A 123,722-nucleotide genomic window follows, 5' to 3' on the forward strand; every position below is an offset into this window, starting at 1 on the left:
GAAACCCCAAGATCTGAGAGTTAAAATGAGAAAGGGAGGCAGGCACTGGAGGTCAGAAGAGACTGGGGTCAGGGAGTTCCTGAGGACCTGGGGACCAGTTTAAGCTGTGAATCCAAGGTCCAGAGGAGGGGGTGAAGCCAGAACAGAGCCCACGGTGAAGGAGCTGGAGCCAGGTCTCAGGGTATCAGGGAGAGATTTGACAAGGGCTTGGGGAAAAGGAACTAGCATTGGCTCTTAATGGGGTACCAAAACAAAAAGCCAGACCCTGGGCTGGAGGAGGTGACTTGGTGGCATGCTAGACCTCAGGCCATGGGACAAGAGAAGCGGTAGGTTGGGGAGGTGAAGTCCTGAGGTCCAGAGGTGTCCAAGTAACAATGCTGTCCAAGCAGGGGATTTCCAGGTCATACCCCAGAAAGCTCTGAGGAGATAGCAGTTAGTAAGAAAGAGAGAGGAAGGCCCAGCTGTGGCATCCCTGCCTTTGAATAAGCTAGAGCTACCAGAAACCGCAGGATGCACTTGCCGAGAGCCAGGCGCGTTAGCACAGCCCAGTCCCAGCTGTGTGGGAGACTAAGGCACGAGGATGGCAAAGTTGAGGCCAGCCTGGCCAACCTAGGGAGACCATATCTCAAAATAAAAAATAAAAAGGCCTGTGGATGAAGCTCATGGTAGAGCACCCCTGGGTTCAGTCCTGTATAACACACACACACACACGCACACACGCTCACACTCACTCACACTCACACAAAAGCACTGAAGTATTGTTAAAACTTCCATCAGAGTATGTCCTGCCTCTGCCCTCAACCCTTCCACAACTCCTGTATGGAGCAAAGCCACAGCCTGTGGGCCATCTCTTGAAACGCCACCCAAACATATTATTTAAGGATTTATTGTCTCTCACCCTAAAGAATGGAAGCTCTGGAAGGGCAGGGGAATTTGGACAAGAAAATGGTTTTGTCTACAGCTTTATCCTGGCAGGTATGGGTACTTTGTTGAATTTAGAACCCGCAGCCCCTCTATGACATAGATATTACAGTTTCTACTTGACAAGGGGGACAGGGAGCTTCCGGGAGAGGGGGAGGCTTGCTCCAGGTCTTGCAGCTCCTGAGTGGTGGAGCCAGGATTTGAGAGCCCTGTGGGACTCTGCCTGATGTCCAGTCAACAAGCTCTCAGAAATTCAGGATGTCTTAGAAGCAGGCCAGTCTGGGGAACCCTGAGAGCCCAGGCCTGAGGAAGTGGTTTCCTGGAAGGAAAGCACTGGGAAGCAGTGGCAGCTGCCATCTGCCCAGGCCTGGTGAAGGGCACTAGCCCAGAGGTGGTGGGAGTCCTCTCCAGCTGCCTGTGGGCTTCTGTCTTCCTTCCCTGCCATTCACTGGTTTCTTTCAGTTCCCTCTGGTGACGTGGCTTCCCCTGGACCTTCCTGCCTCTGCTCAAAAACACTGGCTTATACTCAAGCAGGGGAGGGACCCCCTTACTACATGCTCAGCCTGTGACAAGCTTCCCCAGCCAGAGGAAGTGGGCACAGGGATCGTTCGGCTGTCTAGACTTAGACACCTGGACACATAACTGCTCAGGCTCCCGGGGCTGTGGAGCCATTCTCCCCGTTGCCACTGGCCCTGTCCCACCAGGGGGAACTGAGATTGGTGACATGTGGGCTGGGTGCAGCCACACTTCCCCTTTGCTCATGCTTCCACCCACAAGAGTACCAGGAGATTGGGGACCCTAGTTCTTGGAAGAGCCAGAGTGCTGTTGTCTACCCAAACTCTGCCCTCGCTCCTTCCCTTTGCACACCTCTGGCCCAGAGTGGTTCTTGACTCAGGGTCTCCCTGTTGAGGGAAGATACTAACCCTCATGCCAGTGCTGTGAGCCCGGTGATGCCATCTCCCTTTTAGAGACAGGTAATGAGATATACAAGGCCTGCCTCGGGCCGTGTAGTTTGAACATAGCAGAGTTCGAAGCAAGATGATGGATGGTGTCCCTTTTTTCCCACACACAGCCCCTGCTGGTTCTTGATGAAATTCAGAGATGCTAGAGTGGACAATGGGAGGAGGAACCAGGTGTGGACTCCTAGGTCTTATGGTCCTTCAGGCTGTATGTGGGGGTGAGGGAGGTAGTGTTTGACAAGAGAAGAAGGTTCTTCTTGATGATGATTCCAAATAGCTTTTCTGGATCAACGTATTTTTTTTTCACCAAGCATAACTCACTTTCAATGAAGAGTATTATTGTTCTGTGGAAGCCCATTTTCAATTAAATTGCAGTTTTGTTTTATAAAAAAAAAACAAAAAAAAAAACAATGGACCCATTCACATTTTCCCTATCCACACTTTTTTTTTTTTTTTAAGGGGAATGGAATCCAGAAGCACTTAAACACTGAGAAGATATGGCTCAGTGTTTAAGTGCTTCTGAATTCCATCCCCCTTAAAAAATACATATATTTCTATTTTATGCTGTCAGGGATATAAAAGGAGAGAGGGAAAGGGAGAGAGCTTCAGAAGAGAAGTAAAAATATATGGAGTCATTTTACTTCTTTGTACTTGCTAAAGACCAACCAGGTGTTCCTCAAGAGACAGCAGAGAAGGGAGTTCTCCGACCTTACTAGACATTTGTTATAAATACTAGGCTCTAAATTTTAAAGGGTAAATAGTATTATCTAGAACTTACATAATTCGTTTGTTATCTAAAATTAAACAATTTTGTTGGAAAACTTGTATTCATTAAAAATAGTTTTAAGCTGTGGGGCGTGCTGCCTGTAACCCCAGCTACTTAGGAGACTGTAGGAGGATCTCTTGAGCTCAGTGCGACCCACCTCAGCAACATAGCAAGACTTTGTTTTAAGAAAAAAAAAATTAAAATTACTACAGGGCTGGAAATGTATTCATTAAGTGGTAGAGCACTTTTCTAGCATGAACATCCCAAATACCATATAAATAAATAAAAGTAAAAATAAACTGGGCTGGAGTTGTGGCTCAGTGGTAGAGCACTTGCCTCACAAGTGTGAGGCACTGGGATCAATCCTAGCACCACATAAAAACAAATAAGGGTATTGAGTCCATATACAACTAAATTTTAAAAAAATAATAAAAACTACTATAGTAAACAAACAATGAAAAGATAGGAGCAGCCCCTGTTTAGGCTGGACATTAAAAGCACCAGTGGAGGGCTGGGACATAGCTCAGTTGGTAGAGTGCTTGCCTCGCATGCACAAACCCTAGGTTCAATCCTCAGCACCACAAAAAAAAAAAAAAATCACCAGTGGAAGAGAGGAAGGAGGACGACCTTCACAGTCCTGGAACCCCCATCTAGGAGGGGAAGTCAAGGCAGAATTCCTAAGGAAGGAGATGCTGATAGGAAATTTGAAGAACCAGAGTTATCAAGTAAAGAATGTTCCAGAAGGAACAGAATATGTGAAAGTTGAGGCTGGCAGCGAGGCCCATCTATGCAACCAAAACAGAGTTCGTAAAGGCAAACCAATGGTGAAGGTAGCGGTGAAAGAAAAGGTGGGTCTGGCGCCAGTGCCACCTCCACTAAGAGAGGAGCTAGGGTGAGGCAGGTGTGGGGTTAAGGATGAGAAATGGAGAGTGGCCCAGAGATCCTCCCCTGCAAGCTGGAGCGTCGCAGTCCAGGGCTAGGGCCACGCTCCCACGGGGCGCCAGCGGGTGCTGGGGAGGCCCGCGGCCTCAGGCGCCCTGGTATGTGGCTCCAATGACAACCTGCGTGCATCAGATCTTGGGCTCCTGGAGGGCGCGGGCTGGGGAAGCCCTGGGTCCCCGAGCATTGCAGCAGGTGGAGGGCAGCTGTCGGTTGACTGTTTTGCGGTTCCAGATTTCTGAAGGAGCCCAGTAACTGGTCCAGGGAACCTCGCTGCCTGAAGTCTCCCCGGAGGCCCTGGGCCTGGCCGGGTGCTCAACGCAGGTCCGCGGTCGCCGGGTCAGTGCTGGGGCTCGGGGTGGTTCCGCGGGGCGGGGCGCTGCCTGCGCACTGAGGCTCCGCAGTGGCGGCCCAGGGGCGTGGGCGGCGCGATGCGGAAGTGCCAGGCTGGTTCATCCACCCGCGGGAGGCGCAGCTCAAGAAGGGCGCAGCTCGGCCCCGCCGCCCGGCCGGTGCTCGCGGGCACAGCCGAGCGGGCGCACCGCAGGCAGGTAGGTCTCCGCCGCAGCGCACTCTTTCGGCGCCGCCGCCCAGCGCACCCTGAGCGCAGTGAGAGCGGTACCCTCTTGCTGCCAACCCACTTCCCCGGCTTCAACTACGGCTCGCACCTCCGGGACACCTCCGGGACACCTGCCGGGAGGGCGGGTGGGGTCCGTGTCCAGCTCCTCCTGGCGCCCAAGCTCTAGTGGGCACCTACCGCAGGGCGTGCCCAGCGACCTGAATGCCTCCAAGGTGCCTCCCACGCGTCGATGAGCTTGGGGTGCTGGGCACTGGCTGCCATCGTCGCGGGGAGAGCCCCAAGGCTTGAACCGAGAAGTGGGCACCACTGTCGAGGGCGCCTGCTCTGCTGCGTCTCTCCCTTTGCTTCGCCATTGCCAAGGACTGGGAGCAGCACTCTGGCGCCTGATGGGAGTGTAGCTGGGGACACCGTGGAGGGAGGCCCCGACTCCAACCGCACGCCACGAACCCTATCAGAGCGTTCCCTCTACCTCGGCCATTCTTCACCCTTTCGGGTAAGAAATTGAGATTTCAAGCAGTCACTCTGCCAGGATCTTAAAACCAATGAAAAGTGTTTGGGGGAAGATGGTGTCGGATGGAGTTGTCTTGTATCCTTTGACTCACGGCCCAGAAAAGTAGACACTGACTCTCCTAGCAGCGGAGAAGAGTCGGGGTGCAGTAATTTTGGGGTAGCTCTTATTGACTTGAGAAGGAAACAAGTCTAAAAGTGGAGGGAAAGTGAGACTAGTGTGGCCGAGATGCGGGGGAGGAGATGGTGAGGACCTGTGCACCGCACTCCGCCGCCGCTGTAGTCTCTGGTCTCCCGGAGGGGCCGGAGCGGGTACCCAGGAGCGGGGGTGGGACTAGGGGACTTTCCTGGCCTTGCCCTGGCATAACAGGGCGGGGAAAGAGCGAAGGCACACCAACCTGAAGAGGTACAGCGGGTACTAAGGTGTATAGCGGCGCCGCGGGCTGCCCCGGGGGTGCGGGTGGTCAACCCCGCGCCCAGTCTGCGCGGGAAATCGCGAGGGCCAGCCTTGGCCTGGACCCCAGAGCGGTAATAAGTGAGCAGGACCAGAAAGGATGTAATTTGGACCGGTGAGGGACGCTGGAGGTCTTTAGATGAGAGCCCCGGGACCAGAGGCAGAGTCCCCGCCCCCGCCCTTTAGCTCTCAGGCCTGGGGCGCTGGTATCGAGAGGCTCCCCGCTAGTGACAAGGGAATCGTTGGGAAATCACCCCTTCTAACCCAAAGGACTTACTTTGGGATTTCCCCTTGCACCCTGGCCTTCCCCTAACCCTTCCTGCAGCACCTGCTGCCCCGGAGTCTCAATGTGTTTGGACTTGGAGGGGGGCCGGGTGCTGGGCACTGGCTGCCATCGTCGCGGGGAGAGCCCCAAGGCTTGAGCCGAGAAGTGGGCTCACCTGGAGGGGGCGGGTTTTAGGGGTTCTGCTAAGGGAACCCCTGGCCTTCTCCCTGAGTTGAGTGTGGAGTTTGCAGGAAGGCCTGTGAATCAGAACCTCAGGAGGAAGCAGGGGGACCAGCTGTTCTGCCAACTATTACTTCCACTACTGCTGACTTTTTCCCTACAGCTCCCTGGTGCCTGGGTGTTTTCCCCTGCTCAAGTGTCCTCTCCTGGGTCTTTAATAGGGTCCTAGGATGAGCTGAGGGGTCTCTCCACCCCCGCAGAGGCTTCAGGACTGCCAGCTTCTGGGGGCTCCCTCAGAACTTCAGCAGCCCACACCCTTTTCAACATTTCTATGGAAAGTATTGGAGGAGCTCTTGGTTTACTCTGCTTTCCAAGGCTCAATCCTCAGGGCTGCATAAATTTCACCTCAAGCCTCCAGACCCTCCACCAGGCAGATGTATTCAGACACTGGAAGTCATAACTCAACAGTTTGGGGGAAAATCTGAATCAGATCTAAGCCCACTGTGGGGCAGGAGAAAGCTTCTTGGGAGATGGATGATGAGCCTGATCCTACTCAAGGGAAAGGACCTCACAGAACTGGTCATGGTCAGAAGTTCTTGAGTCTGAAGACCCTTCTACAGGCTGGAGGACAGACCTTCTTAGCTATGGTGGGGCTTGTCGTGGAAGCCCTTTCTCCATACCTTGTCCATAGACCACTTCAAGGGACTGCAGCTTTCTGACACTGAAGCCAAAGTTATATTTTCAAAAACTTGCTCTGAATTAGAGAAGTGTTGGATTGAGCCAGATGGCAAGACTCACCCCTGCTCCTCCTTAGCCCCAGCAGCAGGAAGCAAAGGGGGTTTTCTGGTCTCCCAGCAAAACCGTTCCTCCAGCTTCAGACCTGGCCATGCATGTGGGGGTCAACAGAGTAACTTGCCCACCCACTTGGCATCATAGAAGAATTGCCTACTACTGGTCACAGTCATCCTTCCATTGTAGGACTAGGGACTCTGGGGCTACAAATAAAAACATGGGTGAGTGAGGCTCCTCAATGTTGAGGACCACACCAAATATGCTGTGATTGTCTGCTGGCTTGGGAGGTAGGGAATAGGCTAGGGATGGGTGGTTGGAAGTTTGGTCTTGGGGACTCACTTGTGAGTTTTCTCTGCATCCCCTCCCTCCCTCAGTCCAGAGTGAGTCAGGTGTCTGAGATGTCCCATCAGACTACTTTCATTTCCCTTGGGGCTGGGTGGAGGCTAATATAGAAAGAGGAACTGAGCCACAGTCTTCTGAGGCCTGGGGGCAGGGCTGGGAGCCTTGCTATCCTCCCTGTCCGGTCTGTCCTTACTTTGCTTGGGTCCCTTGTAGCTGAGCTGGGCACTGCTCTGAAACCTGCAGAAAGACGCTCTGGGGGCAGTCTCGAGGTGGAATGTAGCAGCTGCAACCCAAAAAATACTAGGAGGGGAACTTCAGGGGAAACTGAGGCTCTGTACCGCAAGACCCAAGCAGGCCTGGAATGACAAAGGGTCCAGCTCAGCCCTTTGTTTCTTACTTGCTGAGCAACATTCCCCTCTGAGTCCAGTTGGTATGATGGCTCTCTCCTTTTGGTCACTGACCCTGGGGTTACAGACTTAGGGGCAAGCAAAGGAGAAAAACTGACCAGGAGCAGGAAGGGGCTCCAGATTGTGAAGAATTTCAGTTTCTGCGGGTACAAACAGGTGGAAGGGAGGACACTTCATGTGTCCTGCTGACCTGACTCCAGTGAGGCAGAGACTGGGGCCCAGGTACCCACGAGGAATTGTGAGATCTTGGCTCTGTACTTCCTCCATCTGTGGGCAGTACAAGCCCGCACACCTGAGGGGCTTCCTAAACGCTGAACAAACGTTTATCCAGTGGAAGAAGGGGCAGGAAGAAGCAGCTAAGAAACGGATGGCTTTAGAGGGGTCAGATGTAAACTTAATGGCCACCAGCCTTGCTGGAGGTAGACAGGTTGATGGGATTTCTCTGAAGAGAAGAGTTATCCTTCATCCCTGAGGATAACTGAGAACAGATGCTCTGAGAAGTAGGTGTGGAAACCTTCTTTTCATTCATATATTCTATTTTTTTTTTGTCTGAGGCCAGATTTCCTAGAAACCTGAGATGGAATTCTTATGTAGAGGATTTGTTGAGGGGATTCCTAGAGGAAAGAGGGTGAGAAAAACAGGGAGGGGGGAGAAGCTGAGGAGAAGCTGAGCAAGGATGGAATGGATCAGTTATGGTGGAAACGTCAGATCCTATGGGAGCGCTCACACCTGTTGGCCCACCTGGAAGCAAGGGAGCCAGGCTTTGTCCCAGGTGTCAGGCAGCTGTTAGCTGTGGAATGAGGAGTGCCCTCACCTGTGAAGGGAGGCAGCTGAGAGCCAAGGGGCATCTAGGTTCTGTTCTGTGAGCAGTTGGAGAAGGGAAGCCCCAGCTGGGTGCAGAGTCTGGTGAGGCTGCCCACAGCATCCCCTAGTGTGAAATCACTTCCTTCCTTTCCCTCTGGACACAAAGCACAGACTCAGTGACTCTGTGACAAGAAAGCCGAGATTTGGAAAGGAGAATTGGCCTTGAACACCTGGATGGACTGGAGAGACTGTCTGTCCCTCCAGGCTCCCCCCACCTGGGGCAGGGAGCGTCCAGCTGCCGATCTGCTGAGCTCCCCCTTGGTTTCTCCTGCAGACCCCTTTGCCATGAACCAGCCAGCCCCTGGGGCTCCCCCGCCACCCCGCCGGGTGCGGCTGAAGCCCTGGCTGGTGGCCCAGGTGAACAGTTGCCAGTACCCAGGGCTTCAGTGGGTCAACGGGGAAAGGAAATTCTTCTACATCCCCTGGCGCCATGCCACCAGGCATGGTCCCAGCCAGGACGGAGACAACACCATCTTCAAGGTAAGGGTTGGGCAGGGTGCTGCCTGGACCTCTAAAGCCACCCCCACCCCTAGGAAGAGGAGACACACACACACACACACACACACACACACACACATCTCTTCAAGGCTAGCCAGTCTTCAGCTGCCTTGCCAAGGTGACACCAGGCTTAGACTGGGGACATAGGAGCTGGCATAATGGTACAAGCCTCTAATCCTAACAACTTGGGAGGCTGAGGCAGGAGAATCCCAAGTTTGATCCATCCTGTCTCAAAATAAAAAATATAAAAGGTCTGGGGATGAAGCTCAATGTGAGAGTACTTCTGGGCTCAATTCTAAGTACCACAAGGAAAAAAAGGAGGAGAAAAGGGGGAACATAGCCATAGGGTTACCTTTTCTAACCTGTCCTCAGAGCAAAGTTGGGACCAAAAGTCCCTGGGAAAGCCTCTAGTGACTTCTACCTACCCCTGGTTCTAGCCTCATACCATTAACCAGGAGCACACATTCAGTATACATAGAATAAAGGAGGTTACCAATTCATCCATAATCTTAATGCTAGGAAGTCCCCATTATAATTTTTATAATAGAAAATATAATAAGATAAGATCATGGCATTTGCAGGGAAATGGTGGCATTAGAGCAGATTATGCTAAGTGAAGTTAGCCAATCCCAAAAAAACAAATGCTGAATGTCTTCTCTGATATAAGGCGGGTGACTCAAAATGGGGTTGGGAGGGAAAGCAAGGGAGGAAGATTACCTCTAGATAGGGAATAGGGGTGGGAGGGAAAGGGAGGGAGAAGGGGAATAGCATGGATGGTGGAAGGAGACCCTCATCATTATACAAAATACATGTATGAAGATGTGAATTTGGTGTCAACATATCTTATATATAATCAGAGATATGATAAATTATGCTATAATGGTATATTAAGAATTGTAATGCAAAAATAAATAAATAAATAAAATATAATAGGTTTTTTAATAGAAAATATAACTGCTGATAATTTCCAGTTTTCTATGTGTATATGGAATGCAAAATTAGAATCAAGCCATATATTGTTTTATAACTTACAAATCTTTTTTCTTCTTGTTATTTTATTTTTGTGGAACTAGGGATTTAACTCATACCTCAAGTGTGCTAGGCAAGTGTTCTACAACTGAGCTGTGTCCCCAGCCCCTCCTTTTATAAAAGAATTGTATTTTGAGACAGGGTCTCTTTAAGTTGCCCAGGTTGGCTTGACTTGCAATGTTCCCATCTCAGCCCCTGGAGTAGCTAGTAGGTATTATAAGCATGGGCCAGAACACCCAGGACCTGGACCATTTTCACCCAACATCAGAACTAGTTTTCCTTTCCAAAATATGCCCACATCACTTGTAGTGACTGTTGAATATTCCACTGGAAAGATTTAGCATCCAACACCAATTTTTGTACTCTTCAGGCTGCTTTTCGTGTTTCAGTGTTGAAAACCACATTTTCATCTAGACTTTCTTAAGTCCTAACCTTTAAATGGTTTCGTTGGGGATAGTTACTGGAACTTTGGGGATAGTTCTGGGTCAAAGAGAATGCTTATTTTAAAAACTTGGATACATGTTTCTTAATATTTGTTCCTAATCTTCCCTTTTCAGAGTTCTTTTTCAAATCCATTTCTTATTTTTCAATATATAACAGTTACATAATTCAAAATGAAAATGGTATAAAATGATTTACAGCAAAGTCTCCCTTGCACCCTTGTCCCAGCTATCCACTCCCCTCCCTAGAGGCAATAGTTTTATCAGATTCCATGTTTTGTTTTAGTACCCAGGGCCACTCAACCACTGAGCCATATCCTCAGCCCTTTTTTTGTATTTTATTTAGAGACAGGGTCTCGCTAAGTTTCTTAGGGCCTCACTAAGATGCTGAGGCTGGCTTTGAACTTGCAATCCTCCTGCCTCAACCTCAGATTCTTGTTTATCTTTCCTGAGAGATTTCTGTGCAGACAAGCAAAACACCACCTCCTGTCTTTTCCCAGCTTTTCACAAAAATGCTAGCGGTATACATACTGTCTGCACTTCATATTTCTTTAAGATCAATCAGTGTATAAAAAGTCCCCTCCTTTCTCTTCTTGCATATTCAATTCTATGAGCTGATCATAATTTAACCAGCTAGACATAATTTAACCAGCCCCCACTATGGACATTGGATATCACAGATCATTTGCTTTTACAAATAGTGCTACAGTGAATAAGCTGTATGTATAAAATTTTGTGTTAAGTCTCATTTTTTCTTTGATACCTGGGATTGTGGGTGCTTAGCCACAGAGCTGTATCCTTAGCCCTTTTTATTTTTTATTCTGGCCTCAATTCTGGGTACCACAAGGAAAAAAAAAAAAGAAAGGGGGAATCTTGCTAAGTTGCTTAGGGCCTTGCTAAGTTGCTGAGGCTGGTTTTGAACTTGAGATCCTCCTGCCTCAGCCTCCTGAGATTACAGGCATGCACCATTGTGCCTGGCTAGTCTATATAATTCTATAAGAAACCCAGTTGCTGGGTTTGAGGGTAGAAACTTTTGTAATCCTGACATCACCAAACTGCCATCTAAAATAATAATAGCAGCTGGGGGTGTAGTTCAGTGATAGACCTTAGCAAGCATCCTCAACATCACCATCAGCAGCAGCAGTAGGAGCAGCGTACCAATAGCTGAAGCACACCCATCCCATTCTATACAAAGGCACAGTTTTGAGTACTTTATGGGCACTGGCTCTTGGAGCCCTCACTGATACCCTGTGAATAGGTATTATGAGGAGGATGAAGCAAAGAGAGAAAGAGTGACATGGCAGGTGGCACATGCTGGTTTCGATACCAGCCTGGCTCCAGATTATGTACCCATATCCACCATGTAACTTTGTCCTATGTAGAGACTATACCTATTTGCCCTGCTAGGAGCAGTGAATCGTGGATACCCCTTAAAGCTCGCGGGGTTTATTGAGCTTGTTGGAACCCCGAGAGAAGGACTGTTTCACATCCACCTGTTGCAGATGAGTCCCTCAGCTCAACAAGGCTCAGCCTATGGCCACAGATCTCAGCAAGGCCTCCTGTAGGACAGGAAGGTAGAGAAAAGGGGCTTCAAGGAGTGAGGTTCTCCATGGTCAACTGTCCTCTCTTCCTGTCCCAGGCCTGGGCCAAGGAGACGGGGAAATATACTGAGGGGGTGGACGAGGCTGATCCAGCCAAATGGAAGGCCAATCTGCGCTGTGCCCTTAACAAGAGCCGGGACTTCCGCCTCATCTATGATGGGCCCCGGGACATGCCGCCTCAACCCTACAAGATCTACGAGGTCTGCTCCAATGGCCCTGCTCCCACAGGTACCATGCCTGGTCCTGTATGGACCACCTGGGAGGCTTACTGTGAATGTAGGAAGGCCCAGGGCCCTTCTAGGACATGGTGCTGGGGCTTTGCAAGGTCATTACTCCAGGGCTTGGAATGGATTCAGGGGCCCAGATGGTTCTTCCTCACCACCGCCATTGTTCTGGGCTCTTGGCGTCAGGGGAGAGGTCCCTACCACTTCCTGGTGGTGGTGCCTTTCATCTCATCCTGTGTTTGGATAGCTTTGGGGAGGGCAGAAGGCCCAGCAGGACTTTTGGGAAACCTCTCAGGCTGCCCAAATGGAACCTGGATGGCCCAACTCCTGCATTGTCACTGATTCCCCTCCTGTCCTTTTCTCTTCCTTGCTGTGCAGAGTCCCAGCCCACTGAGGATTATAGTGTATGTACAGAAGAAGAGGAGGAAGAAGAAGAGGTGCGTGGGGGCAGGGCAGTGAGGAGGGGGCTGCATCCAGCTGCCTGCACTGACCACTGACCGACGATATGGGCTTTGCTGCCCTCCCCTGTTTTAGGGTTGAGCGGTCCCTTCCTCTGGAGCCCATGGCCCTCTGCGGCTCTTTTTGATTTTCTTGGGGATCTGAAGGACAGGAACAGAGTGCTTACCTTGTCCCTCCCTGGGCTGTATTGTTACACAGCATGTCACATTGACTGATTGACCTTCATAAAGGTTGGACTCTGGAGGTAGGGTCTGGCCTCAGCTGAGCTGAAGAAAGGAGGGGGCAGCCTTGTGCTTCTCCAGCCTTATTTTCTCAGCATCAGAACAATTTAATAACCTGCCTTCCTTTCTCTCTGCCTTCTTCTCTTCTCTTTTGCCCATGTCTTCTCTTTAGCTCCAGAGGATGTTACCAGGCCTGAGCATCACAGGTGGGGCTGGGAGGTGGTACGGTTGGGGGTCTAGCATAAGAAGTGACAAGTACCATAGGTACTTGGGAGGGGGCTGAAAGGAGGCTGAGGGTTGGCAGGAGTTGGGAGTTGGGAGTTGGTGGGCCTGGGAGGCATTTTCTAGAGGTGGCTTTAATGGCTCTGTCTATCCCACTGTCTGTAGAAACAGTGCAGCCTGGCCCCCCAGTGGCATCCTATTTACCCAAAGAAGATGCCAAGTGGTCACCAGCTCTCCAGCCACCTGTGGGGCTGGGTCCCCCAGCTCCACCCCCCAACCTCCTGGCACCTCCTCATGGCGACCCTGCTGGCTTTGGGCATCTTCTCCCTGGGGTCCTGCCGAACCTGGAGCCTGGGCCCCTGGATGCCAGCCTGCCCCCTACAGGAGAGCAACTCTTGCCTGACCTGCTGATCAGCCCCCATATGCTGCCTTGTAAGGAACCCGGGTATGCTGGGGATGGGTACAGTGCTGGAGGTTGTGTTAGAGCTGGCAAGGAAGGTGGAGGATGACGGGAAAGAGAACAAAAGTATGTATGCCAGCCCCCCGGGAAGCTGGGAGGGAGAAAGTGAGAGAGCCGCTAAGGTTGGGTTTGTTCCTGGCTGCAGAACAGGTGGGGGGGCTCATGGCTGGGGTGGCCTGCCCCTCTGCCCCACAGTGACAGACCTGGAGATCAAGTTCCAATACCGGGGGCGGCCACCCTGTGCCCTTACCATCAGCAACCCACAAGGCTGCCGGCTCTTCTATAGCCAACTGGAGGCCACCCAAGAGCAGGTGGAACTCTTTGGCCCTGTGAGCCTGGAGCAAGTGCGATTCCCCAGCCCTGAGGACATCCCCAGTGACAAGCAACGCTTCTACACCAACCAGCTGCTGGATGTCCTAGACCGAGGGCTCATCCTCCAGTTGCAGGGTCAAGACCTGTATGCCATCCGTCTCTGCCAATGCAAGGTGTTCTGGAGCGGGCCCTGTGCCACAGCCCATGGCTCAAGCCCCAACCCCATCCAGCGGGAGGTCAAGACCAAGCTCTTCAGCCTGGAGCAGTTTCTCAATGGTGAGACTCCACAAGTTCCTCCTGGCTGCCTCTCCCCCAGGGCATGGTTCTAGCCTCTGACTAACTAGGTGTCTTGATCTTAATGCAGAGCTCATCCTGTTCCAGAAGGGCCAGACCAGTGCCCCACCACCCTTTGAGATTTTCTTCTGTTTCGGGGAAGAGTGGCCTGACCGAAAACCCCGAGAGAAGAAGCTCATTACTGTACAGGTGTGCCCCTCAGCCCCACTGCCTTGGCTTGAGTACTGGGGCATACAGGGCTGGCCCTTGACCCAGGGTGGGGGTCAGGGCTCTCTGGGAGGTAAGAACTTGGTTGTCAAGAAATGACCAAGGCTCAGGGCTGGAGGAGGCAGTCTACCACTTTCATGCCCAGTGGGATCTGGCAGCCCTGCCACTAGTTTTATCTCTTCTTTGTCCCCCAGGTCGTGCCTGTTGCAGCCAGGTTGCTGCTGGAGATGTTCTCAGGGGAGCTTTCTTGGTCAGCTGACAGCATTCGCCTACAGATCTCAAACCCAGACCTCAAAGACCACATGGTGGAGCAGTTCAAGGAGCTCCATCACATCTGGCAGTCTCAGCAACAGCTGCAGCCTGTGGCCCAGGCCCCTCCGGTGGCAGGCCTTGGTGCTGAACAAAGGCCTTGGCCCATGCACCCAGTGAGCATGCAATAACAGGGCTGCAAATACTGGATGGCCCAGGTTTCCTGGGTGACTATGTGGACTGATTAGCTGTGATAGCCCCAGAAGGCCTGGCTGGCTGCAGGGTCCTACCTCTGGGTCTCCTGAATGTGGATTTGGGCCAAGTACAAAGAAAGGCCTAAGCACCAAGTTCTCTCTGCAAAGCTCTGCTTTAAAAGGGCTCCATCTTCTTGGGCCTACCCCTATGTTCATTCTAGCTCTGAAGAAACTCAGCCAGCAGCCACAAGAGCAGGAAAAGAACACCTCCAACCTTGGGGGCCTAGTTATGGTTGCCCCCCACCCCTTTTCTTGGCAAAAGAGCCAAGAAGTGTTGTGGGTCAAGTCCCTCAGCAAGGCCTCTGCTGGGCATGGGCCTGATTTGGGGGTTCCCCAGTTTGAGTGTTGCTTCCTCTTCTTCTTCCTGAGATGGATATGATGAGCCTTTGTGTTACTGTATACTTAAGGTTGGCAACTACTCCCCCTTTTTCAGAGTCTAAGAACCTGGGGTAGAAAATATAATTTTATGTATTTTTGGATTAAAAAATGTTAAAAACAGACTGAGCTGTTTTTTCTAGTGCCTGACTTCCATGCTGTTCTACCAGACCCTTCTTGGATGCTAGCTGGCTGTCCCCCCCAGCACCTGCCCTCTGGCCCATGCTGGCATGGGATGGCCTGCTTTCCAGGAGGAAGCTGGCTGAGGCAAGGTGTGCAGTCTAAAATCCTGTCCCAATCAACTTTCCCTTAAGAAGTGGTGAAAAAGGGAGGCCTGGGATTCTAGCTACATTTGGGACCAGTTAGTCTCGTATCCTCATGTATATTCATATGCTATTAGATAACGTTGTTTGAATATGAGATAGCTCATGAGTATAATTTTTCTGGACTGACAATTTATTGTTTTATCATGGAAAATTTTAAACATTTTTGAAAATTGGAAGGATAATAGAAAATTCCCATGTAGCAGCTTCAATAACTATCAGTTATAATCAATCTTTCTTATCTAAATTTCCATCCATACTCCACACACCAAGATTATTTTGAAGCAAATCCAGAAAATAACATTACATGTGTAAATATTCAGCATGTGTCTTTAGCCCCATGTATGCTAGGCCAGCACTTTACCATGAGCTACACCCAAGCCAAGACAGGAACATTCTGGAAAAGGGGAAAAAAAAAGTACATGGCTGGGGATAAGGCTCAAAAGAGTATATGATTTACACTGCTGCTTGTTGACTTTAACTACCAGTAGTTCCTCCACAGTGAAGTCCACTCTCAACCCCTGCTTTTTTTGGTGCTGGGGATTAAACCCAGGGCCTTGTGCATTCGAGACACACACTCACCAACTGAACTGTATATCCCCAGTCCAACCCCCTGCTTTTCTATATTGTCATACGAATGATGTTTTCAGAATTATTAACCTGTACCCCCTTAAGAAACTTTACCTAGGTCCTCAGTTTGCAGTCATTTACAAAGGTTAGCACCTTTACTGCCCACTGGTCTGTACAATTCTATTTCCTCTCGACAAGCTTTAAGCTTTGGAGATATCCCATATTTGCCAACCTCTCTCAAACAACTGACAAATATGGAAATACTGTCTCACATTCCCAGTTCAATATAGTCCTTGTCTCTGAAGGCAGCCCTTGGTATCTGCAGTCCTTGGTGTCTTGGAGAGTAGGGAGACAGAGTAGATGAATTAAGGAAGCTTGGAAGAACTACTTGCTTTATATGAACACTGGTAGTCCAGTACTACTTATATCTTCCTTGGCTTTCTACTTTCTTTTCAATTTCTTTTTTTTTTTTTAAAGAGAGAGTGAGAGAGGAGAGAGAGAGAATTTTTTTTAATATTTATTTTTTAGTTCTCGGCAGACACAACATCTTTGTTGGTATGTGGTGCTGAGGATCGAACCCGGGCCGCACGCATGCCAGGCGAGCGCGCTACCGCTTGAGCCACATCCCCAGCCCATCTTTTCAATTTCTTAAAACAAAAATGAAAACACTAGGCCAGGCACAGTGGCACATGCCTATAATCCCAGTGGCTCAGGAGGCTCAGGCAGGAGGATCACGAGTTCAAAGCCAGCCTCAGCAAAAGTGAGGCACTAAGCAACTCAGTGAGTCCCTGACTTTAAATAAATAAAATACAAAATAGGGCTGGGGATGTGGCTCAATGGTCGAGAGCCCCTGAGTTCAATCCCTGGTACCTCTCAAAAAACAAACAAACAAACAAACAAACAAAAAAACTGACATTTCCTCTAGATTTCTGTTGTGGTAGTCAGTTGTGGATAAATTCAAAAGAAGTGACAGACATGAGCTCCAGAGGTAAAGGGAGAACCATACATTCCTTCTTGGGATCCTCTTGGTAGTGGCTTGACTGCTTTGGTGACCAGTGCTGTTGTTTTAGGTTGGAATCCAGAGAACACTGATGCTCACGGTTCTAGGAATGAATACATCCCACATACACTGGAGTCTCTCTTCCTTCTTCCAAGTACCTCCTTCTCCATCAAGTTTATCCTTGTATGCAATGAAATATTCCTTTAATTCAAGACTCCTTCCTCTTATCAGCTCTTCAATGACATCAAGAACACACCCCTTTTCAGTCTTTTTACAGGAGAGGATACTGATGGTTGTTTCCATTTTTGCTAAGGATCTGTTCTTGGAAGGACACTTTATTTGCTGGTAATATACGCCCCCAAAATCAGACCTACTTTGTTACATGCTCCAGATCTTGGCTCCAACTTAGTAAAATGATTCACTTAAATCAGGGTTACACACGGTGGATATGCACAATAAATTTGAGGTGTTGATGCCATTCAAAAGCATAGGTGCCTTTATGTCTATGTACCTTACATTTTCAGTCATCGATCTTTAATCATTCCTTCCAAACATGTACATAAAAATTGCAAATTCTTTTTTAGTAATCTTGCTGGGAATAGTCCCAATGGGTGATTTGTGTTTCATGTAACTAAAATTTCTTGGCTTATCCAATACATTTAACAGATAATTTGTGGATAAATTCCAAAGAAGCGACAGACACGAGCTCCAGAGGTAAAGGGAGAACCATACATTCCCTTCTTGGGATCCTCTTGGTAGTGGCTTGACTACTTTGGTGAGACAACTTAGATAAGTTGTCTCTCTTTGGGGAGACAACTTAGATCTTAGATAAGTTAGGGTACAGTTAGCTGACCTGCACATATGGGAGAAGTTCTACTTCCTCTAGATAATGCCATGCAGGAACACAAATAAGACTATATTAGATTAATTCTTTCAAATCTTAAGGCTCACAGGAAATATACTGTGAGGCCCTGAGCCATTAACGACAGGGTTCAGCTTTCAAAGCCATAGCTATAGAGAGGACATTCTTGACATTAACTAGAATACGCATTCCACATGCTATTTATTCAGTAGCTAGGGAGGGCCAAATGAAGCATTCCACATTTTTCAATCCAGGATACAACTTCTTGTGAAAAAAGCCAAATTCCTTAAACAGAGCAAAGTCAACTGGTTGTTCACCAATGTACAGTTGGACTAGGCTTAAAGGTTTTATTGTTTAACCAAACATGAGAGGGATGGCTAGGGAACTGTGCTGATCCCCAGGATTTGATAACCTCATTCCACTCTTTCACATTCACGTTTTTTGCTCTCCTAATAACATCTCTTTAGAGAGTAAGACCCTGAATACCATGGATTCAAGTAATGCTGGAAGGCCTGTTTCACTGATTGTAAATATCACTCTGCAGCTTGAGGAGTCAAGCCCGGGAGTGAAAAAGTTAAAAGTGACACGGTGAAGGAAAAGGCAGAGAAATGTCAGTCCCAACAATACTGCCAGATGTTATCAATGAAAGCCAGTTCATTAGTCAGGGATATTAGCTCAAAGCCTAATTACCATAACATAATGTTTGATTCCACTTACATAAAACTCAAGAAAATAAACTATAGTAGCAGAAAGCAGATTGCTAGGGTGGGAGAGAACAGGAGAAAGCCTTCACCTAGGGACTCTCGGGAAAATTGGTAGGTAAAGAATATGTGAACCATTGGGGGAGTGGGTACTGGGATAGAACCCAGGTGCTCTAAGACTGAGCTACATTTCCAGCCTTTTTATTTTTTAATTTTGGGAAGGGTCTTGCTAGGTTGCCTAGGCTGGCCTGGAACTTTTGATCCTCCTGCCTCAGCCTACTGAGTCACTGGAATTATAGGCGTGTACCACCATGCCTGATCCTATATGTTATCTTGACTGTGGCAATGGTATCATAGGTATATCATGTCAAAGCTTATTAAACTGTAGACATTCTGTGCAGTTTAGCCAGGCACAGTGGCACACACCTACAACCCTAGAGACTCCGGACATTAAGGCACAAGGACCACAAGACAAGGTTAGCTTCAGCAATTTAGTGAGACCCCATCTCAAAAAAAAACAACAGTTGGGAATGTAGCTCAATGCAAAATGTCCCTGGGTTCAATCCACAGTAGCTTTGCCCCCCAAAGGTGCAGTTTATTGTCAATTATAGTTCAATAAAACCATATATATGTATTCACTTAAAGCCTTATCATTAACAAAAATATATAGCTATATGTGTGTGTATACACACACACACACACACACACACACACACACACACACACACACATACACATAAGTAAAAGACCAGCAGCTCTGTAGTTAAGAACAATCTAACTTAGGGGACCATGGAGGAGAAAAGCAAGCTTGCTTCTAGTTTACCATGAAAGAGTGGCTTCCTTTTTTACCTTACTGAGGTAACATGAAAGGTGTGAAAAGCAGCATGAGGAGCTTTAGGGTGAACTAGAATAATAAAGCCTGCAGAAAGCCACTTCCCTGCAGAGTCTATGGTACAGGGCAAGGGCTTGACCTTTCAACTCCATACCCAGCTGTCTATGGGGTACCAACTAAAGTTGCTTACTTAGCTGCTCTGACCAAATCATTTCTTTTTTTTTTTTTTTTAAAGAGAGAGTGAGAGAGAAGAGAGAGAGAGAGAATTTTTAATATTTATTTTTTAGTTCTCAGCGGACACAACATCTTTGTTTGTATGTGGTGCTGAGGATCGAACCCGGGCCGCACGCATGCCAGGTGAGCGCGCTACCGCTTGAGCCACATCCCCAGCCCTGACCAAATCATTTCAGAATTGGGAGGTCGTAAATGGAAGTAAAAACAAAGAAACACTGATTACATTTTAAAAATTTATTGTCTTTTTTTTTTTTTTTTTTTGCAGTTGTTTTGTTGCTGTTGATTTGTTCTTGAGATGGCTACAACACCAGACAGAACAGTGCCCTCAAATCTAATGGCTGTGCAGGGCTGCACTCCTTTTAAACATTAAGATCCGTTTGGGCTCCCTGCTTTGGCCCTTATCCCCACAAGAAGTCAGTTTCCACGCTTTTTAGTAAAATACAATTAGCCCTGTAAACACTTTTGCTTCTCACACCCTAATTTTTTTCCTCAGGTCTGTGGGTGAATAGTTTGCTAAGGAAAAAAAAAAAAAAAAAAAAAAAGAAAGAAAGAAAGAAAAACTAAACAAAATACACATTTATATCCTATCCCCCCCCACCCCAATACCTCAATGTGGCTCTTCCCCCTCCAAAGGCTGACGACAACCTCATGGGGATTGGTAGTGGATTCAGAGATTGAATAGGGTCAGGGTTGGGTTATACATAAATATGAATTTTGACCCTGGCTGGTCCTGAGTATCACCGACATGACCATGACATATAGAAGAATAGATTTCTTGTCATAACAACTCAAGGCAGGAAGAACAGTTGGGGGAGGAATATTTCTATTCACTTGTGTTAAAGTTGGGAAGTGGGGGGGAGTAGGAGAGGGAAAGAAGGTGAAACAATAGAAAATTCTCAGAGATGACCCTGACCCTTTACTTCCAACTGTAGCTATTTAAAATTCATTTGATTTCCCACATTTTCCCCACGTGAATATTTTTGTTTCACATCAAGTCCTCACTTTTGTTTTTCCATGTGTACTGCACTTAGCGTGTTGTATCTATGTATACCATTTGCTTATCAGGCGAATGTTTCAGTACTGGTTTCAGTTTAGCTTTCCTTTTTTTTCCTTTTTTGTTTCCTTGAAATTGTTTTTCCTTTTAGAAACAAGTTCACCAGGAAACCAGCTCCCCTCCCATCACGCCGGACAGGCTGCAGCCATCTTTTTTAAACCGCGCTGATTTTCCCTCACACCCCCAAACAGGAACTCCTCAGGACGCCTGGGAAGGCTGGAGTCTCTCCCTGTCTGGGTTGGACACCCTGGGGGCAGTGAAGGCCCCTCTGCCGCATCGGAGGTTTCTGATTGTGGGACACAGTCTGGGTTTTGTTTTCTTCCTGTCTTCTAATTAAAAAAGACATTCCTGACAAGAAGAAAGAAGATAGTCAATAACTGTGCCCAGGAAGCTAGTGAGCATTTTATAAAAGAAATCTCAAGGCAGAGGTTTCTATAATTGCTCAGGCATCACATTCTGTATTCTGTCATGATACCTGTTAAGGAAAAAAGCAGCAACAACAATAAAAAGCAGCAACAATAAAAGGTTAAATTTTTTAAAATCTATGATCTTAAGGGAACTTACTTTAATGAAATGCTGCTTGAGTGCATCTCCAATGCTGACTGGACTGTGGAAACAGGGATGTGTGGGTGGGATCAGGAAAAAGCCAAATGACAGGCCCAGGCCTTCCATTTCAAACCAACCAAAAAAGCTCCACTTAAGACGTTTCATTACGATTTACTTTGTAAGAAGGCTTTGCCTATTAACAAAAGCTTTTAAACCACTGATTTAGACTCTATGGAAGGAGTATGTATAGTGTATTCGGATGTCATTTTTACTTGAATAACAAGTAGTTATTATAGAGGTGTTAAATGAAATTGTTAAAAAGTGAGGACACTGACACCAGAATGTCAACACTTGAATTATGGCTCCATCAGTTACTAACTGACACAATTAGGCAAACTGCTAAACATCTCTGAACTTGAGATCCTCATATGTAAAACAAGAATAGTAGTAACTAACCTAGAGGATTGAATGAGGATTTCTTAGTTAATACATAAAAATATAATACATAATATATAAAGAATGCATAGTAGTATGAGATACCTAGAAAGTGCTCAATAAATGCAGCTATGAACATCTATAGCTGTCCATGAACAACACTTTGAGGTGCATCACTGTTATCAGAAACACATGTAAAACCCAATGATCCCAGATTATATTACTCATTAAAAAAAAAACAAAGTTTAGAATAAATTTTGAAGTGGCAAGTCACTGCTGAATGTCACTTTGAGTTATTAATGCATTTACCACAAAAACTACAGGTGAGGGCCCCAGATTCGGAGAGAATTGCCTTCTAGGAGAATAAACTCTCCTTAATATGTCAAAGGGTGCCCGTTGTGGTGACACACCCCTGTAATCCCAGTGGCTTGGAAGGCTTAGACAGGAGAATCACGAGTTCAAAACCAGTCTAAGCACTAGCACTTAGGTTGTGAGGCACTAAGCAACTCAGTGAGACCCTGTCTCTAAATAAAATATGAAATAGGGCTGGGGATGTGGCTCAGTAGTTGAGTACCCCTGATTTCAATCCTCAGTACCAAAAAATCAAAGAAACAAAAAAACCTAGCACCCAAATTCTACTACCAAGATTTTCCTCAGCTAAGCTTCTTGCTTTGCTTTGTAATAAGCAGACAAGAAACATGAGGAGAAAAATAATGACCAAAGAGGCTACTTCTTTCCTGTACCACCTGCTGGTCAAGGCACAGCATTTCAGTATTAAAAAAAAAAAAAAAGGCAGTAAGAACAAGCTCCATGCTCATCTTATCTGGAAGGTCAGTCCTAGGAGGATGGTGTCATGTTATCAAAGTCAACTTCTGGCCAGCACTGTTTCCATCAGTAGCCAGGTTAAAGGTAAAGTACTTATTTGTTACCACACTCATTATACATTATAGTAGTTATTTTGTTATTCAAGTAAAAATGACATCCAAATACACTAGCAATTATATGGCTGCCATAGCACAAAAAATGAGGGCCCTGTATTCCCCAGTTGTGTGGCACAGTTAAACTCTTATGTCTTTTTCTAACTCTAGCTACAGGACTGGTCCCATGATGGGCATTAAACTTCTCCCCATCCCCAAACCTCCTGAAAGCTCAGGAAAAGCTGGAAGCACATACTACTCACCTGGGTGACAGGCACAGTGCAGGAGTGTGAGCTATCGAAACAATCTGGTGAAGTCTCGCAAGGCCCAGCAAACTTGCTTACATTCCTCAGCACTAGAAGAGAAAAGGCAGGTGGTCCTTGACTGAGGAGAGAGACATCATCTATAAAGAACTAACCATGACACTGAGGCACACTGAGGATGGTCCCAACTCTGTGAGGAGTGTCCACTGTCTCTTGATTCTGCTTCAGATCTTTTTGTAACCCAAGGTAAAAACAGACTATTATAAATGAGAACAATGATAAACTTGGCGGTCCTTGAAGAGCAGACTTTGGAGACAAATTGCCTGAGGTTGAATCTTGGCCCTGCTGTATCCTTGGGCGAGTTACTAATCTTTGCCTCAGTCTCCTCATCTATTATCTACCTCATGCTGTCCAGAGAATTCGATTTGTTCATATAGGTAAAATGCTTATTTTAACAGCATGGTGAAGAAAGCAGCATTCAAGAAACACCAGCTGCCACATCATCACTTTGCTGAAGTCCCTGACACATATACAAGAAATTTAGAACTCCCAAAATAAAATAGCAAGCATGTTCACTTAAGACTCTGGTCACTGAACTTTGAACCACACTACAACTGAGTTAGATACCCTGGTTTATTCATTCTCTCCTAAAGGCAGATTCTTTTTACAAAGACCAGTCCAGCAACTAAGTCTCTATTAGTTATAGATTTTCTAATTAACAGGCCACTCAGAGTCTCTTTCTATGGGGGAAGGAGGAAGGAAGAGGAAGGAGTTTAAGGTGTGTAGAAAGGGAGAAAGAGGGAGCAGAACTTGGTCTTCAGGCAAACACTGGAGGACAAACAGTAAGAAGAGTCCAATATTCACCTGCTTTTTTTCAAAAGGTTCCCTTTATCCAAAGCTGTCACCAGGAAACCCACTGATGCCAGCTTTATTCTTTTGTGTCATGTCTTCATAAGTTTTTGCTAACTGAATCTCGGGCTAAGTTAAAACAGTGAAAAAGGCAGCACTTTCTAACATGCCTACCCTTCTGTGGAGCGCTTTCCCTTCTGAAAACTCAGGGATCAGGGTCTATGCCTAGGATTCAATTCTCTCTCACGATGGCTAAACACCAGAGGAAGGAACTGCTAACAGTGACCCAACAGAGAAGAAGATGAAATCTGAATAATTTCTTTGAGTACCTACATCTAGATTTCCCTACCCATTCTAAGGTTGGTCTGAAACATTAACCCATTCAGTCCCAAGTTTTCAATTCTATATAGAACAATGGGACATAATGAATTAAGAACCTTGATTTAGACATATATCATGCTCCCAATGTCAGGAGAGAGGAAGACCCAAGTGAGGCTGCTGTGTTATGTGCTATGACCAGGGCTAAGACAACGAGAAACCCTGACAGCTGAAGACTCAGGATTCTTTAACTGTCCTAATGCCCTACATGTTTAAGAAATTTAATCCCTTTCAACCCAAGATCTTGGTTTAATCTCAAAGAGAAATAACTCCATCATTCGCTTTTTTTTTTAAACCAGGGATTGAACCCAGAGGTGCTTAACCACTGAGCCATACTCCACCCAAGTCCTTATATTTTATTTTGAGAGTCTCATTAAATTGTTGAGGCTGGCCTTGAACTTGTGATCCTCCTGCTTCAGCCTCCTGAGTTGCTGGGATTACAGGTATGTGCCATCATGCCCGGCTTCTTGTTAGCCTCTTTAGTGGTACATGAGAAAGGGTATTGAAACCGAGAACTGTGATAAACAAAGCAAAATGAGGGGTGAGTCACAGTGTTTTAAATCAGCTCCATTTCTGCTCCTGACCCTATCAATGACTGTATGGGTGTCAAGAGCTTTAGCCAAATGTTGAACTTACAGAGCCCTTGGTGAATAAACCCACAGAAATGGATCAAAAATCTCCTGGAATGCTAGCACTATTTTTTGGTTCCTGCCTCAGTCCTTCTGACATTTGTTAGTTCCTGGTTTCTAATCATATTTATTTTTTGAACTGCCTTTATTTTTCTAGGTTCTATTTTCTGCTAGTCCACAATTCCAATCATTCTACCATACTTCTGAATACTTTCATAGTCACTATTTCTTAAGCCTCGTCACTCTAGGGGTGTACTGAGAAATGCAACCCTTTTGATCTGATGCCCTGGTATGGAGAATAACCAAGCTCTCACTGATAACCTGACCAGGGAGACACCTCCTACTGGCCTCTAGTTCCAGTGTCAATTCTTTCCATGTTCAACATCTTTTAGCTTACAGACCTATATGTAAATGGTACTGTCACAATAAGATAAAGAAAGGAAAATGATGGCATGATTTTTTTCTGTTCCAATTACTCTTTGACAGAGATAGGGTCATCTGGTGTTTGGAAAGCAAGAATGATATTCTAGAATGAAAGGTCCCAGCTTTCTTCACGTTGACCAACTTAAAAAGCCAGGGAAGTAATTGCCAGTACCATTTGAAAAGCAGGCTTGGACTTGCTGAAATGAAACTGAACCAGTTCACCCTCCCTGTTAAGATGGCAAACAAAGCAGCATGTTGAGGCAGGACTTACAGGACCTTAAAACCAAAAGGGAGACTGAGTCATGCAGAGGTTCAAGGGCAACAGGCATATCAGAGAAAGAGAGCATGTGAGCCATTTCAAACCCTCTTTTTTTATACCTTAACATTACCTCTTACTTCTGTTCATTTCCCACCATTATGTCACAGTCTACTACAGCAGGAGCTGTAAAACTTGTTTTGCAATGAAAGATCAGGTAGACAACCTAGGTAGTGTACTTTATTTTCCCATATCACAGGGCCAAGATTACAGATGTTTTTTGTTTACAGTCTTGTTTTAGGTACTTTTCCTTGCCCCTTTCCTTAAACAAGGGAATAATATCCACAACCTTGATTTCCAACTTAAACTATTGCTCTATCTGTCATATACTAGCCCTGTCAAGAGAATTTGGGTTTGGTGGAGACTTATTCCATAATGTGTGGGTGGCTGCCTTAGAGCTGGCAAGAGACACGCCTCAGCTAGTCTTGCAAGTATATAATGGCATTTTGGCAGTTTCTTTTTTAAGAAGAAAGGAGTTAAAAGTCACTGATCACCTACTATGTGCAAGCTCTTCTTTAGTAAAGATTTCCATTTGCTATTTCACAATAACCTTATGTGCTAGGTAGTACTAACCCTGTATTACAGAATTAACTAAAGTTTCAAGTAACAGGGTAGTGGGGCAAGATTCAAAATAACGTATTTGACTCTTAAGCTCAATCCTTTGAGGCTTTTCCCTCCTAGGCTCTCATTTGCTTAGAAATTAGAGCCAATATGATTGTGCCCTTCTACTGACCAGCACTACATGGAATAAAGCAAAACAGAAGCACAGAGAGAAGCATCTGTTACACTACTTTCATCTGCAACAGCATATAGGTAGAATACTACTTTAACTGGGAAGACTCATAGTTAAAAAAGAAACCAAATAATTGTGTAAGGTCATCCCAGTCAATATATGTCTACCTGGTGGAGGGAAATCCCCACTCTGGCAAAATGTGTCACAAAGGTTGTCATGTTATTTTTCAGTCATGCATGTCACTTGATCTAAAGTTAAATATCACTCACTTCTAGGGCATGAAGTTAAGCCACTTAATAAGCTACAAATAATAATAATGTTAAAATCCCAAAGCTACTCCATGGTTTGGGATTTTAACATTAACAAAAATTTGGGGTATACAAAAGGAAGAAAAAGGAAACTGTTTTTAAAGTGACATTAAGAAATCAATTCTCAGGCTGGGATTGTGGCTCAGCAATAGAGTGCTTGCCTAGCAATGCGGAGCCCTGGGTTCGATCCTCGGCGACACATGAAAATAAATCAGTAAAAGGTATTGTGTCCAACCACAATGAAAAAATTAAAAAATATTTAAAAAGAAAGAAAGAAAGAAATCAATTCTCAGACCAAGGGTGTAGCTCAGTGGCTACACCCTTGCCTAGCATGTATGTATAAGGCCCTGGGTTCAATACCTAGCACCACACACACACACACACACACACACACACACACATACACACACAAAAACCTCCCTCCCCTTCCATCCTGGTCCTATGTATAATTTTCCAGAAATTTACTATACATGAAGTAGCATATATATACAAACACATATACATACAGACATATAGTACAATAAAAAACTACAAAAAAATTGATGAAAGACATTAGCCAGGCATGGCGGCACACACCTGTAATCCCAACAACTCAGGAGACTTAAGCAAGAGGCTCACAGGTTTCAGACCAGCCTCAGCAATTTGGCGAGATCCAGTCTCAAAATAAATATATAAATAGGACTGAGGGGTATAGCCAGTGATAAATCACCCTGGGTTCAATCCCTAGTAAGAAATAGATAGATAGATAGATAGATAGATAGATAGATAGATAGATAGTCAGTCAGTCAGTCAGTCTGGGGACACTAGAGATCAACATGAAAAAGGAAAAAACTGGGTCACTACCAAACATCACATACAAAAACTAAGTCATAACAAGACCTAAAATTATAACTCTTAGCACAAAATCTAGGGGGAAAACTTCATGACATTATATTTGTCAATGACTCTTGGATATGACAACAAAAGCACAGGCATAGTGGTGCACACCTGTAATCCCAGTGGCTTGGAAGGCTGAGGCAGGAAGATCACCAGTTCAAAGCCAGCCTCAGCAAAAAACTAGATGCTAATAAGCAACTCAGACCCTGTATCTAAAAAAAATACAAAATAGGGCTAGGAATGTGGCTCAGTGGTTGAATGCCTGAGTTCAATCCCCAGTACCCGATCCCCCAAACTTAAAACTTCTGTGCATCAAAGGACACAATCAGCAGGATGCAAAGGCAGACTATAGAATGGGAGAAAATGTTGTATGCAAATCTGATATACCTGATAAGGAGTTAATGTCCCAAATATAAATAAGGAACTTCTTCTACAATCTAATGACAAAAGATACCTAATTTAAAAGTGGTCAAGGAACCTGAATAGACATTTCTCCAAAGAAAATACACAGATGGCTAATATGCATATGAAAAAATACTCAACATCGTTCATCAAAACCACACCAAGATATTTATGTCATACTACAAGTGAGATGCCAAGGTGGCTGCCATTAAAGAAACAAAATAACAAACATTAACAAGGATGCGGAGAAGGTAAAAGCAATGCTGGTGAGAAAGAATAATGGTGCAGCTGTTAGGAAACAGTGTATGATGGGTCCTCAAAAAATTAAAAATAAATTCACCATTGGACACAGCAACTTCACTTGTGTGCATAAATCCAAAAGAAATAAAAGCAAAGTCTCAAAGACATTTCTACATCTGTTTATGGCAGGATTATTCACAACAGCCAAGAGGCTGGAAACAACATAAATGTGTCCTACAGAAGAATGGAATTATAAAATACATGCATATAAAAATATTATTTAGCCTTAAAAAAAGGAAGGAAATTCTGGTACATATAACATGGCTGACCTCTAAGGACATAAAAAATAAGCCACATGAGGTAGTCAAACTCAAAGAAACATCAAATAGGGTGATGGTTGCTAGGAATTGGGGGAAGCAGAGAAAAGGGAATTGTTACTTAGTGGGCACAGTTTCCATTTTACAAGATAAAAAATATTGGAGATATGTTTATATTGTTTTGCAACCTATTTCTTTTTTGGGTGAGAGCTACTAGGGATTAAACCTAAGGGCACTTAATCACTGAGCTACATCCCCAGTCCTTCTTGTTTTTTTATTTTGAGACAGAATCTCACTAAGTTTCCCAGGCTGGCCTCGAACTTGTGAGCCTCTTGCTAAGCCTCTTCCTAAGTTGCTGGAATTACAAGTGTGTGCCATCACATACGGAAATATGAACATACTGAGCTGCACATTTAAAAATGGTTACGCAGGGCTGGGGCTCAGTGGTAGAGCACTCACCTGGCACACGTGAGGCACTGGGTTCGATCCTCAGCACCACATAAAAATAAAATAAAGATATTGTGTCCATCTACAACTAAAAAATACATATTAAAAAAAAATAATAAACATGGCTAAGCACTCATAAGTCAAATGCATTCCTATACATGAGTGAGGAATTCACTTAAAGAGAATTAGGAAAACTGCCCCATTCACAATAGCCACACACACAAAAAATTGGGGTATCAATCTAACAAAAGAAGTGAAAGACCTCTACAATGAAAACTATAGAACACTAAAGAAAGAAATTGAGGAAGACCTCAGAAGATCTCTCATGCTCTTAGATTAGGCTGAAGCAGAAGGATCTCAAGTTCAATGCCAGCCTCAGAAAAAGTGAGGCACTAAGCAACTCAGTGAGACTCTGTCTCTAAATAAAATACAAAATAGGGCTGAGGATGTGGCTCAGTGGATCAGTGGCTGAGCACCCCTGAGTTCAATCCCTGGTACAAAAAAAAAAAAAAAAAAAAAAAAAATTCCAATGATATTCTTCATAGAAACAGAAAAAGCAATCATAAAATTCATTTACAAAAAATAAGAGACCCAGAATAGCCAAAGCAATCTTTAGCAAGAAAAATGAAACAGGAGGCACCACAATACCAAACCTTAAATTATACTACAGAGCCATAGTAACAAAAACAGCATGGTGCTGGCATCAAAACAGACATGTAGACCAATGAGAATAGAAGACACAGAGACAAACCCACATAAATACAGTTATCTCATACTAGACAAAGTCACCAAAACAAAACAAACAAACAAACAAAAAAATCAGAAAAAAGATAGACTCTTCAAGAAATGGTGCTGAGAAAACTGGAAATTCATATGTAACAAAATGAAATTAAACGTCTATCTCTCACCCTGCACAAAAATCAACTCAAAGTGGATCAAAGACAGGCACTAGCACAGAGACCCTGGGCCTAATGGAAGAAAAAGTAGGCTCAAGTCTTCACCATGTCAGCTTAGGAACTGACTTATAGGAAGTCAACTTAACAAGACTCCTAAAGTGCAAGAAGTAAAATCAAGAACCAATAAATGGGATGGACTCAAACTAAAAAGCTTCTTCTCAGCAAAGGAAACAATCAATAATGTGGAGAGCCTACAAAATGGGAAAAAAATCTTTACCACATGCACCTCAGATAGAGCATTAATTTCCAGAATACATAAGAACTCAAAAAACTCAACACCAAAAACAACAAACAACCCAATCAATGGGCTAAGGAACTGAACAGACACTTTGCAGGAAGAAGAAATACAATCAATCAACAAATATATGAAAAGATGTTCAACATTTTTAGTAATTTGAGAAATGCAAATCAAAACTGAGATTCCAATTCATCCCAGTCAGAATGACAATCATCAAGAATACAAGAAACAAAAAATGTTGGCGAGGATGTGGAGGGAAAAGGTACACTCAGACATTGCTAGCGTGACTGCAAATTGGTGCAATCACTATAGAAAGCAGTATGGAAATTTCCTAAGAAAACTTGGAAAGAAATCACCATTTGATTCAGTTATTACACTCCTCGGTCCATATCCAAAGGACTTAAAATCAGCATACTACAGTGATACAGCTTAATTCACAATAGCTAAATTATGGAACCAACCTAGGTGCCCTTCAACAGATGAATGGATAAAGAAATTGTGATAGATATTCCCAATGGAATATTGCTCAGTCTCAAAGAAGAATGAAATTATTTGCCAGTAAATACAAGGAAGTGGAGAATATTATGCTAAGTGTAATAAATCTATCCAAAGAACTAAAGGCCGAATGTTTTCTCTGTTACGTGGTTGTTAATTCACAATGGGGGAGGGGACAGAGGTATTTTGGACTAGACAAAGGGAGTGAAGGGGGTGAGGGGATTTTGGGAGAGGAATGATAGTAGAATGAATCAGCCATTATTACCCCATGAGCATATATGATTACGTGACCTGTGTAACTCTATATAACATACAACCAGATGAATGAGAAGTTATACTCCACTTATGTATGTGTCAAATGCATTCTGTCATGTATAATTAATCAGAACAAATTAAAAATATGTAAAAATGGTTAAGATGATAAGTTTTAAGTTACATTTTATTATAAAAATTGTTTCAAAAGTTCAAATTGGGTTATGTTATACCATTAGCTTCCTTTACAAAATGTTTTGTATATTTTTTGTACCATCACATGTACATCTTTTTCTTTTTTAGTGACTATTTACTAGTAAAGTCATACCATTAATTATTAAACATGGCAATTAAAATATTTCCAATTTTTTTTTCACAATTGCCAATCTCACTTCAACACTTATTCTCTGACCTTATCTTTCCATACTTGTTTAAGCCATTGCCTGAAATTTATTAAAAATTCTAAAGACTGTTCTTGCAAAAAGAAGTATCAGGGCAAGATAAGACAGTTATAAAATCCAATTTAAATTGCTGTCATTAATATTATTGAAGACCATACAAGTCTTATAGACTTTGATTCAGTGATTATATTTTAAGACAAATATTCAAAGGAAGAAAAATGCTACATCTTCAAAGATTCTACATCTTTGAAACAATCTTTATAAAATATATATAACTTAAAATTTACCATCTTAACCATTTTTATATATTTTTTAATTTGTTTTTAAATGGCACTGGGGATTGAACCCAGAATAACCTGACACTGAGCTACTTCCCTACTTTTTTTTTTTTTTTTTTGGAGACAGGGTCTCATTAAGTTGCCCAAGCTGGCCTCAAACTTGCAATCCTCCTGCTTCAAGCCTCCTGAGTAGCTGGGATGAGAGGTATTACAAATCACGTCTAGATACAGTTCTGTTATTATCTCTAACACCAAAAAATAAATAAAAATAATCTAACTGCCCATTAATAAAGAAATTAAAAGGAAATCAAGTAGCACCTCTATGGATATAAGATGGTAATTAGGAAGACCATTAAATAGGTTTACTATTCACAATCAAAATATACACATAAAAACTTTAACTAAGCTATAATCCAGAAATTATGATCAAGTAGCTGGCTCAGGGTCCTAAACAACATCCCAGAGAGATGTTTTATGTGTACAACTGTGAAATTAGAATTTGAATATCTTTAGGCATGGGGAAAATTCTCATTCACTGCAGTCTACATTACCCTTTAATACTTTATAACCAATGCTTCACCTATTCAGGAATCTGCATTTTTTAAAAAAACATACAATTGAACCCAGTGCTTTAGGCATGCTAGGCAAGCACTATACCACTAAGCTACATCACCAACTCAGAATCAGTGTTCTTTTTGGGGGGTGGTGAGGGGGAGGTACCAGGGATTGAAATCAGGGCACTTGACCACTAAGCTACATCCCCAGCCCCATTTTGTATTTTATTTAGAGACAGGTTCTCACTAAGTTGCTTAGCTCCTTGATTTTGCTTAGGTTGCCTTTGAACTCAAGATCCTCTTGCCTCAGCCTCCAGAGCCGCTGGGATTTCAGGGGGTACACCACTGTGCCCAGCCAACAGCATTCTTGATCCCTGAACATGGACTAAAAGGGACTCAGAAAGGTAAACACTGATCTCCTGATTGCATTTTTCTTTTGGGAGAGGTAGTGCCTCCTCTTATTCTTAAACCAGTTTAGTTGATATGTATGATGTAAGTGATATTGAAATATTTAGTATGGTGATATTCCCCCCAGATTGGTTTTTAATGCCAATTTGTGCAGTCGCAGACTAAAAGAAACTAAATTGTGAATTTACAATAGCACAGAAGAAACATAGATGTTTTATTCACATACCCCAGATGCTATTCACACTTGTTTCACAAGCCTATGGTGTCACTCACCTAGTGACTTGCTTGTGGAAGTCTGTAAGTTGTTTGTGTGTCACTGTAACAGCTCCCACAGTTGTCTCCTTTGGCAAACCTTTCAAAGAATTCTCTAACCATCGACAAAAGGTCTGTATAAGGAAAAAGGATAAGAATCTTAAAAGGAGCCAGGGTTTACATGTCTGAGACTTTATAGGTATTAGCAAAACCCCACAGGTTTTCCTTAGCATTTTCCCCCTAGACTTGAAACAAGTAAAGGAATTAACAAAGCACTATCTTTATGCCCTCAAATGCTCTGGGTTGATATAGTCTGCAAATGCAAGCCTAGACTTCCCTTCAGAGGGGGAGCAGGCATGATTTCAGATGAAGTCCTTCTACACTTTGGAAGTGAAGCCTTTTCTATATAAGCCATTATTCTGTTTCTGTCATTAAACTTATACAATATTTTAAAAATTAAACAGATGTCACAAAACTCCAGAGCCTATATAGAAAAAAATTCAAAATAAAATTTCAGATATAAGAAAGAGTAGGGACAAAATGTATACAAAATAAGTAAAGGGACGCAGTGCCTGGAAAGTGGCAGCAGTCAGGCATCTATCACCATGTCCTTGCAGGCTGATTTTGACAGGGTTGCAGAAGACACGAGGAAGCTGAAAACAGGACTAAATAATGAGGAACTGAAAGAATTCTATAGGCTTTACAAACAAGCTATAACTGGAAATGTTGACAGGAACATCTAGCAAAGCACTGTATAAAATGCAAGGTCAAATGAAAAGCTGGGAACCTCCAAACAGGGTTGTTGAAAGATGATTCTACTTCTTTTATTCTTTGTGGTACTGGTGATTGACCCTAACTATGCTAGGTAAGCACTCTACCAATGAGCTACATCTCCAACCCAAGTATCTATACTTCTAAAGCAAAAGAGCTGACAGAAAAATCTGGAATTCAGAATTAACAGATGAGACATTTTTCCTTTGGCTGGGCACAGTGGCGCATGCCTGTAGTCCCAATGGCCCAGGAGGCAGAGGCAAGAGGATCAACTGAAAGTTCAAAGCCAGCCTCAGCAACTTAGTGAGGCCCTAAGCAACTTAGCGAGACCTTGTTTCAAAATAAAATATAAAAAGGACTGGGGAATGTGGCTCATTGGTTAAGCACCCTTAGGTTCAATCCTGGGTACAAAAGAAAAAAAAATTTTTTCTTTCCTTTTGAAGACTTCAATAATAGTGTCATTGCCTAACATTTGGGGAGGAAATGGACTGTTAACTAATTCTATGTATCATGTATATTTTTGCTATTAGCATGAACCAAAACACTTAATAAGGAGTAGGCTAAAACTACATAGTCAACTATGAATTTGCCCCAGGGTATGGATCAGGCAGGCCATCTATAGACTGAGACCTCTGAAACTATGAGCAACAAAATAAACGTTTCCTCCTTTAAATTTGGTCTTGTCAGGTCTTTTGGTCATGGCAGTGAAAAAGCTGACTAAAATAATGATTATTTCTTATTTTGGGTTGTTCTTCCACAATGAGTATTACAAGTGACATAAAAACAGTTTATTATAAACAAGTATACTAAGCAAGCAAGTCTGCATACATAACAATATGAATCCAGTGTCTTTGGATTTTAAAGTCATTTTTCTCAGTAGAAGTCATATCCATCCGTTCATTTCTCTGTAAAATTGCCTACTTTCTGGGTTAGAAAAGCTCACTCTTATTGCTATTTAAAATGCTTTATTTATATCTGAGCAGTCTCTTTAAACCTTTCATAGGCACATAACTGTCTTACCCCACTTTCAAATTAAAAACTCAAAGACTTGTTCTGGGCTATTTTCTGTTTAACTGTTCTCCTTTGAGTCAGCTCTAATTTTTTTTTTCATCCCTTTCTTAAATGGGATATATGCTTGGTCATAGTTTTCAGCGATAAAATTATCTTTTTATATCTAACTTTTTAAACATCATATTTCCATTCATGTTCATTTATAATCATAAGACAGGCACAAATGTAAACATTATAATATAAATGCTTAACAAACATAATTCTCCAAATGTTGCCTACAGAAAAGACAATACTTACTCAGAAAAAAATATAAGCAGTGGAAAAGGACTCAGTGGAAAAAATAGAAAACTAAACAAAAAGGAAAAAACTCAATAGCTAGCACAAATAGTCTTTTATTATCTTCCAATAAAGTCATTTAAAAAATTTGGTTGAAAACATTAGATTTACCATACATGGGTATCCAACAAAGAAAGAGCAACAGAAGAAAGGGTTTAGTTTATTCAACCTAAGAGAGAAAGCTGGTATGTCATCTTCTAGTGAAGGATTTATATATTCAATTTTGAAAAAGTTATATAAGAAACTGCTCAGGTCTGGGTGTGGTGGTACACACCTGTAATCCCAGTGACTTAGGAAGCTGAGGCAGGAAATGGTAAATTCAAGGCCAGCCTCAGTATTTAGAAAGACCCTGCTTTAAAATAAAAAATAAAAAGAACTAGAGATATAGTTCAGTAGTAGAGTGCCCCTAGAATGAATGCCTAGGATTTAAAAAAAAAAAAGCTTAGGAATGTAGATTTTATTTTGACATATGTCCTTAGATACAATATTAACCAATTATAGGGTATACACAACCCAAACTTACATAAGTGTTCTTTTACAAAGTTGGAAATTGATGTTTATAGAAGAAAATAATTTTAAATTGCTTGATAATAAAGTGTCTATATAATAAAATGTTATAAGCATATAGATACCTGATTTCTGTTTCTCTCTAAACCTGCTATTCCCATTTTCTTCTGTAAGCACTTAAGTGTATGTTTGTAAATAAAGAACATTTTTGAAAAGCTTGACTTAGTTTAAGCAGAGTATGGGGGTTTTATTTCTTAAGAACTTTCAGAATTAAATTTGTTGGTCCCTGGGTGATGGGGGCAGTGTGTGTATCAAAGACTACTTTATGAAAACAGAAATATTATTGTATTAGATTGAAATAGAATATGTATACTGAACCAAGAGCAATGGGAATTACAGGGACCTTTATATTACTATCCATTACATATCCATGGTTCTGGAAGACAGTTCACTTAGGTCAACTGTGTACTTTCCTAAAGAGCTTTTTTATCAATATTAAAAATATTAACCTGTGGTCAGTACTCAAATTACTTGGACATAACTGTATAATGCCCTGGCTAGATACACCAGTAAGAAATAATACAATTCCCCAAAGTGATTGAATATTGGAATAATCTGCAACTCACTATAACTGATACATGGGATCTCTCTTTTTTTTATTATTGATTATTTAAAGCATTACATAGCTCATGATATATCATCTTTCATACATTTGACTCAAATTGTGTTTTGAACTCCCATTTTCACCCCAAATACAGATTGCAGAATCACACCTGTTACATATTCACATTTTTACATAATGCCATATTAGTGACTGTTGACATGGGATCTCTTATGAAGGAAAAATTTCTTACTGGTTAGTCACATAGCTGAATTCAATGCTTTGTACTTACTTCTGGTAATACACAATATAAACCTCATGAGAGGTTTATTTAGACATAAATATGATAATAAGTTATTTTTCTTCTCTGGGCCCTTTCAACTACCAATTAAACTTAGCAATATGCCTAAATTTGGTTCTAAGGACATATGCAAAAGGGCTTGTTTCGAAGTTATGGTAGGCTTCAAGGAACCAAAGTCTATTAAGTTTAAGAATTAGGAGAATAGGTTGCTTATGAAAGAATCTTACCGGTCTGTCAACCTGCATGATCTCCCAGAGCACTTCAGCCACGTCTGGTAAGGTATAGGGGGGGAGACAAAAGCAACATGTATGGAGCAGCTGGCTTACAAGCTGCTGTCCAAGCTGGTTCATCACCTGTCCAATTAGTTCTTTTCGTAATTCAAAGTCTTCTTCATGCTGTAACAAAGCAGGAGTGTCAGATGACTGTGGTTCCACTTTCCAAAAAACAAGAACTCACTCTCCATTAGTCTACTAAGTACTCTTTACCATGAAAAAAAAGTATATACATTATGTGACAGCTGAATTCATAATGACCATTAAATGTTTTGCATTAGGATGAAAATATGTGTTTAATATGAGGGAAATGGAGTCATAGGTATCTGATGAGATTAATATTAATGATTTGATTTTTCAGGATTAGAAGGCAGAAGAGAAACAATGGTTAAGAATTAAGATTAGCATTTTTTCCCCCGTGAAAAGTAACTCATGTCCTTGTTTTCATCTCCCATGTTCACCTCCCTGTCTTGTTCCTTGCTTATTTCCTTTTAAAATAAACCTTGATTACTTTTTACTTATTAGTTCATTCACATATTTCTTCTTTACTTTCAATCCTACTCAACATCTAGACAAATTTACCTTTGAAAATCTTGTGAACCACTTCACTTCACTACATAGCCAAACAGGTTTATTCATTGTCTACTAGCATACTTCGTGCTATTCTGACTTTTCCTGATCACAGTTTATATACCAATTAGACTATCCTCCTCTCTAATCCATCAAAGTTCTATCTCTATCTTATGGCTTTAAGTTTCTTCTTTTTAAGACAGTTACCCCAATTTCTGTTCAGAACCTTCCCTATTCTGACTCATAGCAATCATGACTTTTATCACTCATCTCTATGTCTATCTCTTCAAATAGACACCAAATATTTTGGAAACAGGGACAGTTTTAGACTGCCTTGTTTACAAGATTCCTAAGGCACAGCTGCCTTAGATCTGGAGTTAATAATCCAGGGGGTGAATGATCAACTATGATATATGTCTGGTAATACAGATCAAATATGGACCTACTAGCATACTGGTTTTCCCCTAAAAAGTGAGGAAGAGATGATAATCTGTTAAGTAGGAAAGGCACAATGTTTATACTTACATCATTGGCTACCCCTGTATGGATGAGGTCTCGTAGGAACCTCATGACACTACAATTGGCATCCCGGTGATCCAGGGTAGTAGAGGCAATGGCCCACTGTAAGATTGGGATGACTACTTGGCTCCTCAGTAAGGTGACAGGGCTACGCTGAATAAACCTGTTATGGAAAGAGAGGCTGGATATAATAAATGACAAGATTAGGCTACAAAAAAGCAAGCAGGGTAAAGGATAAAAAACCATGAAGATACCAAAAAGATCAACTGTTGCTATAATTGTAGGGAGGAATAAATACAGCACAGAAGATTTTTAGGCAGTGAAAATGCTATAATGGTGGATAGTTTTGTTAAAACTCACAAAATGGGTACACCAAAAGTAAACCCTAATGTAAACTATGAACTTTGGGCAATGATGTGTGAATGCAGGTTCACCAATTATAACAAATGGCCCACTCTAGAGGGGAATGCTGATAACAGAGGAGGCTATGTTTGCTTGTTTGGGACAGAGAAACTGGAGGAATATGGGAATTCTATACTTAGTTTACTCAGTTTTGCTGTGAACCTAAAACTGCTCTTTAAAAAATATTTATTGGAAACAAAAAGGCAAGAAAGGGACCATATTTTAGATTAGCATATGAAAAGACATGTTGCCAAACTCAATTTCCAATTAAGACTTTGAAGTAGCTTCAAAGATCAGTCCAAAAGAGCCTCAACACATTAGAATAGCATTTCCCAAACTATATTCTATAGAACACCAGTTTCCAGGATGTCAATAAGAATTCCTCAAAAACAAGTTGTGTGTTCAATTTGGTTGGAAAATGCTGAATTTTTAAAGTAGTTTTGCTTTAAATTACCACAAGATTTTACCAATTGTATGTGAGATGGTGGTCTCACTAAATTTCCCAGGTTGATCTTAAACTTGAGATTCCCCTACCCAAGTCTCCCAAGTATTACATGTGTGCAACCACCATCCAGATTATGGAAGATGAGAAGCATCAAGTAGAAATACATACATACATATATATATATATATATATATATATTTTTTTTTTTTTTTTTTCCCATGCTAGGTATTGAACCCAGGGCCTCACACATGCTAGGCAAGCATTCTACCACTTAGCTATATTTCCTCATCTCCTGTTCTTTCAGATTCTTTATTGTACAGGAAGAATTTTTTTTTAAGAATATAGTATGTTCTGAATTTACTTCACCACATGCAAAGAGTTTTCCAAGAAAGATATCCTGGTGAAAAACAGAGGTTGACTGCCTGTCCAATAATTCTTTTATCAATTCACAAATAAGGTTTTGTTTTTTAAACCTGTCCAAAAACTAACAAAAGCACTATTCTATATTCAATTCTAAGATGAAATAGTCAAGTCAATAAGACTTCAAATTTTCACTGGTACAATAATTTAAATAGTGGGGCTGAGTGGTAGAGTGCATGCTTAATATGTATGAATTCTTAGGTTCAATCCCGAGCATTTCAAAGTTTTCTTAAAAAATGCATTTAAATTTGTTCACTGACTTGGTTCAAATTCCTTAACAAAGGACCAAGAAGGAATTCAAGCAGAAGGTCAGCAACAATGTTGTCAGTGCTATTGGTAAAAGAAATTTAATGGATAGGAGTGATAGCAGCCTGGTGAGGGTAGAGCTGGACTAGTAACTTCTAAGGCATTTTAAAATCTTAGGAATTCTTTGTTATGAGATATGATTAAATCTGAAGGATGTTAACCTTCTCAAGGAAAAAGCTGGGATGAAGCATGAAATAATCACAGCAGCATAAAATCTATGAGGGTTGTTGAGATTATCTAGTCAAGTGTTCATACCAGGCGCTTTTTTTTTTTTTTTTTTCCGGATGCTAGGAATTGAAACTAGGGGCCTCCACTGGCTACACTACACAACCCATACCAAGCACATTTGTGCTTTGTGCATGTTCTCTTCTTCATGGTAGGAACTCAGATATTTTTCTGCCTGCTCTCACCCAGTATATCCTCATTAACCTCTAGGGATATACCAGTTCACAATTTACCTTTGGGTTATGAATCATTAATCTCTGTTTTCCAATGATCTCATTTTATAGAGAAGGAAATAACCAGGTGTCAGATGGCAAGATTAAGCAGAGATGGGGATGAGCAATTAATTAAAAAAAAAAAAAAAAGTTTAGTTTGTTTTTCAGAAGGACTTGCCTGGTAGCTAGCCTGAACAGGTCATCTACAGTGTCAGGGTGGTTCTGGAGACCATTCTGCTGTTCCAGGAGTTGAAAGGTGGGAATGCACAGTGCCTAGATTAGAACAGTGATTTTAAAAGAAATGCTTATAAAGCTACAGCATTCAGACTTGTCAAATATCACAACAAATACAAAGGGAACAAAAAAGGGAAGCACAGGTGAGAAAAGAAAATTGTGATGAGAATCAGATCAGGGAAGCCAGGTGTTATGAAGCATGCCTATAATCCCAGTGACTTGGAAGACCCAGGCAAGAGGACTGCAAGTTCAAGGCCAGCCTCAGCATTTGACAAGGCTCTGTAGCCATGTAGTTTAGTGGTAAAGCCCCTGTACTAAGTTCAATCCCCAGTACTAAGGAGAAAAAAAGAGAGAGAGAGAAAGAGGTGGGGTGGGGTAGATGGGATATAAATCAGTAAAAGCAAGAGAAAAAAATTTTCTGATTAAAACTGTTTCCACACATGAAATCTACATTTCAGAAGAGGTAAAAGGTATAGATTTCAGTTCATAAAACCAGAAAAACGTCATCTCAAAGTTTTATAAGTTTCTGAAAGCAAAGACACTATTTATAAATGTGATCTAGGGAGTAGATGAAGTTTTCATAACAACCCTGAAATGTAAATTTTACATGAAATATCATCTTGGGAAAAGGAGTAGCACACTTTAATTCCCTTATCTATTGCTCCCGGGTGACTAGAAAGGAGGAAAAAGTAGTATATTAGAGGCATTTTCCAACACCTGCTATGAACTCCAAAACTCTCTCTGTTGCAAAATAAACTAGTTAATTGGCTATTCCAGGCAAGAAATTAAACATACAATTATGTTTGAGTTTGGAAAGCCTATGCTCTCTCACTCCCCTGAAAAAAACTCCACTCTATCACAGGAAAACATAAATCATGCAATACTATTTATAATGATTATTATACTCATGTAGCCAAGTTCGCTCGCTTGCTCTTTCTTTCTGCCAATCTCATCTGTACAGAAAACAAGGAGCAAGTTTCTACATTCCTGTTATGAGGAAATCAACATGCATAGAGGGGAAAACATAAAGCAAAGAAATAAAGACATAGTGAAGAATATAATGCTTGGCTTTTAGGTCCTCTTGGCCTGATGCATCTGCTGTGCTAAGGAAACACATACCTGGAGCATGTCTAGAAGTCCCTGCCGACAGCCTTCTTCCATGCCATACTCATCAACAAGGATACTGCCAAGGTACAGGAAACAGGAATGCTGATGTACATGGTATACATTCACCATCTGCCAAGGGAAAAAAAATTCATCAGTTTTGCAAAGGGTGGTGGGGCACACCTGTAATCTCACTTACAAGAGACTGAGGCAGGAAGATACCAAGTTTGAGGCTATCCTTGGCAACTTAGGAAGACCTTGTCTCAAAATAAAAAATTTAAAAGGGCTGAGGATTATAGCTCAGTAGCAGAGTACTGTTTACCCCCAGGATTAATTTAAAAAAAAAATAATTAAAATCTTTACCCTTCAAAAAGTATCAACTTAGGTAGCTATTTTCCAGGAAGCAACTGAGAGACAGATTGGTCTCTTTAAGGCAATATAGTAAACCCAGGCCCCAATTTCTCCATAATTTTCAAGTTCTCTATTTAAGAGTTCTTTCAAGCCTTTCATCTTTTATTTTGCTAAAACAATGTTGTAAGAGAATTGTCCAATATTTCAAACTGGAAGCCATGAGGGCACTCACGTAATATTTGTAAAACTATAACAGTATGTGCTCAAATTTTATTTGCAATATCAACAAGTCTTTTTTTTTTTTTAAGACCACATATAAAACCACAATAGCAACAAAAATATCAAATGTCCTTATCTTGGAGAAGACAGTGAAAGAACTCTTTATTTTTATTTTGGGGACTGAATCCAGGGGCACTTTACCACTGAGCTACATGCTTAAGATGCAAAAACTGTTTAAGATTTTGAGTTGGTCTTAAACTCATCTATTTTACTTTTTAAGTAAAAAACTTATTTCCAATCAAGATATCTCAATTTCAACAAAACAAAATCTTAGTACAGGGGGTTGTGGCTCAGTTGTAGAGAGCATTTGCCTAGCAAATGCCTCTAGTGTGAGGCCCTGGGTTCGATCCTCAGCACCACATAAAAATAAACAAACAAAATAAAGGCATTGTGTCCATCTACAACTAAAAAAAAATAAAATAAAACCTTAGTACAATATGTACATTTAAAATATTTGTTCAGGATTTTTTACTCGAGACACATTCACCCATTTAAAATGCCATTTGATCTTAGTATATAAATTCAACTATGAGCTTGATGGGGGCTGAAGGATTTAGTAATTCTTCTATCAGCATATGCCATGGAATGAGCAAGCATAAGATGAGAGCTATCAATCTATTCAGTGTTACAGACTCAAAACTATATGCACTACTAATGAATGACTGAAATCAGGGGTTGGTCAACTTTTATTTTGAAGGGCCACACAGTAAAAAGTATAGGCCTTAACAGGCTGTTCAGTCTTCTAACAACTTACCCATATAGCGCTACACACACACACAAAGTCAATAGATAATACTTAAAATGTGGTACACTGGCAAAGTTTATGGCCCTGCTTTGAGGTTAACATAAATACAAATTACTCAGTGATGTAAGCTGAGGCATCTCATATATTGTAGTTCTAGAAGTGAGTACTTCATACAGAAAGTCTTGCTATCATATTGACTTTAAGGATAAAAATAAATAAAATTCATTTTTAACAAATAAGAGATATATGTGAACAACAAACTGTGGTCTATAAAATATCTTTGGGCCAAGAAATAGCAAAGTTTGACTTGCTACAGTTTTTCCCCAAGGAAATTAATCTGTACGTGCTTAGCTTTGGTATATAAGGGCTGAGCATGACTCATTCTCTTCACATAATTTCACACTGGAATGTAGACAGACTACAATTATACAAAAGAGATTACAAGTTGTTTTCCTTATAGACAACATATCTACCACAGGCACTTATTTCTTTCAAATATTTTTCAGTTTGCACTTAATAAATTGAGAGCATTGTGGCAGTAAAACTTTTTGATCTAAAGGGTCTTATTTCAAATTCTGTGCATTTAACATTCTGCTTTTGTGGAGAACTTACCTGTGTGACTAGTGGTTGCAGCAGGGCTGCAGAACCTTTGCCTACACAGCGAACAGCAAAGCGAAGGCACCTGCAACAACGCTCTACAATCCGATTATCAGCCCGGTGTTTATTTAGAGTCTCGGATAAAACTGGCCATATCTGAGTCAAAAGAACACAAGAAAGAAAATAATTAACATCTAAAAGCTCAAATAGTACTCCTACGATGGTACTATCTGATTTGGCTTTTAAATAATCTGGATAAAACTTTTTATAAAAATATACATGACCTGATCTTGGCCAGTGTATGCACACACATATGTGCATAGGTTCAACCCATTACCCATCAGTAAAACTTGATCTTTTCTTTTTCTTTTTTTCCTATTATTGGGAATTGAAATCAGAGCCTACCACATGCCAGGCAAGTCCTCTACCATCAAGCTATATCCCCAGCTCTTTTCATATTTTGAGACATGATCTCACTAAATTGCTCAGAATGGGCTCAAATTTGTAATCCTCCTGCCTGAGCCTCCCAAGTCTCTAGATTACAAGGTGTGTGCCACTGCACCCAGCTAATTTCTTTCTTTTTTGGCAGTACTGAGGATCGAACCTAACACTTCACGTATGCTAGTCAAGCGTTCTACCAGTAAGTTACACTCCCAGTCCCTCAATTGCTTCTGAAGAGAAATAAAATGATTCTGGACTTTTTTTTTTTTTTTGGGGGGGGGCGGGACTGGGAATTAAACCCAGGGGCACTTTAACCATTGAGCCACACCCCCAGCCACATCTATATTTTATTTAGAGACAGAGTCTTGCCGAGTTGCTGAGGCTGCCTTTGAACTTGTAATCCACCTGTCTTAGCCTTACCAATCACTAGGATTATAGGCATATGCCACCACAGCTCATAGTGATTCTTTAGGAAGAATATGTTTTGTTTTGTTTTTTCCTTTGGTGTGTGTGTGTGTGTGTGTGTGTGTGTGTGTGTGGTGGTGGTGGGGATTGATTGAACTGAGGCCCTTGTACATGCTAGGCAAATGTTCTTCATTGAGCTACACCCCCAGCCCAACAACATGTCTAACTTTACTAAAATGCAGATTGCAATTTCCTAAATTACAACCTTCTTCAACTTTCTTGCATGAGAATGAAAAGAATGGGTTACAGAGGAAGAGATGTTTAAGTAGTTTTAGGAAGGCAGAAGACCTTGAACAGAAGACTGGTGTTAAGGAAACAGCATAATTTGATAAACAATTAAGGATATTTAAGATTTATGCAATCCCCCTCGAGTCTGAAGCTCACTCCTCACAACTATGACTCCTGATTTTCACATTTTCCTCAGTGAACAAAAGTATAAGGGAAATATGTTTTCAACAGGGAAACTAAAGCCACTAGCTTTGTCAAAAACATTGTACTAAGATTTATTAGTCCTCCTAGAAATTCTAGGAATCACACACAGTTAAATCTCTTTCTATTTCTTCTTTGGCCTTTCAGTGTATTTCCCCACAGCTGGCTTTGTTATCAAATCTAAAATTAAAAGTATCTGGGTGGGGCTTAGGATACAGCTCAGTTGGTAGAGTTCTTGTCTTGCATGTACAAGGCCCTGGATTCAATCCTAGCACCACAATTAAAAAAAAAAAAAGTATTTGGATGACTCTGTTCCTCATTTCACTGAAATTGGAACCCTACAAACAAATTTAATATCCTTATGAATTTAGAAGACAATACCTTATTAACCCAGTTACCCAAAGCCTTGAAAGAACAGAAGAAACCTTTGAAAGGAACACAAGAAAGCCTTGATTCCATAGGCATCCATTAATACTTACTTCCTGTATGACTTTTTGGCATGGATGAGTCTGTCCATTTTCCACAATGGGATTGGTATGTCTGAGAAAAGAAAAGGGTCCAAAATTGTTAAAGGAGAATAATTTTGCTGAAGACCCAGAGCCTTTTCCCTGTTTGCTTACTTAGTATATCTTTCTTTCAAATGAAGAAAACCAGGTAATACACTCATTTACTTATATCAACACCTTTCCCTCCTATTCCTTTCACACCAAAAAAGCACACTTTAAACCATATTATCATTTTTTAAATTTTTTTTATTTTTAGTTATAGTTGGACACAATACCTTTATTTTTTAATGTATTTTATTTTAAAGATAGAGAGGAGAGAGAGAGAGAGAGAGAGAGAATATTTTTAATATTTATTTTTTAGTTTTCGGCAGACACAACATCTTTGTTTGTATGTGGTGCTGATGATCGAACCCAGGCCGCACGCATGCCAGGCGAGCGCGCTACCACTTGAGCCACATCCCCAGCCCCAATACCTTTATTTATTTATTTATATGTGGTGCTGAGGATCGAACCTTAGACGAGTGCTCTACCACTGACCGCAGCCCCATATTATCATTTTTTACCACCACTATGCCACTTCCACTATAACGTTCAAATTCTATTCTAACTCTGGTTACTAGGGATATGGGGCACTACTTCTACCTTTTCCATATCCCGTCCCTTTTGTAAACACAAATATGTAGTTTCTTCTAAATTAATAATAAAAATCTACACAAGCTGTTTGAATCTACCACGAAAAACTGAGTGCTGCTAGCATTAAAAGACAAAAATCTTTAGGCCTTGTTGCCTATCAGAAATGTTTCTTGTAATTCTATTCTGAACCCAATGATAAACAATACAGATCCACCTGTAAGTCAAATCCAACTCTTCTATTTCTGGAGTCCACTAATTTGAAGAAAAACAAGGGAGAAAAAAACTGCAGGATTACTAACTCCATACTACTCTTTAAAAATTTTAAATATTTTCCTTTTTGCAATACTGGGGGGATTGAACCCAAGGTCTTGTACCTCCTAGGTGAGTACTCTACCACTGAGCTCCATCCTCAGCCCTATTCTTCGATTTTAAAAAACTCAAACACAACATAATAAAAATCTGATTTTCTTTAATTCAAGAATTTACATCTATCACAAATTTTCTTTCATTTAATGTAAAATAATATTATCAATAGGTTCTCAAGAATGGCATGCAATAGGGCTTTCCTAATTACATAAGGAAAACTCTGCACCAAAATAGAAAGATATTTGTTGACAATAGCTAAGAAGCAAAAACAATACCTTTATTTTAACTTATCCCACATACATTTTCTTTTCTTCCTTTCTTTGTTTCTTTTTCTTTTTTCTGAGGTGCTAGGGATTGAACTCAGGGCCTTATGCACACAAGGCAAGCACTCTCCAACTGAGCTATACCCCTAGCCCTCCACATAGGTTTTCTAAGTGAATACTACTCTGACGTATATGCCCATGGGGCCCATGAGTTTATAAATTGTGTAATTTAGTCAAGATCGAGCTCTGAATGTTATTCAAATGCCTTTTTAATTATTGAGCTCCTCTTCACAGGAGGATTAATTTCATCTGATTATTGAAGATGGTTTTATTATTATTATTGTTTTTTGGACCATATACCATATAGCAATGATTCTGAAAGTGTGGTCTTTAGAATAGCAAGCAGCATCACCTGGGAATTTATTAGATATACAAATTTGGGGTTACTACCAAGATCCAATGAATCAAGACACTTGAAGGATGGGAACTAACATTTTTGTTTTGATAAACTTTCAAGGTGATTCTGACACATGGTAAAATTTAAGAATCCCTGAAAATGTACTCTTTCACTGAAAGAATCATATTTAGGGGATGGGGTTGTGGCTCAGTGGTAGAGTGCTTGCTTAGCACATGCAAGGCCCTGGGTTCGATCCTCAGCACCACATAAAAAATAAATGAAACAAAGGTATTGTGTCCAACTACAACTTAAAAAATAAATATTTTAAAAACAGAATCATATTTATATATAATTATAAATTATATAATTTGCATAGTTATATATACAAATTAAAACTACACATAAATTATTTATAATTATATACTATATAATACTATCACACATAATTATTCATATGTAATATAATTATATTTTACATATAATTATTATATATAATGTGTGTGTGTGTGCGCGCGCGCGCGCGCGTTTTCCTCCCCACCCCATCCCCACCCCTAGTACTGGAGATTGAACCCAGGGCACTCAACCACTGACCTTTATTTCCAGTCCTTTTTATTTTTTGAGACAGTCTCACTAAGCTGCTAAGGCTACAACCCTCCTGTCTCAGCCTTCTAAATAGCTGGGATTAGGTGTTCCACCAGAACTAGTTCAATTATATATATTTTGGGAGAAGGAGGGTACTGGGGATTGAACTCGGGGGCACTCGACCAATCAGTCACATCCCCCAGTCCTACTTTGTATTTTATTTACAGACAGGGTCTGAGTTGCTTAGTGCTTTGCTTTTTGCTGAGGCTGGCTTTGAACTGGTGATCCTCCTGCCTTAGCCTCCCAAGCTGCTAGGATTATAAGCATACGCCACCATGCCCAGCGTTCAATTATGTTTTTAAAGGGTCTTTTGACAGAGATAAACCAAGAATTAATTCTCAGAATTTGACTTTGTACCAAAACTTCAGTAACAGGCTTAGTCTCCTGAAAGAGAGCATTATGAAAGGACTTCAAAATATAAGGAAAAAAGTTTGCTTATTTCATCATATACAATGGATTCATCTGAAATTTTAACCCAAGTAAGAAATCCAGAGTCTCCCTTCTTACCTAAATATCACTGCCAGGCGATCTAAGAACACAGTGGGATCTGAGGATATGCCATTGCTGGGCTCCTGAGACAACAGCTGAAGAGACAGAGAGACATTATCCAGTGGTCACAAGTACAAATCCATAGCAAACACCACAAATCCTTAAACATCAATTCTGTCTCAATTTCTGCTTATCTCCTTATAACAGCATTTTAAAAATTACTCAAATGCTGTAAACTTAATTTGTCAAAAATTTTCCTTCATCACCCTGTATCTTAAGCCTGTATATTATATTTTACGCTCATATACTTAGGAGCAGAAAACAGCATCATTTGATTTTTCCCCCCACAGATTAAGATATTATTCACATTATATATTATAATGTAGACTGAATATGTTGTTATATTATAATTAAATATATGTAAGATAATATATTTATATTTAGCTTTATGCTATAAAGCTTTCAAATTATAGCTTTATAATATACTCCAAGCAAGTTGCCTATCATTCTTCTCTCCTAAATCATTTTCTTTCTTTCTTTTTCAGTACTGAGGATCAAACCCAGGACCTCACACTTGCTAGGCCTTGCTCTAACAACAAGCAATATGCCTAGTCCCTGAAAATTTCTTAGATAAATTTCTACCAGTGTATTATTAGAGATGAATTCTAGAATCATTATATCAAGTTATAAAAACCCTACCATATGTCTACAGTTATTGTGCTAAAAATGTACATTAATAGACATCTTTAAAATATAAGAGAGCCAAGAATGTAGCTCAAAGGTAGAGTACTTGCATAGCAGGTGCTATATAACCAATGTTTGGTTAATGATGGACCATTTATTTATACAATGGTGTTACCATAAGATTGTAAAAGGACTGAAAATATCTTTTTTGTCTAGTAACTTTTAACTGTCCTAACATCAGAGTGCAAGACATTACTGATGTGGTTTTTGTGGTGATGCTGGTATAAACAAACCTATTGTGCTAATGGTAGAAAAGCATAGCACAGTTGGGCATGGTGGCACATGACTGTAATCCCAGCTACTCAGGAGCAGAGAGAGGTAAGAGGAGCACAAGTTTGAGGCTAGCCTAGGCAACTTAGAGAGACCTTGTTTCAGTAAATAAAAAGGGCTGTGATATAGCTCAGAGGTACAGTGTCCCTGGGTTCAATCCCTATTACCACTCCTTCCCCCTCAAAAAGTATAGCACATACAATTGAGTACAATACATAAAACTTGATAACAATGATCATTGCTGGTTTATGTATTTACTATACTATACTTTTTTATCATTATTTTAAAGTGTACTACTTCTAGATGGGCACTGTTGCACATGCCTATAACCCCCAGTGACTTAGAAGGCTGAGCCAGAAGGGTCTCAAGTTCAAGGCCAGCTTTGGCAATTTAACAAGACCCTGTCTGAAAATAAAAAATGGCTGGGGAGATAGCTCAGTGGTAGAATGCCCCTGTATTCACTCTCCAGTATAGCCAAATTAAAAAAAGAAAGAAGAAAAAAGGGTACTCTTTTAGTTATTAAAATTTTTTTTACTTAAAATAGCATGCCATGGATATACCAGAAGCAGTCTCTATCTCATGTTCATTGCATCTCTTGACTGTATCTAAGAGGCCAAGTCAAGTGATTGACCTAAATAATCTAGGTCTGTATTAAGTACACTCTATCGTACACAAAAATACAGAACAGTCTACTACCCGGGGCACTTCTCAGAATATATCCCTGTTGTAAAGGAATGCGCTAGTATTTTTTTTTCTTATATGTAGCTACTTTGATACTTACTAATTTTAATAAATTTTCAGTTTATTCTTTTGGCTTTTCTAGGCAGATGAAAGACAAGTAAGTAATTTTGTCTTATATTCTAACATATTAATATCTTATATTTGTTTCTTCCCTTGCTTAATTGGACTCACCTTTTTCAATGCCATAACCTGAACAGAACATAGTTCACTAAGACATTCAGTAATCTTATCCAACGGTAATCTGGCAAGGACAAGAGCTGTCCCTGAAAAACAAAGGAAGATGCAAATGAAAATAATTGAATTAATTCAATTAATCAGTCTACATCATACAGACTAACAGAAAAAGCTGACTGGTTTCATTATTTTAAAAAAATCAGCACTGTTTTTAAGAAGCAACATTTTGTTATCTATGATTTTTTTTTTCTTTATTTGGCTTAAAAGACCACAGGCTATCACATTGAGTTTTATAACCAAAGTTGTTACTAATAATATTCTCTGTAGCGCTAACTGGTTTAAAGATGGTGTAAATATGCCTTTCCTTCCAATTATTCAAAGACTTTAAAAATCTCCTTTAAAAAGCAAATGCCAAAACTATTTCTATACACTATTAATGTAATATTTCTCATTCTTCACAGAGATTGTGATTTAGTGGGTCAAGAGGAGACTTAATTTTTTCTAAGTACTTCAGGCAAATACAATCAGAGAAGTTTGAGAAACACTGACACAATACTTTTAGGAAGGATAGGCTGAAGTCAAAGACTTCATTTGCATTCTACCATAACACACTCTGTGAGCTTTGTGAAACATTATCTCTGAGCCTCAGTTTTTTTTTATGTGTGAAAGTGATTTGAATAGAAAATTAATAATCAAGCTACCTTTATCCTATCAGCATTTTCCCCCAAAATAAATGCTACCTTTGAGCTCAACAGCATAAAAAACAAAACAAAACAAAACAATCCACAAATCCACAAGAAACCATGTTTAGATTCAGTGGGGCTGGAAGAAGGATTGGTTCTTTCAGTCAGTCTTCCTCTGGTTCAAATACCTTTTCTATCCCCACCAACCACTGAAATATTTTCCCCAAATCCAAAGAAACACATATCAGCCAGAGTCCCTGCAAAGTCAAAAACCCTCTGATTCTTATTCATTTCTTTAATTATCATTCAATATAACAGTAATCCTTAAAATCTGAATTTAAAAACTGAGTGATTTTTTTCCCAGCAGTCTATGAGCCATAGATGGGTTAGACATTTCTTTAAAACTAGAGGGGAGGGAAGTGGTTGGGGGAGGTGTAACTTAAATACACTTTACCACTGAGCTACATCCCCCAGCCTTTTTAATTTTTTAGACAGAGTTTTGCTGAATTGCTGAAACTGGCCTTAAAATTGTGATCATTCTGCCTCAGTCTCCTGAGTTGCTTGAATTATAGGTGTGTGTCACCATGCCTATCTTTTAATTTTCATTTTTAATTCATTTCTACAGAAGAGAATGTAAATAAAAACTCTTCTACATCTAGAAGATATCGTAACTGGAAGCCATAATCTACTACAAGTTAGGTATTACTTTAGTATCATAGTTAAATTTCACTAGAAAATAACAAGAACAGTTGACTGATTTAATCAATGCCTTATTATCTACACCCATGAAGGCAAAACCTATGGTATGAAAATAAAATCTATGGGAAATGTGTAGTCATATTAACTGGTAAGGAACCTGGTCACAGAAATAAGAGAATTAGTTCATGCAAAAGGTCTTCTAAAGCCTTGCAAAGGCTGTCTGATGCCCACAGAAACTCAGACACTGTACAGTTTGTATTATCCAACCCTTTATTTAAAATATTCCAACCCTCTCTACTTTACCAGCTATAATGATTTTACTACCTCATAGAACATTCCAATCTGTCTTCAGAAAGAAAGACTAGAAATTGTTTTCTTTCTAGGAGCCAGTATATATTTCCCTATATGCGGTTGATAATTCCTCAAAAATAAACAGGATCCACTTTTTTATAAAGTAATCTTTCAAATGTTTATAAATAACCATCCTGTTTAAAGTCTACTCTATTTTTTTTAATTGGGTATTGAACCCAAGGTACTTTAAATGCCCAACCCTTTTAATTTTTTTAAATATATATATTTTTAGCTGTAGATAGACACAATACCTTTATTTTATTTACTTAGTTTTATGTGGTGCTGAGGATGGAACCCAGTGCCTCACATGCGTTAGGCAAGCACTCTACCACTGAGCCACAACTCCAGCCCCTTTTTATTTATTTATTTATTTTTAATTATTATTATTTTTTTTAGTTGTAGTTGGACACAATGCATTTATTTATTTATTTATTTATTTATTTATTTATTTATTTATTTATTTATTTATTTATTTATTTATTTGCTTACTTACTTACTTACATGTGGTGCTGAGGTTCGAACTCAGGGCCTCATACGTGCTAAGCCAGCGCTCTACTGCTAAGCCACAACCCCAGCCCTGCTTTTGAGACAGGGTCTCACTAAGTTTCTCATGCTGGCTTTGCAATTCTCCTGTCTCAGCCTCCCAAGTTATGTGCTACTACACTCCACTATATTTTTCCCTAAATCTGTTTTTTTCTTTTCTTTTTTTTTTTTTTTTTTTTTTGGTACTGGGGGTTGAACCCAGTGGTACTTAACCAATGAACCACATCTTCAGTCAATTTTATTTTGAGACAGGGTCTAAGTTATTTAGGGCTTCACTAAGTTCTTGAGGCTGGCTTTGAACTATGGATCCTCCTGCCTCAGCCTCCCAAGTTTGTGCCACCATGCCCAGCTATCTCCAGTCCTTTTTATTTTTATTTTGAGGCAGGGTATTACTAAGTGGTTAAGGGTTTCTCTAAGTTGATGAGACTGGCCTTGAATTTGCAATCCTCCTGCCTTGGTCTCCCAAGTCTCTGGAATTACAGGCATGAGCCACTGCACCCTGCTTTCCCTAATCTTAATAACTCTGGTTCTATTAGCCTAAGCCCCTAACCACTGTGTTTGGATAGGCAGACACACAGTGTAAGCTGATCAGTAATGATAGAGACTAATACGAGACCAGAACCCTTGGCTTCAACATATGGCACTGATCCATGCACACCAACTTTCAATATCTACTTAATTCTTTTTTTTTTTTTTTTTTTACTTAATTCTTTTTTATAGCACTACTTCCTTAGTAAGTCTAATGTAAAAAGTAACTGTATTTAATTCAAATGTGCTGCCTCCACCCAAAATCTATACCTGTGCTTTACATACTTGCCAACAGCATGATTTAATTTTGTAGACTTTAAAATATCTTTTTTTGGTAGTGGTGCTGGGGATTGAACCCAGGGTCTCATGCATGCAGGGCAAGCACTCTACCAATTGAGCTATAGCCCTGGCCCCGACCTTAAAATATCTTAAGAAAACAATGCATGTACACCCTCCCCTGAATGGAAAAGCTGCCTTCACTATCACTAAGTTTATTACAACTGAAAAACAATTTTATGGTGTATATAAAATAACCCCAAATAGAAGCTAAGAGGAAATAGTTACTGGTTAGCATTATTAAATAAATACCTTTTAGCAAGCCCACTGCAGCTTCCGGAGAAAACATGAAGGAGTCAAGAGAACGAGCAATCTCCAGGAGTCCATTAAAGTGCTGAGCCATGTGATCTCGACAGACAGAGCAAATATTATGAATGGCTTTGGCTGCAGCAGAAGCCAGAGGCTTTTCACACAGGCCTTTCATCAAATAGCCCAACACAGGGTCTGGAAAGTAAAGCAGAGATTATAAATCTGAAACTCAAGGAAAACTTCTAGCTAAAGCAGAGGTTTACAATTTTTTAAGTAAAAGAATATTTTTTTAAACAACAAAGTATGTAAAGAATCCCCAATAGAAAAAGCATAAAGCTGGGCATGGTGGCGTATTCCTGTAATCCCAGAGACTTGAGAGGCTGAGGCAGGAGAAATGCAAGTTCAACATCAGCTTCAGCAACTTACTGAAGCCCTAAGCAATTTAGTGAGACCCTGTCTCAAAATAAACTAAAAAGGGCTTGGGATGTGGCTCAGTGGTTAAATGCCCCTGGGTTCAATCCCCAGCACCAAATAATCAATCAATAATAAATATATAAATTAAAAAGCATAAAAACAGAGCTGATCTGACAGACACAATGTTAGGAGGCCCTGAGCCCTATCTATTTCATCTTCCATTTCTTCCCTTATGTTAGTCAACTATTCCTTCTAACTGTCTGGATTCCTGAAGTACAGTTTGAAAACCACTAATTCCACAGTATATAAGGCCATTTAGTTATTAAAATATGTTAATGTAAGAAAGAATGTAAGGCTCAGAGGATTACCATTATACCAAGAGATGAAGCACTTAGTAAAACAGCCTACACTAATCAGGACAATGATAGTTGTCTAAAGCTGACATTTTTATATTTGTATCTTTCTAGTTATATTTGTATCTTTCTAGTTATAAAAAGCTATAAATTTATGTGGAAGAATCTTTAGCACTTCTAGATAAATTCATTAAAAACTGTTTAATTAAAACTATGTCTTGGGTTGGGGCTGTAGATCATTGGTAGAGCACCCGCCTTGCAAGTGTGAGGCACTGAGTTCGATCCTCAGCACCACATAAAAATAAAGATACTATGTCCAACTACACCTAAAAAAAATATTAAAAAAAAAAAATCTATGTCTTGGGGGACTGGGGTTGCAGCTCAGCAGATAGACCAGTCGCCTAGCATGTGCAAGGCCATTGGCTCGATCCTCAGCACCACATTAAAATAAAGGTATTGCATCCAACTACAACTAAAAAAAAAAAGTAAGCTAAAAAAACAAAAACAAAAAAACTATGTCTTGGGTCTGGGGCTGTGGCTCAGCGGTAGAGCATTCGCTTAGCATATACAAGGCCCTGGGTTCGATCCTCAGCACTACATAAAAACAAATAAATAATATAAAGGTATTATGTCCAACTACAACTAACTAAATAAATATTAAAACAAAAAAAGTCTTAATTTTGCCAAATGCTAGTGTTCCAAGAAAGTTAAAGAAAGTTAATCTGTAAAAATGAATTTCTTTATGTATATATGTGGGGATTGAACTCAGGGCCTTGGGTATACTTTATCATTAAAGTATACCCCCCAGTATTTCTACTCATCTTTTCCCCTCAGAATGTATCCCTTTTAATGTCAGGGCCTTAATACATATTACACTGGATTAATTACTTACTTTGGGTTTTAAGAGTTCTTATCTACAAAATGAAGTGATTAGGATACATGGTTTCTAATTTGACCTTCAATTTTAACATTATTTTATATGAGTTTTACTTATTTTTTCAAGTCAATAAGTGTAGACAAGTTATATTTCTCACTGCTATTCATTTTCACTTGTATTTATTTTGTTTTGAATGATAATTCTCAAGTTTTTAAATGGAGCATGTACTTAACACAGAAAACCCCTCTCCTTTAGTCTATGAGTGCTTCTAGGTTAGAACTACAGACAGATTAATTCATACGTTTTGCCAAAGACTAGCAAAACCAGACCTTAAGCAAAGTACCAGACCTTTTCCTTGTCTAGAGATCTAATTTTTCAAAGGTCCTTCTCCCAGATCAGATTACAAATGTTGTGTAATCTATGCAACTTATAATATATTTATTCTGTCTACAAACATTCTACTTATCAGTAAAAAAGAAAGCAAGAAAAGAATAAAAGTAAGCAAGGAAAAGAAAATAAGAAGCAGCAGCACATGGGAGAGTTTACACATACCAAGGAACTGAGGATTTCGATCAACCACTTCGCTCATTTCTCCAACCAACTCAATGCTGGTGTATCGCACGGCTGTATGGACAGTCTCTGGGAGACGAACGACTCCTTCTAGGACCTCCACCAATGTTGGATTGTTCTCCCTGAATATAAAAAGCAAGCACTCAGTTACTGACTATAGAGGTTATGTTCTGGCCAAATAACAGGCTACAGTGAAACACTGTACTGCTACAGGGCTTCTTTCTAAAGAAATAACTATTCAAATAAAGGTGTTTTAATACTGGGTAAGAATGTTTCTTAAATCCTCACAAAAGATGAAAGATAACATTGTTTCAGGAGAAGCACTTTCATCTTCTCAATGTGAGGAAAGTGTTTAAGGCCTCATGATGCTATCAAAGAGAGGCTCTTCCAGTGGGAAAGGCAGACATTCACTGGGGATTAATGTCTTCTTTTAAAGAATCTATTTCATTTATTTCTATATCTGTAGCACCTTATTTTTCCCTAGGGGACACTAAGCCTGGAACAGTGCCTGGCACATAGTAGGCACCCAACAAATATTGCTGAATGGCTAAATGAATAACTCTCACAGACCACTCTCTATTACTTGCTATTCTTTAAAAGATTTCTTATGGTTGAATACTGGAAACTTTAAGAACAGAAGAGTATGGGTAGACCAGTTCACTAACTAAAATAAAAGAACACAAAAACAAGCTGCAGCAATAGGTTAAGGTGCTCCCATATGAAACACATGGGAAAATTAAAGTTAGGTACTTTCTATAGTGACATGAATTTATCTCCATCCCCAGTCCAATATTACTGGCTAAGGTTTTTTTTAAAACAGAGTGAAAGATGCCCCAAAGTGGCAGGACTTAATCCAGAAATGAAGATGTTTAAAATATAAGAAGTATTCTGGATTAGAACAAGTGCACCCCCTACTGACAATAAGGTCCATTAAGCCCTTTAAATGGATTAAAAAATTATAATTATTCAGTTGGTTTGACAAGCAAGTAAACAATAGAAAAAAATCTTCTCTCGTTTACACCTTATTTTTCCCTAGGAGACACTAAGTCAATTACTGAAGATTACCTATACATCTTTTTCAAGCAAGAACAGTAATGACTTTAAAACCTTCAGAATGTTCTAAAACAACACCAAACCAGATTAGATTGAAAAGCAAATAGTATAATACATAATTATGAACTAGAACTTCTTAATAGAGAAAAATAAACCCACTCTATCTCTTTGAGTATTTATTATATAGAAACAATGTAAGATATCAGTGACTAAGTCCTGAAAGGCAACTCAGAAAGAAGTACTGTGCTTTTAATAAATATCTGCCTTAACTATCTTCCCATCAAGGCCCTGAATAAAGAGTTTGAGCGCAGGTATCTATCAAAATACAAAGTAATGTGACAGATATTAACACCAATGTATAAATTCATGATACAAAGTAAATTGTCTTTACAGTTTCATGTCTTAAGCAGATTTTCTATGCTAAGCAATTTAAAATCAAATTTGAAATAACTTAAAAGTTTTCAATGGCAATAATAAAAAAAAACAACTGCCCTTAAGATATTGCTGTTCTTTTAGATGAAATGGTGCCTATGCCTTGACTCTCTGATATTCACAAATGATTCTCTAAGACAGAAAAAAGGAATACAATATAATTAAATATTTGTAAAGATAATATGCACAAGATCAAAAAAGCAGGAGACACAAATTAATACCTATTCAATTGCTTTTAAGCAAGTACCAACAATTTAATAGTCTAATGAATTATTGATCTATACCTACTTTTAGAAGGGTGCCACGGTTGGAAAAATAAATTAACATTCTATTCCTAGCATCAAAAGTAAAATAATTTTACCTCTAGAAAGTGTGATTAAAACATGGCAACAGAAATGCAGGCCATCCTGGACTAGTCAGAACACTAGAAAACACTATAGAAGGTAAAAAGTTCTAAGAGTTTCCAAACATATACCAAATAGGAGAAAAAAACGTGTAATTTTCCTTCCTCTTGATATTCAGAATTCCCAGCAAAAGACTTATTAGACACTCACGGATCAACACTCTTTGCTATAGCAGCCATGATAAAGAGAACCGCTTCTGTCACCTCCCAGGGTGGGTTGCCTTCTTTCAGAGTAGAATATAACTAGAGAAGAAGAGGTGGATTGTGGATCCATTAAGAGGAAAACAGAATACCAAAACAAAAAACATTGTTAGTTAAAAGAAATCCAGCTCCTTGTTTCTAAATCTAATTATCTCTCATAGCCAGGCAAGAATATTTTTATTTTTCACATCCTCACTAATTAAAACTGTTATTTTAATATTTGAAATACACCCATTTATACCCCCTACAAGAATTTATCAAGACTTCAGAAAATGAGTATAATGGGAAAAACAAAACATATTATATTAGTGTCTTTTTTTGGTCTTGATAATTGATAAATACATACACACTCAAAATGGAGATACAATATAAATCTTCTGCATGTATATTGGCTGTACCTTTCTACTATTTTAACTATTTGCACCAACACTAATAATAGAGGCTAAACTCCTGTAAAAGCACCTATTTAGAAGGATCTATTGCAATACCATATCCAAGAATATTTTTAAGAAGGAATCAGAGATGTTCTGGTCCAGAATTTTCCAGGTAATAGTCACCTATGGAATGTGACTAGACATTAACCTAAGTAAGACTTCTATGGTCAAATAACAGATACTACCAGGAAAGACAAAATTAAACAACTCTCTTGTCTGACCTTAGAGAGGCTTTAATATACTATATTAGCATACACCTGTAATCCCAGGTTAAGGCAGGGATTCAAGGCTGCCCTCAGCAACATAGCAAGGGCTTATCTCAAAAAATACAAAGGGCTAGGGATATGGCTCATTGGTAAAGCACCCCCACCCCCATGTTCAACCCCCAGTACTCCCCAAAAAATATATATATACTATTTCAGATCATTTCCCAATTTTACTTAATTTAATTCCTTTCTCCTCCCTCAAACATAACAAAACATCTCATAGACTGTTATTCCACAGAGCACATCCTGGCAACATGATTAATTAAAATAAATTAACCAGAGCCAGTGAGGAAAGAGCTAAAATCTGTACGCAAGTCTTCTGCCTAGAGTCTAGGGATCTCACTAAACTTCCTAAGAAATCTCTAACCCTTCATAGTTGAATCAAAAACCATGCTTTGTAATGAAAATAGTTATAAGTTTATTACCACTTCCTAGATCAGATTATGGTCAAATATATACAAAGTGACTGAGATACCTTCCCTGCAAAATTCCTTTAGGTTAGTTTGGTATCGCTATATAGCAAAGGATCCAAACTAGTACTTCAGAGATCATTAGAGTATGAACCAGAAATATGAAAACCTCCTGAAATTATGCTAATGTTAAGTGATGTGGAATGATGATGATTGTAACCTTATGAGATAAAATGTTACTCACTGTCAGGAAAACCACAGGACTATGAATCTTCTACTCTACTATAGTCATCCTCTGGGATGAAGCTGCACAGGAAATCTAACCTTAAGTGTGGACAAAGGAAATGCCAAATAACTAAAAGAGTTGCCAGGAGTTGGTACATAGTCCAAATTCCGTATATGTATCCTGGAAGCTTTAATGCTTATCTGTGATCTTCCATTCTAGCTGCACAAGTGGAATAGCTCTTATTAGCCAGAGTAACAGAGTAATCCATAGCTGAATTATCCATAGACTGCAGTTGCCTTGTTAGATACTAAATAAACATGGCTTAAATATGCCAAGCAATGTGCTAGGCACCTGTATAACTACTATTCCATTTAGCCATTAAGCTTGAAGAAATATGATGGAACATTAACAGAAGACACAGAAGTGGAAACAATTAAGGTGATCAGTAAAATTGACTCAAGAATCTCCAAACAGGCTTACCTGAGCAAAACACTCCATAGACCCAATCAAGAAAATCAAATCTTTCACCAGGTCTGATACCCGCATCCGAAACTCGCCAAAGTCATCAGTTTCCTCAGGAACCCCCTCCTGAAATTTCAAATCAGGCAGCATTTATTTTAAACTCACTGAGGCTTTCAATAGAGAAAAAAAAGTCATTAAGCAGTCAAGTGCCAATGAACCAAAGTTGCCTAAATCACAAGGGTACTTTACATTAGAGAGTCTCCCAAATTGTTAGGGAAGGTAAGACAACATAACTTATCCCCTACCCTTACTTGAAGAAATTCTTCCATTTACGTGTGTATGTGTGTTTTGTATTCCCAAGACACACTTTGTTTTGCTTTAAAAAGAATGTGAGTAGGGGTGGGGGTGATCAGAAGTGACTAGGAAAAAGTGATAAATTTAAAGAGTTATAAGCCTACTCCTAGGGAAGGTCAGCGCTTAAGCACTGAACAAGTCACTACAGCTTCAGTGTTCAAAATCTCCCAAAAATCAACCAGTATCATAATAACTTCCAAAGAAAATAGAATTTTAGACTTTAAATGCTTCCTATCCAAACTTCTATAAATAAAAAAGGGTTACCAATTAATTTATAATTTTGAGATGGTTAAGGGCATGGTATAAGAATCTTGGGCCATGAAAACCTGAAAAAATTCCTTAGTTCTATTAAGAATTGTTGGTCTCATTCAACCTCCTTGCATTAATATAAAGAAATTAAGGTTGAGGAATGATGAAGAAATGATGGCTGTCTCAGATGAAATAATGGATAACATTATAAAGCACTGTATAGTTACAATTAGAAGAAAATATCTGCAAGGGAAATGGTGCCACTGAACTAGCAAAGGGAAGAGGAACAAATAGAAAGACCATTTAAACCATAGAAGCCCTGCTTTTAATTTACATATCAGTCTTCCAAGTAAAATGTAAAGATAAGATTCCTTGGTTTAAAAAAAAAAATCTGAACATCATAAAACAAGGTCATCAGTAAAGTTCTACGGAGATACAATTCAGATTGGGGATGTAGGTCAGTGACAAGAGCATTCGCCTATCATGTATAAGGCCCTAGGTTCAATCCCTAGCAAACCACCCCTGCCCCCCCCCCAAAAAGAAAGAAAAAATACCATGTCTAATTTAATGGTAATCAATTAAATTTACTCCAGGTCCTAGATTAAAATGATCAACCACACAAATGAAATAAATGAGGCAAAATTTGGAAGAGACTAAGAAAAAAGGTTCAAGAGTTTTCCAACGAACTATTTGGTAATATTTCTAGTATATTTTCTTATATGCTAATATATTATTTCTATATTTTCTCTTAAATTATAAAGTCAGTATAAATAATATATATAAAAGTATGTATGTGGGGAGAAGTCATGAAATTTCCAATACCTTCACAAATATTTCCCTTTTATGTTAATCTAAGCACACATGTTACACTATTAAAAAACAGTATAAAGCTCCTCATTCTGATTTTTTTTCTTAGCATACCATACTCTTTTCCGGTAGTCATTATTTTACAATGTTCCATCAATTTGCTATGATTTATGTCACTCTTCTTATACTGTTATTCATGATTTATCATTTTCTACTTTTACAGATAATATTTTGTACATAAAAGTGTTTCTTCTGAAGGATTTTTCTTTTTTTTTATTTATTGGATGTTCACAACATTACAAAGCTCTTGACAAATCATATTTCATACATTAGAATCAAGTGGGTTATGAACTCCCATTTTTACCCCAAATACAGATTGCAGAATCACATCGGTTACACATCACATTTTTACATATTGCCATATTAGTGACTGTTGTATTCTGCTACCTTTCCTATCCTCTACTATCCCCCCTCCCCTCCCCTCCCATCTTCTCTCTCTACCCCATCTACTGTAATTCATTTCTGAAGGATTTTTTAAAGATAAATCCTTGGAAAATAATTACTGTCTCAGCAAGAGCAATATTTGTGAACATAAGCCTAATTTGTCTTTATTAATACTGCTACTGACTTTGTCACTGTAACCTAAAGTGACAAAAATCAGAAGATTCTATCAGCTCTATTCTCTATCTTTTCAGTTTCTTTCCAAATTAGCACTGAAAAGAGGAGAAAATTAAGATATGAAGTAGAGAAGGAAACTTACATGGTCTGGTTCTAGCTGGCAGTGTCGAGCCAAGGCATGAAGCAGCCTCTGAATGTAAGCTTTGAAGATGCCATGTATAACTTCATCGTTAGTTTTGTACAAATGCTCCCCTAGTCGGTACCAAAAGTTAAAGGAAATTTCTACTACCTGTCAGATTACAAGAGAAGAGATTATTTATTTGAATGGGAAAGAAATAGATTCAGTCAGTTTTATTATTTCTAAGACCACATAAGAAAGATTTACCTAATATGAGGACCAGTTAATTAGTCCCCCTTTCTCTAGACCTCAAATATGTCCACCTACATTTAGCATGACTAGATTACATTTTCCTATTTACTCCTGGGATAACTGCTTCTAAAGTTATATTGGATTCTGAATTTAGAGAAATAGATACTGAGATGAAGTCCTTTTCAAAGTATTTTTCCCAAACTATAAAATCACTTCAATATATTTTTGAGATTAGAACATTTCTTACCGTCAAACCATGTAATTCCTTGAACATAACTGAGTCAGCCTCCTGTCATTATATGTGAGGTGCTATACTTCTCCCCAGAATGATTTGGGTTTCATTCAAATCTAGCTGTCCTCATGAAATTATACAAAACAAATAAACTTCTCTTATGTAATAAAAGAAAAAGGATGGAGATTCACAAACGTGCTTTGCCTACGAGTAATCACAATTAAGAGGCAGCCCTACCATTCTTTTCCCATCAAGAATCCAAGACAGAGACACTCAAAACAATATCCAACTTGGAAGCACTTTTTTCACATTTCTTATACTATAAAGAGGAGGTAAATGAAGAAAAATATTTTAACCTCGAAATTTAAGAGAGCGGGGTATTGCCAGGTGCAGTGGCACACATCTATAATCCTAGCCACTCAGGAGACTAGGGCAGGACAACTCAGCAAGACTCAGTTTCAAAATAAAATAAAAAGGGTTGGGGCTATAGCTCAGTGGCATCATGTTCCTGGATTTGATTCTAGTTATCACCCCATCCTCACCAAAGGGCAAGGCAAATGTCTTAAAGATAGCCTTTTCAATCCCTTTCTCATTCACATCCCTCATGTGGAGAAAAATCTGACATGTGAAGATTTGTGGAGATTCAGTTAGGATTCAGTATATGTTATAGTTTGATCTTGAAGGTCTCCCAAAGATTTATGTGATGAAAGTTTAGTCTCCATCCATTCCATAACATTACTGGAAGGTGGTGGAACCTTTAGGAGGAAGGGTCCAATGAAAGAAGTTGGGTAACTGAGGACATGCCCCTAGAGGTAGAGACCCTAGCCCTCCTCTTCCTCTTTTGCACACAGCTGGGATTCGTTGGCCATGCACTTACAGCCATGATTTACTACTGCAGGGCCACAGGCCCCAAAGCAATAGGGCCAACAAAACATGGACTAAAACATCTGAAACTGTGAGCTAAAATAAACCTTTCCTCTTTTAAAAAGTTGATTATTCAAGTATTTTGTTACAGTAATGGAAAGCTGATGAACAATGTAGTTTTAAACTGTAAAGCTCTAGAGAATCAACACAGCTGAAAAGGGCACTCAGTGAAAAGGCAATAAGCTTTTCTAATAGGTTTTTTGAGGGACCCTACAACAGACAATCCAGCAAACCAGGTAAGAAAATGGAAAAGGATATAAAGTAGAAACTCAAACGCAATTTTTGAAAAATTTCAATACAGAGGGAACCCCCATATCACATTAATTAAAAATAAGAATATAATTTCTCAAGAAAACAAGGTGAGGGATGAGGCCATGGAATATAAACAACATGCAATACACAACTTGGAGATGATGGTCTTAGCATATTAAAGACATTACCTCATACTGAGGATGCCCTGCACAAATAAGAAGCAATTCCAGAGTTCGCAGGTCTCCAAGACCTTGGCCTGGAGTACAAACAATTTTTTCAAGAAAAGTTTCACATAGTTCAGTGAAAATACGGCAGTAATTCAGAACTCTGTACAAGAAAAAAGAATGAGAGTCGCAAGTCAGAAATCTGGTTATTGTTTACACACACACACACACACACACACTCTCTCTCTCTCTCTCTCTCTCTCTCTCTCTCTCTCATAGTCCTCAGCTTAAGACACATATAGTGATTCTTTGCTATGCTGTATCACAATCTCTATTGTAGATACCTTTACTTAGATTGCCTACTTCTCCACAGATAAGCAAGGAACTAATAAGTCAAATTCTCAATTACTAAAACATTTTTAAAAATTACACTTGATATTTTAAAGTTTTTTTCCCTAATTTTTACAGCCTTTCCTTTTGTGCAAAAACTTTGCATAATTGGTAATTATACAACTTCTTCTGCATCTAACTTGCCACTTCTAAGTTTGCATGAGAATCAAAGTATCTTTAGGATGTACTACTTTAATATTTACACAGAGCCACTAAGAATCATAAACAATAGATGAATAATAAAAAGTAACAATGTGCTAGAGATGTAGCTTAAATATAGAGTATTTCTCCTCCTGTGTGAGGCCCTAGGTTCAATCCCTAGCACCACAAAAGTAAAAAATAAAAGATCAGACTTTAAAAAAATTCAGAGTTCCAATCTTAAATAATTACTCACTTGTCTAAATCTTCACGTGCCACAGCCATATGATAGGCAGTCTCCAATGTCAGGACTCCCTGAAAAAGTTGCATTGCTAATGGCAAGTTAGTTTCCACATTCTCAATGGCATAAAGAGCTGAGCACACACAGTCTGAAGCAGCTTCATGTAGGTTGGATGAGGTCTTATCCTGTTGCTGGAAGATAGCAGGAACAGCAAAGTAAGAAGTATGATCATTTTAATACAAGTAATAGGAAAACAATTATAGCTTCTTCTGAACATGTTATGTACTTTAAATATCTAATAGCCTAGTAGTCACTCTCTTGTATAAGACAACATCATGTTGTCTATTATTATTATCATCATGTTGTCTATTATTAGCCCTATTATTATCTCTGGAAATCTTTTCCATACTCTTTCTGATATTCAAGTACTAAGTAAAATGAAAGGGCTCAACAACTTCCAAACATATCACTGTGAAATCAGAATACCAAAGTTAAACAACAGTTCTTCAAACTTACTGGGATGAAAGAAGGAGGTAACTTATGAGCAAAAATCATAGAGTCCTCCAACTTCTCATTAACAATGATGCACGCTAGAAAATGAGAGCAAGGCTTCTAAAATTCTGAAGGAAAATAATATTGAATCTAGAATTCTATACCTAGCCAAAGTATGAAAACAAAATAAAAATATTTCTTGGGCATGCAGAAATTCTGATTTCACTTTATGTGCATCTTTCTGAGGAATTCATTGAGGAGGTTCAAAAACTACTTTATTCAACCTAGAAAGCATAGGAAAGGGAAATCCAAGGATGACTATTGGGGAGCTGATCTAAAGAACAACTGATACAAATTAGAACAGTTCAGAAGGTACAAGGGACGATGCAAGGCTCCTACTTAAAGTGAGTACAGATGAGAGGCTGGAAAATGTAATGAAGGCATATTAGTTTTTCTTGAATAACAAAAACCAGGAAACTTAGAATCACCAGGAGGGAAAAATGCTACATAAGCAGTGTTAGGAGAGCAACAAGACGCAAACTATTCATTACCCTATTCTTAAAACCAAATGGTGTGGGCTTGGGATGTGGCTCAAGCGGTAGCGCGCTCGCCTGGCATGCATGCGGCCCAGGTTCAATCCTCAGCACCACATACAAAGATGTTGTGCCCGCCGAAAACTAAAAAATAAATATTAAAAAAAAAATTCTCTCTCTCCAAAAAAAAAAAAAAAAAAAAAAAACCGAATGGTGGTTCAAAGATATTCATTATATAACCATGTTTTAAAAGTTAGATACATACTCAAATTTATTCTTTCGAGATACTCAAATTTATTATTTTTATCAAGTTTCTTTCTTTAAATAACTTAAAAAAAAAGAACTACAGAGGGGAAGTTACACAGAAAGCTGTGTAACTTATAAATATAAAGCAAACTAAAATATGGCATGATTTTCAACCATTCAATGAATGTAAAAAATGAGAATATATTTGACCCTCAACTATGGAAATACTCTCTTTTTAAGTGGCAGTGGAGTCCTGACATGAGATCAGTAGAGTAGATAATATAATCCTTACATACTACTGAACTTCTTTCTTAACCAGGTTCCAATTCCCAGAAGTCACCACTATTAAGTCTGAAGTGTATATACTTGAGACTTTCCTCCATTCATAGGTAATCAAACTTATGTGGGTTTTTTGCTTAGTTTTTGTTTTTTATTTTATTTTGAGACAAGGCTTCATTCAGTTGCTCAAGTTTGCCTTGAAATTGTGACTACTCCTGCCTTAGTTTCCTGAGTAGCCAGGATTAAGATGTGGGCCACCATGCCTGGTTTATATTTAGAAACTTGTTTTTTTTTAAATTTGTTCTTTTTCGTTATACATGACAGTAGACTGTATTTTGACATATCATATATGCATGGAGTATAACTTCCCATTTTTTGTGGTTGTACACAGTGTAGAGTTACACTGGTCGTGTTTTCATATGTGAACATAGGAAAGTTATGTCTAATTCAGTCTACTGTCTTTTCCATTCCCATGCCCCTTTCTTCCACCCTAGGAACTTTTAAAACTAAACTATCTCAAGATAATACTCTGATCTACAATCATCTCTGGATGCAAAACTAATGATGATTTTTTAGGTCCTCTCATTTTTTTTTCAAAATATTTGATATACAAGTAATTATGTCATGGTAATGTCAAAGACACTGTGACCATTATTAAAAATATGCTATTTTACTTTATTCTACCCTAAATTCTGAGTTAAAAGTGATACCTTCAATTTGGTACTTGATAGCAAGGAAAGGACACTGCCACTTTCCTAAAATATACATTCCAGTCACTGTGCAGAAATTTGAAAACACTATTATGTCCCAGATTATTAAAAGTAAATGTGGTAGGGGCTGGGGATGTGGCTCAAGGGTAGCACGCTCGCCTGGCATGCATGAGGCACTGGGTTCGATCCTCAGCATCACATAAAAATATTGTGTCCACCTAAAACTAAAAAATAAATATTAAAAAAAAAGTAAATGTGTTAGGAATACTATGATAAGCAAAGCTCTTACTTACCAAAACCTCAAAAAGAAGGGCTAGTAACTTATTGTTAGCCATGAAGTTACTGTCCAAAACTCCCAAGTTAAACCAACTTCCCAAACAGCGAAAGACCTTCATAAGCATTTTTTCATCTGTTCCTGCTTTTTCTACACAAGTCATCTGAATAGAAGGGAAAAAAAAAGTTAAAAGAAATAATGTTGATCACCTTAAAAGGACAATGATGAGGACAATAATAATGCTAACAGTTGAAAGTACGTTGTGTGTACCACAGTTCTTAACACCACTAAGCCATTTATTCCCCGTTAAAATTCTAAAGGAAGGTACTATTGCCTCCTGTTTCTCAATGGGAAATTAAGATACAGAGAGATCACAGACATATTTCAAAAACAGAGCTCTTTCAAAAATAACTAGTAAGTTTCTAAGTTCCCACTTCTCCATTAATGTAGTTTTATAAATGATTGTTTTTAAAGTAACATTTAGCTATCTACATACCCAACTTTCACAGAACAAATGAACGAGGCATACCACTGTATATTCCTACATGAAAAGCCAATGCTTCAGCACCTGAATATTCTAATAAATATGTCATTCCACAGAAAGTGACACTACTATATGTAAAACATATGTAACAGAAGTCAGACCAAAACTTACCACTGTTTTTTTCTTAGCAACCCATTCTTGGGGTATATATTTTTACCAAAGTAAAGTGTAATGCAACTTTAGATGAAGAATGTTTCAAGAAAGCTTTGGCCAGCAGTAAGTTGAAACAACAAAACTGCAGTGGGGTTCCGAAGGCACAAGGCAAGGGCACTGTGTCCTTTCCTTGCTATGGGACAGTAGAATCCCATAACACGCTATCAAACCAGACCTCAATTCTGGTGCATGTACTTCCAAATAGCCCTGTATGCATTATCAGGCAACAATGATTACATGCTTCTTAATTAGTTTGAATTAAAAGGAGAGAGAGAGAGAGAGAGAGAGAGAGAGAGAGAGAGAGAGAGAGAGAGAGATATGATTCAAGTAAGTTTATGGCAACCACAATCTGAAGAATAAAATTCTGGTATTCATATTTACACTGCAGATATAAACTATACAGGAAAATCTTCCAGATTCAGAGCTTTATCTATCTCACAAGGTACACCAGAGATGACTGTTTTTATCACTGTCCTCCAAAGAAGTGCTAGGTTGCATGCAAAGATGAAGAGAAGTGATGGGTTTAGATATGACTATACACCACGTTCCTTTCCACATAATACTACCTAAGATATTTAGATCTGAAGAACTAAAAAAAAAAAAATTTAAACCAAACTTTTCTACTAAGAAGACAGAAAGAACAGACATACAAGTATATGAATATACTTGGTTCCTTCTATTTTTCTGCCTCTTCCTGGCCGTTACATTTTAGGGGAAGAGGAACATTATAATAGAAAGGGTGACCATCATAACTAATGTTTACTGAGGGGTAAGACTATTTGCTTTGTAAAGAAAGAAATTCGCTTTACAAGTATTATTAACTCAATCCCCACAAAGTGAAATAGATACTATATCCTAATTATATAGATAAGAAAACTGAAGCAGAGGAGGTAAGTAACTTGCTCAATATGATACAGCATAGACAGGACTCAAAATTAAGAAGTCTAGTTTCAAAGCCTATGATTTTAACTTCAACACTCTTGCTACCTCCCAAATTTCTCTATTTGCTTGTATGTACAGAATATCCTATTACTAATCCAGGACTTCCTACATTTCAAAGACATTTAAATGTAAGAGTACATCAATGACCTTGCACAGAATATTATTATATACTAGTATATAATGATAGTAAATACTATATTACCAAAGAGTGCCAGGAAATATTAAAAGAGCACAGGGAAACAGGATCATCCATCATCCTTTAAAATATTATTTTGCCAGCTTTAAGCACAGTTTGCTTATTTTTAAAAATTAAATTAATGCAGACTTGGGACACTAAAATGCCTTAAGGATTTTAGAAAGGATTAAAATACTAACATATTTCAGTAAACTAATGAATACACCTGAAAAGAATTCCTATACTAAGCACTTATTTTAATATGATTCAAGGCTGAAAGTAGAAATAATATGAGTAAATAAATTTCCTTAACATGAATTGGAGGCACTGAGAGATTCCTCTTTTAGCACTTATATATAGCAATACACAGTCTCTTCCTTTTGAATCTTTGAAGCCCTTGATATAAACTCATTACACAATTGCTACGCCTTTATGCTTCCTGAATGACTTTGGGTTTTAATAAGGCACCCCTATTTAGAAACGGAAGGCTTGCTGTACACGAATTCTGAGGGGGAGGGAAAAGCCTACATGTAAGACTATTTGCTTTATAAAGAAAGAAATTCTGCTAATTAAATTAAATACACATACCAACTAAGAGGTTTTCACTTTCTTGAGTACTATGTTACTAAACATTGTCTTTTAAAATGAGGCCTGGGGCTGGGGATATAGCTCAGTTGGTAGAGTCCTTGCCTGGGTTCAATCCCCAGCACTACCAAAAAAAAAAAAAAAAAAAGAAAGAAAGAAAGAAAATGAGGCCTCAAAAGCTGCAAGACAAGTGCCACACAGAGTCCAGAACAATTCATCAATAAAAATACAGCAGGGGTAAATAAGAATTGACATCTTGGATTAACAAAATAGAGAATGGAGAACTTGGACATGGTGGCACACACCTGTAATCCCAGCAATTTGGGAGACAAAGGCAGGAGAATTATAATTTCAAGGCCAGACTCAGCAACTTAGAGAAACTCTGTCTCAAAAATAAAAACAATTAACTCCCTGTTGGGATGCCTAGGAGAACATCCCACTTTCCTTTAGCAGGGATGTCACTGAGTTTTGGAACAGGATCACACGGAGAAGGGGACCTGCTAGAGGGTAATGGTAGCTAACTAGGGATTAGTCCTCTTGGATGGGGTAGCTGGGGCAGGATAAGTCCTCAGGGTGGGACAAGAACCAAGCACCCAAGGTACCATTTTGCTGGCGGAAAGGATTCCTTGCTTCCACATGGCCACATCAAGAGTCATGGCTGGGGAATGAAGATCAAGCCTGAAAGGCGGGTCACAGGAGGAGCCAAGGCTAAACAGTAAGGCAGAGAACCAAAACCAGAAAGCATGGCTGCAGGAAAGGATAAGCTTAGTTCAGAGGATAGCCCCTGCCCAGCATGCACAAAGCAAGGCTGGGAGTTCAATCCTCAGCACAGGGGCAGAGCCACAAAGAACCCTGGAGGCCTGGAAGGAGTGGGAACAAGGCCCTGGGGCTAGCTTGTTATAGACCCAGGTGCCACTTGTGAGGTCAAGGAAAATTGAGTCTATGGACAAAGTTTAAGCCCCAAAGGCATAAACAAGAAAAATAAATATGTAAATTTTTTAAATTAAATAAAAATATAAAAGAGCTGGGGATGTAGCTCAGTGGTAGAGAACTTTGGCATTCAATCCCAGTATTCTACCCCATCCCAACAAAAGTCCAGGAAAAAAAAAAAAAGTAACAGCTAAGGCAGTTTTAAAACAAATTCTTACTTTGTAAGTGAGAAACTTTAAAATTAAGATTTATTCTCTCTCTTTAGTAGGAATTCACAAGAAAGCCAACTTATATACGGGTAGAAGGAATAAAAAAATTAGTAAAACATCATTTTGCAAACCATAATGAAATTACTAAGTAAAGTTCACCAACAGAAATTTAAAACATAAAAGGCTGATAAAAATCTAGACATTCTAACAAGCTACAATCATATTTCAATGGGAAAAGCAAACTGTTTTTTGGTACTGGGGACTGAACCCAGAGGTGTTTTACCACTGAGCCAGGTCCCCAGCCCTTTTTGTTTTTGACACAGGTTCTCAGTAAGTTGCTTAGGGCCTCATCAAGTTGCGTAGGCTGGCTTTGAACTTGAAATCCTCCTGCTTCAGCCTCTGGAATCACTGGAATTATAAACCTGAGCCACCACACTGGGATGAAAAAGCAAACTTTATAAGTGGAAGAATCAGACCTTCATCATCCTGATCTAGTGGTCAATAAGATGCAACATGAAGTACCTATGATGTATTCTGGACAAAACTATTCTTTCTTAAACTAACCCATTACACCTTCTCAGTTTTCTCAACTAGTATCCTGGGAAAGAATTAAACCCTAAAAAAAAGATCAGAGTGACTATTTTCTCAATTGTTCTAAGTGTGGTATATGGTTAGTACGATTATTAATGAAGAGTAGAAAACTCACTACACACAATGAATTCCTCAGGGTATTAGGACTTAATTATTTTGAGGAAACCCTATTGAGAAGAGATGCTTTAGATGTAACTTGCAATTAGAGGAAATAGGTAATAGAAAAAAAAAGCTAAATTAAACAAAGCAATCATAAAATGCAGAAGGTAAGATATACTATAAGAAAAAAAAAGCTGGTCCAATTTTTTCCACAAATGTTATTTTGAAAAACACAGAAGATGGGGGACTGTCTTGTGAAGAAGAAATGTTTCTAAACCAGACACTGATTTGCAAAATCTTCACTGTAAAAAAAATTTTAGGGGCTGGGGATGTGGCTCAAGCGGTAGTGCGCTCGCCTGGCATGCGTGCGGCTCGGGTTCGATCCTCAGCACCACATACAAAGATGTTGTGTCCGCCGAAAACTAGAAAATAAATATTAAAAAATTCTCTCTCTCTCTCTCTCTCTCTTTAAAAAAAAAAAATTTTAGAATCAACTGAGGAAATCTGAACATGGTCTGAAACATATTAGATGATACGAGAATTTACTGAAATGTAAAGATGAATCTAAATGACTAAAAAAAAAAAGGTTACAGAAGAGCAGGTAGAACACAATCTCATTTGGGATTTAAAAAAAATAATCTATACAAGGGCTGGGGTATAGTTGGTAGATTGTTTGCCTCGCATGCACAAGGCACTGAGTTCAATCCCCAGTACCACCAAAGGGGGGGGGGGGGGAATCTATACAAATGTTCATAGACGATACGTTTTAAAGGGTTAATAGTTGTTGGCACAGTGGCATACCTTGGGAGGCTAAGGAGACAGGAGAATAGCTTGAACAGGAGTTTAGGAACAACCTGGGAAACAGCCTGGGACCACAGTTTTAAAAAGGGGGGGAAGGGTGTGGGGGCTGAGGGTAACAGCTCAATGGTAGAGCACTTGTCTAAATATGGCTGAATATGCATGGAGCTCTGGGTTCACAAAACAAACAAACAAACAAATATAAATGAAGGCCTACTGTCATGTATAACCAATTAGCACAAATTTTTTTAAAAGTTAAAAAAAAGGCTATGATCTCCAAATTATTTGAATGTAATTGCCTTGTCTATATTTCCTAATTTTCTACAATACTATTTAAAATAAGTGGCCAATTGAAAATTAAACATGTTTAGCTTAAAAGAATAATTTCACAACAAATTTCTAACATCAACCTGACCATAATTTTTAACAAAATTGTTTTTTCAAACAAAAAGATCTATAATGTTGTAGAAGCACTGAAACAAATCCCTGAAAAATATCTCCTATAACCACATCATTGAGAAAATCAAACGAGATCTGAAAGACCTAAAAATGAAATATGAGCTAGATAACGGATTTAATACCATCTAATTTAGGAACCAGTAGACATGTTCACTAAAAGACCAAAGAGTAAATATTTTAGACTTTGCAGGCCATAAGGTTTCTGAAAACTGCTCAATTCTACTGATAGACACCAACAAAATGGACACTGACAATATGTAACTAAATGGCCCCAGCTGTGTTCCAGTATTTGCAAAAATAGGCAGTCAGCCCACGAAACATAAATTTACCCACCTCTGGTCTAAAGCATTTACATTCTAAGTGATCACAAGGAACTAATCACATTTAACATTGTTCAAAGATCAAGTAAAGTCTTCTATTAACCTTCTTATCAAAATTCCAATTTGCCTTTATCAGAGAAACTTTTCCTTAGTAAAGTAAGTTTATAAATACTTCCAAGCATGGTCCCTTCTCAAAAGCTCCCATAGCTTACAGAATGTGGGATACACAATCAGAAGTCCTGAGTTCAAATTCTGATTAACAATTGTATTACTCTAAAGTTAATTCTCATTCACAGAATCATCATCACAGGATTATGTATAAACTCAAAAGGTAGTTTCTTTTTGTTTGTTTGTTTGTTTGTTTTGATACTAGGGATTGAACCCAGGGAAACAACCACTGAGCCTCATACCTAGTCCTTCTTAATTTTTTTTTATGTTGAGAAAAGGTCTAGCTAAGTTGCTCAGACTCACTAAATTGCTGAAGCTGGCCTCGAACTTGAAATCTTCCAGCCCCAGCCACCTAATCACTGGGATTATAGGCATGCACCATCATGTCCTACAAGAAGTATGGTTTCTGAAAGTATTTTGTAATTGGAAAGTATTATATAAATGCCAAAGTACTATTACTGCCAAATTTTCAAAAGAAAAAAAAAATTTCAAAATAAATAAATAAGTACAATTGGATCCCAAAATAACCACTACAGTTTTCTGTCCCTCAGCAGCAATTGGGTATTCCAAACTTACTCACCAACAGAGATACTACTGTACTGGAGTAGAAGGCCAAATCTTCTATAATTTCTGTGCGTCTGTTAGCTCCAATTCGTAAAGAACGACTATGTACTTCTTCAGGTAACACCGTAAGAATCTCCAGCAAAAATGGCAGAGAAGTTACATCATTGCTATATCTGGAAAAGAAAAGGGGGAAGATTTACCACAAGCTATTGAAAGACAGAATATATATAATCACAAAAGATAACAGCCATCAGAACACACCATACAAGAAAAGCAGCACTCCTGTTACTGTTAGGGAAAAAGAAAAGATACAATCTTTTTGAAAGATTATCTAGAAAGACCTTGCAATCAAAATTTCAAGCTGTACAGTTGGGGATGAGGCTCAAGTGGTAGTGCGCTCGCCTGGCGTGAGTGAGGCCATGGGTTCGATCCCCAGCACCACATAAAAATAAAGATATTGTGTCCACCTAAAAAAAAAAAAAAAAAAAAAAAAACTAAAAAAAAAATATTTAAAAAAAATTTCAAAAGAAAAAAAAATTTCAAGCTGTATCTTTGACTTTCCATATTCACTTTTGGTGATTTATGTTTCACGAAAATCTTCACATACACAGGCAAAGATAAATATGTAAAGATGTGTACTACAGCATATGTATAATTGCAAAAAAGGGGGATACAAATGTCCTTCAAAATTAACTGTGGTTATATAAAACACAGGACAGGATAAAGGACAGGATTTATTTGTGCTTTGAAAATTTCTATACTGTTATAAATTTTTTCAAGGAGCATATGTTATTTCACATTATAAAAAATTTCCTAAAAAAATAAATTATCCATGTAAGGGCTTTCATGATGCACTCTCTTTGAAGGTAAAAAAAGGTTATACACTTTGTTCAGAAATAATTCCCTAATCAAATGCAAGAAAATATCAAGATTGTGTTTGGGGATATAGCTCACTGTAAAGAGTGATTGCCTAGCATGTGCAAGGAATAGGTTTGATCCTTGCCAAAAAAAGATTATCTTGACAGGGCACATAAGGAAATGTTTTATCCAAAATAGTAGGCTTAGTGAGGCCCTAAGCAACTTAGCAAGACCCTGTCTCACAAAATAAAAAGGGTTGGGGATGTGGCTCAAGCACCCCTGAGTTCAATCCCTGGTACCAAAAAAAAAAAAAAAAAAAAAAAAAAAAACCAAAGTAGTAGGCTCCATGTCTAAAAAATAATATGGCCTCTCTTGACAGACATGAAACAAAGCTCAATTAGTAACAATATATATTCAAAGCAACCTTCAATTTAATACAATCTACAAATACTGAACTACTTTTACAAATCTGCTAATAAGTCCATTACTGGGAGTAATCCACAATGCAATGAAAGAATGTGCTACAGTGGATTCAAGGAGAAAAAGAGAAAGAGTATGTATATAAATTATGAGGGTCTTTTATATCCCACATGATCTATTTCTGTAGTAATTAAATTTTAAATGACTTTCTTCAATTTAACAAAGATTAATAATATATAACTATGGTAACAGTTCAGGGAAATAATCAAATTTCTACCTACTAGTAACAAATTTCTCTGTGTAGCTTAATGATAATTCCTAATGCTAATATGCTGTCAATACAAATTACTTACTTTTCCACCAATGTTTGTACACAACCCTTCCAAGAAGGCATCTGTAGAGCGAGATCTGCTATTGCTAAAGCCAGCTAAAGAAGAGATTAAAAACAACAAATAGAAACAGGGTTACCATTAATGTTAACTGGAAAATAATGACTAAATTTTTTCTTCCAGACAATATGACAAGACTGACACCTTCCTTCTTCCCCATCCCAAAAAAAAAAAAAAACACACACACATACACACATATGTATATAATATATATGCATATGTATGTGTGTGTGTGTGTGTGTAAGTATATTTGCTTCTCCAGCCTAGCTGAAAATTCCTGAAATTAAAGATTAGCCTTTAAAAGTTAATAACATGAGCTGGAGTTGTGGCTCTGAGGTACAATGCTTGCCAAACATGTGGTTCTGGGTTAAATCCCCAGCACCATAATAAATAAAGTTTAAAATTAAAAATAAGACTACACAAAAACAACAAAAGTAAAAAATATAAGCTATAGATTTTTTTCCTTACAATATATTAATACTTACTTTTATTTGGCAATACCACAGAACTTCATAGACAAATAAATTACACTTTCCCAAAAGGCCAAAGCTACTGACAAAAGTCAGACATTTGACTGAGTCCTCAAGTAATAGATTGCCATTTCCCTTCTCTTTCCATTTCTCATCTTGAGGCCTTAGGCAAAAAAAATCTCCTTTTACACCAGGCAGAGAAAACTTGGGAGCATGTATTTACAGAAGCTTTCAGTTTTTCTTTCTAATATATTTCCCTGTTTAAAGGGGGGGGGGGGGGGACGACACCAAATGCTCATTTTATTCATGAGAGACTTTTACTAGCCAACCAGCCCAGAAAGGATCTTTTAAAAAGGTAATAACCCTGTAGATCTCAGACCCAGCATAGTACAGAGTTTTGTTTTTTTTAATCATCTGCAAATTTTTAAACAGCACGTAGCACACGAATGTCTGTGAAAATACATTCTCCTTCCCCACTTCTAGTATTTAAAATAGTTTGAAACCCAATGAACTATAAGACTAATGCAAAAGATTAAAACTGTCATTTTTATAAGACTATACCAAGACCCCCTAAAATAAATTTAACATTACCTCACAGAGCTCAACAATGATAATCAAAATAAACTTGACAAATCCAAATGGCTTTACAAATTTCCCTAATGAGAATCACAGGATTTACCTGCGTTACAATGACAGGTGATAAATCTTTCAAGTTCTGGATATGGGTTAGCAATGAGTCCCTTAAGGAGGCATGAGAGTCCGTAGGGAGCTCATAAAATGAGGTCTGAATCTTCATCTTCATGGTCTGTGCAGCAAAATAGCATGATTCCACATCCTGTCGGATCTGTAACAACTGATCAGAAATCTCCCAGGCATGAACCTGAAAGTAAATCAAACAAAGATACCTTAAAGAAAATTAATTTTCTGCCAGGTATGATTGTGCATGCCTGTAATCCCAGTGGCGGAAGGCTAAAGAGGAGGATCACCAGTTCAAGGTCAGCCTCAGCAACTTAGCAAGGCCCTAAGCAATTTAATGAGACCCTGTCTCAGAAAAAAAAAAAAAAAAAAAAAAAAAAGGAAAAAAAAGGCTGAGGATGTAACTCAACGGTAAATTGCCCCTGGGTTAAGACCCCAGTATCCACCTCTCCGCCCCTCCCACCCCCCTCTCCCGCAAAAAAAAAAAAAATTCTAAATAATTTTAATGTCATACTTCAATACATATATAAATATATTTAGACAAAAGTATACTCAAAGAAAAATCTGACAAGCTAAATCACCCACTAATTCAGCCAATATTTCAATTGTAGGCCCTATTCAACAAAAATTTTCTAAAAACTCTATCAACTGAACCAGCAGGTATAATCTTTTTTTTTCTATTTGACCTTTTTTTAAATTTTGTTGTTGTTGTTGTTGTTGTTGTTGTAGATGGACACAATACCTTTATTTTATTTTTACGCAGTGCTGAGGATGGCACCCAAGTGCCTCATGTGTACTAGGCAAGCTCTCTACAACTGAGCTATAACCCCAGCCCAGCAGATATAATCTTGCTGATGAGAATCATTTGAAAAATGTCCCCAAAGTCTCTACTAAAATGTCACTATGTAACTTCTAACCCTACCTATAGGTTGGCTGCCTCTTCTCTTTTCCCACATAAAGAAATAAGTTTTGCTCACTCTGAAAATTGAGTCTGGAAGCTGTTTGTTAGTATATCTATAAACAAGGAAATATATTTACTATTGGTCTCAGTACACCTACATTTCAACCTTTAGTGCCTGAAAAAATAGCAGAAAAAAAATACTGGTCCAAGTACATATTTCACATGCTTTATTTGGCAAAATGTTAAATATGCTGCTCAATAACTATCTCACAGAATAAAATAAGCTTATCTATAGAATATAAAGAACAAAAGCAAAGAATTTGGTACTACTCACAAATAAAAAAAGAGTCTTATTTTAAAGATAACTTTAGGGGTTGGGGTTGTGGCTTAGAGTGCTCGCCTGGCATATGTGAGGAACTGAGTTACCACCACATAAAAAAATAAAGATATTATTTCCACCTATAACTTAAAAATAAATATTTAGAAAAAGAGATAATTTTAGGAAATAAATCATGTAGCACAGAAGGCAGCTAACAGCCAACTAATAAATTCTAATCCAATTCAACACCAAATGCCTTTTCATAGGAGAGGGCTAAAACCAAATGACAATATAGACTGAAAAAACTTTCAATCTCAACATAAGAAAAGAGCCAACTGTGAAGATCATATGCCTTTTTAGTTAATTTCTTATGAAGATGGAGCCCTTCACAAGTAACACAATTTCTTCAAGATCTTTCCAAAGAGAGATAAGCAGCAAGTCAAAATCAGAAACAGGCAGAATAAATAGGCAGTGCAAATTCCTAAAGTGAGTTGAAAACAGCCCCTGAATTCCACAATTGTAGGTTTACTAATATAAAATTTAGAGAGTAAACATGAAGTATTAATTTCCTTCAAGACACAGTTGTTTTAATAATTTGGGAGAATTTTTCATCCCTTAGAACATATACTCAACAAATATTTAAATGCATTGATATATCATTATTAACACCAATTACCCTTCCTCGGGTAAAAATTTTTCCAGCCACAATATTTTTAGTCATTCATTATCTAACTAGTAACCCAAGCACATCTATGATTTAATATGCCATCAAAATATATTTATTTTGCTCAAAATCATTTTTTAAATAGCAAAAAGATTCTATGAAGCTCTGGAATCTCTACAAATATCCTCAAACAGAGCAAATTAGAAAGAAAGAACATTTACAGCAAAACTAAGTGCTGTCTAGCCATCTCCAAAATTTAAGTGGATGGAAACCAGCCAGTGATATCTGTAAGACCTCTGTGGTTTCAATTTCAGTTAAAGCAGAAGCAGAGACAAACAACAGAGTATGTGATGGATGCAAAAGAGCCAACAGGTATTCACTGAGAAGTAACAGAGAACCAATTTGAGCACTGCAGTTGAAAATGCCAGATCCAATGGTAGATTCATGAATGGAAGAGACCTACAAAAGATTTAAAAGGGAATGAACTGCTAGGCACAGTGGTGCATGTCTGTAATCCCAGCCACTTGGGAGGCTGAGGCAGGAGAATCGCAAGTTCAAAGCCAGCCTCAGCAACCATGAGGCACTAAGCAACTCAGTGAGACCCTGACTCTAAACAAAATATAAAATAGGACTGAAGATATAGCTCAGTATTGAATGTCCCTGAGTTCAACTCCCTCCCCCAAAAAAAGAAGGGAATAAACAGTTTAGTCTCTATCTAAAACTTACAAACTGAAGAAGTCAGGAAAGTGGCCCAAACCAAGGAGAAATTACTGTAAAGAATCAAATTTATACAGAAGTATGAGACAAAGGAAGAAAAACAAAGGGGAACAAAGGAAATCTCAGAAATCAAGTTTCCATGTTTGTTAACTACCACACTAAAAATAACAGAAAAGGAAGCCCTAAGAAGTTGGAAATATTATATTTAACCAAGACTACTTCTACATGTTCAGAAAAACTAATTTCACAAAAAAATAAACAACTAAGGTCAAATGACATATACAGCTTTGGAGACAAAAAAGAAAAATGAGCAGAAAACAACTCCTACAAGAAATGAAGACCAGAAAAACAAATTTTAAAAACTTTGTTACTTTTTCAAAATGAGCTAAAAGACACTAAGAAAATGATATGAAATATAAAATAGCACAATTGGAAAGGAGATTTTCAGAAATGAGATAAAAGACTCATGGAAAAGATGAGAAATTAAAGAAAAAAATCACTTCAGACATAAAGACTAAATTAGAAGGAATTTTATAAGTGTGACCAAACGCATCAGATAAGTTAAAAAACAAAGTTGTCTTTAACCACAGAGAGAACAAAAAGGGGTGTAGTGGTACATGCCTGTATCCCAGCTACTTGGGAGGCTGAGTCAGGAGGATCCCAAGTTCAAAGCAAGATCCTGTTTCAAAATAAAAAGGGCTGGGAATATAGCTCAGTGGTAAAGCACATACCAGAAAAATGAAAATGGAAGAATGTACTGATGATACTAAGAAAAATGTTTAGTCAAAATTTTATAAAAGCCACAAACTCTTACATAGAAAAATTCAGAGATTATTATCTTGAGTCCTGAAACAATCTTCTAAAATAGCTTCAGACAACCAAAACAACTACAAAGAGTTTGTCTTCAACATAAGGACTGATTATAAAGTCTACACATGTAAAGAACAACTAAAAAGTAAATGAAGATTCAAAACAAAGAGAAGCGGGTGGGACCAGGGATGTAGTTCAGTGGTAGAGTGTTTGCCTAGCAGTGCTGGGTTCAATCTCAAGCACTGCTAAAGAGGGGGAGGGAGGGAGGAAGGAAGGAAGGATAGAAGGAAGGAAAGAAGGAAGAAAGGAAAGGAAGGGAAGGGGAGGGGAGGAGACGGCAGGGGAGAAGAGGGGATGGGAGAGGAGGGGTATACTGTTTGTGTACCCTGACAGTTCATAGTATAACTATTAAAGAACGAGGGAGAAAGGAAGGTACTGGGGAATTAGATTGATCAAACCATGCTTTGTACAAGTACAAATATGGTAAAGAATTCCACTATGATGTACATTGTAATACACAAGAATTTTTTTTTTTTAAGAGAATGAGAGGAGTGGGTTGGGGTTGTGGCTCAGTGGTAGAGCACTTGCCTCTCACATGTGAGGCACTGGGTTCAATCCTCAGAATCACATAAAAATAAATAAACAAAATAAAGATATTGTGCCCATGTATAACTAAAAATATTTTTAAAATTTTTTTAAAAAGAGAATAAAGGGAAAAGGAGGGTAGATGCAAAAATTAATTTAACTGCTGGGCACAGTGGCACACACCCACAATCCCAGTGTCTCAGGAGGCTGAGGCAAGAGGATCACAAATTCAAGGCCACTCTTGGCAATTAGCAAGGCTCTAAGCAACTTAATGAAACCCTGTCTCAAAATAAAAAATAAAAAGGGCTGGAGATGTATCTCAGTGCTTAAGCACTTTAGGTTCAATATCCAGTACCAAAAATAAACAAACAATGGTGATGGTGGTGGTAGTACTAGTATGGTTAATCTGAGGCATCAAGGCACTGAATTCTAATAGCATAAAGTAACTGAATAATTATGGGATATTCCATTTCTACCACCTTCTGTGTCCGTGAGAATCTAGATTTTTACAATGGAAGAGAAATATACAGATGTAATACAGAAGGACTTTTCAGATAAAAACCATGTAATGCTGAATTCGAATCAAAAATATTTATGGAGGACTTGGGGTATGGCTGAGTGGTAGAACACAAATTTAGCAGGTATGAGACCCTAGTTCAATCCCTAGCACTCCCCACCAAAAAGGAGGGGGATATCTGAATGACTATACAGGGTATTTTACCTTTAAATAAATATTTTCTATATGCATAATATTTACTCGTGCCTATATATACATGTACACATATGCCTGTACATGCCTATATATAATTTATATATAATTTTAATTTCATATATATAATATATATAACTCCTTAGCTATATTCACTGAAAGCCCTAAATATACTATCCCACCCAGTAACAACTGCATCCCTAGTGCTCATGTTGTGGTCTTTAAATTCAATTTCCCACTATAAGAAACCATTCCTTCTTGAAGAAATAGAAGATTAAGGTCTGAAGAAGAAAGCAGACAAGAATGAGCCTATGATACATTTTGTCCTACTAGATAGCAAGAAAGCTACCTACTTAGAGTCATTTCAAAAGTACTTCGGAGGCACTGGCCTTGCTTCAGCAAGGGATTTAAGTTATCACATGGAGAAACATGGTGACCATTATATTTAGGTATAAACTCAGTATCTTAAAATGAGAAAATCTAGCATTATTTTGGTTTTCTTATATAAACCATAATTTTAGTAACCTACTAGTAGACAAGGAATACTTTATATAATACACTGTCACTATTTTGCATCCCACAAACAATGGTTGAAGCAACATTCTGGGACTTCTGAAGTTAGATCAGAAGCAGCTTTAGGACTTCTGCCTTGGAATCCTTCACTTTATACTCTAAGGAGAGAACTGCCATTAAGAATTCAGTAGTGGGTGGATGTGTAACCGACGTGATTCTGCAATCTGCATTTGGGGTAAAATTGGGGGTTCATAACCCACTTCAATCTAATGTATGAAATATGATATGTCAAGAGCTTTGTAATGTTGTGAACAACCAATAAAAAAAAAAAAATTCAGTAGTGGGATGGGGATGTGGCTCAAGCTGTAGTGTGCTGGCCTGGCATGCACAGGTCGCTGGGTTCGATCCTCAGCACCACATAAAAATAAAAAAAATTTATGTTGTGTCCACCGAAAAACTAAAAAATAAATATTAAAAAAATTCTCTCTCTCTCTCTCTCTCTCTCTCTCTCTCTCTCTCTCTCTCTAAAAAAAAAAAAAAAAAAAAAAAAAGAATTCAGTAGTGCCCCACTCAGAGAAAATGTGGAAAGGCCATAAAGACACATGGAGCTGCTGGGTACAGTGGCGCATGCCTGTAATCCCAGTGGCTCGGGAGGTGGCTAAGATAAGAGGATCACAAGTTCAAAGCCAGCCTCAGCAAAGGTGAGGCACTAAGAAACTCAGTGAGACCCTGTCTCTCAACAAAATACAAAATGAGACTGGGGATATGTTTCCATGGTTGAGTGCAGTGCCCCTGAGTTCAATCCAAGGTATCAAAAAATAAAAACTAAAAATAAAAAATAAATAAAAGACTACATGGAAAGTGAGGATCAGCTGGGCTCAGCATTCTGTAGAATTCCAATCACAGTGTCAGGCATGTGTATGAAACTGTCTTAGAACCTCCAGACCAGGCCAACCACCAAATGGATGCCTCAAGTCGCATAATCACAATCTACTGAACTCTGATCAAATTCCTGACCTACAAAACTTATGGGATAAAATGGTTTTTAAGTCACTAAGTTTTGGGATTTTTTCAAAAAAGGTAATCAGAAGAGATAACCAGATGATGAAAATGATAAGATCTTGATGAAAATGATAAGATCAAACATGACTGTCTCTCATCAAGCCTCTGGATCCAGCTGCCAATATACAGATGTCCTTTAGTATCCTTGGGGAATTGGATCCAGGAACCTATCAGATAACCAAAACCTGCAGATGTTCAAGTCTCTGATACAAAATGGTACAGACTTGTATATAACAGACATATCTACCCATACATTTATAAGTGACATAAATCATCAATAGATTATTTGCAATACATAACACAGTATAAATGCTATGTAACCAGCAGCTGTACTTGGGGCTAGGCAAGTGGCAGAGCACTTGCCTCGAACATATGAAGCAATGGGTTCAATCTTCAACATCACATAAAAATGAATGAATGAATGAATGAGTGAATAAGGGTATATAAAAAAAACAGTTGCTTGCTGTACTCAATTGTTTAGGAAATAATTATATGAAAAAAAGTCAATACATGTTCAGTATAGACACAATATTTCTTTCCAAATATTTTCATTCTGCAGTTGGTAGAATTCTCAGATGCAAAAACCCACGGATATAAATGACCAACTTATAGAATAGAATGATCTTACATAATTCGTATGCAATCGGCAAAATCCAGACCAGGAAACTCCAGGTCAAATGAACCAGCTTCCTCAACATAAACAATCTTACAAAGAGAATCTACAGACAAAAGGTATATTTAAAGTAGTAATAAAAACAGCAAGACTCTACCACAAAGTGTGGGAATGTCCACCTGCTGATAAAACTGTAAAGACATCGAAAGAAAACATTACTATAAAAGAAGAGTAGGCTAAACGCAGAAGTGCATGCCTCTAATCCTAGCAGCTCTGGAAGCAGAGACAGGAGGATCGAGAGGTTCAAAGCCAGCCTCAGCAATTTAGGTGAGGTCCTAAGCAATTTAGCAAGACGCCACCTCAAAATAAAAAGAGCTGGGGATGTGTCGAAGTAGTTAAGCACCCCTGGGCTCAATCCCTTGGAAAGGAAGGAAGGAAAACAAAAAACAGCAGTTACTTTTAGGGAGAAGAAAGAAGTCAAATAGGGCACAAGGAAGACCTCAGGAAAGGTCAGTAAAGTGCTATTTCTTGACCTGTTGTGGCTATAAGGACACTCACATATACTAATTCCCAAACTATACATCTATACTGTACAGTTTTCTGCATTTGTGTTTAAAAAAACAAAATAACAATAAAGCCAAACCCTATATATTGCCTATTTAAATTAAACTAGTATGAAGTCTTTATCCCAAGTTAAATCTGTTAAGCTATTACTTCAGAACCCCTGTAAAAAGTTCATTGTGGGCCAGGCATGGTGGCACATGCCTGTAATTCCAGCTATTTGGAAGCTTAAGTTACACTCAGCTATACCCTCAACCCACAATGAACTCTGCCTCCTGCTCCCCAGTACTGGGGACTGAACCAAGGAGTATTCTGCCTCTGAGCTACATCCTTAGACCTTTACTAAAATTTAATTTTGACCTCAGCACAATGTGCACACCTATAATCTCAGCTAGCTGAGAGGCTGACAGGAACATCACAAATTCAAGGTCAGTCTTTGAGACTTATCAATACCATGTCTCAAAAATAAAACTTAAAAAGGGATAGAGATGTGGCTCGCTGATAAAGCACCCTGAGTTCAATCCCCAGTACGTATGTATATATACATACGTATGTACATACATATATACTTTTTGTTTTGTTTCGAGATAGGGTCTTACTAATAAATTGCCCAGGCTGACCCTGAACTTGAGATCCTCCTGTCTCAGTCTCCTAAATTGATAGGATCAAATAGGTATGCCACTGCAACAGACTGTTATCTGTATTTCTGACTTAAACATTTCTATCTTCTTAAAAGTTGACATTTCACTGTTATGCACTTTGGCACAAGCCTGTAATCCTAGTGACTCTGGAGGCTGAGACAGGAGGATCACAAGTTCAAGGCCAGCCTCACCAACTTTGTGAAACCCCGACTCAAAAAATAATAATCATAAAAAGAGTAGGGATGTGGCTCAGTAGAGCTAAGTGCCCCTGGGTTCAATCCTAAAACTATTTACCTTGAGCAAACTGGTAAACTTATAGGTAGGGTTGTGAATTGGTAAATAAGAGGAGTAGAAATACAAAGGAGATATTTAATTTTGACCTCAGCACAGTGTGCACACCTATTTTCTTTTCTTCCCACCCTCTCTTTTGTGGGTGAGGTTCTGGGGATTAAACCTAGGGCCTCAAGCATACTGAGCAAATGCTCTACTAGTATGCTTAAGGGGAGATATACATACATACACATACACACACACACACATATATATTATATATATATATATATATACACACACACACATATATATCTGACGATAAAACCCAGAGTCCAGAAGCTCTTTACCACTGAGCTACATCCTCAGCCCATTTTATTTTTGAGGGGTTCTCAGTAAGTTGCTAAGTTATTGAAGCTGATCTTGAACTTGAGACTCTCCTGCCTCAGCCTCCTGAGTCACTGGGATTACAGGTATAAGCCACTGTGCCCAGCAAATATATTTTTTTAATGTCTTTTGTATTTATTTTCTTACTTTCTTAGAACCAGAGATGGAACCCAGGGACATTTTATACTGAGCTACATCTCCAATCCTTTTTTTACTTTGAGACAGGAACTTGCTAAGTTGCCAGGCTGGCCTCAAACTTGCAATCTTTTTGCCTCAGCCTCTCAAATCACTGGGATTACAGGAGTGTGTCACCACACTCAGCTTAGAACTGTCTTTTTTAAAAAATGGACTTTTAATATGGAAAAATCTCCAAGATACATATTTTTTAATATTTATTTTTTAGTTGTACACAATACCTTTATTTTGTTTATTTATTTTTATGTGGTGTTGAGGATCGAACCCAGGGTCTCACACATGCCAGGCGAGTGCTCTACCTACCGCTGAGCCACAACCGCTGCCCCAAGATACATATTTTAAAAAATATATAGTAATATACCCTGTGCATGTCTTGGTAGCAGAACATCCAATGATCTCCTCTACAAAGAGGCTTTGTGACCTAGCCCCCAACCTCCTATATGATTACAGCCTTTGAAGGGCTAGGGAAGTCTCCGCCAGTCCCATGAGCATGGCAGCCACCTCTTACAGAGACCTGCTTATGCCACCCATAACTTCTACTGTCTCTATCTGGGTTCCATGTCCAAGAACAGCTTCTGGCAGGCAGTCCAAGCAAAGCCAATGCCAGACCCCATCCTGACCACCAATCTCAGGCTTCCAGAGGAACGAGCAGCTTTGCCTAGCCTTTTCCATCCTAACCCCATCTGGTAGACTAGGCTAGGTGCACAGGAACAATTGTGTTCTTTTTTCCCCTCCAGTATTGGGGGCTGAACCCAAGGGTGCACTACCACTGAGCTACATTTGAACCCTTTCAATTTTTCATCATGAGAGACAGGGTCTCACTAAGTTGCAGAAGCTGGCCTTAAATTTTTAATCCTCCTGCCTCAGCCTGATGAGTAGCCAGGATTACACATGTGCTACACTGTGCCCCACTGCACTTAGATTCTTTTATATCAAAACACTAAATAACAAAAAGAAAGTCAAGAGAGCTCATTCTTTACTATCAAGAAACAAGAGCTTTCCTGATACCCCATAACTGTTGTCTCATACAAAATGGAAAACATGCTTCAAGCATTCAGCAAGAGAAAAAAGTGATACAAATCTCGTTGCAAGATTCTTTCTGAGTGGTATTGCTGCAAAAGTATATTTATTTTGTAATTTTTATAACTATTGCCAAAAGGCTTTATCACATTATACTCCCATCATTCCTGTATCCCCACAGTCTTATCAACAGAATGCACTATCAAACTTCTGTACTTGTGTCTAACTAGCAAAAAATAGTATTTCAGTGTGGTTTTAAATTTCTATTTTATTTTGAGTGAAACTGAGGATCTTTTTAAATTTTTTGAAAATACATTTGTATTTCCTTTTATGTGAATTTTCTGATACGTTTTATCAATCTTTTACATGGCTATAGTTTTTCCATATTGTTTTCCAGGAGTTCCTTATGTTAGTGTGATTTCACTTTAAATACATGACCACTGGTCTCAATTAACCATTTGTGATGCACAGCAATCCTTCTATTTCCCCAATATATTTATCAATTTAAAAAAAAATTCTTTCTGTAAACTTTTTTAGAAAAAGCAGTGAAACTTTTTAATAACACACAGCAGTTAGTTTTGTGCCTCATATGCTCCCTAAATGACCTAAAAGTCATCTCTCCTATTGTGTTTGCCAGACATTTCAACTTTGATTATAAAAGGATATCTGGTATTTTTCCAATTCTCCAGCCAAAAACAACCAGAAAATGTTAATTAGGTACCAAAAAAGACCCTTTCTGTAGACACCAAATTAGCTAGTACATGGGGCCACAGATCCCAGAGAATATGGAATAGAATTCAGTCTAGTATTTGGCTCCACTTTTTCCCTCAAGGTATCCAATTTGAAAGTGGAAGACAAGAGTCTGAGATGCTGAAGAACTCTGGGACGTTTCAACAGACTGGGAAAAATGATTTTAGGAAACTGGAATATGGCCAGGTGTTGTGGTGCACACCTGTAATTCCAGCAGCTTAGAAGGCTGAGGCAGGAAGATGGCAAGTTCAAGCCCAACCTCAGTAACTTAGGCCCCAAGCAACTTAGGAGATCCTGTCAGAAAATAAAAAATAAAAAGGGCTGGGCATGGGAATATGCCTCAGTGGTTAAGTACCTTTGGGTTCAAACCCCCAAACAAACAAACAAAAAAAAAACCTGGAATATGAAATTGAATTGAAAATTGGAATTCTGACTGCCAAGGAAGAGGAATTCTGATAAATACTCCAAGCCTGCAGTCTGGACCCAGTGAAGGAAAGAAGACATACAAACGCTACTCAATTTATGATGGAATTATGTCCACATAACCCTTCATAAGTTGAAAAGATCATGGGTTGAAAATGTGTTTAATAGGGCTGGGGATGTGGCTCAAGCGGTAGCGCGCTCGCCTGCCATGCGTGCGGCCCGGGTTCGATCCTCAGCACCACATACAAACAAAGATGTTGTGTCCGCCGAAAACTAAAAAATAAATATTAAAAAATTCTCTCTCTCTCTCTCTCTCTCTCTCTCTCTCTCTTTAAAAAAGAAAAAGAAAAAGAAAATGTGTTTAATACACATAACATTCCAAATATCATACTTAGTCTACTATACCTTAAATGCCCAGAATACTTATTTTAGGTTACAGTAAGACAAAATCATCTAAGACAAGGCCTATTTTATATCAAATATTTGTATCAAATATATAATTTATTAAAAACTGCACTGAAAATTAAAAATAGAATGGTTGCACTTTCACACCATGGAAAAGACAATAAATCACAAGTCAAATATTCCATTATTTGTCAGGGACCATCTACACACCAGTTCTCAAAAAGACTGAAACTTCTACAAGATAGAGTGTATATTCTGCCACAAAAAAAGTCCTAATAAATTTAAAGCCTGAAACCATACAAAGCATCTTTTCTAGTTACAATGAAATGAACAGAAGAAAAACCAGAAACTTCATAAATATGTGGAAATTAAACCACACATTCTTCAACAATCAAGAGGCCACAGGAGAGGAAATACCTTAAGACAAATGAAAACACAGTGTACCAAAACCTATGGGGTGCAGCAAAAGTTACACTAAGAAGGAAATTTACAACTGTACATGTGTATATTAAGAGAAAACAAATCAATAGTCTAACTTTTTAACTTAAGGATCTGGGGAAAGAACAAACTAAACCCAAAGCTAACAGAAAGAAGGATATTAATAAAGATTTAGACCAGGACAAAATAAGATGTTCCTATCCCACTCCCCCAAACAAATACACTAAAAAGATCCTGTCTCAAAATTTAACAAAAGAGTGAGAAAGAATCGGGCAATGTAGCTCAGTGGTAGAGCACTTGCAGAGCATGCATGAGGCTCTGGGCTCAATCCCTAGGACCACCCAAAAAAACACCATTTAAAAAAAAAAAAACATGATTATATGATTAACCATCAGGAATACAAATCAAAACCACAATTAGATATCTCTTCACCAGGATAGCTATAATCAAAAAGACCTAAGTGTTGGTGAAGATGTGGAAAACAAGAAGGCACTTAACAGAGTTATCATATTACTTAGAAATTCAATAAACACTTCAACATGATTACGATTATTCATTGCAGTGTTATTCATAACAATCAAAAAATAGAAAAAATCCAAATGTTGGTTCATTGAAGAACGGATAAAATGTGGTACCTATATATAAAGATAAGAAAATGGAATATTGTTTAGCCATAAAAAGAATTAAGTGGGCTGGGGATGTATCTCATTGGTAGAGCACTTGCCTAACATGCACAGAACCCTGAGTTCAACTCTCAACACCACAGTCAATCAATCAATAAATAAAAATAAGTAAGGGTGAAAACAAAAATTGAGTGGGGAGGAAAGGAAACAATCATACCTGTTACAGCATGGATAAACCTTGAAAATGCTATCCTAAGTGAAAAAAGTCAGCCACAAAGTACTACAAACTGTATATTCCCATTTATATGAAATGTCTTTTAACAGGAAACTCTTTATAGACAAAAAGTGGATTGCCTAAAGCTGGGGATGAAGTAGAAGGGGCGAGCATACCGAGGGGTGTGGATTTCTTTTTCAGGTGATGAAACTGGTCTAAACTTGATTGCGGTGATGGATATACAACTCCATGAATATTACTAAAAATGTCTACACTTTAAGTGGGAGAGTTATAGTTGTGTGAATTTCATTAAAATTGTTATTTAAAAAATAGGCAAGCTAGGCTTGGAGGCGCATACCTACAATCCCCGCAAAATTCCAGAGGCTCAGGCAGGAGGATCAAAGTCAGCTTCAGCAACTTAGTGAGACCCTGTCTCAAAATTTAAAAAATTTTAAAAAGACTAGGTAGGTAGCTCAGTTGTAAAGTGCATCTAGGTTCAATCCCAGTACCAAAAAGAAAAAAAAATTAATTTATAATATAAGTCAGAATAGTGGTTGTTGGGGGGGTGTGATTTCCTGGGAAGAGGTATTCTGGAGCCTACTGAAATGTTATATGCCTTGATGCTATTAATGATTACTTATATGTTAACATAAGTAAAAAACTAAAAAATAAAATGGAAATTGTAGATGTAAGCAAATTATCTTTTGATAAAGGTTGAAACCTTTTGTCTGTAAGCAAAAAATTAAATGAAACTGAAGGTTACGACTTCAACATAGCCTAAAACTTCTCTTGTTAATATCTGTATGCTATGGGGGCTGGGGATATGGCTCAAGCGGTAAAGTGCTCCCCTGGTATGCGTGGGGCGCTGGGTTCGATCCTCAGCACCACATAAAAATAAAGATGCTGTGTCCACCGAAAACTAAAAAATAAATATTAAAAAAAAATTTTTTTAAATCTGTATACTATGGAAGGCACAAAATTATTCCAATCTAATAAAATGCTAATATGAGGAGCTCAGGGATAGAGCTCAGTGGTAGAGTACTTGCCTAACATGTACGAAGCCCTTAATTCAATCCCCAGCACCAACAGAGGGGGAAAAAGCTAATATGGTATGCACAGAGACTGTGTAACTGTATGTAAGAAAAAAAAGTTAGCAAATGGAATCATAATCACTTTGACTTTACAGTACAGGAAAAAACCCAAATTTTAGTTTGAATTGTTCTCTAACTAAATAAATCTAATATAACAAAACTCAGAAAAGATGCCTCCAACAAGAATAAGTGAATCGGGCTGGGGATGTGGCTCAAGCGGTAGCGCGCTCGCCTGGCATGCGTGCAGCCCGGGTTCGATCCTCAGCACCACATACCAACAAGGATGTTGTGTCCGCCGAGAACTAAAAAATAAATATTAAAAAAAAATTCTCTACCAAATGTCTTCCTTGATATAATGAGAGCAACTAAGAACAGAACAGGGAGGATGAGCAGGAAGAAAAGATTAGCATTAAACAGAGACATGAGGCGGGAGGGAAAGGGAGAGAAAAAAGGGAAATCACATGGAAATGGAGGGAGACCCTCATTGTTATACAAAATTACATTTAAGAGTTTACGAGGGGAATGGGATAACAAACATGGAGGGAAATGAATTACAGTAGATGGGGTAGAGAGAGAAGATGGGAGGGGAGGGGAGGGGGGATAGTAGAGGATAGGAAAAGTAGCAGAATACAACAGTCACTATTATGGCAGTATGTAAAAATGTGATGTGTAACCGATGTGATTCTGCAATCTGTATTTGGGAAAAAATGGGAGTTCATAACCCAACTGATTCTAATTTATGAAATATGATTTGTCATGAGCTTTGTAAAGTTGTGAACATCCAATTAAAAAAAAAAAAAAAATTCTCTCCCTCTCCTCTCTCACTCTCTCTTTAAAAAAAAAAAAAAAAAAGAATAAGTGAATCCTTTACCTTACTACCTTGGTACCACCCTTGACTGTCACAGCTAAGCTGTGGAATTTTACACTGAAATTATTTGGGCCTTGTTCATCTTTTCAAATAGATGATAAACTCTGTTCAAAAGTAAGGAAACAAGGGCTGAGGTTGTGGCTCAGCGGTAGAAAGCTCACCTAGCACGTGCAAGGCACTGAGTTCAATCCTCAACACCACATAAAAATAAATAAAGGTATGTGTCCAACTACAACTAAAAAAAAAAAAAAAATTAAAGAAAAAGTAAGGAAACAACTTTAATTATCTTTGCAACTCCCAAAATCCATAGATAAATCCTTATGCTATTAAAATGTAACTGATAAAGCATGCACAGGGGTTGGGGTAGGGGCGGCTTGCAAGGGATTGAACCCAGAGGCACTTTACCACTGGAACTACATCCCCAGCCCTTTTTATTTTTATTTTAAGACAGGGTTTCACTAAGTTGCTGAGGCTGGCCTTGAACTTGCAACCATCCTGCCCCAACTTCCTGGGACTATAGGAGTGTGCCAGCACACCCAGCATAAAGTTTATATTAAATTGTTAAATATGAAGCAAATTGATAACACTAATTTGCTTAAGTCTCTGACACCTCTTTGTTCTCCCAAACATGAAGCCCACCCTTTCACCAGGTATGTGAAATACTCCACTGGGGACATCTATCAGAACAGAATTTAAAATGTTTAGAGAGAAAATGGGAAACAGAGATAAGCCAATAAGTTCTTTATAGATAATACAAAAGCCCTCAGAAAATGAGAATTTGAGTACTCATTTGTAAACCTGCACTGGTCATGCCAGGATAGAAACCTGGTTTTGTTTTATTTTAACAATAAGAAGAAACTTAATGTTTTTCTTAGCTAAAATCTGAAGATTTAAAAACCTGGGGAAAATGTGGGGGTATCCTTTCTAGAATAAGGCTTACTTTAAACTATACCCAATACTTTTGAAATAGTTAACAGAAGATCAGTGTTCAGCCCAGGCTAATAAACCAAACATAAAATCTGCATCTTCAAATGCTCATTATACTATTATCTAGTTGCCTAAATAATATAAAACTATATAAAACAATATAGTTGTTTTATAATAAACTACAATATAGAGGGCAGGTATATATAATTTTCCAGGATAATTTTACAATGAACTGGCTTAGAAGAACTCCCAAATTTCTCCTATGAAAATGCATGAAGTAGAACCAAATGGAAAGAAGAGCTACCTTTTAATTTCAAATACCATTTTTATTTATTTATTTTTAATTTTTGTTCTTTACAACGCTGTGGATCAAACCCCAGGTCCATGTACACTTTAATAAGTGCTCTACCACTAAGCTATGTCCCCAGCTGCCTTTTTAATCTTAAAGTTGCCTCGCCCACTAGTCAAAAGTGCCCTTCCTATCAAATATCTGTCTTTTGGAAAAATAAATCAACTATAAGAGTGACCGCAAAAGAAACTAGGCAAAAGAGTATCAAAAGTTATTAAGTAAATCGTTAGTAAAAAAAAAAAATTACCCATAATGATAGTGCCAATACTAAACATTAAAGAGGCCATTTATTTATTTATTTTAATTCTAGGAGAGTTTAAGAATTACTGACATCCAAAAAGTATCAAGTAATCTTGTTCTGGTCACTGAATCAAAAAGGGGGGGGGGGGGGGGCAACCAAACCCTGATACCCTTGACACTATAGTACATTGCTCATCGTTCTTCCCCTCTGCTAAGCCACAGAAAGGAAAAGAAGGAAGAGAATCAAAAAAGAAAAAGGGATTTTTTTTTCAAGGAGAGAATAAAGCACTTACACTTCATAGGACTTTCTAGCCACAGATGCCAGGTGCTACCCACTGAAATCCAGGCTTGGACTAAGCTCCACATTTCTGAAAGGACCATCTCAACCGAAGCCTGGGGCTCCGAGTCAGCAGGAGGAAGCTGCAGCTCCCACTAGCAGCACATTTCAAAGAGGCTGCAACAAGAGAACATTTTCCATTTAAGTATCTAATTCCAATCTTCCATTTCACAAAGCAGTAGCAGAACAGGCCTTTATATCAGTCTTTTCAAAGATATTTCCATGACTATGTGATAAATATGGGGCAGGCAGGCTATGGCCCAGAAATCCTTTCACTAACATGCTCCAAGTACTTTACAGCAGATCTGAAAAGTACTTGCCCCTTTTCTTTTTTTAACAGTGCACTGTTGCTCCAAGACTCACTTCTACACTAACATTTCTAAAACTGCCAAATCAACCAAAATCACTGCATAGTCCTCAACAATGCAAGCACACACAAGAAGTCATTAGCTGCCAAGAATTAGAAGCAGATTTGGGCTGCTATTTAATCCTACACAAAAACTCCTTCAATTAATCAGAATTACTTCATGGAAAACAGAAGAGCTCTGGAAAACAGAAAATGAGATTCTGAAAATACAGATAATTTCAATGAGACTTGAAAAGTAACATAAAAGTGTCAAGTTGCTACAGTTTTAAGCATATCAATCAGTGAATGATATATTTATTAAAAGAAGATTTTCAAAGATTTATAGTATATTGAGGGAAGTTTACAAGGAAGGAGAAACAGTATCTCATAGTGCTGAATTAAAAAACTCATAATGGTGAGGTTAAGAATTAAACTTGTCAATTTTAACATTGTTGTTATATCTGAAATAAATATGATGTTGCAAGAAAGAAAAAATCACATAAAGAAAAACTATCCATCAATAAAGCAACATTTTAGATACCTGCCCTGCAACAATGTGATATAGAGCTAGAAAATGAATTTCACAAATAAAGAAAATATCATTTTCATGAGACAGGTGAAGAAAAAACAACTCTAATTTAGAAACAGAAAAAATGTGAAAGCTTATCACATATCCCCTCCACTTTTTTTTTTTTTTTTTTTTTTTTGCCACGTTGTAGATCAAACCCATTCTACACAAGTGCTCTACCACTGAACCATACGCCCAACCCTGGCCAACTTATCTTAAGTCTTTATATACAATCCTTTATGAGAAATTTACAAATTTGAAAGGCCACTCAAATTCCAGAGGAAATAACTAAAAACACTCTTCAAATGTTCCAAAGACTACAGGCCCATATGCACTATCCTATCCTGATCTCAAAGGAAGGAATCAATAAGACCAAATGACAGCACTGTACACCATGGTATCCCTAGTTTCTGATGAAATCCCAAAGCTTCTTGAACAACACAATGACCTCTGTCAAATGAATTTATAGCTGTCAGTCACACATGAAATGGTAGTACAATATCTTGTCCAAAAATTTCATGACAAGTTTAAAGAAGCCCTATCCAAATTTAAAATCTTCAATCACCTATGTATGTGAATTAACCTAAGAATGTCCCTAAAAAAAAGGATAAATCTGGGGGCTGGGGTTGTGGCTAGGCAGTACAGCGCTCGCCTAGCATGTGCAAGGCCCGGGGTTCGATCCTCCACACCACATAAAAATAAATAAACAAGGGCTGGGATTGTGGCTCAGCAGTAGAGCGCTCGCTGGCTCAGTCCCTGGCTCGGGCGGGACGGGGTTCACTCCTCAGCACCACATAAAAATAAAGGCATTGTTTTGTGTCCATTTACAATAAATATTTAAATAAATAAATAAACAAACAAAATAAAGGTATTGTGTACAACTAAAAAGTAAATGTTTAAAAAAAAAAAGGGATAAATCTGGATCCATAAAATCCACTCCAGTTGAAAGTAACTAAACATGCATTCCCTGATAACAATTTTGCTGAGGATTTTATTAATGATACTAGGGCAGCCCTGCCCTAAAAGTAGAAAATGCCAGCCAGGTACAGTGGCACATGCCTATAATCCCAGCAATTTTGGAGGCTAAGGTAGGTGATCACAAGTTCAACATCAGCCTCAGAACTTAGAAGGGCCCTAAGCAACTTAGTAGGACCAGGTCTCAAAATTTTAAAAGGGCTGGGGATATAATTTTGTGGTAAAGCGCCCTTGGGTTCAATCCTCAGTATCAACAACAAAAAGAAAAGGGGAAAAAAAAAGAAAATGCCAAGCTGGAAACCATTTCATCTGAAGCAAACAGGTGCCTGGGGTGGGGGCTTCCTGAAAGCCAAGACACAGAAGATGTTATTTCTTTCTTTAATCTCCTGTCTACCTGAGCAAGTTTTATTAACAAATCATATAAACAAGATGATTTTTTTTTTTCTTGTACTGGAGAATAAGCCCAAGGAAAACTGTCACAAAGCTACATCCTCAGCCCTTTTTTAATTTTTTATTTTAAGACAGGGTGTCTCACTAAATTGCCCAGGCTAGCCTTAAACTTTTGATACTACCTCAGCTCCCCACCCAATAGCTAAGATTACAGGCGTGTACTACCATGTCCGACTCCAGATGAAATTTTATCGTACATATTAAGTACATGTTAACACAATGTTGAAGGATCAAATTTTTCAAACTGATAAAAATGTGAAATGAGACATTCAAATTATAAAATGTATGTTTTAAAAGACTGAATACTTACATGGGCTTGTTATGGTTTGGATGTGAGTTTAGGGGACAAAAAGCTCATGTGTAAGCCAATGCAAGAAGGTTCAAAGAAATGACTGGGTTGTGAAAGTCTTAATCCAACCAGTGAGTTAAAACCCTGATAGGGATCAACTAAGTGGTAACTGAAGTGGTAGGATATAGCTGGAGGAGGTGGGAATTAGGGTTTTGAGATATATATTTATATCTGGCAAGTGGAGTCTCTCTCTCTACTTCTTGATCACCATGATGTGAGCTGCTTCCCTCTGCCAAAAACTCCACCATGATGTTCAGCCTCACCTCAAGCCTAAGGAATGGAGCCAGCATTAAATGGACTAAGACCTCTGAAACCAAGAGCCTTCAAATAAACTTTTCCTCCTCTATAGTTGTTTGGGTCATATCCTTTAGTCACAGCAGTGAAAAGGCTGACTAAAACAGGGCTTGAGAAAAAATAATGTAAACCCTGCTAAAAGAAAACTCACCAAAAGAGGAAAAAATAATTGTTTACTAATATTTTCATTTTGAAAACTCTACTAGAGAATAAAAATTAAGACAGTACTTTAAAGGGCTTCTGCAAGCTGAACACTACAAAATTATCTCCTTCAGCAGAAGTATAAATTTCCAATAAAGAAAAATAAGCCTTCTCTCTTGTGCTTCACCTGTACAAGCAAAAGACACTCTGGTAATATCCTAGTATCATAATGCAAGCTAGGGAAATACAGGACAGGGAATCCGAAGTCTACAACATCCTATGAATTAAGTTGGTTTTTAAATTCAACATAACTTAAAATTCTATAAGATCTGAAAAACAGAAAGGCAGTTCCAAAAAACAAAGACAATTACCATATATTCTAGCAATTTCACTTCTGAGCATATATACCCAAAAGAACTGGAAGCTGGGACTCCAAGAGACATCTATGCAAGCATGTTCATAGTAACATTAGTCACAATAGCCAAAAGTAGAAGCAAGTGTCCATCAATGGATGAATGGATAAACAAAATGTGGCATATACACACAATGGAATGTTATTCAGTCATCATAAGTAAAGGAAGGAAATTCTGACACACACTGCAAGGATGAACAGATATGTTTGGTGAGAAAAGCCTGTCACAAAATAAAAACTACTAGCCAAGCATGGTGGCATACACGTGCAATCCCAGCAACTCCTGAGGCTAAGGCAGGAGGATTACAAATTCAAGGCCAGGCTCAGCTACTTAGTGAGACCCTGTCTCACTTGAGATATAGCTCAGTAATAAAGCATCATTGGGTCCAATCCAGTACCAACAAGAAAGAAAAAATAATATATGATTCTACTTACATGAGGTACCTAGAGTAGTCAAATTCAAATAGAAAAAGCATAATCATGGTTGCTATTGTAAGAAGGAAATAGGGGGCTTGGCGTCTTTAATGAGTATAGCTTTAGTTTTACAATAAGTAAATGTTCTGGAGATGGATGGTGTTAACAGTTACACAACAATGTAAAAGTAATTTATACCACTCAATTGTACACTTAAAATGGCTAAAATGGTAAATTTTATGTTTTGAATATTTCACTATAATTTTTTAAAAATAATCTTTAAAATCTATTCTCCATTTCCCCCCATAAATAGCAACATAATCATTAAGGCAATGAAAAAACTTGATGAAATTTTTGGAAGTCTTTTGGAAAAACTCTATAATAATTAGAAAATTTTACACTGCCCTGAAAATTTTATATCCTGAATCAAACCATCAACTGGCCCAAGGCCTGGTAAGACAAGATATAAATGAATCCAAATAAGAAGGAATGCCATTAGAAAACAGACCAACATGTCAATAGAAGTACTGTCCAAATCCACACACACAGGCTGCAATACTCCAAAGATATGAAATATACAATATTTGCACTACCTAATACCTGGAATATAGATAACATAAGGGAATAATTTTAACTTTAATTTAAATTTAAACAGCCATACTTGGTTAATGTCCACCATACTGAATGATCCAGCTAGATTAAGAAAATCTTTAGGTACAAGGCCTTTCATTTCCATTGTTTACTTATATACTTCCAGTTTCTATCAAAGCAAAGAATATAGTGTCCCTATATTCACTGAAATAACTGCCCCCACAGAAGTTGAATAAAAATTATTTCCCAAAAGGCTTTCCTTTCAAAAGCAAGTTATTTTAAGGGTCACTTGACCAGAAGATGAACACAAAAAAGACAAGTTAAATAGATAACTACAATTGTAGAGAAAAAACAGAGACACCGTGTAGTATAACTAGAACCCAAAAAACTACATTAGTTCTACATTTAAAATTCCAAAGGAAAAAGCACTAGGAAAAAAGTTGGAAGTTGATACCCACGGCCCAAGACCTTTCTGAGATGATATTTAAGAAAAAATTTACATGAATTGGTGACAAACCATCAAAGCATGATTTTAATTCACCTAATTTATGCTTTACATCATGCCTTTTTCAGTTTCCAGACTGGACAATAAAACTTTTGAGATAACCTCTACCAACATATTGCCTCTGTGAAAAGTAGAAACTCAGAACAAATAAGCAACATAATCACTAGCCCTATAAAAGATGGTCTTTCCTACCTTATCTACTAATTTTGGTTACTGGGGGTAGACAAAGCAAACTATAAGTGTTCAGAAAAACACTGGCTACTGTTAAACAAAGTTCCCTCTAAGTAGGTGGGATTATAAGCATAGCTTTTACAAAGGTTTTTGGTCGTTGTTGTTTTTAAGAGGAATTAAAATATTGAAAATTACACCCCTGAAGCTAAATGTTGTTTATTTTCAACTAATCATTGATATGAAGCAATGACAAAAATAAATAAAATTTGAGTTACCAACTGTTTTTTAGGCATGCTGACAACAAGCAAGGATTCACTCAACAAACAGTTTAAAGAACTTATGTGTGGACTAGGGCTGTAGCTCAGTGATAGAACGCTTGCCTACCACGTGAGGCATGGTTCCATCCTTAGCACCACATAAAAATGAACGAATAAAATAAAGGTATTCTGTCCATCTACAACTACAAAAAAAAAAATAAGAAAAAGAACTTGTGTGTGTAAGATTACAATCATCTTTTTTTTTGGGGGGGGGGGGTACTGGGGCTTGAACTCAGGGGCACTCAACCACTGACCCACATCCCTATTTTGTATTTTATTTAGGGGCAGGGTCTCACTGAGTTGCTTAACTACTCTCTTTTGCTGAGGCTGGCTTTGAACTCACCATCCTCCTGCCTCAGCCTCCAGAGCTGCTGGGATTACAGGCATGTACCACCAAGCCCAGCTCATCTCTTTCTTAATAAATATGGTTTACTCATTCATGTATGAATGTTATACCACATATAAATTAATGTGACAAGGATCCCACAGTCCAGTGGGAGAGAAAAACAAATTTTGAAAAGGTAAAAACTGGTAAATGCAATAAAATATAGTGCTCTAGACATGGGGCACGGAAGACTTTCAGCTGAAGAGAATCAGTTAAGACTTCAAGGAGAAAGCAAATTTCAGACGCTGGACTTTGAAAAGATGGATGAATTTCTACATTTGATGACAGGATTAGGAAAGGGTAAAAGCACAGAAGAAAAAAATCAAAGAAAAAACAAAAGTGGGCAAAAGTTAGTATTCCATTCACCTACCCCCCAAAACATGCTTACTATGAGAGACATTACAGGTATTTGAATAGCAAAGAATTCAATAAGAGGGAATCTGAAGTTGCAGGTAAGACCCAAGATAAACCAAAAGATCAAGGTCTCAAAGAATACAGCAGGTGATATGCAAAGCACCTAGATCTGATAGGACAAACAGCTGGATACACCAACTCAGAGGGAAAGGGCTGGTGGTAAATTTAATTAAGTGACACAATGATAGACCTTGCAATGCAAATTGGATGAAGAGAGAAGACTGGAACAACTAATTTTAAAAAAGTATTCAGAAGTGGTGGTGACATCTATAAATCCCAGCAACTAGAGATGCTGAGGAGGGGGATTCTTGAGTTTGAGACCAACTTAGCAAGACCCTATCTTGAAATAATTTAAAAAAGGGGGAGGGGGTTGTGTAGCTCAGTGGTAAAATACCCTGGGTTCAATCCCTAGTATCACCAAAATAAAAATAATAATATTAATAATAATAATAATAATAATAATAATAAATTTTAAAAAAAACTGAACTGATTGAACACACTCATTTGCACTTGTGTACCTTCTAAAAATCCACTAAAATCAGAGTAAAGATATTTGATAAAAATAAAAATGCAAAAACTCACAAGGACAAAGAGAATGGAAACAGATGACAGACATCAAGGAAACTGGAAAGCTAATGGATGAGTGTTAACTGTCCTTATAGATCTGAGAAGGCTGAAATTTTCCTTAGGGTGGGGAGGGACAAGGAGATGCCAATAGTATTGGCGCCAACTGATTCTAATTAGAACTACCAGGAACATCTAAAGGCAGACATACAGGTATAAAAAAATAAAGGGGTGGATTAAAGCACAAGAAGTAAAATCAAGAATCAATAAATGGGGGCTGGGGTGGGGGCTCAAAGGGAGAGCACTTGCCTAGCATGAGTTTGGCACAGCACCACATAAAATACAGATATTGTGCCCACCTGTAACTAAAAAATAAATATTAAAAAAATCAATAAATGGGACGGTATCAAACTAAAAAGTTTCTTCACAGCAAAGGAAAAAATCAAGAACATGAACAGAGAATGGGAGAAAATCTTTACCACCAGCATGTCAGATAGAGCATTAATCTCCAGGATATACTAAGAACTCAAAAACCTTCACATACACACAACACACACACACACACACACAAAAAAAAAAAAAAAAGCCAATCAATAAATGGGCTAAGGAACTGAACAGGAAATTTACAGAAGAAGAAATACAGTAAAAAAAAAAAAATGAAAAAAATGTTCAACATTACTAGCAAATAGAGAAATGCAAATCAAAACTACACTGAGATTCTATCTCACCTCAGCAAAATAGCAATTATCAAAATACAAGTAACAATAAATGTTGGTGAGGATATAGGGGAAAAAGGTTCACTTACACACTGCTGGTGGGACTGCACATTGGTACATCACTCTGGAAAGCATATGGAGATTTCTTAAAAAACTCAGAATGGAACCATCATTTGAGAGTTATCCCACTCCTTGGCTTATACCCAAAGAACTTAAAATCAGCATACTACAGTGACACAGCAGCTCAACTCACAACAGGAGCTATGGAACCAACCTAGGTGCCCTACAACAGATGAATGAATAAAGAAAATATGGTAGATATACACAATGGAAAATTATTTGACCATAAAGAAGAATGAAATTATGGCATTCGCCAGTAAGTGCATGAAACTAGAGAATATCATACTAAGTGAAATAAGCCAGTCCCAAAACACCGAAGGCCAAATGTTCTCTCTGATACATGGATGCTAACCCACAACAGGGAGGGGAAGATCAGAAGTCTACACTGGACTTCACAAAGGGGAACGAAGGGAAGGGAGAGGGGATGGGAATAGAAAGACAGTAAAATGAATCAGACATATCTTTCCTATCCCTATATATGAAAACACAACCAATGTAACTCCACGTCATATACAACCACAATAATTGGATCTTAATTGGAAAAGTTACACTTTTTCTATGTATGTATAATAGTTAAAATACATTCTACTGTCATGTATATCTAGAAAGCACAAATTTTTTAAAAATCTGTACAAGCAGCAGTTAGACTGCTATATTTTTCTCCCTGACTATTATTCTCCCACCATAATAGAGGACTCAAGATTTACTTTGGAAAGATTGAAGTAGGAAGACTCTGGATTCTCGGACAACAGACTTAGCTAAAGATTGGAATATCACCTGAAAGCAGAAGATTAAATAAAAGGCTACACACACTGAATTGGTGGGAACCAGCCCCCAGCTTCATTCCCTCATTTGATTGTAGAGCACTGACAGCATCCCTGGAAGAGATCTAGAGTACTCTGTTCAAGGTAAAAAGACCAACAAAAGAGAATAAGAAAAAACAAAACCAAGAAAAAAGACCAACAGAACGAGAATAAGAAAAAACAAAACAACAAAAAGATGGGTGAGGAAAGTGGAGTGGTTCAGCACCAGGGTTTAATCACCTGTACTGTAAAAAAGAGGGAGAGAGGGGTAAAGGAAATTCCCTAGGCTTACTGGAGCAAGGGCACAGGGCACTCTCTCAGGTTTGATGATTCCATCAGCCTAAAAGAACAGACTGTCAAGACTGAATAGGCAGTACCAACAGGAATTTGGGGATAAATTACTGTTGATATACAATAAACAAAACAAATATCAAAAAAAGAAAAAAGTACTCATCGCCATTAAAATAAAGTGGAGCAAAATTTTTAATTTTTAAAAAGAAAACTTAAATTTTGATAAAAGTTAAAAATATGTATAATTCCAATACTTGATATTACTGAGCCAAAAAACTGGATTGTGAACAGAGCATAATGTCTGAATAAAGCCATTTGGCGGGCTGGTGACTTTTCAGTAATGGCAAGATCCAGGGTGTGACTATGTGACCAGGTCACTAAAGAAAATGAAGAAGGAATCAAAAGGCCAAAATGTTAGCTGATTGTCAATCTAGATGCTAAAGGTACTAAAACTGATGGTGTGTGACTGTGCTGGTATTGCCACCTTTCTCTATCATCATTTCTGCTACAGTAAGCTGACCTATATATATATGTTATCAACAGGTTGCCAGGTCCCAAGGCTTCTGATTGTGTTTGCACAACAGGGAATCCCAGTAGGAGATTAGAAGAATCAAGTAAGGAAATTCATTCCTTCAACTCCCTCCCTGAAAGGGCCCTTAAGCTAACCATGTCCCTTCACAAGAAAGTCACCCACCATTCCTCTCAAGGCAGTCAAGTAATCATCCCTCTTCCCCTTCAAGTGATGTTAACAGTTTGGCTACAGATTATTACACTATTTCTTGTGGTACCATTACACCTGTAACATTATAAATAGTACCTTTACAAAGTAAACTCTCCTCAAATTATCTTGTCAAATATGCCACCTGTTCCTGTTGAGACCCTACTAACACTGATAGTAATAATGAAAATGATGGTGATGATAGGTTGTAACAGAGAAGAGCAAAAAGGAGAGAAGTTACTAATATTTAAATAATAACTTCTAACACAATTTGAGCTCTATACTGAATAGCTTTTCAAAGCTCTTTATAGATACTACCTCATTTAATCATAACAATTACCCTATGTTACAAGCACTGATTATTTTCTGGTTCATTTCTAAATATAAAAAACCAGCACAGTTGCTGGTTCAAGGACTCAAATACTGATTTTAAATACACACAACAATATGCAAATTCAGCAGTGATACTACTTTTGTAGTACTGCTAAGCATTCCTCTTATATATATATTTTAGAAAACTATATGAATATAAAGGAATTGTGACTTCCCAGATCAAAGAAACTAAACTCTAAAGGGGCACATATGTGAATAACTTCCTTATGTAGCCTACAGTAAAGTCCTATTTGTCTTCCCGCAAAGTAAATAAGGATTTAGGCCCCAAATTTTAAGTGTCATATTCAAAGTTGCAAATTTTAAAACATTTATTATGTACTTCTAGCCTACTGGCTTATTTAATAGAGCAGAGCACCTTTAAATATCAGTTATGAGTTAAACATATAAAAGGCAAGAGGGTAAACAGAAAAACATGGTTGTGAGTAAAATCACAAAATAAGGGAAAGATAAAGGAGGCTGTGGATGTAGCTCAGTGGTGGAACACTTGCTTGCTCAGCACACAGTGAAGCCCTGAATTTGATTTCCAGCACCACAAAAAAAAAAAAAAAAAAGTAACAGTGAGCGTTTTGTCAGTCTCATCAGTTTTCAAAGTACTTCACAACTCAGGGCAAATCTTACATTTATGACCTACTTCAGCAAGATCACCAACTATACACACTTCCAGAAACAGCACAACACACATAAGTGTGAAAATTAGGGAATAAAGCATAAGGAACAAGGAAATACAATATATGTAAGTGACAACTGAACATTTCACTAGATACTTACACAAACATACAGAATACCTGAGATAGCTACGATGTCCATCTTATAAATAAAAACCTAAAAGTCAGGGAAATAAGTTAGAGGACCAATATGAAGCAAAAGAGAACTCTTTAAGTTTTTCTGAAACCAGAATTGGCTTTTTTTTTTTCATCTGTATTATGTTTCACTCCAAAGCAAAGAGAAAATTCACAAGTATACGAATCTAGAAACCTGAGAAGTTTCGAGAATAATGTTTCAGAACTGGAATGAAAATTGGCAAAGACTAGTGAGGTGTGCGGCTACCTTCCCACGTTTGGGAAGAACTGCCACATACAAACCTTGGACATGGAGGTGAGACCGATAAAGCATCCTTAAGTGGAAGGTAGAGAAGCACTGAGATTTGATTTGGTTGAAGACATCACAGAAAAGCACAGTCTAAGGAGTAATAGCAAGGACAGAACTTAAAGAGGGCTGGACCCACGCCACAAGCAAGAAGTTCAGGACCTACAAACCAGATTCTACGGGGGGAGGAATGGGCCAGTTCGCGAGCGATCAGCTGCGACTAGTTTCCGAAAAGCGACAGAGATGTAGCTTCGCAACCCCACCCCACAACAGCAGCTCCTCCCCAAGGAGGACCTCACAAGGGCAACCGCCCGCACAGGCTCTCCCCTGGAGCCTACGACCCACCCAGTCCTGGGCCCCGCGGCGCAGAACGGCCTCTCTGGGCCCCTCACCGAACGCTGCAGCTCCCCAAGCCAAAACGAGGCGCGCTCCTTTCCGCTGGGATCCGGGTCGTGGTAAAGCGCCTGCACTGCCTGGTACACAAGCTGCAATGTCGGTTTTGCTCCTTCCATGGTGGTGGCGGCAGTGGTGACAGCGACAGTTCGGATTCTTCTCAGGAGGCTTCCCGGTTGCTCCGCCTTCGCGCTTCCTTACTGTCTTGGCCACAGCCGCTCCCTGACTGGCGCCATCTCCTCCTCTTTGGCCGTTACCAGGGCAGAGGGGTTCACTGTGGAAGTTGGCCCCTCGGAAACAGCCGATAGATCGTATTCAGGTTCCTTTTCTTTTTTTCCGTCTTTTCACTGGTATCCAGACTCCTGAGTCCGGACGCTGATTCTTGATTCTTCAGCTGCTGATTTACGTTCAGAAGCCGATCTCCGCACGACACCAGCCACGTTGTGTACCTAAGCCGCGTTTAACCGGACCGGAAGCGACAGCCCAGTACCTTTGGCACACTTCCGTCTGGTGTTCTACAAACGGCCTCCTTCCCGGCACGCCTCCTCTTGTCTCCCCGCCCCCTCCCGGAAGTGACCCTGCCAGGCGAGGAGTGTGGAAGAAAGGGTACGCTGTGGTTTTCTACGTCCACCTTGAGCTTTGGGACCGATTTGTGTCAAGTACCTGAGCCGTCCTTCCCTCCTTGGCATGGATCAGAGGTCATCTCTCTCCCTCCCGACTTCCTCATTCCTCTCTTGAGAATCCCTTCTGTCCCGGGTTGGTGATCAAGGCGCGTCAATTGAGCTATCTGGGGTGTCCAATGTACCTGAGATTGAGATGATTTAAGACACGGTTCCTACTCAGACCCTGGTGAATGAGACATGTAACCGACTAATTATTTACAAACCTGAAACGTGCCACATTGAATAGTCCAAAAGGACTAGAATCTATCAACCTCCGTTTTCTACTAAGTTCTTTGACCCAAAAGGAGTCTCATTCTACTGCTTGTGACGTGACTTTCCGAACTCCAGAGCACATGCACGTATCTGCAGGGCCATTATCACATTAGTTTGTATTTTTGTGTGTATGCCTTTCTTTATGAATCTAAAATCAGTAGTCTAATAGTTCTCAATTTCACAAAAGAAAATAAAAACCGACACTGGAGAAATTTAACACGAAAAATAGCAGCGTGTTAAGGGGTTCCCCAACACTGCTCCTCTCTTTGCACTATTTGATAAATGCTTATAATGTGTAAAATACTATAGTTATGATAGCTAAAACCTTGCCAAATTATCATTTTAAAGAATGAGAATTTTAAAAAACAAGAGAATGAAGGTAATGTAATTTGCCCAAGGTCACACATTTTTCAATGAAAAGAATTGAATCCAGATCCATTTTCCTTCAAATACTGTGAAGTAGTACAATTCCTATCATTCTGTGGGGTAGTTTTCTTCAGAATTATTATTGTCAAGGTATTTTAACTAGCCACACCATGATGAATAAAACTGTTATTGTAGAGTTGATATAATTTCAGGCAAAGAAAAGAAACCTTATGCTTAATCTACCTCAGTGATCCATTTGGTGGAAAAAAAAATGAGTTTTAATAACACCACCTTGGTCTCAGCCCTCATGGAATTTACAATCTAATTGTAAAGAAAAACAATTGGTTCATAACCCACTTCAATCTAATGTATGAAATATGATATGTCAAGAGCTTTGTAATGTTGTGAACAACCAATAAAAAAAATAAAAAGAAAAAAAAAACAATTTAGGGCTGGGGGGGGGGGTGATGTAGCTCAGTGGGAGGGCACTTGGCTAGCATGCCCAAAGCTCTGGTTCAATCCCCAGCTCCAGGGTAAGAGGAAGCAAAACAAAAACTAGCAATTCAAGACAGTGTAAAAGTTCTGTGAACATACACAAACAAAATAATGGTGTTGAATGGTGCTGGGAAAACTGGAAATCCATATGCAACAAAATGAAACTGAATCTCTTTCTCTCGCCATGCACAAAAGTTAACTCAAAATGGATCAAAGAGCTTGATATCAAATCAGAGACTCTGCGCCTGACAGAAGAAAAAGTTGGCTCCGATCTACATATTGTGGGGCTCCAAATTCCTTAATAGGACACCCATAGCACAAGAGTTAATAACTAGAATCAACAAATGGGACTTACTCAAACTAAAAAGTTTTCTCAGCAAGAGAAACAATAAGAGAGGTAAATAGGGAGCCTACATCCTGGGAACAAATTTTTACTCCTCACACTTCAGATAGAGCCCTAATATCCAGAGTATACAAAGAACTCAAAAAATTAACTCAAAAAATTAAACAATAAGATAACAAATAACCCAATCAACAATTGGGCCAAAGACCTGAACAGACACTTCTCAATCAATCAACAAGTACATGAAAAATGCTCACCATCTCTAGCAGTCAGAGAAATGCAAATCAAAACCACCCTAAAATACCATCTCACTCCAGTAAGATTAGCAGCCATTATGAAAGCAAACAACAACAAGTGCTGGAGAGGATGTGGGAAAAAGAGGATGTGTGGAACCAACCCAGATGCCCTTCAATAGATGAATGGATAAAAAAAAAAAAGTGGCATTTATACACAATGGAGTATTACGCAGCACTAAAAAATGACGAAATCATGGAATTTGCAGGGAAATGGATGGCATTAGAGCAGATTATGCTAAGTGAAGCTAGCCAATCCCTAAAAAACAAATGCCAAATGTCTTCTTTGATATAATGAGAGCAACTAAGAGCAGAGCAGGGAGGAAGAGCAGGGGGAAAAGATCAACTTTAAACAGAGACATGAGGTGGGAGGGAAAGGGAGAGAAAAGGGAAATTGCATGGAAATGGAAGGAGACCCTCATTGTTATACAAAATTACATATAAGAGGTTGTGAGGGGAAAGGGGGAAAAAACCAAGGGAAAGAATTAAATTACAACAGATGGGGTAGAGAGAGAAGATGGGAGGGGAGGTGAGGAGGGATAGTAGAGGATAGGAAAGGTAGCAGAATACAACAGTTACTAATATGGTATTATGTAAAAATGTGGATGTGTAATCGAAGTGATTCTGCAATCTGTATTTGGGGTAAAAATGGGAGTTCATAACCCACTTGAATCGAATGTATGAAATATGATATGTCAAGAGTTTTGTAATGTTTTGAATAACCAATAAAAATAATAATAATGGTGTTGGACTTGCTACCTCTATTCTAAAAAGATCATAGAACCTAAATATAAGAGCTAAAACTTCAAAACTCCTGGAAGAAAACAGGAATATATCTTCATGATTTGGATTTCTTGGGTATGGTACCAAAAACTCAGCCAACAAAAGAACAGATAAATTTGATTTCATCAAAACTAAAAATGGTGGGCTGGGGCTGTGGCTCAAGCGGTAGCGTGCTCGCCTGGCATGTGTGCGGCCAGGGTTCGATCCTCCACACCGCATACAAACAAAGATGTTGTGTCTGCCGAGAACTAAAAAATAAATATTTAAAAAAATTCTCTCTCTCTCTCCTCTCTCTCTCTCTCTCTCTCTCTCTCACTCACTCTCTCTTTAAAAAAAATATTTAAAAAAAACTAAAAATGGTGTGTTGAAGTACACTCTCAAAGAAGTGAAATGATAATCCACAAAAAATGGGGGAAAATATTTGCAAATCATTTGTCTTTTAAGGGATTAGCATCCAAGAAGTATAAAGAACTCTTGGAATTCAACAATGAAAAGACAAATATAACTCAGTTTTTTAAAAATGAACAAAATATTTGGATAGGCATTTCTCTGAAAAACATCGGTAAATTCACATAAATGATGGTCAACATCCCAGTCATCTGAGAAGTGCAAATCAAAACTACGGGGTCAGGGATGGGATTGTGGCTCAGTGGTAGAGCGCTTGCCTGGCATGCATGGGGCACTAGGTTCAATCCTCAGCACCACATAAAAATAAATAAAACAAAGATATTGTGTCCATCTACAACTAAAAAATATATATTTTTAATAAAAAAACTACAGTGAGCCAGAAATGGTAGGTGGCACATGCCTAAAGTCCCAGCTACTTGAGAGGCTGAGGTAAGAGTGTTACTTTAGCCAAGGAAGTCAAGACCAACCCAGGCATCAAAGTGCTAGCCTCAGCAACTTAGCAAGATCCTGTCTCTAAATAAGATATAAAAAGAGCTGGGGATATGGTTCAGTGGTTAAGAACCTACCCCTGGTTCAATCCCCAGTACTCAAGCAAAAATAAAAAACAACAGCAAAAAACTTCTTAGAATTTCTTGAAGGATTTTCCCCCAAGCTAATTCCAATTAGATTTCTGTTACTGCCATCAAGAATTTTGACAAAAAGAAAAAGAAAAGAAAAGAAAAAATGAATGAATGAATGTCAGTCTGCCATGACAAAATACCACAAACTTGGTAGCTTAAACAACAGAAATTTATTTGTTCACAGTTCTGGAAGCTGGAAGTCCAAAATCAAGGCAACAGGATGGATGATTCTGGTGGGGGTCCTCTTCCTGCTTGTAGATGGTCACTTTTTGCTGTGTCCTCCTGTGGCATAGAAGAGAATTCTTATTAGGTCATAGTTCTATGGGATTAGAGTCCTACTCTTGTGAGCTCATTTAATCATTTTTTTCCACATTATTTTATTGGTGCATTGTGATTGTATGTAATGGTAGGATTTGTTGTTGCAAGTTTGTATACACACATATTGTATATATAACAATATAATGAACTTATTTAATCTTAATTACCTCCTAAAGACCCCCCAGGTATAACCATATGGTGATTAGTGCATCAACATATAAATGGAGGGACACAATTCTGTCTATGCATATGCTTTTGTTTTGGTACTGGATTGAATTCAGGGGAATGAGACCACTGAGGCAGCCCTTTTTTGTATTTTCTTTAGAGACAGGGTCTCACTGAGTTGCTTAGCACCTTGCTTTTTACTGAGGCTGAACTCATGATCCTCCTGCCTCAGCCTCCCAAGACACTGGGATTACTGGCATATGTCACCACATCCGACCATATTATATGCTATTACTTCCATTGGCCTTACCTAGAAGAAGGCTCTTGCCCAAAAGAATAAGATAGCATCAAACTCCCTTTGCACATGGAATTATAGTAAAAATTCAGGCAAAGACATGCTGCCTGCATCAGGAACAGAGATGTGTTATGTTCCGCATAAGGCAATACATTTGAATTGGGTTCCATGACTCCCTACTAGGATCAAGCACTCACAATTTTCCCTGGTAGTAAAAGGATACTTATAGATTTGAAAAGTAAGTGTGTAAGAATGTTAATCCCAGTGTGGTTTGCTCCAGTAAAAAAGTAGAAACACACTCAAAATCCAGGTTGGTAACTGATGAAGAACCTTAGGATAGGAGCTGGGGTGTAGCTCAAGAGTAAGAGTGCTTGCCTCACATGCATGAAGCCTAGGTTCTATTCCTAACACTGAAAACAAAACAAAACAAAAAGTTAGAGTGTATGGGTACTATTAACATCAGATCAATATTGGCATCAGATTCACCATTTTAGGTCGGGATTCATTTTATCTAGAAACTCCAAAGTTTTGACTCTGAGGCAATGCTGCTTAATTTCCCATAAGAACATGGACCTGCTAAATGATCAACTCAACCCCAGTTTATGATGCAACTCCTAAACAGCTTATGAAATTCCTCTTGGGGCTATAGAGCTGCTCTGTGACTTCGGACATGCTGCTGCTCTCTTCAGTGGGGCAGCCTTGTTGGTTTGCCTCGTGCTACTGACAATAAATCTCTTGCGTGAGATCTGGTGTGTGGTGTGGTCTTTGGACTTTGCGTGGACTCTGCGAGTGTACTTTCAGGTACTAGGCAGCTATTGGAAATCAAGTAGAAAGAAGTACCATTAATTATATTACATATGACAATAGTATTGTCATGTAAGGGTCCGGCGGAGCGTCAGAGAAAGAGACCACAAGAGACTGACTTCATGCAATTGGCATAGGGGATTTATTAATTCAGCATGCTGAGGTTCCAGGCTCACTCAGGAAGATAGAGCAGCCCAGAGCCCAGAGCAGAGGTCAAGCAGAGCTTAAGTACACTTTTTTGGAGAGGGCGGGGGGCTTTGCATACATCAGAACAAATCATCATGAGGCGCGGGAAAATTGAACAACAACTCTGAGACACGATTAGTACATTCATTGGTGGGAACAGTCTGGGCAGGGGTGATTGGTCACTCCTAAGCGGGGTACACATTTAAACTGATTGGTTTTGTGGCCTGGATGCTTACGTGCCGAGCTACTTGGAGCCCTTAGCTATTAAACAACCAGGGAATCAATGGAAATATTTACTGGACAGTTCCAGTATTGTCCTAACAGCCACAGAGATTACAGGTTCCGGGGGTAGCAGAGGAATTTTAACAATACCTAGTCTTTTACTTTTTAGCCCAGGCCTTGTAATTTAGAAACTTTACAATGCCCAGTCTTTTACACTTTAACTCAGGCTTTTGCAGCTTAGAATCAGCTTAGAAATTTTACCTTTACAGTCATATGTAAATATGTAGAATATATGTAAATATATGGAATATATAAATATATATATGAAATATATTTTCTTATATAAATAGGAAAAAGTTCCTACTTATTTAGACATATATTCTAAAGTATTTAGAGCAATATGGTACAACAAAGAATATATCCAGTCTTTGTCCCCAGTTTCTGATAAAGAACTTCAAAAACTCTTGGAATTCTAGGCACTATGGCCTGTAATCCTGGCTACCTGGGTGGCTGAGGCAGGAAGTTTCCAAATTCAGTTTCAGACAGCTTGGGTGACACTGGGAGATCCCACCTCAAAACAAAAACAAAAACAAAAAAAACTTCTTGGAATATTTGCAAAGTGATAAGAATGTCTTTGTTGTGGTAATGAGGTAACTCCACAGAGCCCCTGGTCTCAGGAAAGACCAATCATGTGACTAGAAGTTTGGAATTTTGAGATTCCAAGGGGAACTCTGGGAAGAACTTGAAGAGAGGAGAGGAACTAAAGATGATTCCATCCCATGACATTGATTTTCTCAATCATGCCAACATCACTCACACCTAGATTCAAAAACAATGACAAAACACAGAAACTCTGGACATCAAAGCTCTGTAGCACTTCCTGGTTAATGAACATATTGATTTTATGACAAGAGATGAAAACTACCTTCCTCCAGGACCTCACTCAATGTGAATCCTTTATAATAAAACTTAAACCATTAAGTATTGCACTTTCCTGAATCATTCTAGAAAGTTATCAAATTTGAGGGGGCTGTGAGAAGCCCTGTCATTGCAACTAGATGGTCAAAAATGCAAGTAGCTTGGGGATACCCAATGTGTAGCTGATATCTGAAATTAGGGGAGTCTTGTGGTGGACTGAGCCCTAAACCAGTGGAGTCTGATACTAACTCCAGATGGAGTGTCAGAATTTAATTGCAATTCCCCCATTTGGGTTAGAAATGGAACAGGTAATTAAGTTTAACATATGCAAAAATAAATAAGTAGATTAATTAAATAGACTAAACACAGCAAAATGTTAACAATTTTTATGTACATAAGGGCTAAGTAAATGTTTACCATTATCAGTACTTTTGTGTATGTTCGAAATTTTCCAAGTTAAAAAAAGTGAAAACTGGAAACACATACAAAAATTCTTGTTTATTGTCATGAAAAAATGCCTGACCATTGGAAAAAGAAACAGGTTTTGAGTCAGCATGTAAAAATACACATCGAGGTGAAAAAAAATGTCTAATGAAGAGAGGTATCTGGGCAGATGGTTGACAAAATATTAACAATGGTTATCTCTGGGTGATAGGATTTTTTTAATATGTTTTTTTTTTTTTTAGTTGTTGATGGACCTTTATTTTATTTTTTTATATGCGGTGCTGAGAATCAAATCCAGGGCCTCACACATGACAGGCAAGTGCTCTACCACTGAGCCAGAACCTCAGCCCCTGGTAATAGGATTTTATACTTCCTTTTTTTGTTTTTCTCATAGCACTTATCACCACTTGACACATTCCATATCTTTTTTGTGTGTGTGTGTGAGTTTCCCCATCGAAGTGTATGCTCCATGCAGACACTGACATTGTGTTGTCTGTTTCCAAATGCCCAGTGCTTTGGTATCTGGCATAAATAAATATTTTTAATGCATTAATAATGTTTATATGATTTGAATTTTTCTTTATAATGATTATTTACATTTTCAACAAGCACATTTTATAAAATCAACAGAGCTTTTTTTTTTCCCTTTTCCCTTTAAACAATACAGAAGTCATAACCTCAATTCCTAATAGCTAAACTGTGGAACCAACATAGATGCCCTTTAGTGCCACAGTCCAGTCGGGCTGCAGCAAAACAACGGGGAGGGGGGGGGACACGACAGGAACAACTTGTATACATTGATACAGCAGGAGTGGGAGCCATTTATTGTAGGACAGGAGGGGTATATATACATTCCACACAGCTTATCTTAATTAACATAAACTAGATACAGCAGTCAACCAATAAGGAATCTCCACTCTTAATGGCTCACTGGCATTACTTCACAAACCACTCCCTCTGGCAAAATGCCAGGTGCCATCCTGACTTGTTTACAGACCCTAACACTTTAGTAAATGAATGGATAGAGAAAATGTGGTATATACACACAATGGAATATTACTCAGCAATAAAAGAGAATACATGGCATTTGCAGGTGAATGGATGGAGTTGGAGAAGATAATGGAACTTCCCCCCCACACACACACACACCCAGGTCTGGGGGTCTCCCCCTAGAGGGGGAGTGAAGTTAGCCAATCCCCCCCCCCAAAAAAAACAGATTTTCTCTGATATAAGGAGGCTGATTCATAGTGGGATTGGGAGGGGGAGCATGAGAGGATTAGACAAACTCTAGATAGGGCAGGGAGTAGGAGAGAAAGGGAGGGAGCATGGGGGTAAAAAAGATGGTGGAATGAGATGGAACATCTTTACCCTAGTACATGTACAAAGACATGAATGGTGTGAATATATTTTATATATGAAAAATTGTGCTCTATATGTGTTATATTAATTGTAATGCATTCTGTGGTCATATATAACAAATTAGAATTTTTTAAAAATTGGTGGAAAAAAAAAATAAGTCATACCTGTTAGGGGCCAGTGTTAACTGAATCTTGGTTGATGTTGACCAAGAAAAGACCACACAGACCCAATCTCTCCTCTTCTGACTAATCGGGGAACATACTTTGGATCAAATTCCTCCAGCTGCACAACCTGAAACAGCTGTGAACCCAGAATGGAACAAATCTTTTTTCCCTTAGTTGAACCCACATTTGAGGCTCTCAGGCTTTGGCTCTCCAGCTCAGAACTGCCCAGTCACAGCCAGTTTTTCCCCAGATTTCATTTGCAAAGCAAATTCAAAACATGGGAGGGGTTGGGAGTGGAGGATGATGAATAGAAATAGTGAATTTCTTAGAATAAGGAAAGCACAAATTAACTGTCTTCAGTCAAAAGCAGCAATTATGTCTCTCATGTGAGATAATGGATGAATATACAGAGGTAAAATGATTAAACTATGAGAGTGATAAACTAATCCACTGGTATGGATTAACTGAATGGTAACCTAGGGAGATAGGTAGCTAGAGGAAGTAGGTCATTGGGGGCGTGATTGCAGGGGTATATTTTGTTCCTGGTGAGCAGAGCTCTTTTTCCTTGTTGCTCTGTCCTGAGCTACCTTCCCTTTCCTCATCCTTCTGTCATGATATTCTGCCTCACTGAGGCTCAGAGCTATGGAGTCAGCCGACCATGGACTGAACCTCTGGTCACATCTATGTAAAAATTGACTAAGATAGCAGTCTTTCTCAAAGATTTTCTGAGGGATGGTTCTGAAATGCTAGGTGGAAAAGCAGTGGGTAGGTTTGAAGTTTTTGGAACATTAACAGTGCAAAAAAGGAAATATGATACAGAGAACCCAAGGAAAATAAAGAAAAAACTCCCTCATTTCAGTAAATGTGCCAGGACTCCTCCTTTTTCATTCACAGATCTTCCTCCCTAGATCTTCTAAGCTTCTCACCCTAGATCTTCTTCATCTCCTGTTGAGCTTTTCTCTTTAAAAGCCTGATGTAGAAGAAGGAGGAAACCAACTTTTTTCCAACAAGATTAACTATGTGTGTGTGATACAAGGTATTGAATCTAGGGTTCTTGCACATGCTAGGCAAACACTCTACCACTGAGCTGCATTCCTGGCCCACAATTAATTTTTGCAGTTCATATTATATCTAGTTTACTGACACTTCACCCAGTTTACTTCAGGTTATTAAGCATTGCTTTGGTGCTGGTGTGATAAGTGCCATATTGTTGACCAATAAACCAGGCTGGTTAGTGAGTTCATTTCCCTCGTAAATGCAAAAGGTACCACTGGGGTTGTTGGCAGAAAAATGACTTTCTCTCTCCTCTCTCTGTCTTATGGCATGATGGAACAAAGATTCTCCTAAACATCAGACCCCTGCATGTGACTCTAGGCAAGTAAATACATTTCTCAGCTGGATTCCCCTGCAAAAAGCAGTCATAATACTTACCCATCCTATGCATAGGAGAACCAGTGTGGATATAGTGGATGTGCCTGGGAATTGGTTCAGTGTAAATAATTGTAAAGTAATTCAGGGCTGAGAATGTAGCTCAGTGGTAGAGCACTTGCACTTGCCTGGCATGGAAAGGATTTGGGTCAATCCCCAGGTGTATACACACACACACACACACACACGTAATCCAACACAGTTTGACAAACATATAGAGCCAAACGGTGGTCACTTCATTTGGGGGAGGGTGGGCAGTACTGGGGATTGAACCCAGGGCAGCTTAACCACTGAGCCACATCTCAGCCCTTTTTGTTTTTTATTTTGAGACAGGTGCTCACTAAATTGCTTAGGGCTTTGCTAAATTGCTAAGGCTGGCCTTGACTTGCTATCCTCCTTTCCCAGATCCTGAGTCACTGGGATTGCAGGCATGCACTACCAAACCCAGCTTAATTTTTTATTTTGAGTCTGGGTCTCACTAAGTTGCTCAGGGGCTAAATAAGTTGTTGAGACTGGCCTCAAACTTGTGATCCTCCTGCCTCAGCCTCCTGAGTCATTGTGATTACAGGTATACACCACCATGCCTACCACTTTTTATTTCAGTGCTTGGTACCAAACCCAGGGCCTCATGCAATGGGGTGGGGATCTTATGTCCCTTAATCCACTGCCATAAACCCCATCCAAAGCCATCCAGAGCAACAGGGATGGTAAATATATCAGGTTTCCATTTGTCTAGTGTCTCAGGGCTTGTGCCTGTTTTACTGAATGTTTGGCCTAATTAAAGGCCTCAGCGTGCTGGTCAACCCAGTCCCACACTCTTACAAAAATTATGTAAGGGTCATAATTGAGTCACATGAGGAAAGAAAGCCCTCCAATAACCCAGTAGCCCCATAAATTGTTGCATTTGCTTTACTGTGTTGGGACGTACAAAAGGACTTTATTTATTATAGCCTGAGGTACAAGCTTTGTCTTGCCCAACAAGACAATACTCAAGAATTTCACCATAAGCCAGGGCCATGCACTTTGTTAGGGGCTACAGCCAATGTTTTCCTTTGCAAATGAGTCAAAGCGGAGTGCATTACAATTCATCCCATATTGTATGGTCCATATTGTACGGTCCTTAGGAAGGCTACACATACATAGCATATTGCATTCCAAGTTCCTGAAAATAGCTTCCATGGACCCCCAGGTGCCTCTGGGCATACGAATATCTCCTGAATTTGGCCACATATTTTGAGTGAAAGGAATATCCAAGCTCATAATGACCCCACACTTTCATCAGCACCACTGGGTAAAGCCATTGATGTAAGCAGGTAAGTGTTACTGAAGCCACCTTAGATAATTCTACACCATTCAACATCATCCCATCTGCTCCAGTGTCCCACAAGCAGAGCAGCCGTTCAGATACTCTTTCTTTTGTTTTCTGCCCAAACTTGGACCCCAGTTCCACAAACTTCAAGCATATATGATCTCATGGTCTCATGATGGTAAATATGTCAATCTTTCAGGAATATCTCTCAGGAATAGGAAGCCACAGATCTGGATCAGCTCCCTCAGGTCTTTAACTTTTGGACCATTAAATGTCCTGCTTCCACTAGAGTTTCATCTTCTACCTCAACTTCTGAATCACTGGAAATAGTGGACTCCTTAAGTGGGTTCCACATCTGAGTTTTCACAAGTTGCCAACACCCTAACATGGGCTCTGGGCCTGCGATGTTTCCCTGGTTTACCAAAACGATTGACCATGACCTGTAGGTCAACCTTTTTTTTTTAATTTATATATGACAGCATTACAATTCTTATTACACATATAGAGCACAATTGTTCATATCTCTGGTTATATATAAAGTATATCACACCAATTTGTGTCTTCATACCTGTACTTTGGATAATGATGTCCATCTCATTCCACCATCATTTTTAACCCCTGCCCCACTCCTTCCCCTCCCACCCCTCTGCCCTATCTAGAGTTAATCTATTCCTCCCTTGTTCCCCCTCCCTATCCAACTATGATTTAGCCTCTTTATATCAGAGAGAACATTTGTTTTTTGGGGGGATTGGCTAACTTGGCTTAGCATTATCTTCTCTAACTCCATCCATTTACCTGCAAATGCCATGATTTTATTCTCTTTTATTGTTGAGTAATATTCCATTGTATATATATACTACAGTTTCTTTATCCATTCATCTACTGAAGGGCATCTAGGTGGCTCCACAGTTTAGCTATTGTGAATTGTGCTGCTATAAACATTGATGTGGCTGTGTCCCTGTAGTATGCTATTTTTAAGTCTTTTGGGTATAGACCGAGGAGAGGGATAGAATTTGGGGATTCCTTGGAAAACTGGGAATAGAGTCATCTGTAAGTTGTAAATGCCACGACAGTACATCGTTGCTGTCAACCTGTACAAAACAGGTCTCTCTAGTTTTAACTCTCCCTGTTCTCTGTGGAACTGGGCGAACTCCATGTCTGAGGCTAACCTTAATGCACACAGCAGGGGCATTGTTTGTTTTCTTTCACATCCCCAGCGACTACTTGGGATATGGCTTTCAATACTTGCAGCACCCCTCTTTGCATTTCAGGACTCACCACCCCTCCAATAGAGAAGCCACCTCCAAACCACATTGACACTTGTGGCCAGACTGTGATCTGTCCCTGCAGACACCAGGCTCTTTCCCAATTCTGGAGTCAGTTCAACATGTTCTCCTTTGGGATCCTGCCAACTATGCCAATTGCTCAACCCCAGGGCTGCACACACCCCAAGAATACTGTTTACCCGTTTCAAAGAAAGAAATTAGAGCACTCAACAGAGAGATTGTGGACATTCTATTACTCACGTGCTCCTCAGCCATGATGGGCTGGGATACAACGGAGAACCACCTCACGCCTACAAGCAAGGGGAATATATAGGACAGTTTGCATGTTCACTGTGCAGGTGGAGTCCTTCAGATGTTTTACAAGCACCTTCTTTTAATATTCAATCAGGGTCACTTTGCTTTGATTCTCACCTAAAGATTGGAGATAAGGGCTGAGCATGGTGGCACATGCCTGTACTCTCAATGACTAGAGAGGCTGAGGCAGGAGGATTACAAGTTTGAGGCCAGCCTCAGTAACTTAGCAAGGCCCTAAGCAACTTAGCAAGACCCTATCTCAAAAAAGAGGGGGAAAAACTGGGGGTGTGGCTCAGTAGTTAAGTGCCCCTGGGTTCAATCCCTGGTATTAAAAAAAAAAATGGAGATAAAAGAAGTGGCTAGCCCTGCCTCGCCATTCCTTTCCTTATCAGATTATATTGACCTTATCTCACTGCAGTCTTCCCTAGACACTGATTAGTGTTTAACCCAACATATGCCAACTACAAAAAGACATATATTATAGAACTCCGATTGCATTAGGTATCTAGAGTAATCAAATTCACAAAAACAGAAAGTAGAATGGTGGTTGTCAGGAATGGGGTGGGTGGACTGGAGGGCTGGAGAATTGTTTAATGGATACAGAGTTTCAGTTTTACAAGATGAAAAGCTCAGGACATTGGTTGCATAACAATATAAATACATTACTGAGTTGTACACTTAGACATGAAAAAAATTAGTAAATTTTATGTTTTGTGTTTTTTAACAAAAATAAAAAGTAATTTAAGATTTAAAAATATTTCAGAAATTAATTAATTACTTAACGCAATATTGGGGATTGAACCCAGGGATACTTTAGCAGGAAACTATTTTCCCAGCCCTGTTTATAATTTGTTTCTAATAGCCCTTACCCTAAAAATGCTATGGTCCACAGTATTGTGGCCCATTATTAGAGGTAATTTTGTTTTGTTTTTACTTAAACTTTTTTAGTACTTTATAGTTATACATAATATTGGGGTTCATTTTGACATAATCATACAAGCATAAAACATAATTTGCTCTAATTCAATCTCCAGTACATCCTTTGCCCTCCCCTCTTCCCTTGCCCTGTTTTCTTTCCTCTATTAGTTTTCCTTCTTTTTATTGATAACTTTTTAAATTAGTGCCTTTTAGATATATGCAAAGGTGAAATTCACTGCAGTATATTCATATATGTTACATGGGATAATTTGATCAATTTCATTCACTAGTCCTTCTTTTCCCACCCTCCTCCTTCTCCATCTATCCACTTCCTCTACTCCACTGATCCCTCTTCAGACACCAAAATTTTTATTGTTCTTTTATTTGACCCCCTGAAATTTTTAGTCAGATTTGCACCACTGTAACAAAAAGACCTGAGAAGAAACACATAGAGCAGAGGGGCATATGGCTCAAGTAGTAGCATGCTTGCCTGGCATGCATAAGGCACTGGGTTCAATCCTCACCACCACATTAAAAATAAAAAATAAGGATATTGTGTCCACCTAAAACTAAAAAATAAATATTTTTTAAAAATAAATAAAATAAAGATATTGTGTCCACGTAAAGCTAAAAAAATAAATATTTTTTAAAAATAAATAAAATAAAGATATTGTGTCCACCTAAAGCTAAAAAAATAAATATTAAAAAAAAACATAGAGCAGAAAAAAGTTCATTTGACTTAGCTTCAGGGGTCTCAGTCCATAGACAGTCAACTCTATAGCTCTGGGCCCTAGGTGAAGCAGACAATTCATATCAGTGGATTAATTCACTGATTAGGTTAAAGCTCTCATAATATAATCTTTTTACCTCTGAGTGTTCTTGCCTTGTCTTACACATGAGCTTCTGGGGAATACCTTGTATTCAAACTATAGCATTCTAACCCTGGTCCCCTAAAACTCAAGCCCATCTCACAATTTAAAATGCATTTAGGCCAGGCACAAAGCATGTGTCTGTTATCCCAGTAATGCTGGAGGCTGTGGCAGGAGAATTATGAGTTCATATCTAACCTCTCCAACTTAGTGAAACCCCATCTCAAAATAAAAAATAAAAAGGGCTAGGGATGTGGATCAGTGGTTAACCAATCCTTGGTTCAATCTATGGTACCAAAATAAAATACATTTAATCCATTTCCAAGATTCCCCATAGTTTTAATACCAGGGATTTAATACCTAGGGCTGGGATTGTGGCTCAGGGGTCTAGTGCTCACCTAGCATGCACAAGGCACTGGGTTTGATCCTCAGCACCACATAAATGTAAAATAAAGATACTGTGTTGACTAAAACTAAAAAATAAATATATTTTTTTAAAAACCCAAAATTTCTTTTGAGACTCAAGGCAAAGTCTTAGCTCTTTTCAAAAACAAGTTACATATATCCAATACATAATGCCATAGATCAAATATTTTCATTCCAAAAGGAAGACATAGGGACATATAAAGAAGGAATAAGACCAAATCCTTGGGCTGGGGATGTGGCTCAAGCGGTAGTGCGCTCGCCTGGCATGCATGCGGCCTGGGTTCGAACCTCAGCACCACATTCAAACAAAGATGTTGTGTCCGCCAGAAACTAAAAAATAAATATTAAAAAAAATTTCTCTCTCTCTCTCTCTCTCAAAAAAAAAAAAAAAAGACCAAATCCTAATAAAATCCAGCTAAGCAGGGGCTGGGGTTGTGGCTCAGCAGTAGAACGTTCCCCTCACACGTGTGAGACCCTGGGTTCGATCCTCAGCACCACATAAAAAGTAAATAAGCAAAATAAAGACACCGTGCCCATGTATAACTAAAATATTTTTTAAAAATCCAGCTAAGCAAACAAGTCTTGTAGCTACACATGTCATCTTAGATGACACTGGATGCCTTCAAAGGGTTTGTGTAGCTGTGCCCCTATGACTTGCTGGTTGCCGCCCACGTGGCCTCTCTCTTGGCTTGTTTCTACTGGAATCCTGAAGCTTTCCTCCAAAGATGCCCCATGTTACTGGCTGCTGAGAGCTATTGCCAAGTAGGAATGACACATCAAAATTTTCTTGTCAGCCTACCCCATGTTGCTTAGAGGAAGGACTCTCCATTGCAATGTTTAAAAACTCCACAGTCAAAAAATAAAACTGATCAGAAAAACATTAACCTAGGTTTGTATGAGCTCAAAAAATAAAATAGAACTTTATGATGTGGGAAATGCAATAATAAAATAGATATTGAAAAAAGCACCCTGGTTAAGCCCAGAACGTGAATTTCCCCAGAACGTGTGTGAGTTCGGGAATAAAGAATTGCTGTTTGAATCTACAAGGCTGTGAGTGGCTCGTGATTTTGTGCCCAGCCAGACTGCGGCAACTGGCATCTCTTAATTTCTGGGGGTCTCCACTGAAGCTTTGGCCCCCTCTTTACATCTTTAGGCATCACCCTCTCTGTTGAGAGCCACAGTTTAATCAGAATGACGCCTGGCATTTTGCTAGAGGGAATGGTTGAAAGGTGACCCTGCTCCGGGATTAGGGCAGCTCCTCTGGGAATAGGGCTGATCATGCTGCCCGACACTTTGGAGTTCCCGTTGAGTTGTGGGAGAATTGGTGCGCCCGGTGGAGGGAGTGTGTTCCCAGGAAGTGTAGGTAGAGTGCTGGTGAGAGTTCGTGAATAAAGAGTTGCTGTTTGAACCTACAAGGCTCTGTGGCAGCTTGGTTATTTTGTGCCCAGACAGACTGAGGCATTTGGTGGCCCATACGGGGAACACCTGAAGCTTGGGGGTAAGTGAAATTGCTCACCCTTGAAGGAGAGCGAAAGAATGGCTGACCATTTCAAAAAACAATGTGTTCTTGTTTTGATTTGTTTTGTTTTTGTTTCAAGTTGCCTGTCCCTAGAACTTTCTCAGGCAAACTGGGTGAAATGGTTGACTCAAGGTTTAAAGTTGTTTGCCCCCGAGGAAGAGAAATTGTTAGAGGAAGGAGGCACCCCAGTAAGACCAAGAACAATAAGGGCATATGTTGATACAATACAAAAATGTAGCCCATGGTTTTTTTTTTTTAAAGAGAGAGTGAGAGGGGAGAGAGAGAGAGAGAGAGAGAGAGAGAAAGAATTTTTTTTTAATATTTATTTTTTAGTTCTCAGCGGACACAACATCTTTGTTGGTATGTGGTGCTGAGGATCGAACCTGGGCCGCACGCATGCCAGGCGAGCGCGCTACCGCTTGAGCCATATCCCCAGCCCGCCCATGGCTTTTTAAAGTGGAGTTGTTGAATATATCACAATGGGAACATCATGGTATCCTGTAAAAAGATTTTTCTTCAACAAGTAAGAAATGGCTAATTCTGTTTACTACACTTGTATAAGATCTTGGTTTTTACAGACATCTGATTAATTTACAAAGCTAAAGTGCTGAAACATCAACCACTAAATATAAAATCAAGTACTCTTTACTTATTAATTTCCATAAGGTAATAAATTTAAACATTATGTGTGTTTTCATAAATTGGTAAATGGAAAAAAGTTTAACATTGCTTTGTGTCTGTGTCTTTGCTGAAACAAAGTTACTAAGAGTTAAGATTCTATCAGGTGTAATTTATATACAAAGAGTATAAGAAGTTTCAGTTGGGTTTCAATTATACTATTATAGTACCATAAAAAACATGAAAGTATTTCATCTTATTAAAGTGGAGTAATTTGTCTAAATTCAGAAATTTTATAAGGGTTGTTTCAGAATGTGAATTTATAAAAAGGGTTAACGGCTAGAAAAAAGATATAAAAAGATTCAAGATGTGGAAATATATTTTAATATAAAAGGTTAAAGGAAAAAGAAATGTTTCTAAATGAGATAATCTTTGTGTGGTAAAGTAAAAAGTTGTAAAATGTCTAAGTAAGTTACAAAAGGCTTTAAAAGGTTAAATTAAAGGTGGTTAAGATGCCTTCATGGTGGAGGAAAGATTGTGTCATTCAAAGCCTAGTTAATCTTAAAGGCATTACTTAAAAAAACATGAAAATGGGAAGATAATAGGATAAAAGCAATTTGGATAAAAAAGATTAAAAATTTAAAGTGGAAAACTTTTAAGACAAAAGTACAGAAAGGTAAAAAAAATAGAGAAGATGTAGGAAGATAGAAAAGATGTAGGAAGACAAGAATTTTAAACCCACAAAATAGGAAAAAAAAACTAGGAGGAAAAAAAGCAACTAAGGGTGAATGTACAAAACTTAGAAAAAAACTAGAAGATAGAAACAAGATAAAAAATGGTTAAAAATGTCAAACAAAGGTATTTCAGATTAAAAAAAAAAGCTAAGACAACTATTAGATACAGACATTCAAGATAGAAAAAAGTAAAAGAGAGAAGTTTAAAGTCAAATACTGGATAAAATAGAAGAACAAGGAGATTATTAGTAACTTTTTCAAAAAGCCCATCAACTTTAATTTCTGGTGGTGCAGAAATTAGAAGTCTCATATGAGGGTGTTAAAATGTATAGACAAGAGCCAGTTTAGAATACGTTAAACTAGAAGGAAATTGGTTTAAAACCACATCAAAAAATTAAAAGGACTAAAGTAATTCTAAAAACTAAGGTAAAATGCTTTTGGAAGACTTGAATTTAAAAGGACCTTTAAATTTCCAAAGGATGCATATAGGACATTTTGGAACATCATCCCGAAAGAAAAATCAGTTAATGTTTTACTTAACAGGAATCCTATACAATCCACAGGGACAAGACATAGTTAAAAGAGCTCGTCAAACTATTAAAATGTACTTATTAAAGCAAAAAGAGGGAATTGGGAAGGGGTATATATCCCCCAAAGATAAACTTAAAATAACCCTTTTTACTCTAAACTTTTTAAATTTGGATTCATCAGGGCTTAGTGCTGCAGAAAGGCATATGGGTCCAAAAAATGTGCATAAGCCCAAGGTATTTTGGAAGGATATTCTAACAGGACAATGGAAAGGTCCTGACCCAGTGATTGTCTGGAGTCAGGGGTCTTTTTGGGTGTTTCCACGAATCTGGAATCCGATTTGGATTCCAGAGAGATTAACTAAAGCGATTTCTACAGACCAAAAAGAAGATGATTTGGCTCACATCCATAACAGCTAATATTCAGAACTCCAGTTTGGCTATTCTTACATCTGCGACAGTGATTCTCCCACACCTGGAGGCTAATGAATAATGAACACCATTAAGGCCTATTTCAAATGTAAGAAACCTTGGGGCTTGCTTGTGGGAATACCTTCAGACCCATTATGCAAGTTACAGGAAGAAGGTTGGAATATCAAAAGAAGAGTCAAACCTAGATGGTAACCAGGATGCTTTTTTTCAATATCTATTTTATTATTGCCTTTTCCCACATCATGAAGTTTTATTTTATTTTTTGAGCTCATACAGACCTAGGTTAATGTTTTTCTGATCAGTTCTATTTTTTGACTATGGAGTTTTTAAACATCGAAATGGAGATTTCACCTGTGTAAAGCTACAAGGTCTTTACTATTATGATATGTGTTGTATGTATTGTGTTATGTGTGCCCACTTCTGTTTTGTGTTGTATGTCTGTATGTGCATATGTCCATATATCATATGAGGAGCGCTCATGAAAAAAATGGATCCAAATATTTTATTTATTTATTTATTTTTTATTTTTTTATTGGTTGTTCAAAACATTACATAGTTCTTGATATATCATATTTCACACTTTGATTCAAGTGGGTTATGAACTCCCATTTTTACCCCGTATATGGATTGCAGAATCACATCAGTTACACTTCCACTGATTTACATATTGACATACTCATGTCTGTCGTATTCTGCTGCCTTTCCTATCCTCTACTATCTCCCATCCCCTCCCCTCCCCTCTTCTCTCTCTACCCCCTCTACTGTAATTCATTTCTCCCCCTTGTATTATTTTTCCCTTTCCCCTCACTTCCTCTTGTATGTAATTTTGTATAACCCTGAGGGTCTCCTTCCATTTCCAAGCAATTTCCCTTCTCTCCCCCTTTCCCTCCCACCTCTCATCCCTGTTTAATGTTAGTCATCTTCTCATGCTCTTCTTCCCTACTCTGTTCTTAGTTACTCTCCTTATATCAAAGAAGACATTTGG

At 38.8% G+C, this 123,722-nt stretch overlaps 2 protein-coding genes across 3 annotated transcripts; one reads left to right on the forward strand and one right to left on the reverse strand.

Annotated features, from left to right (window-relative positions):
- Nucleotides 1-3,994: 3,994 nt before the first annotated feature.
- On the forward strand, nucleotides 3,995-14,944 carry IRF5 (interferon regulatory factor 5). Of its 2 annotated transcripts, XM_081285566.1 has the most exons (10): nucleotides 3,997-4,136; nucleotides 4,526-4,658; nucleotides 8,251-8,456; nucleotides 11,583-11,772; nucleotides 12,147-12,205; nucleotides 12,621-12,654; nucleotides 12,836-13,102; nucleotides 13,326-13,718; nucleotides 13,807-13,925; nucleotides 14,138-14,944. In XM_081285566.1, the coding sequence occupies exons 3-10, from the start codon at nucleotides 8,262-8,264 to the stop codon at nucleotides 14,381-14,383; spliced, it is 1,503 nt and encodes a 500-aa protein (XP_081141692.1). In that variant the 5' UTR covers nucleotides 3,997-4,136; nucleotides 4,526-4,658; nucleotides 8,251-8,261; the 3' UTR covers nucleotides 14,384-14,944. The 2 variants fall into 2 exon arrangements, with proteins under 2 accessions (XP_081141691.1, XP_081141692.1); XM_081285565.1 differs by lacking the exon at nucleotides 4,526-4,658 and having other exon boundaries at nucleotides 3,995-4,136.
- A 4,816-nt stretch (nucleotides 14,945-19,760) lies between these two features.
- On the reverse strand, nucleotides 19,761-103,873 carry TNPO3 (transportin 3). The gene is made up of 23 exons (XM_081285562.1): nucleotides 103,259-103,873; nucleotides 75,195-75,395; nucleotides 74,010-74,083; nucleotides 72,395-72,551; nucleotides 65,861-66,004; nucleotides 63,323-63,498; nucleotides 62,563-62,701; nucleotides 60,739-60,885; nucleotides 58,587-58,694; nucleotides 56,721-56,812; nucleotides 54,664-54,803; nucleotides 52,471-52,662; nucleotides 49,076-49,167; nucleotides 47,168-47,244; nucleotides 44,333-44,393; nucleotides 42,534-42,674; nucleotides 40,562-40,678; nucleotides 39,387-39,481; nucleotides 37,205-37,361; nucleotides 36,065-36,232; nucleotides 32,332-32,444; nucleotides 22,559-22,650; nucleotides 19,761-20,745 (listed from the first exon to the last, which is right to left on the reverse strand). The coding sequence occupies exons 1-22, from the start codon at nucleotides 103,376-103,378 to the stop codon at nucleotides 22,590-22,592; spliced, it is 2,772 nt and encodes a 923-aa protein (XP_081141688.1). The 5' UTR covers nucleotides 103,379-103,873; the 3' UTR covers nucleotides 19,761-20,745; nucleotides 22,559-22,589.
- Between the last annotated feature and the right edge of the window lie 19,849 nt (nucleotides 103,874-123,722).

The sequence above is a fragment of the Spermophilus citellus genome (assembly GCF_964194105.1).
Source record: "Spermophilus citellus genome assembly, chromosome: 3".
Taxonomy (NCBI): domain Eukaryota; kingdom Metazoa; phylum Chordata; class Mammalia; order Rodentia; family Sciuridae; genus Spermophilus; species Spermophilus citellus.

Bases quoted from the DNA above. Each gene is read 5' to 3' on its own strand.
- IRF5 (XM_081285565.1), top strand. From the start codon at position 8,262: ATGAACCAGCCAGCCCCTGGGGCTCCCCCGCCACCCCGCCGGGTGCGG. The intron at 13,719-13,806 runs GTGAGACTCCAC...ATCTTAATGCAG, and splicing joins CCTGGAGCAGTTTCTCAATG to AGCTCATCCTGTTCCAGAAG. The intron at 13,926-14,137 runs GTGTGCCCCTCA...TTTGTCCCCCAG, and splicing joins AGAAGCTCATTACTGTACAG to GTCGTGCCTGTTGCAGCCAG.
- TNPO3 (XM_081285562.1), bottom strand. From the start codon at position 103,378: ATGGAAGGAGCAAAACCGACATTGCAGCTTGTGTACCAGGCAGTGCAG. The intron at 58,695-60,738 runs GTAAGTTTCCTT...TTGAAATTTCAG, and splicing joins GCCAGCTAGAACCAGACCAT to GAGGGGGTTCCTGAGGAAAC. The intron at 36,233-37,204 runs GTAAGTATAAAC...GCTTTGTTACAG, and splicing joins ATACAGGGGTAGCCAATGAT to CATGAAGAAGACTTTGAATT.